This window comes from Marmota flaviventris, chromosome 11, assembly GCF_047511675.1.
Source record: "Marmota flaviventris isolate mMarFla1 chromosome 11, mMarFla1.hap1, whole genome shotgun sequence".
NCBI lineage: Eukaryota > Metazoa > Chordata > Mammalia > Rodentia > Sciuridae > Marmota > Marmota flaviventris.
In genome coordinates, this window is record NC_092508.1 from 65,599,344 (window position 1) to 65,743,522 (window position 144,179).

Below are 144,179 nucleotides of genomic sequence, written 5' to 3' on the forward strand. Positions count from 1 at the left end.
CTACTCAGATAGGAGTCCCACCTTCTGGACACAGAGGGACACCAGTTCCAGCCCTGCCGCAGTCTGGCTGGGCACAAAATCACGAGCCACTCACAGCCTTGTAGATTCAAACAGCAAGTCTTTATTCCCGACCTCTCACCAGCACTCTACACGCACGTTCTGGGGAAAATCCACACCTCCACCGGGCTCTGCATCCCAAAATACTCTCTGAATCCCGTGAGAACTCAAGGGAACTCAAGGAGTGGGCGGGCGCCTGAGGCAGCAGGGTCCACCTTAAACCTGGAACCGCCCTAAACCCAAGGAGTGGGCGTCTGAGGCAGCAGGATACTCCCTATTCCCAGCAGGATACACCCTAAACCTGGACCCACCCTGGTCCTTGAGCAGGGTCACCTTTCTCAAACATTCATGCAATGTCACTGCAAATGACCTGGGTCCAAGGCAAGCCCATTTCCACAATGGAGAGTCCTCCCTCTAAGCAACATTAGGTAGGCTGACAAAGAAATTGCCATGCTTCATTCCTACTTGGCTATGGCTCTCAGCACAGCCCCATGGTTTTGGGTGGAAGCTCTCTTGTCCATTTAAAGGAAGACAATGGTCTCCCCTCTACCCTTTAGAAATTGAAGAGTCAGGCCCGATGATCTCCGAATTGCCTTCAAGGTCACTCTTCCTTTCTCTTGAATAATAACACATGTTCATTGTTAGATATGTCAGTATGATCCTGTCCAGTAAAATCTAAGAAGTCCAACAGTTTTTCTCTGTTCTTTCCCACCTCTTTTTCCTCAGTTCAAACTGTCAGTTTTTCTGTTAGGATGACTGACTAAGTTCATGGTTCATACTTTGTCAAAGGATTGCTTGGCCACATCCTTAGTGTTTTCTCCCAGCAGGTTGTCTTACAGTTTTTAATATGGCTAGACAGAAAATTTTCCAAATGTTCAAATTCTGGTTCTTTTTTCTTACGTCATTTCTCTGTTCTCAAATTTTACGATAAGCAATTGGGAGAAATAGGCTGCTTCTTCAACACTTAAACTTCAACATGTAGGGATTTCCTTCAACAGAAACCTAATTTCATAGCTTGCAAGTTCTACCTTCCACAAAACAATCAAACATGAGCACAATGGAGGTAATTTTTTTTTTTTTTTTTGCCATTCTATAACAAAAATCTCTTTTCCTCCAATGTCTGACAGCACGTTCCTCATTTCCAACTGAAACCTCATCAGAATGTCCTTTTCAGTCCAGATTCCTACCAACATTCTATTCAGGATGACTTAGGGAGACTCTAAGAAGATTGAAGCATTCTCTATCCTTTTCTTCTTTTCTTTCTGGGCCTTCATCAGAATCACCTTTAACAATCATAGTAATACAGCCTTTTTTTGCCTGCACTTCAAAACTCTTACCAATCCCATCCATTATTAAGCTCCAAGGCTGTTTCTGCCTCTTTAGATATATAACAGTACTTCCTGTTATATTGTTATATTTATTGGCACAAATATTTGTATGTATGTATGGATTTATTTATTTATTTATTTGTGTGTGCATGTTACCATAGCAGAACACTATAAACTGAGTGATTTGAAATTAAAAAAAATGATTTAGTTCTCACAGTTCTGTAGGCTATAAGTCTGTTTTCAAAGCTCTAGCAGACTTGCTGTCTGAAAGTGCTGTCTTCCTTATTCATGTATGTCCATCTTTTTGCTGTGTCCCCACTGTGTAGCAGTGAAGTAGATCTCCAAAAGTATCTTTTAAGGGCACTGCTGTAATTGATATCAGATTTGTCCCCCAAAAGCTCATATGTAGAAGTCTTGGTCCCCAGTGCAGCAGCATTCTGAGACGTAAGGCCTTTGGAAGGTGATCACATTATGAGGGATCTGACCTCATTAGGGTTTTAATTTTTTGGTGGGTTCATAATTTAATGGGCTACTGTGAGGTGGTGAACATGTAGATGGTAAAGGCTAGTTGGAGGAGGTATGTCATTAGGGGCGTGCCCTTAAAGGCTGTTTTGTCCTTGGTCTCCTCTTCGTTCTCATTGCTTCATGGCCAACATGGGATGAGAATCTTTGCTCCACTGAATTCTCCCTGCCCATGATGTTCTGCCTTGTCACAAGCCCATGGTAATGGGCCCAAGTGACCACAGACTGAAACCTCTGAATCTTTTAGACAAGATCTTTTGTTTCTCTCAGTGATTTTGTCACAGTGTTGGAAAACTGACAAACTAAGGCACTGATGTCATTCATGAGGGCTCAGCTACATGACCAAATCGCCTTCTCTAAAAGTCCCACTTTTAGAGGTCATCACATTGGAAGTTATGATTTCAATGTATGAATTTGGAAAAGATGCAAATAATTGACACTATGCAAATACTACTGCACATTTGATGCTACTCAATTCCTACTTGTCCTATGAATTGATAAGTAGGAAACATAATTCAATTACCTATGAAGAAGTATACTTAAAAGAAGTTAATCTCATTCAGTAATAAGGTTTTTATTTTAAAACAATGAGACTATAGCACATTATTTCTCAGATAAAAATTATCTCTATTTTTTTACATTACAGTAGCAAATCACGAATTTTGTAACAAAAACAAGACTACAGAATTTACATAGAAAATGAGAGTCCTAAAGCTAAATACTGTTAAAACTTATTTCATACTATTTTGAAGAATTGTGATTATACATACCCATAAATCAGAAAATTTTACTTAACCTTTCAAACTTCTAAAACTACTGTTTCTCAATCACTTTTCCAGAAGCCCAGAAATGTTGTTTTCTGAAAGAATATTTAATACCTGACCCAATCATTTATCTTTCCCATAGATTTGAAAATAAGAATTTTCAAGATCCATTCTAGTTTCAGAACATTATTTTACTGAGAATAAAGTCAATTTCTGGTGTATAAAAAACCAAACGACCATAATTAACATGGTAAATCAAGTAAACCTTTTGTAGATTTTTGAAACAATAGACAAAGGATATTTCCTCAGCAGGAATAACTGCTCTCTTTGTATTGATTTGCTGTAATAATTGCCTGGAGAGAAAAGATATAATAGATATAACAATATAATATATATGACAATATAATAGAAGGTCATCCAATTATTAAAAAACTGGGGAAGATGGTTTTCCTCAACTCTGCTCTGTGAAGCTATGTGTCATCAGAATCTCATGACTCAGTCTTTTAATTCACCCTAAAATAGAACCACACTCTGGAACACCAAGGAAAAAATTTAGTCTCCTTGGTATTGTCTGAATTATATTTGGAGATCAATTATGTATTTTAGGGTTTGCCACATTCAGGGACAAATCTCGAGGGCTTTTCCTGTACCAATAGTTTGGGGACACACCTTTGTCCAAACCTAAGCTAATTTATTTTCAGAAGCCATTAAAGTGTTTTGATTGTAAACCTCATTGACATGTCCCTTCGTGTGCAACTTCACTTTATCTACAGAGAAATGATGACTCTCCATATTTTCTTACTATTGACATTCCAAAACGGTAAAGTCACATACAACCTTCATATGCTAGACAAAAGCCTACTATTAGTAGAGCATCTAAATTCATGTTTGTGTGAATTATATGATGAGGAGAGTTTGGTCAAAAAATAGCCTTAATACCAAATATTAAGTCTTTTACTAACCCAGTGACTCTCAAAATGTGATCCCAAGATGAGCAGCATCAGCATCATTTAGTTACTTGTTAGAAATTTATATATTTGTTTATCCCCACTGACTTAGAACCTCTGCAGGTGGAGGCACAGCCACCTGCATTTACCTCCTCCTGGGTGGTTCTGATGTGTACTCACGTTTGAAAAGCACAACTCTAAAAACCTTCTTTGTTTTATGCATGGGGCAACAATGTCCCCCAGTGGCCAAAAACATGTATATTATTTTTTTGAAGTAAATATTTTCATACACTGTATTTAAAACGATTTCCAAATACTGTCTTAAAATTCCAAATACTGTTTTAAAATTTATGTGTGCAAGAAATTTTTACTTCTTTTCCTTCTTTTTAATTTAATTAAATCCAAAACTGACTGAACATCATTCCTATGGATTGGCAGGAAATTATTTTATTTATTTATTTTTTAATATGAGGTTTTGTTGTGTTTCTCAGCTGGTCTTGAACTTCTGGGCACAAGTGATCCTCCAGCCTCAGCCTCCCAACTATCTGGAACTACAGATATACATCACACCTAGCTCAGGAAACTAATTCTTATTCTTATGACACTCTTTTCTCCCAACTTAATAAGAATCCAAAAGATGTATATGATGTTCAGATATGGGAGAATTAAAACTTGCACATATTTAGTAGGTACAGTGTAATATTTTAGTATAAGTTTATAAGGCGTACTGATCAAATCACCTCCTTATCATTACTTTGTGTTTGGAGACTTTGAGAACCTCTTTCTAATGAACTATTAATAAAATATATAATAGGTTATTGTGATGGCCACACCACTCTGTTTCAGAACACTAGAATTTATTACATCTATCCAATAGTGCTTTGGGTACTTATTCAACCTCAATCTATCACCTTCCCAGACTTCCTGGCCAATACTAATCACAATTCTCCATTCTAATGGATTTAGTGTTACATGTAGTAACAACTTATGAAAAACTGTGAAACAAGTTTTAGCAGTATTTATCTTTAGACTTCTAATTTTCTCTATCTTGGACTGTCAGTACAAAACTATGAGCTAAATAAAACCTCATTTCTGTAAAGAAATAACTTCAAGTAGGATGCTATAGCAAAAGAAAATGGACTAATACACTTGCATGACTGATTATTTAAAAATTTCATTTAAGTTTAATGCTACTTTAAACATTTTGAACAGTCTCATGTGGCTAGTAGCCATCTTCCTGAGCAGCACAGTTCTTAAAACTTTGATTTTACCTTGATACAAAAACACTAAGGTTGTTGCTATGTACTAAAAATAGGGAGACTAGACAAATATGGAGAGCCACACAAAAACAGCCTTTCAAAAATGTTCTCTGGTGATGAGTATATAGGGGGTTCATTATACTCTTTAACTTTTCCATGTGAGTTTTAGTTCTCAAAATTAAAATTGAAGAAAAACATACTGCCAGCAATTACAACCAAGTTATAAGGGGATTCATGAACAAGGATCTCCCACGGAGTCTGTTCAGCCAATTTAGATAAGTGGAAAGGCTGATGAGAAGGACTCGCACATGAGAAATCAGGAGTTAAACATAAAAAGAGACAGCCTAGACATTTTGGAGTGAAAAAAAAATAAAAAAACAATCTTAGCTGTCAGGAGGAAACATTGCCTCTGCCTTCAGGCATAACTCTAGATGGGAAAGATTCTCTTCCAAAGGGAGATGGAGTCAGGCCCAGAACTAAATAGAGAGAATGATGCATGTATCAGTGTCAAGTGATCGTTTGATGAGCTCCTGGCCTAATTTCTTATAGGAAATGCAAACTGGCAGAACTAGAGGGATTTGGGGCAAGCAAGTTGAACCAAGCTACAAAGAGGCATGAAGGAAGGCAGAATATGCCTCTCTGTAATATGCCACTTTGGCATAAGAATAATTTTGAGTTAAAAACTTAAAAAACAGCAGAGGCAAGAAGAGCATTCCAATCTCTTCTTTTATTCCTGAAAACAGAAGATAAAAACTCTTATGTGGGAGATGTCCTTTCTGAACTGACAGAAAAAACAAACAAACAAACAAAAAACCTTATTTTCCTCATAAGCAGTACAGACCTAAAATAACTTTTCTCTTCCTTTAGCCTCCCCACAGTTTTCTTTGAGTTTCTTTTACTTTTGCCTACACCAGAAACATCTAATTTTACTGTTTTCTTTTAATTTGAATATATGATGAGATAATATATAGAGAGGTAGATCATTATAAAAATTGGGGATAAGGATACCAAACACAGAAATACATGATTAAAAAGACATATCACTTTAAAGTACAAAAAGGGGGGGGAGGGGAAAGAAAAGAAAAAGAAAGGATACATCATTGCTATACAATTTGCTAAATGCTTATGGGATCAATACTGTGCTATGTTTGGAGTAGCTAGGAGTACAAGGATTATAGCCAACAGGTTTTCAGCACTTCCCCTACACCTAATGCCACTCTGTGCTTTAACTATTATTCATTTAAGCTGGGCATGGTGGCCTAGGCTGGTGATCCTAATTACTCAGGAGGCTGAGGAGGGAGGATCACTTCAGCCCATGAATTCCAAACCAGACAGAGCCACACAGTGGGATGTCATCTCAAACAAACAAAAAAAGTTAACATTTGATATTCTTAACAATCTTACAAGGTAATAGCCTTACTTTACAGTTGAAGCTTAGAAAGTTTAGGTAACGTTTCCAAGTGAATGGCTAGTGAATGGTGGTATTAAGGTACTAATGCTGATGACCTGTCTCCAGTGACCACCATACCATACTTCCTGACTTTCAGGTGGGTGCTCATCATCCAGTTGATAAGAGTAGACAAACAATACACCATATCCACAGTACAAGGGAGAGATAAGTACAGTAGTTTGTTTTCATATGTGTGGTATTTGGGATTGAAGCAGGGGCTTATGCATTTCAGGGAAGGACTCTACCCCCTGGCTACATCCTGAGCCCCACTGTAAATCTTATACAGCACTATGAACTTAATGGAAATTATGGCTTATATTATGTCTTTTATGCATCAAGAACTTTTTATGCCTGCTAGGCATTTTATTTCTTTAGTTAAGAAGGAAAATTAAGCTCAGGAAAATTAGTTCCCTAAGTCACAAAAGTGAACAGCATACAGGAGGTTCACCCCAGGTCTGGGAGCCCATATTCTTGCCACTACCACATGCTCTCTTTCATATCCATCCAATTATGGTGATCCCTAGAGGCTTCAAAAAGAACTAGATCTGAGATGAAAGAGTAGGTTTTGCCAGGTGAAGAAAGAATTTGGATCACAGTAAGGGAAAACATTCCCAAAAGAAGAATAGCTGTCCCATTGGTCTGGAATAAAGGTTCCTTGAAGGGAACAGAAGGCATAAGCATTAATATGACAATCAGGTGAGGCATCTTGGATGTCAGTTCGTAGCCAAACAAAAGAACCAATAAAATATATGTGCTAAGGAATATACTGACTTTTCAGAGAAAAACAGAATTTTCTACAATTGTCTTACATGAGACCTTATCAAGGAACACCATTACTGTGAGTGCCAAAAAGTAGGTTTAATCCAACCAATACTCACGAAGTGCCAGGCATGGTGTTTTATGCTAAATGATTTAACCTTAGAATGAAATTCAGTGAAAGAAATTTTACAAGGTATCCGGATGCAGTCTTCCAGTAGTCTGACTCAGCCCAATTTTAGAATTGAGAGATTTCAGAAAAGTAGGTTGATCATCTATTTCTTTAACCATGATCATTAGACAGTTTCTTCCAGATGAACTATTCCCATGGAACCAAAAGTTTACGGTTCACAATTACACACTTTGTTGAGCATGTTGGCTTGTGGCATTCTCTGCTGCATACACAATGCAGATTAACCCAGTTTTTGAAAATCAGACCAGTAGTTATTACCAGCTGTCTATCATGACAAATGTCTAGCTGGACTATGAATATTGAAAACAAGTCTCATGAAAATTGTATGTGCCCCACTGGATGGAATGTACTTTAAAGGAAAACAAACAAACAAAAAATATTGCTTTGCTTTAAAGCCTGGGTAATATCTACCCTTTCTCCAAAGACTGTTGTTACATAACCTACTGGCAGAAAATACAGTCAATGTTCATAGACTCCCGCGTTAGAGTTCTGTCACTGTGACAAACACCTGACATAAACGACTTAGAAGGAAGTTAGGTAGGCTCAGTTTCAGAAGTTGCAGTCCATGTCAGTTGGCCTTGCTATTTAGGGGGTGTCGCAGCACATGATACCATGATGGGAATATGGTAGAAGAGGCCTGCCCACTTATTGGTGGCCAGGAAGCAACTAAAGAAAGAAGAAGGAGACAGGGTCCCAACATTCTCTTCAAGGGCATTTCCCAATGACCTAACTTCTTTCCACTAGGCCCCAGCTTCTAAGGGTTCTACCACATGCTGGTGACCCAAGTCTCCAACACATGATCCTTTGGGGGCATTCTAGAACCAAACTACAGCAACTCCTTAAATAACTTAAAAATCTCAAAAAGGTAATTACTACCATTACTACTAAAGTAAGATAATTATCACGATGCTAGAAATTTGGAACTCACGAAAATGATTCTACCAAGATTACCTAAATTTCAAACCTTATGCACAATTTTTAAAGTCTCTTCAAGCAGACACAGAAAATCTCTTATCTCATTATATTTCAATTTAACTCTTGAAGGAATTTACCAGTAGCTGACAATTTGCATAGGGATTAATTTTATCCTCAGTTTAAAATCAGCAGTATCATCACACACACACACACACAAACACACACACACACACGTTTACCTCATTTATCCCTATCATTATCAGAGCTAGTAAAAACGTGCCAACTTAATATGCATTCTAATTGTAAGAAACACAGGAGTGCAACAATGCCTGCAAAGATGTAAAGCGGACCAACGAAGCTCATCACATTTCTGTCAGGAATTTGCGATTGCTCTGCGCCACCTTGTGGCCATCGTGCAACCACTACACGTGAAAGTTGACCGTGTTGTCCTGAGCTGGTCAAGCCTGCACCAACCGCATTGCGGAAATCGGCTTCCGCGTAAATGTTCAGAAAAATGGAGTCCTTTGTTGTCAATGAAGGGAGACAGACTAGTCCCTCTCTCTGCTTCTTCCACCATTTTCTTATTCCTTAATTCCATATCCTCAGCCCGCTTACCCGCGCTCCTCCCCGCCCCCCGGCCATTCCCAGTTCGACTTCCTTTTCCAACCCCACCACAAAGTCGCGCTCCTTTTCCTAATCCGGGTCCTCCCGGGTCGCCCTCACAGCCCTCCCTCTGGGTCCCCTCCCACGTCGCTCCGCGCCCCCCGCAATCCCTGCCATAAGGACCGCCCCTCTCCCGCTCGTAGCCAATGGCGGAGTGGCCCCGCCCCGACTCGCCCCGCCCCTCCGCCGCGCCCAGAGTGCGAGCCCGCTGGGGCCTGGGCGGCCCGGACTGAGCCCCTAGCCCTTCGGCGGGGGCTGCGGGGAGCGTACCCTTTGCGTTCGAACTCTCTGCATAGCGGGAGCCATGGACTCGCAGGGGCTGAAGGTGAGCGGAAGGACGGGGGTTGCATTGCGGGATGGCGATGGAGTGGGGGCGTGGACAGCGCTGGGTGGGCTCGGCAAGGCGATTATTACCTGCTGTGCCGCTGCTGCCTGATTGGTAGGTGCCACCAGCCCGACCCCGTAGGCCTGTAGCCTACGCTGCCTGGTGGTCCTGGGGAACCCCGCTTGGGATGTTGAGGTCGGGCCAGCACCCCCCTTCCCCGCCCCCCCGCGCGCGCTGCTTCTGGCAAGTCTTTGGTGTTCTAGTCCCCACCCTGTTCTTAGTGCTTACTTTTACTTGTATATTTTTGCTAGGAAAGTGTGGGTAGCATTTGACCTGCGCCTCCAGGTGCGATTAAGAACTTAGAGCAAACTAGTGTCCGATCACCCATTGGATAGTAAAAAGAGCACGGAAAGTGTACATGAAATCAATGAAAGACATGAAGCTTAAAAACTGGAAGGAGTCTTTACTTTAGGTTGGTGGTTTTTCTATTAATCACCTATTCATCCACTTGGCATATATTTAATGACGGCCAGCTTCAGAAATGATATAAAGCAGAGATGAGGTTTGAAAATTTGAAATTTCCTTTTTGGATGATGAGCTTCTCTATGCATTTGCTCACTCAGTCACTTGTTCAGATAGTATTTATGGACTTGTCTCTGTATGTTCCTTAGAAGTTGGAGCTGGCCACGAGCAGCACAGATTCATAGCTTGTACATTCACAGATTTTATAGTCTAATGCTCCAGGAAAGCCTTAGGTCATTTAACATTATTTATTGAATGCATCCTACTGCTCTGGCAGTATTCTCAGCATGAAGATATTGCAGTAAAACTAAGAAAACTTTGAATCTTGGACCTTTCATTTGAGTAGGAGGAATAAAACTATAAGCAGGGACTCTGTCATGTGTACATTGTAGCTAGAAAGCAGCCATAATTAATACTTAAATGAATAAGCATGGCTTTATTCCAATAAAATTTTATGGACCCTGAAATTTTACTTCATGAAATATATTTCCTTCAACCATTTTAAAACTGAAAACCATTCTTAGCTCACTGGTCATATAAAACAGGCAGATAGCCATACATGGTCCAATTGTAGTATGCAACCTGTGCTACAATATGGAGTGGCTTTTAGCCCTTTCCATCACCACTCCCATCCAAGTACTGTTGATGACTTCTCATCTGTGTTATTGCTGTTCCTCTGACTCGCTTACTCCTGTACTTTCTCAGGAAATCATGAAAGGTAAATAGGAAGGATGTTCTGTATGTGGAGAGGGAGAGATGGATTTGTGCTTAAAGAGTCAGCTCTAAATCCTCCCCAGGAATCTTTCTCTAAATTTTACTCTTACATCCTCCCCTCACTACACCCACAGTTATCAAAGCTGTTTAAAAGCTATCCTGCCTTCCCAAAGCTCCTTTCTTGTACTAATACCCTGTATTTTAGTTAGTCTTTACATTACAGTCTCATCTGAGAACTAAGCTTTTGGAGGGAGCCAGGGAATATGTCTTATTCTTTTTATATTCTCCATACCTAGCCCAGTGCCTGGCAATAGTAGGCAGTTAGTAAGTGTTTGATGAGCTAAAACTACCTGACCTAAACCACAGGAGTGGCAATAAGAATGGAAAATGGTAGATGGACTAGAGAAAGAATTTAATGACTGTTAGAATTAGAGAGACTGGGTAAATGGGAAGGCATGATCATGACTCACAGTTGCTGATTTAAGTGGCAGGTAACATGAAAATGTGAATCTGGAGCTTATATGAGAGGTCTTGGGTGAACACATCATTTTTTTATTTCATCAATATATAGGGTTTGGAGGAACTTATTCTTTATTTCAAAATAGGACTTTTACATTATGAAAAAATTAATGAATTCTCATAGTCACCTGTAAATGTGCTATACTAACAGCATTTTGCAAATGAGCAAACAGAGATGCTATAAAATAGACCAAAGATTTGAAACCAGGTCTTTCCACCTTTAAATCCATGTCCTTTTCATGACACTATGTCACTTCCTTTCAGGAATGTTATAGGTGCTGAACAATACTAAATCTTGGACAAAAGTGAAGTACGATGATTTTGAAAGTGTCCTCAACTGTGGTGATCTAAGAAGTCATGTAGGGCAATGAGACACTGGTGAACGTGTTTTGAGAGTCTGGGGGATGGAGCATGGGTTATACGTTACAGATCCATGGCTAAGAAGGAGAGTAGAGACCAGAAGCCATAGGAGAGAGGAAGCAGAGTAAAAGTCAACATAGAACACTTGTTGAACCATGCTCTAGAGAAGGATGTGGATGTGGCTGTCCAGAAACAAGGCTATGGAACAGAGCTGTTTAGAAATCCTTATGTTTTAATCCCATCAACCAGTGCTTCATCCATACTTCTCACTTCTGCTGAACCCACTGTAGAGTCAGGGGGGTTAGTTATGGGATGGCCCCAGTTGGTTTATGAAGGCAGAGTGATAGTGAAAGTGTGGCTTCCTGCCTCAATTACATCAACAGCCAAACCTTGATATATGATCCTGAGAAAAACGGTGTAAAATAGAGCCATACTTAATCAGAACTCAGTTCCTGAAAGTAGTTTTTTTTATTTTGTAAATCAAAATACATGATTTTGAGAAAAGCTTAGTCATTTCCATTAAAGAACAGTTTGGTTCATTTATTCCTACTGATGATTATTTATTGTAGAACTCATATAAAAACAAGGTAATAATATCCAACAATAACCTGTTCTTTAGAATTCTATACTAACAATAGATTATTTTTTAAAATATTTATTTTTTAGTTGTAATTAGATGCAATACCTCTATTTTATTTATTTATTTATATGTAGTGCCGAGGATCGAACCCAGGGTCCCATAAGTGCTAGGTGAGCACTCTACAGCTGAGCCACAACCCCAGCCCCACAATAGATTATTTTTATTTTTATTTTTTTAAGGAACTTAGAAGGAAAAAATGAAAGATCCTCTAGATAGGGAAGAGGGGTGGGAGGGAAAGGGAGGGAGAAGGGGAATAGCATGGATGGTGGAAGGAAACCCTCATTATACACAATAAATGTATGAAGACGTGGGGGGAAAAAAGATTCCATTAACAATGTTTTAGATTATTCAAGATTGTAGGTTGATATCTACTTCTGCTGCTGTTTTTTTTTTTTTTTTTTTTTCCTTCTTCTTTTACTGTACCAGGGGTTGAATACAGGGCCTCATGTATACTAGGCAAGCACTTTACCACTAAGCTACATCCCCAGTCTTGTATTTTATTTTGAGATTGGTCTCATTAAGTTGCCCAGGCTGACCTTGAATTTTGCAATCCTCTTGCCTCACCTTCCCAAGTAGCTGGGATTACAGAAATATGCTACTGCACTTGGCTTAGATTGATATCTAATTCTTAGAGTATTTCAGAACACCAACATTTCTTTTAACACTTAGTCATTGTTTCATTTTAGACACTGATTAATTACTATTGTCAAGAGAGATACTTCCATCATGTGTTACTTGTTGCCAGTGAAGGAATGAAGAAATATGGCAGTGATCCAGTCTTCAGGTTTTATCATGCCTATGGTACATTAATGGAAGGTATGAACTAATTATTAAACCTGTTCCCTATGTTCTAACTTTTTGATTTGCAGTAAGAATAATTTTTCATATCATAATCTTGATTTTCAGGTAATATACAGGAAGCTCTTCGGGAATTTGAGGCTATTAAGAGTAAACAAGATGTATCACTTTGTTCTCTAATTGCACTGATATATGCCCATAAAATGAGTCCTAATCCAGGTATAGTATTTAAGAGACTGTTCCTTATTCCATTTTGATTTTTCTCATTACCATATTTAATTTTATCACACTGTCTACAGAACTGTTGTCTTATGTTTATCTTCCTGATGAGATTATAAGTTCATCAAGCTCAAGAAACAGGTCTAATACTGCTTTTGTATTCTTTATATCCTCTGGCAGAGATTTCACTACTACATAAGTATTATTTCAGTTAATTTAAAAATAAATTATAAATTATATTAGTAATTGTTAGTATATCAGTAATTGTTATACCAAAGTAAAACAGCTAAGAACATTGTACACATAGGTTGTTCTGCAAGAACCAACTTTACAGCATGTTATATGCAAATGTGTAATAATGTGCAGTTAATCTCTTCTATATATTAAATGTCTTGGAAGTCTTTATATCCCCCACTCCATGGGGGTAAGCTTTTGGAAAACATTTGGTAAATTTTTATCCAGTAGTAGGTTTGGACATAGGAATAGGTTATAAAAGAAAACTTACTTAGAAACCAAAAATCAAATATGTATTTCATTGTCTAAGAATATAGTATAACATAAGGCTGAGGCAGAACAATGTCCAAATTATATGTAATAAGGAAGAAATAGCGTTGTATTCTTCCATATATATCTACTAACAGCTAGCAGGATTGTAATTATAGATCCTGTTTCAAATAACTAGACAGTAATCACATGTTCTAGAATGCTTTCTTAAATCTTAGAATTCTTAAATTTTAGAATTTTTTCATAAGCAAAGGTTTATACCTCCTTCCCTTCATGTATACATGTACAATTTAATAAAAAGTTATTTAAAACTATGTTAAAAAGTAAACTACTATTATGTGCTTACTTAATATACAGGATTGAGCCAAATATACATAGAAGAAAGAAAAGAATTGGGGCTGGGATTGTGGCTCAGCAGTAGAGCACTCACCTAGCACGTGGGAGGCCCTGAGTTCAATCCTCAGCACCACATAAAAATAAATAAATAAAATAAAGATATTTTTTTAAAAAAGAAAAGAATTGTAGTAATTGATTATAACATCAGGTTTATAAGCTACTGAGAGAATAAAATGTAAAAACCACAAACATTAAATTCCAATGTTATTATTAAATAAAATGATAAAAATGAAACACAAGTCCATAATTGAAATTGATGTGTATTAATCTGTTGGAGTAGACAGGGAAAGCTTTGTGAAAGATCAGCAGTTAATCTGATCTTTGGAGGACATGTAGAATTTGAATACAAAGAATAATCCAGACAGGAGAAACAGATGGGCAAAATATAAAATTACTTCAGCACTTGGCTCTTTTGTGGATCCTCTTTCTCTATGCCCTGGTGGGAGTGTTTAGCTAGAGTAAAGATATGTATATGAAGGCTATAAAAATTAAAAAAAAAAAAAAAAAAAAACTAGTACAAACTATTTTCTTCTTAGAATTGAGAGTTTTAATTTAATTTAATTTGTTATTCCCAACAGTATTGATTCTGTTGGGAAATGTGATTTCCAGGAATCTGAAAAGAGAGACATAGATATTAGACTCTAACTCTCCTTTTCACCATAGATGATTGCTAATGTTAAGCTATGTAAATAACAGTACTTATACTACTTTTTCACTGATCAATGACCATAAGCTGGCATGTTTATAAGTTTCAGAATTAAATTTGAAAGTCAGATAATTTATGTATTAATCCCTGATCCTGCCCCTAATAATTGTGTTATTTTGGAATCATTACAAAGTTTTATGTATCTTATTATTAATAAATGTTAGCATATATTGTTTAGTTATTTTGGGAAGGACATAAACTATACAGTGGTAATCACATGTGAATTTTGAGCACCTGAAATGTGGATAGTTTAAGGAATTGAATTTTTTATTTTATATAATTCGACCTAATCTGCTTTTGAAATTTAATTCAATTATGAGAAAACTTAGGATATTTCATTTAGTTATAAAAGAAAAATCTTATATATGGGCTGGGAGAGTAGCTCAGTGGAAAATACTTTGCATAGCAAGCTCAAGACTATGAGTTCAATCCTCAATCCCCAGCAAGGCCCCCATGCCCCACCCCCTACCCCCTGCAAAAAAAAAAACAAAAAAATAAGGTGTGGAACAACTTGAGTGTATGGATCAGCTTTTCTTATGAGTCTTATGAAATCTTATCTACAAATATTTCTGAAGAAAGCTTAACATCTTAATTGAGATGTATTATAAATGTAAAATACACAATAGATTTCGAAGATTTAATTAAAAAGCTCATTAACTAAGATTAACTTTATCAATTATCTAATGATATTTTGGATATATTGGTTGACCTATATTTATTATTAAAACTAGTTTTGCTTATTTATTTTTGCTTCTTTGATAGGACTAGTAGAAAATTTAAATTACATATATGTCTTGTATCTTAGTGCTACTTTAGAGAGAACTAAATTTCCTACCCTGTTAATCATTTGACCTATTATAAACACTTGATCTAGAATTTAAGTTTCACTGAATATTGTCTTCCCTTCACAGATAGAGAAGCTATCCTGGAATCAGATGCTAGAATGAAGGAGCAACGTAAAGGAGCTGGACAGAAAGCTTTGTACCATGCAGGCTTGTTTTTATGGCACCTTGGTCGCCATGATAAGGCGAGAGAATACGTTGACAGAATGATCAAAATTTCAGATGGTAGTAGTGAGGTAGCCATTTTCTTATTTTGAAATAGTAACGTTAAAGAAAGAGTGTGTTATTTATATACTTAGTACTATTTGTTGATTGTTATTGTCCACTCTATCCTCACTTTACAAATAACCATTTAATTTTAATATTTTCTATAGTATAAAATAGGGATCTTATAATATTGCTTGTTTTTATGTTGTTAAGTCTTGAAAAGATCCCTCCCTGGTTCTCTCCTCTTTTTCTTTTCCATTTCCTTCCCACTGTATTCCTTCTTTCCCTTCCCTCCCTCTTTTTTTCTTAGTAAATAGCCCTGGACACAAGATACCATTATTTGTACTGTTAATAATACAAAGACAAAGAAAACTAACTTTCATGAATGAATCATCCAGTAGTGGCATAGAGTGCATATCCAGCTTATGAGAAAAGTTACAAATGATCTGAAAGAATTGTGACTAAAGTGCACAAGAAAATAATAGCTAATATTTATTGTTTGCTTACAATATGCCAGATAATATTTTAAGTTAGGGAGAGATCACATCTGTGTTAGAAGAATGAGAAAGAATATTGAGAGAAATAGCATTTGAGCTAAAAACTAAAAAATGTATATAGTTTCAGCAGGAAAAGATTATAGAAAAGGGAAGTAGTTACTTCCCAGGTAGGAAATAATAGATAAGATATATTGATTCTGGGTACATTGAGACTCTCACATTTCATGGAATCAGGATACATAGATGAAGATGGTACAAGAAAACTTGGAGAGGTGGATTGGGACAGATTGAAGGATCTTGACTCATAGGTACAAGTATATATAATTTGTTAGACATTGAGAGATTCTTGAAGATTTTTAATCATGGGAGTGGTATTAGAGTGTAAATTCACAAGTTTAATAATGGTTTGTAGGATGAACTAACTGGCTTGGGAAAAAACTAGGATGTGAGAGTGGGAAAAAGAAAGCACTTTCTAGCAGAAGTTTTCACGGGACTAAACAAAAAATATTATACAGTGAGTGCATACTTCGGAAGTTTTAAATACCCATGGGACTTGTCAGCTGATAATAGATAGTGAAGAAAAGATAATAGATAGTGAATAAGGTATCACATATATCACACATATCACATAGGTAGGTCTCTGAGGCTTTAAATCTGGATAATTTAGAGACCAGTTAATATGAATAGAAAATTCATTGAGATGAGACATTAGTTTTCAGACATGCTGTATTTCAGGTACTGAAAAAACAAAGATGATGAGCCTTCCAAGAAAGAAAAGTTGAGAAGAGGTTTGGTGCTAGAAATATGGTTGGGAATCACCCACACAAAGATCATAGTTGAAACCATTCAAATAGCAATACTTAACTAGTGAGTAGAGTAGAAGCAGTATTGGTGGATTCTTATCTATATTTTCAGGTAAAATACAGGGAATTAAATATAATCTTAGTGAAAACCTGTAAATTTATGAGTTTATTTTTTAATAGAAGAACATATTTCACCATTTTTTTAAATTTCACTTTAAGAAGAAACAGTTTCAGTATCTTTTTTCCTACCAATGCGTCAACTCACCAACACTAACACGTCTAAAGATAAACACCTTAACTCCTTAACTTTTTAAGTCCTCAGATGATTTATTATTTCATTTGAAGCTCACTGAACTATCACAGAGGTTAAGAAAATAACTGCAGAATGATCTGAATCTGTAACTACGTGAAACAAGACCTATGCTCATTCTACTCCTTTTCTCATTCAAGTTCATTTGGGCTGTTTGTCCAAAAAAGAGGCAACACATTCTTATTTATTAAATGTTAACCAATATGAACAATAATTTACTAGCAAAGCCTCAGAAAAGAATTTTGGTTTTAGCACTAGGGGAATATTTGACAGACTTATGTTGAGCCCATATCAAAAATTAAAATTTGTAGTCTAGTTTCTAAAGCTTTAAACTGATAAGGGTTCAAAAGCAGTTTTGCTCTGGAGAATGTAATTATTCATAACATTATTTGACAGAGTTCTTTATGCTATTAATTACCAAGAATAATAATATTAGGTTTACCTCTTGAAAAATTATTCCTCTCATTTTCAAAAGAAAATAAAAGTGTGATTAGAATTCTTCCTTTCACAGGGGCATGTTTTAAAAGCATGGCTTGATATTACAAGAGGAAAAGAACCTTATGCTAAAAAAGCACTAAGGTATTTTGAAGAGGGATTACAAGATGGAAATGATATTTTTGCTCTCCTGGGTAAGGTGAGTTGGAGTTAAGGTGAATAATTCATGTTTTAAAATTCATTTGTAACATATTTGACATCTGACAAAACTAAGTTATTTTAGAAAATGATACTTTTCATGATACTGTTGTCATTTCTGGCTTGTAGAGGGATCTGCATTTGTGTAGGACACAACTAGAGAAATGGATTCTCTACCAAAGTTCCTGAATCCTGGGTCAGTTTTGTGTTCATTGTGGTTGGATCATGCATTTTTTTCCTTAACATACGCTTCTAGAGTATCTAATATGAGGAAAGCATCATTCTAGTTACTAGGGAAGCCCTGAGCAAAATTAAACCAATTTTTGTAGAGTTTATATTCTACTGGAAGAGATGGACAATAAACATACTAATAAATTATATAGTATTCGATGGCAATAGGTGTGATGGAAAAATAAATAAAATGGGAAGGGGGAGAAGAAGAGTTGGCACATGAACTTGTAATTTCAAGTGAGGTAATCAAACAAAGAGATTTTTTAAGAAAGACTTAGAGGAGATGAGGGTTAAAGCTCTGTGTGCATTTGAGAGAACCTATTGCAAGTAGAGGAGATATCAATTTCTGACGCCTTTAAGGACAGTCAGGGCTTAGCACAGAGACCAGGAGGTCAAAGTAGAATGAGTGAAGGGAGAAGTGAAGGCTGGAGGAAGGTTATGTGAGTGTGGAGTCAGAAGATATAGAGGTGATGAGGAGATTCTGTAAGGCCTTGGGCTTTTACTCTGAATTAGGTGGCCAGTGGAAGGTTTTGATCAGAGTACTAACATGATCTGCCTTACATTTTGAGGAATGAATAATTGAAAGTCAAAAATCACTGGGTGGAATATTTATGTTGGATCTTTTTTTGAGCCCTCACTGATGACTTCTAAATACCTTACTTTTTAAAAAATTTTTGATTCATCAAAATGAAATTAAATTTAGGTATTAGGGAAACTGTTAGGTAAGCAAGAATTTGGAGTAAGAAAGATAAAGAGAAGATTATTTTCTTGTAATGTCCTTAATAACTGCCAATTTCTGTGGCTAATGAATTTATTCAGATTTTTACTACAAGTATAAATAGTACTCAGTATGATTGAATTCAAGTTTTGTCTAATTGAACTGCTGTAGAAATTGGACATTTAGCAAGTTTATAAAAACTTCATTCTTCTTCCTCTCTAAACAGAAAAACTAGTTGATAAACTCCTTTCATTGGGATATTTCAGTTGTTAATACAACTAAGGAGGGATTTACCTTTTTCTTACAGTACTCAAGTTATGTTTAAATTCTTTTTTGGAATGACCCTGGTTTAGTTTGTTTTGTGCTCTGATGATGGAACATCTGAGACTGGGTAATTTATAAAGAATAGACATTTATATATGATAATCCTGATGGCTGAAAAGTCCAAGATCAAGGCTCCAAATAGTTTGTTGTCTGTTAAGGGCCTTATTTCTGCTCCCAAGATGGTGCCGTGAATATTATATCTTCTAGAGGTGAGAAATGCTGTACTTCACATGGCAGAAGAGCAGAAGAGATTGAACCCATTGCCACAGGCCCTTCTTATATGCCTTAAGTTTTCATGATCTACACACATCCAATTAAGCCCCACCTCCCAACACTGTTACATTGGGGATTGAGTTTCAATGTGAATTTTGGAGGGGACAAAAACATTCCAACCATAAGTAGATCCATTCCATATGTTTCAGTTAATTCAGCAGAGCACTGAATTGGTCCAATCCCAGCTAGGAATAATGTCATTCATATGCACAGCAAATTTAGTTTAAGATGCTACTTTTGCATTTGTATGAGAAGTGATGGTGTAAAGAAGAAGATTATATGTGAGCACACAAAGTCTTTATGGCATAATTTTGTTACCTTGCTGTTCCAGTTTTTTTAGAGAGATTTCAAGGGCAAATGTAAATTTAAAAAATTATCAACACTAATCTCTTTTCCTGTCAATTATATAGAAACTAATTTATTTTGATATACTGATTTCTTTGGATGGTTTTTAGACTTTGTTTTAATTTATATGGGAGTATAATCTCAATCTTATTTCAGGTATATATTGCAGTTCCTCTTTGAGACTGATAGCTCATTTTTAACTGATACACAAGAACTAAATTTGTTCCTAAAGGAAATCCAGTTGCAAAAAACAAAAAAAAAAAAAAAAAAGGAAAATTCTGATATATAATAAATGTGTATCATTATATTTTTCTGAAGATACTAATTCATGCATGTTGTAAAAAATTTTCATAAATATAGTAATATCTGAATAATCACATTAAATGACTACCTAAAATCTTACTAAATAGATATGCTAAAATTTAACTACTCCTCTATGGATATTTTGTGTTGTTTTTATTTTTGTAATTATAAGTGCATAGTTCTGCATCTAAGGGCTTCTTGTGATCTTCTCCAATTATTTCCTATGATAAGTTTTAAAATAAAAATAAGGTAAAGGCAGTTATTTGGATCTAATTTTGCTTATTCTTTAAAATCATATCTTCTTTAACCTGAGAGTAATTTTTTAAGAAGATACAGCAGAGTATGGTGGTTTATGCCTGTAATCCCAGCAGCTTGGGAGGCTGAGTCAGGAGGATCAAGAGTTCAAAGGCAGCCTCAGCGGAAGCAGGGGCTAAACAACTCAGTGAGACTCTGTCTCTAAATAAAATATAAAATAGGGTTGGGGATGTGGCTCAGTAGCTAAATGCCCCACCCCCCAAAAAATACAAAAGCCCAAGTTTAGATGCTTTTTAAAAATATCATGGAGATATTTTATTCTAAAAAGGAAATTTTCCTATTGTAAATAGAAATATTCCTTATTTTATGGTGTTCCTAAGAATATTTTTAGAAGTTTATTATCTTTTAATTGTATTGTACTGGTATTTGCTAATATAAAATACTTTATTTTTCAGTGATGTTTTAAAGTGTGATTTTGATAAAAGATTATTTTTCCTCAATATAAAAGTGATGTGTGGTCCCTACAAGAAAGTCAGAAAATATGGAACACTAGTGTTCTACCCATTCTGGGTTGAGAACCATGATCCATGAGATCATCATTTTGATGCCACTTTTTCTCCCATTAGGCACAGTGCCTTGAGATGCGTCAGAATTATTCAGGTGCTTTGGAGACTGTGAACCAGATAATTGTGAACTTTCCAAGCTTTATTCCTGCTTTTGTGAAGAAAATGAAATTACAACTAACCCTGCAGGATTGGGACCAGACAGTTGAGACAGCACAAAGGTTAAGTAAAAAATAGATGTCACAAGTCTCTTTGGATCTGGTTATAATTATGGATAAAAAGAAAACCTGCATGTATTTTTGTGTATGTGATAAAATTTTTCAAATCAGTATAGAATCAAATTTTTCCAAACCAGATGGAATTGACTTTTCTATACATGGGACTGAATGACCACTTAAAATTGTGTTGCTTTTAAAATTGAATTATTAACTTACATAAATGTATGAACAGCTATTTTAAGGCAGTGTACACTCCTTGGGAGAGGCTCATGTCCAGGGAGGGATGAAAAACTGGAATCAATAGTTCAGTGTCCTATATTATGATGGGGAATCTAGTGTGTTACCCTTTCTGTTCAGTTTCCTTTAAAAATAACCTTCAGTGAAGTTTCATGAGAATTTTTATAGGGCTGAGGTTGTGGCTCAGCAATAGAGCGTTCGTCTAACACATGTGGTGCACTAGGTTCAATCCTCAGCACCACATAAAAAAAATAAAAAAGTAAATCAATAAAAGGTATTGTGTCTAACTACAACTAAAAAAATATATAAAAAGAAAAGTTTTTCCACATTTGTTGTTTATACCTTTTTCTTATTGTTTTGTTTGAATTTTTAATAGGATATTTTTCATAATATTTTTTGGGTTTGTTTTTTATTACACAGGAAACTGTCGTATTGTTATGAACAACGTTAGTAGGTATTGAAATATTTGACTCATGTTGGCATTCCTTGAATTCCTATTATATATCAGCCTAGCCAAGGTGGATTAAAATTTTATATAGTTATGTATGGCTAGCTAATACTTCACCTTAGGCTTGCCACAGAATTTGACGAGATTGGTACAATCTGTTCATGTTTTAGAAATATTAAAAATTAGATTCGTAGACTTTTAAAGTTTAAATAATACAGATATAACTTTACTAATTAAAACTACTTATTTGGTAAGTGGAATGTTAGGCCAGTAAACCAACTTTTCAAGCCCTTGCATAAAAGAAAATATGTAAAATCTCTATAAGTAATAACAAAGGTTTTCCTACAGGTTGCTGCTTCAAGATAATCAAAATGTGGAAGCACTAAGAATGCTGGCTCTTTACCACTTGTGTAGAGAGGGGGATATAGAGAAAGTAAGTTGTAATATTTAAATTTCCTGTATTTTTTTCATTATGCACATGCATGCAGGCATCTACATTACAGCTCTGATGTTCTGTTTTAGAACCTAGATTTTTTAGTTGGTTATTAGATATATACCTTAACAAAAAGATTATCTTTTTATATCAACTAATAAAGAAGAAAATATTGAATGGTGAATGACTCTTGAAAATTTCTTAGAGACCAGTGGAGTATAGGAAGGAAACCAGGGGAAAGGAGGAGACAAAGGGAAGGGAGGAGACAAAGGAAAGGGGATGTGCTATGGAAGAAAATTGACCAAATTAGGGTATTGTGTGTACAAATATATAATAATAAGTCCGTTATTTTGTATAGTTATAATGCATGAATAAAAAAAACAAAAAAATGTAAAAATAAACAAAGGTATCAAAAGCATTGGAGAAAAAAACTAGGATAATATGTATACACATTATTATATGTATATATGTATGTATATGTGTATACATGTATTATATTTAAATATATACATATTTACCTATAATAATATACATATATATAAAATATGCATATATATTTCTCAAATGACCACACACAAAAAAATACTGAATAAAATAAGATCAACTTGAATTCTAACCACCCAGAGGACTTTTGTTAACATAAAATTGCATGTGTCCTTCCATATACATGAACATATACACAAGCATGTGAGGGTCAATGTACGTCCATGAGAACACACACTTAAAGGATTTTTTTTTTAATGACATTATACAAACTATTTTATAGACTGCTTCTTTCCCTTATCAACAGGTCATGGAAGCTCTTCTGTACCAACAAATCTCATCAAATGAGTTAAATTTAATTTCTGAATACAGGATATACACAAATTAATTTCTAATATACAGATATGCATACATTAACCAATATATAAATAGACTGATCACTTTTTCATTGGTGGATATCTAGTTCTATTCTTCCATTGCAATAACACCCTTAAAAATATCATTTTTTTATCATTTGATTTTTTATTTGTTGTAATTAGTTATACATGACAGTAGAATACATTCTGTCTTTAAACAGAATTACTAGATCAAATGCTTTACAAATTCTCAAGAATTTTGATACAGATTGAGAAACTAATCTCCATATACATTGTATTTGTAAAATTTATACTCACACTAAACCTGTATGAGAGGTCCTATTTTCTTATTCTTTTGACAATACCCAGCATTTCTCTCTTTACTTAATAACAAGTGAAAATGCTATGTTCTATTAGATACATTTTTTTTTAACCAATGAAAATATTAAGTGTGTTCATTGGTCATATAAAAAAGAAAATTCCTTAAATTATTAATTACAGTATATTGGTTTTATATGTAATCATTGATCCTGGATATGAATGATTGCATATGCAAACTGTAATTTATAATATTTTTACAATATAATTGAGTTTCTATGAGTTAAATGGGCTTAAAAACACCTTATAATAAGGTACATCTGTTTCTGTAGTAGTGAACACATTGGCTACACACAGGATCATGGAGTGCCAAAATTCAGTTTGTAGCAAATAGTATTATAGTAAGTAGTAGATTTGCATTTTTTTATGTGTTTAACTTGGTTGATGTGACAGTTTCTAGAAAGTATTTCAGTAAGTACTAAAAGAATGTTCAGTAAGGCAAATGTTTTTCAGATATTAAAACTGCTAGGGACTAGGATGTAGCTCAATGGTAGAATGTTTACCTAGCACATGCAAGGTCCTGGGTTCAATTCCAAAAAAAAAAGAAAAACAAAACACACACAAAAAAACTTATACTGAGTACCTCAATAATTTTTTAATTCTAGAAAATATTTTAAATATAAACTAATCTATAGGCAATTCAACAGCTGATCTCATATAATATTTTTTAAGAGAGAGAGAATTTTTTAATATTTATTTTTTAGTTTTCAGTGGACACAACATCTTTATTTTATTTCTATATGGTGCTGAGGATCAAACCCAGCGCCCCACGCATGCCAGGCGAGCATGCTACCACTTGAGCCACATCTCCAGCCCATAATATTGTTTATAAATGTTTTCACTCATATTTCCTTTGGAACATGAATTAATTATTGGAGAGACAGTTTGGCATGCACAGTTAATTGAATACTCTGAGTATCTTTACCCATCCAGAGATTTTTCTATTCAATAAGAAATTTTAATATTCTAGAATTCAAGAATTCTTTACGTTTAATTATTGGGGGTTTTAAAATAATTTTTAATATGTTTTAAGATCAATAATGTTCCATTGACAGGAGGAAATTATATAAGCAAAGGTCTCTTAAAATATAAGTAATAGTATATTTTATTAGTGTACATGTGCAGGTATTATGTTTTTTTAAAGTATATTTTAAAATTAATTTGAATGAATTTTGTTTTAGGCTTCCTCAAAGCTGGAAAACTTAGGAAAAGCACTGGATGCCATGGAACCCCAGAATGCTCAACTTTTTTATAAGATGACAATAGCCTTCAGCAGAACTGTAAGTGGACCCACTCTGTACTAGAGCTGCGTTCTCTGTAATGCAGTATATAAAATAAGTCACCAGGGTGGAGGCACTAAAGAACAAAAGCATGGGGTAGAAATGTCTCTGTCTGAATATGTGTTATAGCCTAAGAAAGGGGGTTCAGAGGAGATGTGTTTGCTAACTAGAAGCCATCAGGGAGACTCACGGAGGAAAGAGCGGAACATTTGCTGACCCTTTACCTTCCAGACAAATGAAATAGAAAATGGTCCGTTAATCAGAGTGTAGGTTTTATAGACTAGCATTATTTTTTGGTTTTGTTTTGTAAAACTTTTTGGAAAAAGTTTTAAAGTGAAAAATAGATTTTTTTTAGTAGGGGAAATGGTTGGTATCTTATTTTTCTTGTAATAAGTGTTTTTATTGTAAGCTCTAAATAGAAGATTATCAGGAATAAAACAGAAAAATATAGCAGAATCTCAAAACCAATACAAGGAATAAAAGAATTTAAAAGTTAATTAAGCTAGCAAAGAATAAGGGAAAAAATACACATAAGGAAATAAAATAATTAGTGAACATAATACTGAAAAAAATTAAGGTATTAATTGCTAAATTATACAAGGAAATTGAGTTCTTTTTATTAAAAATGAACATTGTCAGATTATGTGAAATTCAGAGGAAGAAAAAATTCCTGCTGTTACAAAAGATTGAATTAAGAGTGATATTTACCTTTTGTATTTGTCTTAGTGCCAGACACATTATTTTGATTAGTTTTTTATAAGCTTAAAATTATTGAAATGTAACTCAAGCATTTAAATAAGTGTTTTACTTTTTAAAGTTGCTATCTTCCAAAATTATATATTTACTATAACAACATTGCAATTTCTTAAAATATTTTTGAAGTGGTTTCTAGAACATTCTAAGGCAATATCTTTTAAAAATAATTCTCACTAAGGGGCATAGAGCCTAATTCTAAATTTCCCATACTTTTATATAAACATGGTATATATGTATATAACTTTTGTGTGTGTGTGTGGTTTGAGTGGAGTAGGCCTGATGGCAGCTTTCCTTTTTTATTAGTGTTATAGTTTGTACACAATAGTGGAGTTCATTTAGACACATTCATATATATATGGAGTAAATAATTATATATATATATATATATGTATAGATAGATAGATTTATTCTCTATATATGTATATGTATAATGTGTATGTGTGTATTATTTACTCCATTTCAATCCCCTTCCTGTACTCTCTGGTCTTCCATTTCTTTTTTTATTGATGCATAATATCTTTACATACATTAAATTGCATTAAATGAATTCCACAGTGGAATTCATTGTGGCATATTCATACGTGCACATAGCTGAAGTTGGCCAATTTCATTGAAGTATGGAATGAGATAAGCACTTTTAAAGTTGAAATTTCTGGGCTTACATTGCTGTTTCTTCACCTATAAACTACGTAATTTGATATAATGATTTTTTAAATCTAATTTGTAAAGCAATCATAGTTTCAAAAATAGTTGTAAAAAATGTGTATACATCATTGGAAGTATACTTTTCAAGACAACTATTTTGTGAAAGCACTGTTCATTAGAATATTTAAGTTATTTTGTTAAAATTTTAGTGTGGTTCTGGGAATTTAACTCAGGGCCTTGTGTATGCTAGGCAAGCACTTTACCACTGAGCTCTATCATGGTCCCTAGGATATATAAGTTTTTATAGGTTATAAACTCCTTCTTGATGCATTGTCTGGATGGTTAACACAGAAGTTTTCTCTTCATTTTATTATTAAATAATAGTCTTTCTTTTTCTTCACAGAAGTACAAAATATTCATGTTTTCCTTCAATCTAAGTAATAGTGTTTGACTTCTGGTCTAACAATTATTTTTTCTTTTCAGTGTGGACGCAGTCAACTCATACTTCAAAAAATTCAAACACTATTAGAAAAATCTTTTAGTTTATCCCCTCAGCAATCAGAATTTGCTACAGAACTTGGATACCAAATGATTTTACAAGGAAAAATTAAAGAGGCATTGAAGTGGTATAAGACTGCCATGACACTTAATGAGACTAGTGTCTCTGCACTAGTAGGTATGATGACTATTTGTATAAATGATTATTTGTATAAATTGTGTGATACAGATGCAAGCAAAAATTGCATTAAATAACAGTTATTAAAGAAGATACATATTTCATGCTTTTCTAAAATTATATTGTTCTGCAGTATATATAATAGTTAAAGTTGTATATCTTTAAAAATGAATTTTTACTTTATAAATAACTTGAGAGAAAGATTTATGAGGTAGTCCCTGTAAGTTATGACCATGGTAAATGATTGTTTACAGGTCCAAGACTACCTGTTTTACTTTCTTTTACTCTTTTGTTTACTTTTCTCATTCTGCACTTCTTTTTCCCCCTCTTTAAAACTTGGAAAAATTATAATGGGTGAAAAACCTGTTTTGTTATTATTGTCGATGTTAGCTTGTTAGCTTGTAGCTTGAACTGAACATGTCTGAATTGGTGTCTGCTTTGACTATTTATGTCCTGTTTGGTTTTAGGATTTATTCGGTGTCAGTTAATAGAAGGGCAATTACAGGACGCAGATCAGCAACTAGAATTCTTTAGTGAAATTCAGCAATCCATCGGGAAATCTGCGGTATAGTATTTTACCAGATTTTAGATCCCAGTTACTATTTATAAAATATGAAAATTTAAATCAGTTTTTTTCCTATAGTAATGGCTCTAAAGGATAATTATACTAATTTTAACAAGTAATTGCATTCATTAATTTACCCCCTTTCAAAGTGAATTTCAAATATTCTTCAGAATGATTCTAAAAGTCCATCCAAGCTCAAGTTTGAACAAATAATTGGACATAAATACTACTTCATATACATTTAAGATCTAAGTAGAAATAAATGGCTATATAAATGGAATAATTTGTGAAAATCACATTTTCTAGGAATTAACTTATTTACATGCAATTCTTGCTATGAAGAAAAATAAACGACAAGAAGAAGTTATAAATTTGTTAAATGAGGTCCTGGACACTCATTTTTCAAACTTAGAAGATTTACCTCTTGGCATACAGTATTTTGAGAAGCTAAATCCTGATTTCTTGCTAGAAATTATTACAGATTATCTGAATTTCTGTCCAATGCAGGTAAGTAATTATAAGACTTGTTTTCAAGGATATATTTATATGCAAATACATTTTCTTTAATATGTTAGACTATATCGGTATTGTAAAGGGTAGTATTAGTAACTATTTGAGATGAAATACAGTTTTTAGTTTGTTTTGTTTGTAGTGCTGGGGATAAACCCAGGCCTCAAGCATGCTAGGCAAGCCCTACCACTGAGCTGCATAATAAAAGTATTTGATATACAAATATACATTTGTAATGTATAAATTCTTAAAAACTTATCTTAAAAGAATTACTAAGCTGGTGCTATGGCACATGACTGTAATCCCAGTGGCTCCGGAGGCTGAGGCAGGAGGATTGAAAGTTGAAAGTCAGCTTCAGCAGTTTAGGGAGGCTCTAAGCACCTTAGTGAGACCCTGTCTTAAAATTAAAAAAGCATTGGGGATGTGGCTTAGTGGTTAAGCACCTCTGGGTTCAATCCCTGGTACTAAAAAAAATAATAATAATAATTACTAAAAATCATTTAATTGAGATGTCCACCGTATATTTGAATCTGCTTTGTAGCATCACCATCAAGTGCCCATCTAACCTCTGGACATACTTAAAAATGGATTTCTTCTGGTATAATGTGACAGCATTTCCTTTGTGAAGTCAAACTCTGCTTTTGTGTAGAAAAAGGGCCATTTACTGGTTCTGCTGCTCAGAGAGAGATTAAACAATTCTAGTTACTAAGTTTAAGCAATGATCATTCCGTGTTCATAAATAGATCTTGAGATTTTAAAAACTCGTTTGTACGTCAATGTTTTAAACAATTTATTTTTATATGACATAGTTTTGAGAACCCTGGTTGTAAACATGATGATATCCTTTATTTTGTGCATGACTCTTTTTTTTAGTTATAGATTGACACATGCCTTTATTTATTTATTTATTTACATGGTGCTGAAAAACTTCTTTTTCCTCTTATTCTGAATTTCCATCCAGGGTTATATTTGTGTGTTTGTGTGCAAGTCTTGTTACATTATTGACCCCTATTTAACTAACATTTGACTAAAGTCCTTAAATCTATTATTCATTGTACCTTTGAAGTTAAGTGCAGGGCTCTACGCTTATTCTTATTAAATTTTATCTTCTTGTGTCCATCTCATAATCCTAGATTAATATTCCTTTTGAATCTTGTCAGCTTCTTAAAACAATGTTTTAAAAGATTTTCTCTGGTAGCTGTACTGAGAATAAAATAAATAGAACAAAAAATTATGTGGCTGGATGCAGTAATAAGTCCCAACTTCTCTATAGAGAATGAGGCACGAGGATCATTTGAGCCCATGAGTTTGAGACTAGACTGGACAATATTGCAAGACCCCATCTCAAAAAAATAAATAAAAAAGAAAGAAGTATTAAGTAATACCTGTGTCTATTCCAAATATGTATCTGATTTTTCCTATAATATTTGTCAGTATGAAAAAACCTAATCAGCATTTACTTTTAATGGGGAAATATAGGTAAGAAGAATTCTCTCCAGCTTTGTTCCTACTTGCTTGGCCCTTTTATATAGGTATAATTTTGTTCTAAATTTTTGTTGAACAAATGCCATCTTAACATTCTTGAAGCCTTCCATTTTTCCTGTGATTTGCACATGCAAACCACTGTCAGTAAGAATGATAGTTATTGTCAATAACTAATTCTTAACAGGTGGCAAAGAACATTGCCAGAACCTTACCATCACTTATAGTTTCACTATTTTAAGTTCTGTTTACAAATTTACAATCCACATTGTATCTATTACTATGCAAGGAAGTGTAAATTTTTATCTTCAAGGTACATAAATACCCTTAGTTACATAAAAGAAGCAAACCTAAATGGAAACTACTATAAAATAGGTAAAAATGTTTTTTAACTTTAAAGAAGTTGAAGTATTTTAGGTAGCAGTAGGCATATTTTGAGTATCTTTTTTGAGCACACATTTTTTTTATATCTCAGCATAGGTGAGGAAAAGTGGCACTTTCTTGTTTTATTTTTATTTTTTAAAATTTATTTGTCCTTTCTAGATAAACATGATGGGTAGGGTATATTTGGATATATTATACTTACAAAGAATAAGTATAACTTGTTCCAATTAGGATCCCCTTATTGTGGTTATATATGATGTGGGGTTACATTGGTCATGTATTTATATATAAGGATAAGAAAGATATGTTCAATTCATTCTACTGTCTTTTCTATTCCCATCCTTCCTCCCTGCCCTTCATTCCCCTTTGTCTAGTCCATTGAATTTATAATCTTCCTCTCCCTTGTTGGTTAGCATCCACATATCAGAGAGAAGTTTCTGCTTTTGGTGTATTGGAACTGGATTATTTCACTTAGCATGATTTTCTCTAGTTCCATCCATTTACCAGCAAATGCCATAATTTCATTCTGCTTTATGGCAGGGTAATATTCCATTATGTATATGTACCACATTTCCTTTATCTATTTATCCATTGTAGGGCACTTAGGTTGCTTCCTTAGCTTGGCTGTTGTGAATTGAGCTACTATGTACATTGAAATGACTGCATCACTATAGTATGCTGATTTTAAGTCCTTTAGGTATAAACTGAGGAATGGGATAACTGGGTCAAATGGTGGTTTCATTTCAGGTTTTCTAAGGAATCTCCAAGTGCTTTCCAGAGTGGTGGCACCAATTTACAGTCCCACCAGCAATGTATAAGTGAAACTCTTTTCCCCACATCCTTGAAGTGGCACTTTTTTGTCAGTAACAATGGTTCATTATAGGAGAACTTTTCTGTAAGAGGTTACAGTCCTTTTCGATAATCTTTGTGTTAGCTGAAGGGTGGGGAGCATGGGGAACATCAACCTTCATATAAAGAAATCAGCATTCATAAGGCAAAGCAGGGGATATGTACATTTGGTGTTTACATTCTAGTGTCATATTTCTCAGACATGGTTGGATGAAGTTGGATAAATTTTGGTTGGTAAATGCTATTACAAGAAAAAGAAAAATTGAGTAAAGCAATGTTCTTACTGCTTTATTTATCATATGAACTGTTTCTTCTCCTTCTCTTCCTCCTCCTTCTTTTTTCAGTGCTAGGGATTGAACCCAGGGCCTCACACATGCTAAATATGCTCTCCATCACTGAGCCACACCCCATCCTACTTACATTCAGTTTTCGTAAAGAGAACCTTAAGGAACTTTGAGGGCCTATAGCACGTGAGGCACAAAAGTGGGGATTGTGAAGGTTTGAGACATTTGGCATAGAATACATGAGTATTCTACCTTCTGATTTCAACTAGGGAAAAACATCTACATTATTTCAAAACTGTTTTTACAGTACTCTGGGAATAGTGAAAGTTATTGAATTGCATAAATCACAGAACAGATCTATAATTTGAACAGTTATTGCCTTGACTATTGATTCTAGCAAGAAATTCTACCTCTTAGTTATCTTACCTTTGAACATATGTATCTTTGATGAAATTTTTGAATAGATATGTTCCTTTCAAATTGGTAATTGTAAAATAATTTCATAATTATTTTTCTAAACAAAAGGTATTATTTGCATGGTCTATTCATAGATCTCAAAGAGATAATTTATCATTAGTCCAGTCATAGCAAAGGGAATATGGAGTAAATAGAATAAGAGAAATTTGTAGAAATATATAGTTTTGCTAGTCACACTAAAATTAACCAATGTTTCTTTTTTGACCCTCTCTCTCTAATAGTTTTTTACTATTATAAACTTATAAAATGATCTTCCAAATCATTTTAGCCTGCAAGTCCTGGGCAACCTCTTTCTCCACTTCTTAGACGTTGTACCTCAGTCCTGGAGATTATAGTAAGAACTGTACCAGGTCTTCTGCAAGCTGTATTCCTAGTTGCAAAAGTGAAGTATTTATCAGGTAAAGTATACCTTAAAACTTTTATATTCAGTATTGATAAAAACAGATATAAATGAATCAAGCACTCTGTATAGGTAGAGAATTTCACATAAAAACGCACATTTTGCATGTGAATAGGGTCTTTAATCCAAAACAAAATTGTAAAACTTACTATTTAATTCTTCAAAATTGCCATAAACTTTTGTGGCTCAGATGAATTGCTAGGAAAATGCAGTAGTACCACTTTAAGAAAAGTCTTATCAGATGGTACTGGGGACTGATATAAGAATTCTCAGCCTTTAATCCTTAGTTGTTAACTTGTTAACATAACCAAATGCACCCTTTGTCAGATTTTTAGGCCCTTATGGAATGTATTGATTAATTCTTATTTTTGTGGATGATTATATATAGCTAACCCTATTGTAGACAGCTTTTTAGCACACAGACAAATGTCTGAGTTTACATATAAAAATAGGCCATCATATGCTTGTGTGTATGTACCTTTTCCAGCAAAATGCTCTCCAAAGGAGTTTTGTGAAATTATATTTACTAGTTTTCTATTTAGTTTTACTTCTTTTGTAGGATGAAGGGTCTTATCTTGAAAATCAGAATTTTATTCTTCTTTGCATAGTAATAGATACAAAGAAATTTCTTTGAAAATACATTTTTTCAGCAAAACTAAAAATACCAGTTTAAATATATTTTATAAATACTTATTTCTTGTATATCATGAAGATAGTTAAGAGGTTTCCTTTACTGTGTTTTGAACTTTAGTTTTACTTGTTTCGAAAAAACCATTGATCTCAAAAGGTTGTTTCCTTTAAAAATCCTCTAGTTGTAAGAACTGACTCTTTGAAATGAGACAATCCTATCATGAGGAAAACTGCAAGATTTAGATACTCTCCTCCAGAAACCCAAGAAAATCACCAGCCAAATACTATATTACATAGGACTCAGACACAGATGTGCAGGACAGAAATATCTCTCATTTTCCCCCCAGTGAAGATTGGACAGTTAAGGATGCAATATTGATATTGATCTTTGTTTACATAATCTATTTTCTCCAACATTGATGACCCAGTTCTCATTTTTAAACATTGAATGGCCTTGTAATGCTAACTGCTCACTTCCTTTCCCTCACCCCTAAAAGAATTAAGAGTCTGACCCCTATTTTTCACACACTCCTCATTTTCTTCATGTCATGGTTGCAGACCATAATTCTTTTTCTGTGTACTTTCCCCCCTTAATGGTAGCCTCTTACATCAAGTTATCTTCTTAATCCTTCTCCTTCCTAAAAATAAATAAATAAATAAATAAAAACTTGTCAATCTAAATAACAATAAAGATTCTTCAAATGTAAACATTGATTTGAGAATAAACAAAAGACTTACCATGTAGAATGTACAGGCAGTAGTAGACCACAAGCACATAGGAAGATTGAGCCAAGGGGAAACTTTTAAAGGCCAAAGAGAAAAAAGCAAACATTTTTTTTTTGAGACAAATAGAACATTGGTTATAGGGGCTTAGTACAGGAGTTGGCACCAGTTCATTAGTGAAGGCAGTGTGTCAGGCAAATGTTCTTGTACATCTGTCTGACTGTCCTTGTAACTCATGTAGCAAGCTGCAGTTTGTTGGGATTTTTGGTAATATTTTCTGTTAGGGAATAAAGCATGTCTTCATTATTTGTAATGGTTTTTATCATAGGCACAAGTACACAAGGGTCCTTCTAGTTTGTTTTCCTTGCTACATATTATTTGTTTGATTAGGGTCTGATAGACGTGATTCCCCTTTGATTCAGACAACTTCCATGCATTCAGATTTACTATTCTTAACCTTCTCATTTCTTTTCCCCTTGTATAATTTTAAAATTAGATGCATCACAATTAAAAAAGACTTCAGCATTAGTAATCATGCTTGATGGTCAATTGTTATACTTTGAAATACTGTATTTAGTTAAGTTATTGTACTGTCTCAGCCAGTTACTTTCATTAATCCTCTGTCTCTGAGTAAAAATATTTCTGTTTCAGTGGATTTCTGTTATCAGGAGGTTGGCCATTTGGGAGCAAGAAGCTGACTTTAAGCCTCTTATAACCTCATGTTAGTTTGAGGAATGTAATAGAACAGATAATGATTTAGACCTCTTCTTTTCCCTTCTTCTAGGCTGAATGGAAATTAATATATCTATTAAGGCCATTTACTAGAAGGTTAAATGCATATCCCTATGGGTTACATGATGAGAAATTTCTAGAACCTAGAGTCAGTGCCAGTTGTTCTTTGAAGAGCCTCTGCTTATCCATCTACCCATCCAAGAACAAATCCACCATTCTTGTTACACCAGTTTTAATCATTGCCTTCTATTTTTAGACTCCTAGATACATAGCATATGTTTTTCAAAACATGAATATTTCAGTTGACATTTAAAGGCATTTTAAATCTGAATCTCTGTAATGTATTGTTATGCCTTTTTACTTATTTTATTTGTAGTAATAAAATTTCTGGATAAGAATGATAATAAGACCCTATACTTTTTAGTTATGGAAGTGATATTACAAAACTCTTATCTATGTAAATGTCTAAGTCTTATAAAACTTATTTTAATGAAATTTAAGTAACACATTTTTTTACAACAAAAATGAATGAAGGTACATTTATAGACCTGATGATTGACTGTCACTTTGATGTTTTCCTGGTTTGCTAATTATACTCAAGGGCTGTCCTAACTACAGCTCTATTCTTCATGTGCACCCAACAGATGCTTAGCAGTGCAGGTAGAAGTTAAACCATGGCCTTCTGAACAGAGGACTTTCTACACAGAACTGTATCTATTCTTCCTCCCCTTCTCTCTCAGGTGTTCATCACTCAGGTTTGGTAACCCTATGTTGTTTCCCTCACTAGGTGACATTGAAGCAGCCTATAACAACCTGCAGCATTGCCTGGAACATAGTCCCTCTTATGCAGATGCCCATCTCCTGATGGCTCAGGTTTACCTGTCTCAAGAAAAATTCAAATTGTGTTCTCAGTCTCTTGAACTTTGTCTTAGCTATAATTTTAACGTAAGTATTCTAGATTCAAGTGAATAGAACACACCCCTCTCCTTGAACCTTAGTGAATATTTACATATTTAACTATTTTTTATTTTATTCTGTAATAGTTTGCTTAAAAGTAAATTTTATTGGAAATAATTTGGGGCTCATAAGCAGAAGGAAGAAAAAATGGAGGTATCTTTAGTGTAATTCAAAAACTGTATAAACTTAGCAGCAAAATAGCTGGTCTTTCTACTTTTCACCCAGAGCCCTCGGTTTTCTTTTCTATAAAACTCATATAATAACACTCTACTGTTGTGATAAAAGTTAAATGCAATAATGAATATCTATAAAATAATTTTTATCCATAGAACATTACGCCAAATAATTTTAGGTATAAGGATAATAAATATTATTGCCCGTTTCTTTCTTGGATCTTGGCTTTTAATAACTTCTTTCAGATTCACCATCAAAGAACACCTAGTCATTTTGAAATTTATTATGTGGCTTAAGGATATAAACATGCTATATTTTTATCCAAGGTATTTTTTATGTCTTTCCTCAGCATTAGAAAGAATCCTAGTTTCAGGTGCTTCCCAAACTACTACTCATGGAGGAGGGCTTCAGACTTTGTTTTGCATCACAGGATTCAGGGCTCTGTTATGGGACAACGCTTGAGTGAATTAGAGAATTCAAGTTCTAAGAAAGATTTTCAGAAGGTATCACCTGCTTCTTAAGACAGTAGATCTCAAAATGGGTGGTGTAGCATAATCCAGGGCAGGTGCCATAGCCCCAGTGAGTCAGATGCTGGGACCAGAACACAGCATGAGTGTTTACTCACCACCATAGGGAACTCTGGTGCCATGTTCAGGCTGAGAAAGCAGCCTGCTTAGATGGCTGCCACATCATTTCATTCTGGGCCATCTCCTTCCCTTTGGCTTTTTTTTCCTCACTCATTTTTATCATTCTTTTTATGTTGTGTATCTACATTGCTGGGAATCAGAATAAAGACAGAAGCTTCTTTACTATATGTTTTGGACTAGTATCAAAATGTGAAACCAATGTTTGATAAAATTATCCTGAAATGTTTAACCTTAAAATTAAAAAATAAAAGAGGGGAAACTGTTTCTGTAAATTCAAAAATTGTGTCAGTATTAGAAGTCTTACATAAAGCACTTCTTTTCCTGAAAATTCACAGTTTCTGAGAATGCATTTGCTAGCTTTCTGGACATTGCATTTTCTCTTGGGTTATAGTAGAAGCACCTGATCAACCTCTTGTTCATCCAGGAGAATGCTCGGTAGTGGCACTTTCTCTCAATCAGATTTAATATAAGGAATGATTAGTAATTTAATGGAATTAGAAACAGACTCCATGTGTACAATCATGATGGGCTGTCCTCAGTGATCCTGTTATTTTAATGCTTGATGGATTATAAATTATGCATTGTTATTTTGGGTATTCTGAAGAAATATTACTGAATATTATTTTTTCAGGTGAGAGACTATCCTTTATATCATTTAATAAAAGCTCAGTCACAAAAGAAAATGGGAGAAATAGCAGAAGCAATTAAAACTCTGCATATGGCAATGAGTTTACCAGGAATGAAGAGAACAGGAGCTTCCTCAAAACCAAAATGTAAAAACACTGAAGTTGATACAAGCCATCGTTTGTCAATCTTTCTTGAGTTGGTGGAAGTTCACCACTTAAATGGAGAACATGTAAGTCAAGTTCTAATTCGGTGGCTCAGATCTGAAATTGTTCTTCAAGTATATATTTAGAAAATGAAAAAGCTAAGATTATACCCTTGACCAAGTGGTAAAGTTCAAAAGTCTTTTTTTTTTTAAATTTGCATTAAGTCATATACTTTCTGCAAGTTTTCATTAATCATAATCTGCTCTTGAATGACTTTTAAGTCTCAGTGTGCTTATGTTGGCTACCATAAGATGTAATACTGTAATGTAGTTATAATCCTGTGTTCCTAAAAGGAACACACATGCGCGTGCGCGCGCACACACACACACACACACACACAAATTCTATTGGAATAAAATGAAAGTACAAACCTGAAATTCTACTAATTGAGAAAATGAAAGAAATATTTGATGAAGGAATTTCATGTCAGATAGTTTGAAAAATAATAATACAGATAGATATGTGGCTAGATATCTATGATGCATTTTTATTAAAAAGATTTTTGTTTTATTTTTATTTAAAAATCTTTATTAAAAAAGATTTTTCTGTAACTTCTGAAGTTGAGCAGAATCTTAAAATGAATGTCATTTTAGTTTCATAAAGGTACACATTTGGAAATGAAGTAAAAATAGTATCCTGAGATAACAAAAAAGGTTGTTCTACTGGAACGAATGAAGTAATCTATTACCCATCAAGAGCTTGTGTTTGGTGTAGGTCCTGGGTTGGATCTCATCAAAGGGATAGCAGTGAACATGGACAGGAGGGAAGGATACCTGCATTTGATGTCTGAGTCCATCATGCATAACTTGTTTACTTTAGATTTCAATTTCCTAACAACATGATAGGGATAACAATAACAACAACTACCTTAGAGGGTATGTATGAGAATTAAATGGGCTAATACAGTGCTGGTTACAAGGTAAATGCTTATTGAATTATAGCAGCCATGCCTGTAGTAATAACTGCTGTCATCTTAGTTATGGAAACATTTCTTCAGCTTACGAATAGTTTTAGCCCCATATGATTTGGGTTCTTGGGATTAGTTTTAAATTTTGTACTTTTCAGAAAATTGATCAATTTTGTAAACACTGTAACTGTAGAAGCATTTATTATTCATTATTATTAGAAAATCCCACTTTCTAGTATCAATGGTCGAATATTTTGAAAGAATGATGTTTTAATTTCATCTTTATAGCATGAGGCAGCAAAGGTTTTACAAGATGCCATCCATGAATTTTCTGGAACATCTGAAGAATTACGTGTTACTATTGCTAATGCAGACCTGGCTCTGACCCAGGGAGATGTTGAACGGGCTTTAAACATGCTTCGAAATGTCACAGCTGAGCAACCTTATTTTATAGAAGCCAAAGAAAAAATGGCTGATATTTATCTGAAGCATCGAAAGGAGAAAATGTTATATATCACTTGTTACAGGTATATATTTTTTTCAACCAGTTACGGTTGACTCATTTACCTTCCAAAATTAATTCTCAAGTTTAGTTTTTGTCTTCCATTCACCTGCTTTACACACACTTTATAGATCCTCTTCTTAATGTGGTCTTCCACTACAGTCATGGTCACTGTTTCCCAGTGTTTACTCTCCCTTAAACAAAATTATGATGATTTCAAAGTGTGGCTTTCTCTTGTTTCTCAGTTCTCCTTATCTACAGTTCTTTCTAGACCCTGAGTCTGTTTAAGAAGGGAAAGAGCAATAGTTACATATATTCTGATAATTTAAGAGCAATCTAGGAGATAGGCATATTTAATACTCACTATAGTAGTCATAGTAAAAGAAAGTTATAGGTTAATATACACCAAACAAAGGTATAGATAAACTAGTGTTCTTAGATCACGTTTTCTAATATATTTCCAAACTATCAGCATTATTAACTTCTAATGATCCACAGTATTTAACAAAGAGATTGATTTGTTTTGGATGTACTATAATATAATAGTTAAAAGCATAAATTTTTATTTCAGGCATATCTGATATAGATGTAGACTTAAACTTAAAAGCATCAGAAAATTGGGATAATAATTATCTTATAGTTTTTGGACTAATTAGATGAAATTTATATGTTAAGAACTTAGCACCACATTATTATTTATAATAACTGTTATTCTAAAGTTAGCATTTAAATTTTGCAGGTAAAAATATGGAACAGATACTGAAGTAGAAAATTATATATTTTATAAGGTAGCTGACTTCAGCCTACAATTTATGCCATGAGTATGAAACCTCAAGACACGTAGGAGGACAGCAAAGTTTTGTTTCCCTGACCAGTTTTCATATCTTCAGTCCTATATCATTTTGAAATTAAAGTAGCAAAACATGTATTTCTGGATAATGAGAATGTTACTATTTACTCTGTTAACTACATTTCAGAAAGTGGAAAGATTGGAATGAAAAAAAAATAATTGATCTAGTATATAAACAATCTGTGTGGGATTATGGGGTGTTTTGTTTTGTTTTGTTTTTTAATAATGTTGAATATATAGAAGGTACTTGTAAGGCTATTAAAAGTACTAGCCTTGGGAAAAAAACTGAGGTTACCTTTTATTTCATTGGCTTAGAAGAAGATATTTGTAATCAATATACTAAATCATGTTGGTCTGATTTCTAGAGAAATTGCTGAAAGAATACCCAGCCCCCGGTCTTTTCTTCTCCTTGGTGATGCATACATGAATATTCAAGAGGTAAAATTTCATATGCTACTGAATTTACATTTAAAAACCTTTTGTGATTAGTGTAACTTCTATGAGGAGGAATGTGGTTTATTAATGATTATTTAATATTTGATGATTCAGTCATCACAATAAGAGCCATAACAATAAAATTTTGTTTTTAAATTGAGGTATAATAATTCAGTAGTATCATAATTTGAAATAGAAATGATCCTGGAAGCATCTTAGGAATCTTCTTTAAACAGAAGGAGGAACAGGGCTACTGGCCAAGATGATGTTTTCTTCAAAGGGAAGCAGTCCTCTGGCTCTTACTAGTGGTTATAATGACAAAAATGAAGTCATGAGGCTGTCCCTTAGTTCTCATATTTCATTTGTATGAATGGAAGCACAATCAGCAGGGATAGGGTTATGCTAATAATAAATTGTATCTACCTTACTCATTATCATCTTTCTGAAATCATTAAGCTTCCTGGAGTTTAATATGTACTTAGAATTATGAAGTGTTCCAAATATAGAATGCAATTATAGAAGTATTGCCATTTAAAGGGACCCACTTAAAGCTAATTTTTTTTTTTTTTTTGGCTTATTTTTTTGTTTCCAACAATCTTAGCCTGAAGAAGCTATAGTAGCCTATGAACAAGCGTTAAATCAGAACCCAAAAGATGGAACATTGGCAAGCAAAATTGGGAAAGCACTTATTAAAACTCACAACTATTCAAAGGTAAATAAGTACTTTATAGTTCGAAATACATTTATTGGATCAAATTGATCAAACCTGCTCTAGAGAAGTCTTAAGCAAGCAACATTTGTGTCTTTTATGGTAGTAAACTGTAAATTTGTGTTCATGAAGTAGAATTTGTGCAAAAGGCTTTCTCAGTGCCTTACATTATGGTTGCTTCATTTTGTGAAGATTGTTTGGACCCCAGAGTTTATTTCAGCCTTCCATCTTATATCTAATTCCTTACAACCAAATCAATTACCATAAAGTTGCAATTCTTATGTCTCTTTTATTAAATAACAAAGCACAATCAATGTCTTTTTTGATGAACCAATTTTGGCAAGCTTCATGCTTTAAGTTATTTTTTTTTTCTTTCTAGAAGAGATAACAAATTTTTCTTAACTGCTATACATTTGCCCTATTTTGGGTAGTTGTTAAATATATGTTCACCAGCTAGCGAAGTATATGCATTCAATATGGTTCACTGGCCTCTAGAATAAAACATAATTTTTTTTTTTTAATTTGGGCAAGCACTGTTCATTAGTCAATTACCTTAAGAAATATTCTTCCCTTCTGTGATATTTGATTTGCTAAGAACAATGGCATTCTTAGTGATTAGTGCAGGTACATGCCTAAAATTCTTCCTAGGTACTTCCAGTTACAGGATATTACTTTTTTTTTAATTTTTAAAATTTTTTTTAAATTTTTCTAATTAGAGAGTTCTCTGGTTGTACATGATGTATACTCAATATGCCTTCTATCTGTGATATATTAAATGTTTGTGCTTGAATACCAGTCTCAGTACCTTATTTTCCCTAACTAAAGTGGTTTTTGTTTAGGCTATCACTTATTATGAAGCTGCTCTGAAAAGTGGACAACAGAATTACCTTTGTTATGACCTGGCTGAGCTCTTATTAAAATTGAAATGGTATGATAAAGCAGAAAAAGTTCTTCAACATGCTCTAGCACATGAACCTGGTATGAAAGTATTTCTAATTTCAGAACAGTATACCTGATAAATCTAACGTATTTCATACTGATATTACATAAATGTGTATTTCTATTCTTAGTACTTATGTGCTATAAGTTATATAAATGCATATATATTTTTTTCTTTTATCAGAATGCTGCTTTACTAAAAGGAGGTATTCAAAGTCTAATAAGAGATTTATGAAAGTTAATTGTTATAGGAAGATAGTTTACTTTCCAAAATAATGTAAAGAATGTCATCAATAAATTGCAAACTATTTCTATATTTAAACACATTAACACTTTTATAATATCTACCTTTTAAAGATACTAAAATAGGAAGGTTTGTATAAATATGTCCAATTTTATTATCATACATAACTAAAAAGTACAAATAAAAAATACAACAGCAAAACAGAATACTGGGGCTGGGGATGTGGCTCAAGCGGTAGCGTGCTCACCTGGCATGCTTGCGGCCCGGGTTCGATCCTCAGCACCACGTACAAATAAAGATGTTGTGTCCGCCGAAAACTAAAAAATAAATATTAAAAAAATTCTCTCTCTTTCTCTCTCATACTCTCTCTTAAAAAAAAAAAAGAATATTGTAAAAAATAAAATAAAAATTTAAGATGCTAATATTCAGATTTAAAAAAAAAAATTCAAGTACCCTATAAGAATATAATGCATAAAACATCTATTTCTCCCATGAATTCTATTTGCCCTATTTTCAAATTACTTTCCTATAGGTAGTTTTTGATTAAGTATATATTTCCTCTCTATAATATTTGCATTGTGTATATGTGCGTATAAAAATAGTATGTAGAATTTTCTTTTTCAAAAGTACATGGTACTTCCTATGTGGCAGTTTTTTTCTACATACAACATATCCCAAATACAGTTTGATGTCACTATATTCAAGTCATTTACAATGTTACATAACTACATAAGTTTTTAATTTCCTGAATTATTGGGTATTTATTTTGTTCTCTGTCATTTTGATATTGTAAATCATGTTACAATGAGTATCTTATATCTCATTCGTTGGTACACTTGCTTGTTTTTCTTAGTAGTGGGATGCTGGATATAAAGAGTTGTCATTTAAAAATTGTTTATTGATATTTTCAAATTGCCTTCTTAGAAATTCATACAAATTTACTGTTTAATATCTTAATTTTTGAACAAAATTGAGTCCTCATTACTTGTCAGAAATTAAATATTACAAAAGTAAAGCTGTGCTTTAATATTTAATCACATTTAACAACTTGTATATTATCCCAAGTCCCCTCAATACCCATCTCTTTATCTTTCATGCACAATGACAGTTGGCCCTGTATTCCACATTGAAGGATTCAACTATGGATCAAAAATATTTGAGAATAAATTTGCATCTGTACTGAGCATGTACATACACATTTTTTTCATCCAAAATATTTGAGAAAATTTGCATCTGTGCTGAGCATGTACACGTTTTCCTGTCATTGTTTCTTAAACAATACAGTATAACAACTGTCTATATGTCATTTATATTGTATTAGATAGACTAAGTAATCGAGATTATTTAAAATACAACAGAAGCATGTGTGTACGTTATGCAGATACCCACTACTTTACTTAAATGATTTGAGCACCTGTGGATTTTGGTACCTGTGGGAGGTCCTGGAACCAATCTCCATGGAAACTGGATGTTGACTATACACACTTTTTTCTACCTAAAAGAATTATAGTATATCTATAATTATGCAGTATGAATTTGTCATTTAATAACTTCTTATCCTGTCAGCAAGCATAGCTGTTCTTTACTTTTAAACTATGTATTGTATTGTATGTTAACATCATACATTTGATTTGGTGAATCAAATTAGAGAATAGTTAGAACAACACTGAGATAAAAATCTTTGTTTATATATGTGTGTGTACTTCCTTGAATTGAATCTTGCTTCCTTGTTCTTTCTTGAGGATAAAAGTTTCCCAATACTATGTTGCATTAATCATGAGAAAAAATAAAACCCTTATTTTATTTTGAGTTTCTTTTGTAGCTGATCAGCTTAGGCATTATTTTATAAAGGTCATAAGCTTTTTGTGTTTTACGTATCCTTGTTCTTTAATGCTTTACCTGTCATTCATGCTGTATCTTTGGTAAAATGAATACTCATTGTATAGTATGTCTGTTCACCTTTCCTTTTTTGACTTTGGAATTTTTTGTCATTGTCTTAATTTTCTTTTTCAAAAGTACATGGTACTTCCTATGTGGCAGTTTTTTTCTACATACAACATATCCCAAATACAGTTTGATGTCACTATATTCAAGTCATTTACAATGTTACATAGCTACATAAGTTTTTAAAATTTCCATTATTCTAATATTATAAAAACTTTTCATATTTTTCCTGGCATTTTTGTTATTTTAATTTTTATGTTGGGAACATTAATCCATGTACTGTAATCCACCTACAGTTTTTTTTTTTTTTTACCTCTTTCCAAAATTGATAGCCAAATTTTTTTTAGTGCCATCTTTTGAAATGCCACCTTTATCATATGATTCTGTGGGAAATGTTTATTCCATGGACTCATTTTTCTTTTCTTTTGCCAATACCACATTTATTGTATCTTTAAAGTATGTTTGGATACATAACAAGAAAAACCTACCCTAAGTTTTCTAATATTTTCAAACTCATGTATTAATTTAGCTTTGATGAAGTTGATGCTTAAATCCTCCTAAATTATGAATGTATTTATTGTTTAAAGTGCTATTAGTTCCATAAAAAGCATGCATGGGTCTGTCAGACCTTTCTTTGAAACACTACAAAAGTCTTCATGTGTATGCATTCTAAGAAGGTTATATGGAGAGATTCAAGTATGTTTTACTTACATTAAGTCTGTTGTCCTTATGTAGCATAAATGCTTTTGATTAACAAATATTTGTTGACAACACTCTATGGTATACTTAGATGCTTCCATATACATTTCATGTATTATCTTATTAATATTTACATTAATCTTTGAGGCAAGTATAATCAGTTATTATCCCAGTTTTTTAATTAGTTGTCTGAGAATAAATTTTCTTCATGTATCCAACACCTGGTTCTAACAAACATCTTAAAACTTAACATGTCTGAAACAAATTTCTGATCTGCCTCCCCAAGGGGTTCCATGACAGCTTTCTTCATCTTGTTAATAAAAAATTCATCTTTCTTGGTAGTTGCTAAAGAGACAAAATCCTTGTCTTCAGGCTTGCTCTTGCCTTTAGGAAATGTGTTTGACTCCACCTTCAGAATGTATTCAGAATCCTCTTGTCTCTCTGTCATCAAACCCTTTACTCTGTTGCTGTGGTATCCAGCTGATCTCCCTGCTCACATCCTCAACCCCTGCTCCGACTTCAACCCAGCAGCAACTTTAAGTCTTTTAAGCAGTGGAAGTCCCACCATGTCTGCTCAAGCTCACTGTTGTTCCCTTTTCCCTCAGGTCAGGCCAGAGTCTCCACTGTGGCTTAGGCAGCCTGTTATATCCTCGCTGACCTCTCCTGCTACTCTCTCTTCACCCACACAGACTTCTTGTTTTCACCTGTGCCAACTTCAGAGCTTTTCTTACCTATAAAATAATGATAACAAAACCTGCCTCTCAGGTTGACATTTAAAGAAATAATGTGTATAAATCTTTGGAACACAGTGTGACAAGGACTATGTACTTGATATATGGTGGAAGAAACTTATTTTGTAATTATATAGGGTTCTTACATTACCTTTCAATCACAAAAGAATTGGTATAGCACCATGACCCAGACTTTAATTTAATTGTTTTACATAGTTTAATTTATTTAACAGTGCATTAACTTTATATTTTATAATATCTCTGTAAGGTAGGTACTGTTATATTCCATGTTTGGCAGATGAAAAGGAAGTACAAAAGATTAAATTGCTGTTAAATAAGGAAGCCAAAGGCTAAAATTCCATTACCTAGCAGTGGAGTCTAGATTTGAGACCAGACTTGGTGGCATGAAAGTTAGTGCTCTTAATAGTGATACTTACTGCTAATCAACTATCTGTTACTTTTTAAAAAGTAGTTACCTTCTTAATGGCATGTAGCAACTACTCATCTTCTTTTAATGACTTAATGAACTAATTTTTACTCACCTACAAATGAAAACTGAAATGCATATTTGTGTTGTTAGATTATCTCTTAACATAACAAAAACTTCTAGTTATTATTCAGTACTTTAACTTGTCTTCCACACAATTTTAATCCTAAATCTTTGTAATTGTTGTTGTTAATTAATGTATTTTGGTCCTCAAATTTTCTAGAATTATAGTTGATACCTGCCAACAATTGTCTAAATGTATGTTTAAGGCATACATTTCTTTAATGTAGACACTGTTTTGTTTTCTTGGTTTATATATTATTTTTATTCAGATTTGTTGAATTAAAAAAAAAAAAAAAGAAGAAGAAGAGCAACCTCCCAATTGCTTCTGCAGGTTCAGTCCTTCTCTATAGTAGTGGTTGTTACAACTGGTCCTAAAGTTGTTCTTTTCCTTTTTTCTTTTTTTTTTTAATTTGGCTATACTTTAGTTAAATTGTGAATGAAAAATTTTTAACTTAATTTATTATTTCTCAGAATGTTTTCTAAAGACCAGTTTTAAAATCATAAAAAAAATCAAGATTTATTTAAGATATTTTTTTCTTTATATTCCATTCTTTTATAGTAAATGAACTGTCAGCTCTCATGGAGGATGGACGTTGTCAAGTTCTTCTAGCAAAAATTTATAGTCAAATGGAAAGACCTGATGATGCCATCACTGCATTACAACAGGTAACCATGCTTGTAGGTGTGGCTGAGGAGCAGAAGGAGGTATGGAAGGGAACCTGCCACACATGTGCAGAAAACAACCTCTTTTGGCCACTGTCACAGAAAATATATCCAAATAGAACTGATGACTGCACAGTTTAAATATTGCTAATTATTAAAACAGCTAAGGAAGGTTGGTATTTTTAATTCTGTTTTACAGTTTAGGAAACAATTTAATATTTGTGTGAAGTTACATGACTTTGTCCAAGTCAGATTTGAGCTCAATGTTTTTTCCATTTAATTTATTTTATTTTTTGTTTTGTTTTGTATGGATTGATACTATAAAACTCAACATACACATTTTATTTACATTTACTCAAATTTCCCTTTAAAATCTTGATTAACATGAAAGATCAGAGTATGATTATTTTCTATACTTAGGTAATTGTCACTTGTGCAATTCCAATTTGTCTTTTTTTAATTGATTTTATTATTTTTTTAAATACATGACAACAGTGGAATGTATTACAATCCTTATTACACTTATAGAACACAATTTTTCATAAGTCATTTTGGATGTATTCCATAAGGATTTTGATTGTTTTTTCTATTTCTGGTTTGCTAACTACTTTTTTTACAAGTGATTTAAGTTTATCAAATACTGTCTCTTGAATCTAATAAGATGATCATATGACTTTTCTCCTATTTAATTTTCTCTACTAATGTGGTATATTAAATTGATTGATTGTTGAATATAAACCAACCCTTATATTCCAAAAATAAATGTCACTTTGCTGCAGTTTTTACAATGATTTCCAGAATTTATGGATGTTTCCTAATATTTTTCTCAAGTTTTCTACTTCTGTATTCATGGGAGAGCTTGATGTGTAAAGATGATACAGTGGGGCTGGGGCTATAGCTCAGTGGTAGAGCGCTTGCCTAGCACAGATGAGGCACTGGGTTTGACCCTGAGCACCATATAAAAAATTAATAAATAAAATAAAGTTTTTAAATATATATTTACTTTGTGTACAACCAGATATATGAAAAATTTTCTTTATATCTGTAATATGAATTGGAATGCATTCTGTTGTCATGGAACAAATCAAAATTTTTAAAAAACAAATAAAATTTATTATATGCCTAAGACATGGAAATATATATATACACACACACATATATATGATATAAGCCATATCATTTTTTATATATATATTAATGATATGGTTTCTTTAATGTTTGGAAAAATTCAATATTAAAACTATGAGGGCCTCAAAATTTATTTGATAGAAAGTATTTTTTAGTGGGTTTGGCATTTTGAGTAGATTTTAGGCTGATTATTTTAAAAGTTTCTCATATATATATATATATATATATATATATATATTTTTTTTTTTTTTTTTTTTTTTTTTGTGGTGGTGCTGGGGATTGAACCTAGGACCTTGTGCATGCAAGGTGAGCACTCTACCAACTGAGCTATAGCCCCAGCCCCTAGAGTGTTTATATTTTTTAAGTCATGTTTTCATTCCATGAAATTGTCAAATATATCAACATAAATTTGTTCATTATCTCTCCTTACCATTTGAAAACCTACAAGTACTATAAAAATGTCCTTTTTTACAGTTTTGATACTAGTTTTATTTTCTTTTTATTTTAGTAATTAATTATGCTAAGGGTTTATTCTTCTTAATACAATAACGAATCAACTTTTGCCTTTTTGGCTTCATTAAATTTTTCATCTTTACTCATTAGTTTCTTCTACTTCTTTGGGTTTGCTTTGCTTATCTTTTTCTTGCTTCTCGAAATAGCAGACTAGGTAATAGAGTTTAGTCTTTGCTTTTTTCTTATTCATTTAAAGTAGTGAATTTCTCTAGGCACTGCTTTAGCTAATATCTCGATAGTTTATTATAATTTTCTAGTTCACAATATTTCCTCATTTCTATTTTGATCACTTCTTGGTTCCAGGGATTATTTAAAACTGTAGCGTTCAATTTCTGAGCAATTCTGGTTTTCTTATAATCTTTTTAATATTGATTTATAATTTTATAAAAAGACATGCTTTGAAACATTTAATCCTTGGAAATTATTTGAAGCTTACTTTATGTCCTATGTTATAATCAATTTTGGTAAAGGTCCATTTGGATTTGAAATAATGTGTTTCTGGCATTACTAAGTGCTTAGAAGGTCAGAGAGTTTGTTCATCAATTATTTGTTCAAGTGTTCTCTGTTCTGAGGGCTGATTGTTACTGTTTGCTTGCTTCTGGCCTGCCTGTATAATTTGCTGTTATGAGATGTTGAATCCTTCAGTGTGATTGTAGATTTTTCTTTCTCAGTCGTATTTATTTTTGCATTCTTTCTTTAGAAGACATGTATCTGATGATCAAGGTTAATAATTGTGATAACCCCCTGGTAAATCAGTCTCTTTGTAATTATAAAATGGCCTTCTGTAGTACGTGTAATGTTTCTTACACTCCTTTGTTATTAATAGAACTACTCTGGCTTTATTTTGGTTGCAGTTTCCATGGTATACCTTTTTATTTATTTTTTTTTTTACTTTCAAGTGTCTATGTCTTATGTTGAAGATCTACCAGCACTTAATTTTTTTAAATCTATTCTGACAATTTTAATCTTTTAATTTTTTCATTACAATATTTTTTGCTTACTTCAGTAGACTTGATTATTGACTACGTAATCAATATAAATCGGGGTTACATTTGGATTTGTGTATATCATCTTAAGATTTGTTTTCTTTTTGACGTTTTAAATTTTTACATTCCCTCTTATTTCCTTTTGTATTTCACCTGTCTTCCCTAAATATTAGATATTTAGAACATATTCCTGTATGTTATCTTTAGAACTATTACAATGAGATATAAAATTTTACAAAACCAGTCATTGCTGGTACACATTTCACTGCCTTGTATAGGAACCCAGAATAACCCAACAATGAGAACAAAGCAGTTTCACCTCAGGAATGCAAGCTTTCTATTTAGTAAGGTCCTCATAGTGGTATGTTGTAGTTACCTTACTGTATGTTTAGAGTTTATTCATACCCATGGAGTCTTGAAACACTGAGCTGGTCATTGATGTGTAATGGCAAAGCTCTCAGGAAGCAATACCAACTTATAACTTGACATTTATTGAGCAGATGACATTCTCAGTGACCTCAACCTCATTCGGTTTCTGAAAGTACACCAGAAATGATGAATGGGTTACCTGATAAATAAGAAACCAAGAGTAGAAGCCATGTAGAGGACATGGATGCCTTCCATTATATCACACCAGAGAGATGTAATTTGCATATCTCACCCTTAGAGTCTTCCTTGAATGCTTATAGCCTTTAATAGCTCTTCATTCTGCCAGGCATTACAGGCACAGCCCTGTAATCTCAGCAATTTGGGAATGAAAGAAAAGTGGTACAGCACTGATCCAACACACACCTGGGATAAGAAGTGGGTTAATTGTCAGGAGCCTGACAAGGCTGCTCTGCACAGAAAGAGGGATAGTAGCAGCAAACTAGGGAGAGCAGCAGCAACTCCGCCTTAAATGTTACCTCTTATAGGCTAGACTCCTGGCCACAGGTTAGGGGCAGGTTTAGTCTTGACTGACGTACTAAGCATCCCCTGATCTTGTGGAAGGCAAGTTTGTTTCATGGGGACAAGGACAGGCAGTTTTCCTATTTCTCAGAAGGAGGAAGAGAGAAACCAGCGTGTCCCTTTATCTTCTCAAGGAGAGAACAGGGAAACCAGTACGTCCCCATCTCAGGGGCTGGTAAGTTATCTCCTATCTCTCAGTGAGAGAACATAGAGTGACTGGCATGTCTCCAAACCAGTAGGTTTTATCTCTGGCTAGTTTCTATTTCTTGAGAATAAGAACAACATTCATAAAGTGGGAGTTGGGGAAAGGAAGATGGTTGCAATTATGCCAACAGGTAAACTAAGACAGAAGGATTGCAAATTCAAGGTACGACTCAGCCATTTAATGAGAGCTTGTCTCAAAATTTAAAAATTGAAAGGACTAGAGATGCAGCTCAATAGTAAAATGCCCCAGGATTCAGTCCTCAAATATAGATAGATATCTGTCTGTCTATGTATGTCAATTCCTATATTTTCATAAACCATTTACCACCTCTTCCCCTTATAAATGGATACTTTCCTTATTTTCCAAATGAGGAAGAAGCCCACAGAGAATATTTGCCCAAGATTATGCAGTTGCTTGGTAGAAGAACTTATAAAAGAACTTAGAGCATGTCATTACAAATCCTGTAAGACTTATAGGATACCATACTACTTATCACCTTTGGACTTGATTCTCTTATATCTAGAAGAGTTCTTCCTTATTCACATAGTCTGTCAAATGTTTAGCTAACAGTGATATGTGTGTATGAGTGTGAGAAAGAATCTGTTTCACTGGCAATGTCTAAAGACTTATTGTTCTGGTGGGAACAAATCAAGAGCTTGGACTATTAGATATCTGTGATACCCATCTAAGCTAGAATCTCATTAAAACGTATAATCCTCAACAATGTTAACATCCTTACTTGTCAGTATCTTTTAATTCTCGTTTTCTGAATCATATTATAGATACATTTTCTAACTTTAGATCAACTACCAGTAGCTACAAAGAAAGTATGACTTTGGTAAACTTAAATTTTATAATATTTTTGAAGTGACAAAGCCAAGTTATTTGAAATAGCCACATGCTTATTTCAACCCTTTATGAATATAATTAGTCCTAACCACCCTGGTTGAGAAAGTCCCTATGTTGTACGAATGGATACATCAAGCAATTAAAAGAAAAAAAAAAATATAAAAGACAAAAGGACGAACATCATACCATGGCCATACAATACCAACAAGCCAAACTTTTAGGTAGTTTTTGAAGTTTCTATGCAATATGCAGGGATTACTCATCTTTAATAAAATTTAAAGAGCCATAAGATGCTTCCCAATTACAATATGGTGGGCATTATGATAAAAAAAAAAAAGAAGACAAATCTTAAGGTAAAATTCAAACAGAAGCCTGTTAAGTACAATCAAAATTTTTAATATTTTGTATTAATTTAGTTAGCACCCATTTTTTCAGCTTCGTTCTCCACCTTGTGTACCTTGGCAGTTCCATTGAGTATTTTTGCATTGTTGTTAAATATTTTTGGCAGTGGCAGAACTAGTGAATTTAGGAAAATCTGAAATCTTAGAAATTCTACTTTCTGTAGACTTCGGATATCTGAAGTGACCAGATTGCTTTGGCCCTCACTGTTACCTTTTAGCCCCATCAGCCACTGTCTTTTGCCCAGACTAATGCAGTAGCCTCTTAATTGACCACCTACCTCTTCCCATCTTGGTTCACTCTACTTAGTTCTTCATAATGATACCCAGTGATAGTTCTCAAAGGCAAACCTTATCCAGTCACTCCTTTGCCTATAAAGATGTATAGTTGCATCTCATTGCCTTTAAAATAAAATATAAATTATTTAATAGGCTTACTGTTGTAAATTCTCTGGGTCTTTCCAGCCATTTCCATTTTTTTTTTTTTCCTAATTCTTTAATCAAGCTGTAGTAGTCTCTTCTTTCCTTCACATGGAATTCCTACTGCAAGGACCACATCCCATTTCCTCATTCCCTTTCTTTCTCTCAAACTCAACCAGATTGTAACTACTAGTTAGTCTTCAAGTCTCATATGACCTCAAGACAGATTGGGTCTCCTATTATATATTCCCCATCCATAAAGCTTTTCATAATTTGCTGTAATTATGTATTAGTCTTCTTGTTAAAATTAGAATTTCTGGGTGTGGGGGTATGATTCTGTGTTTTATGACCCTAGAATGCTTGCCTCATAGTAAACCATGTAAGTATTCTGTACTATATAACAAATTACCTCAAATATAGTGGATGAAAACAATGTTCCCATTTATTATCCTCACATCTTCTGGGTGTCAGAGGTCTAGACACAGTAGACCTAGATTCTGAACGGCATCAGTTATGTTATTGGCCAGTTGTGGTTCTGGAGACTAATCAGGGTAAGAATCTGTTTCCATACTGACATAGGCTGTGAGCAGAATTCATTTCCCCAAGGCAGTTAAGATTGAAGGCTCCCGCTGCTGTTTACTGTCAGCTCACATCTACCCTTAGATTCTAGAAATCTTTAGCTCCTTGCCTGATAGGCCAGCATCTGGTTACTTAAAGGCCATCAAGGGAAAAAATCTCTAGGGCCAGTCGACTAGCAAGACAGAGTCTTATATAATATACCATAATCATGGAAGTGACATCCTGTTACATTTGTCACATTTTCTTGGTTACAAACAAGTTCTGTGCCCCACCTGCACACAGAGTAAGACATTATAAAGGATGTGAGTATCAAGAGGCAAGATCATGGGAACCATCTAAAACCTGTGGTGAGACCTGAAAGAAAATCACAGATTATTTTAACTCTTTAATTCTAGGAACAATTATAGAGGGAGAATGCATTTACTAAATTTTCTATGAAAATTAAAATCTAAATAAATCAGAAATAAATGAACGCTATGACATAAAACATTACCAATTGTATTACTTTATAATTTTATATGTACTTAACTACATAGTTGTAATTACTATGTGCAGATTACATTTGCTTTATTTTTCACTTAATATTCTTCCAATATTTTTATAGTTTTGTATTCATCATTTGAAAAGTAATATGATATTCTTTAATTGATATGTTTTATTTTGAGGTGGTCTTTATTAAGATATATAAAATAAAGCTATTAAAACAGAGAAAATTGAGAAGTAATTTTTCAGATTTCACTTGACCTCCCTCAGAGGTCTCTTAATACGTAGGCTGTTAGCAACCATATTATGATAATAAAGATTATGAAACATCTTATCTCTATACTTCCTTCTAAGTGCTTGAAGGAATTATAAAAATGTATATATTATAAAACAGAGGAAAGGAAAAGCAAATGTTGACAATCAGTGCTAACATGGTTATTGTAACAGATAATTGTAAAAGTTAGCAATAATCTTTCTTGAACACAAGAAAAAACATTTTATGAAACAGTATTAATTTTTACCACATGCTGTTTACAGTCACATTTTCTAATCCTTTTTTATGTCCAAAATAGTGCTATTATGACCCACTGAACTTACAGCTTAGAAAAAAGTCCTGCTTTAAACTTTATTCATCAAATACTGATTGTCAGCCAGTATATTGACAGGAGTTCCTTGAAAGGTACTCTGTGTAGACTAATGTATGGCACATGATAGGCATTTGCTATTTTTTCAGTGAATACATTATGAATGATTTTCTGTAGCTCAAGGTTAAATTTTATTTGTAAAGGCCTAAGCCATAGTTCTCATTCATTTAATTTAGGAAACTCTGAGTGTACCAAAAACCAGATGTATGGGTGGAAAAGCAGATATTCCTCCAGTTAAGCAGTCTATTTGATATTCTTACCCAAAGAAAAGCCACCACCTCCTTTTAACATTTCTATGCATGGTATAGGACTGTATTTACATATACCATCAATTAATTGGGCATTTAAGCTGTTCCAGGGTTTGGGCCTTCTTTTTTTTGTTATTAGTGTTATATATCCTTTGTTTTACTTTTACAAAAAATAAAACAGATCATTTTTCTTTACAATGGTTACCTTGCCAGAGAGTGGAACAGCTAAATTCAGCAGCCTGGTTAGTTTTATGGTGTTGGTGTATTTCACTGGGGGGAAGCCCCAAAAGATTGTACTAATTCAACTTCTGTCAAAAATGTATGTAAATGTACTTGTTACCTAAAATCTGCCAATATTTGATTTAATTTCAGATACTTACTATTTTATTAATTCTATTAGCATTTAAAATTTTAAATTATTTAATAATAACATCTAGGTATCTTTTCCAAGTATTCATTTCATGATTGCATTTCCATTTTAATGAGCTTCCTTTACGAATCCTTATAACATGGAGAAGATTCAGTAATTTTATAGCACTTTCTTCAAAAGGTTATGTACATGCTGGATCATATACAAACAAGGGCATGTTTGAGATCTTAATAAGACATTTTCTTTGGATTAGGCTTTGTTAGATCAAAGGCCAATAATGCCTGAATAAATCTTCTGTAAAATTATACTGTGTGTGAGCTGTTGAAAATTTTTTCATTTCCTTTCTTGGTTCTTTTTTTTAAAAGTTGCTTTTTATCCTTATTTTTCCTTCCTAGGCTCGAGAACTACAAGCTCGGGTACTAAAACGTGTTCAGATGGAACAGCCAGATGCAGTTCCTGCACAGAAACATTTAGCAGCTGAAATTTGTGCAGAGATTGCAAAACATTCTGTAGCTCAGCGAGACCCTGAAAAAGCAATTAAGTTTTATAGAGAGGCTCTGGTTCATTGTGAAACAGATAGCAAGGTCAGTACCTTTATAAAATTTTAAGTTCCTTTTATTACAGATGTCATCTAATTTTCTCAAACATAAAATTCTTACTAGCTTATTTTAAAAGATTTCAAAAGAAATATAATGAAAAACAAGTTAAAAAATAATTTTATTTCTAGAAAACTTTCAAAATACACGATACTTTTAAAATATTAGAGTCTAAAAATTATAATGGAACAAGTCATATAAAGCAAACCTGCAAGTTCATTATCTTTAATATTCATTTATATTTTAATAATCACTATAAAATAGTTTCTTAGTCACAAATAAATATCTGCACCTAGGTGATTCAATTCAGTTTACTAAATAGCTATTGTACACATCTGTATTAGGATTGCATATTAGTGCTAAGGATACAAAAATGATCAGAATAAATCTATGACCTCAGTGGCACATTGTGAAAACTGGTATAATTCACCTTTTGTAAGGCATAAACCAAACAGCAGATACATTTTTGAGTGGTTAGTAAAAAGAAGTGGGAGCATAGTTGTAACTCAGAAGCATACCTTAGAGATTATCTGATTGAAACCTTTTTATTTTGCAAATAAGAAAGCAGGTTGAAATAAATAAAAGGGACTGAACTTAATTTTGTCAGAGACTCTGGAACTAGAAACCTGTCTCCTAATTTTAAGGGCAGTGTTCTTTTCAGGATACCTTTTCTCTCTCTACTTTTTAAGTGAGTTGTTATCTATTTTTTGTTTTGTTTTGTTTTCAGAAGACAAAATAGATATGGAATTGCCATAGTTTTCCTAGTCTACCATGCTTAGCATTTTTATTGCAATAACCTTTGATCAATTAGAGTTCAATCTCATCCAAACTTTTCCTCATTTACTTTTTATCCCAAAACCAATTTCTGACTACTCTTCCCTTTTGCTTTCTAGATAATGTTGGAGCTGGCACGATTATACCTAGCCCAAGGTGACCCTGATGCCTGCATGAGGCAGTGTGCACTACTGCTGCAGAATGACCAGGACAACGAAGCTGCTACAACGGTCAGTCTAAGAGATTTCCATGTGAAGAGAATTGAGTTTTAAATTCCAATTGGAAGTCTCAAATTTTACCCCATAAAATATTACTAGATGGGAAGGCCTGGTCATGTTGGCTTTGGAAGAAATAACATTTCTAACATAAGTACTTTTAACTAATAAAGACCAAGAACCATTAGCATCATATTTATAAGCATGACAGCAAACCTGGTTCATAACTTGAGATAATATTTCTTTATGCCTAAGGGAATGCTTAGCCAGGCAGTTCATATAGTAAAGCTACATGGTTTTCGGGGTTTTTTTTTCTTTATAAAGCTACAATTTGCTAAAACTTTCAAGTACTTACTTAGACATACTGGATTAATTTAAGAGTTTCAGTGAAACATTTGAAATTACAGAAATAAAAACTTTATGTATCATTTTAGGTTGGTCCGGTTTAAATAAAATTTGGCTTTTCTTTCTTATTTTCACCTGGGTTGAAATATTGTGAGCAAATAGCTGCATGGATAATGTTTTGTGAGGTTTATTCAAAGTTATTGTTGTAACTAAAAAGAATACAAGTTATTTCCCTTTTGAAACACAATTAGAAAATCTACATACATCTTCCTTGGTTTACCTTTCTTTGAGATATTTATGACTTAAGTTTTGCTTTCTTTTGTCTTGTTTTTAATCTTTTCATTGTCATTTTAGCCAACTCCTGTGAGGCATATTTCCTACAATAGTACATAGAATACTTCATTCCCTTCCATTTCTGTTTTTGAAACCACCACTTGAAACATATTTTATGCTAAAAATACAGTTTTGTGAACAGAGCAATCTGTTTTGCGTCCTTGATTAACTTATGTTGTACTGATTTTTCAAGCCAGTCTGCTCAAGGCATACTTGAACTTCAAAAATGAAAAGTTTTTGTAAAACTTTATCCTTCCTTATAGTTTTCATATATATTTTCTTAGTTTTCAGTCTTAGAAGAATATGCTTTGTGAAAAATATGGCAATGTTTTTAGAATGAACTTTATCTTTATAGATGATGGCTGATCTCATGTTCAGAAAACAGGACTATGAAGAAGCAGTGTTTCATTTACAGCAGCTTTTAGAACGCAAACCAGGTATTTAATCATCGACCATATATTTTTCTAATGCAGTCAAACTTCTTTCTCTTTTCTCCTCTTAGCTGATAAACTCTTGGAAAAACAGCCACCCCGATTGAATCTGACTCTGATTATTCCATATGTGGTCTTGAGTAGTTGAAATGGCCGTGAGGAAAATGCAACACTGAAATGGTCTCAATAGTGACCACAAATCTTAAGTGGTCAGTCGGGTACTCCTACTGTGTCTCTCTAATGAATTCACCCGCTTTCGGCTACTTTTCATGAATTCTTCTGTTTCGCTTAACCTCCCAACACCTTTTCCTCATTCCTTACCTTCATCTAAAAACCTTGACACATACTTGATATATAACCTACTAGAAAAGAGCTCCATTCCCTGTCACCAAATCGACCCATTATCTAGTTCGTGTCATTGCCAGATTGTGATCCCACTTACCACTAGCTTTTCCCTGTATACACTGGACACTGCCCCTCACCTGCCAAAGGGCTCTGCTCCTGCATCCCCCTCTCTTGCTCCTTCCACCATCATTTTTTTTCCTAACCAGCATATAGCCATACCTGGACATCACCCCACTTTAAATTAATCAGTATTCTCCCACCCACCTTACCCAAACCTCCCTTTCCTACAGGCCTGTCTTCTTTTCTTTCCTGCTATTTCTACCTTAAATCTTGACACTGTTTTGTTTTCCTTCTCTGAGCTGACATCGAATGGAAATACACATAGTATTTTGATCTCTTGCAAGCAGTTCCCATTCCACAGTATTTCCTTTGAGTGAATGATCTCACCTTGTTTCTTTAGAGCATCTCTATTTCCTTGTGAATATTCTTAAGCTGTTCTTATCAATATTTTCCTCATATGTTATGGTTTTATAAGATTTAAAGACATTATCATGTGCCCTGGGGGTTTCTCTCACCTAAGTTTCTGTTATTTGGCATCAGCATAAATTGGCATAGTGGACTGGCTGTTTGGGACTGTTTATAATCACATATAAAATCAATTATTTGTAAATTCAATGTAAAGATTTTGTACTCCTACGATACCAAATGATGTGCAATTATACTTCCAAGTCTGTGTGGATTTGTCCTTTTGCCAATATCGTATTTTGCCTCCCTTATTCTTTTTTGTTGTTATCATTTATTTTATTTTTGTATTGGTTCATAATAGTTATACATTACATTAGGGTTCACTTTGACATAGTTATACATGCATAGAATATAATTTGTTCCAGTTAAGTCCCCAATACTTACCCTTATCCTAGCAGTCCTCCCTCTCTCCACACCCCATTTCCTTTTCTCTACTTTACTGATCTTTCTATTTATTCTGTCTTTCTCAACACATAATCTAAAATGTATTCCTCTTGGAGAAAACACCTGGCATTCCAGGGCCACCACTTGCATTAGCAGATGCATAATGGTTGCTGAGTAGGATGACCACGTACTGTGGTTTCCTAGATTCAGGACTTTCCATGATAAAGGAAAGTTCCAGGCAAACTGTGGTAAGTTGGTCACCCTAATCCTGAATGCCATTATCATTCCTCTTTATCATGTACAGTTATCTTGCTAAAAATATGTACATAGATACTGTCTTCTCCATTTATTTTCAGACTTTGCAAGAATCACACATTCATCTTATATTCCCTGTGTCAGACACAATGCCAGTCACATATACGGTATAAAGTTAATGTTTACTGGTTGAATGGATCAGTGAAAGACTGTAAAATACCAAGTTATTAAAAATACAAAATTTTATGTAAATTTTTACAGTCTGTGTGATTTTTTTGTGTTTCAACTCTTGCAAATAATGCTGCTGTGGTATCTGTATGCCCTACATTTTGGATCAGAAGTGACTTGCTGAATTATCTTGTATCTTCTCTTGTTTGGGGAAGTAGAATCAAGGATAAATTGCTTTTTATATCTGTTTCTGTTTTAATCCTAGGGACTTACTCCAAGTGACCAAATACCTTATACAAGGGTTTTTACAAATCGCCTAAAATGAGGCCTGTGCTAACTGAAACTTGAGCACTCTCAAACACCTAAAAATCTCAGCTTTAAAGAAATAAATAAAATGTGTGTTATTAATAAAATAGACTGTTTTGCAGTCATTGAAGTCATGTCTTTCAAAACTATTTAATGACAGTTGAGAAATTTTACTATATAATTTTGAATCAAAATCAAATTCCCAAGTGTCAAATTTTGTAGATATGTAAGCAAAGAATAATTTTGTATAAATGTAAATTTAAATATTTATAGGTTTATTTTTACAAATATATGAAATTTAGTGCACAAGAATGTGATAATTTCTATCTTGTGGGAATATAAGTGATTTGTTTTCTCTGTATTCTCTTCTGCATTCTCTGTATTTTCTAAATTGTTCTTATTTTTTAAAGTGTCCATCTAATAAATGTAAATAAATAAAACTAATAAAACATTTATTAGATTATTTAATAATAAATAAAAGAGAACTATATGAGATTGGGAGGAAATGCCTTTATAGGAACCTGCCAGAAAATTATACCTGAAACGAAAAAGTAAATTATTTTTTCGTAAAAGGAGATAGAATTAAAATATGTCTTTAGACGTTAGGTTGTATGGTAAACTAGTTTCTGATATGTTTGATACATATACATATTAAAGTCTTGAGTAAAATTTCTAATTGTCTACCACAAATGTTTTCAGAATTGGCATAGTAGACTGTTTCTTATTTCTTACCTGTTTCCCAGCTGTAGTGAGTAGGCAAGAGAGTTTTAGAAATGGATAGTTGAGTTGCCTTATGGGGTCAAATTAGTCCTCCTGAATTTCAGAATTAAGTGTCTAGATTACTACAAAAATTATTTCTCTAAGGCTTTTGGTCTCTAGAACAATTGAAAAGTAAATAAAAATAAATAAACATTTTTTAGATGTCCCTATTTAGATCATTCTTTTATTATGATCAGCCCAGCCCAACTTATGTCATTTGATAGATCAACCAGTTGGAAGTATAGTTTCTTTAGGGATTATAGCACCTTTACTTTATTACTTTACTTTTATTTAAATTACATTTCATATTAATCAAACATTAATAAAGTAGGATAATAACCATCAGAATAAAAGTTAGAAAATATTATCCTTATTTGAAGTATTTTTTTGTTTCTAGATAATTATATGACTTTTTCTCGTTTGATTGATCTCCTAAGAAGATGTGGAAAACTTGAAGATGTTCCAAGGTTCTTTGTAATGGCTGAGAAACGTAACTCTAGAGCAAAACTGGAACCAGGATTTCAGTACTGTAAAGGACTGTATCTTTGGTAAGTCTACTGGCAAAATAAATTCTACATGGTAGTTTTTTTCTCATTGTAGATAAAGTAGAATGAGTTTTTTGGTATTAAAGTTACATTTTAAAATATGCTAATAGTTTTATTTACCAGACAAATACTCTGAATTTTATAGTCAGTGATTAAAATAAGATTTTGTTTTTAACATCTAATAAGGTTTACTGGAGAACCAAATGATGCCCTTCGACATTTTAATAAAGCTCGGAAAGATAGTGAGTGGGGCCAAAATGCACTGTATAATATGATAGAAATCTGTTTGAATCCAGACAATGAAACTGTTGGAGGTGAAGTATTCGAAAATCTGGATGGAGACCTGGGGTGAGTAGTGTTTGACACATTATCTTTTGACAACTTCTTTTTAACAGTTATTGTAGATAATAAGCAGAAATACTTTATAAAATAGAGCTAAAACCTAGGATAGCACTAAGGAAAGGTCAGATGAATAAATCATAGTTAAAATGACAATTTTAATGGAACAGAAAGGAAGTGCCAGGCTTCCTAAATCATAATAGACATGTTATAACAGAAAGGAAGTGCCAGGCTTCCTAAATCAGAATAGACATGTTATAAAGGCACTTCCCTAGTCACTCTATAGAAAATGAGAAAGATTGAATTTTACAATGATGGAAAATTGTCCACACAAGAAGAGTAAGTACCCAATAAATGGTAGTTTATTACCAAACCCTGTGCTTTACACTTTCTATGCATTATCTCATTTATTCCATAGAACACTATTATGAAACAATCTAGAATCAGCTTCTCTAGTGATATTTGGTATAAATGGAGCAAGATTCAGACTGAGGACTACCTGGCCCAAAGCTCCTGCTATTAGTCACTAGGGTATACTTCTGAGAAATAGTGATATTTCTATCACACTATGTTTGTTGCTGCTTCTCTCAGAATTGGGCAAGGCCTTGGTGGGGAATGTATAAGGAGGTAAAGACCATGTAAGGAGACAGTTCTTGCCGCAGTCTGGCTGGGCACAAAATAACCTAGCCACCACACTGCCTTGTAGATTCAAACAGCAACTCTTTATTCCCAACTCTCACCGGCTCTACACGCACGTTCTGGGAAAATATGCTCCCTTCACCGGGCTCTGCGGGGAAAATACACTCCCTTCACCGGGCCCTGCGTACCAATTCTCTCAGAACCCCTCAAGAACTCAATGGGAACTCAAGAAGCGGGCGCCTGAGGCAGCAGGATAAGCCCTATTCCCAGCAGGATCCACCCTAAACCTGGAGCCACCCTAATCCAGCAGGATCCACCCTAAACCTGGAGCCACCCTAATCTAGCAGGATCCACCCTAAACCTGGAGCCACCCTAATCCCTGAGCAGGGTCACCTTAGCCAAAAATGCCATGTCATTCCTACTTGGCTATGGCTCTCAGCATCTCCCCACTTCTGATTAATTAAACAACAAGCAATGTGGCTTAGGGACCGTGCCTGTTAGGTTGTCCAGTTCAACATATTGTCCTTACTCGTCATCGGATGAGCTGACCTCTAGGCGTCAGCCTCCTGTCTTAGGTTGGTACCACTGCAATTGGATCATACCCGTCACTGACTAGCAGTCCAGCATACAGCCATACTTGTGGATAGGCCTATGCACCAGTGGGGGGGTGAGGTTCTTTGCCTCACCTCTGTTGGCCCCCAAATTTGGCCTTGGTGCCAGTGGGGAGGTGAGGTTCTTTGCCTCACCTCTGTTGGCCCCCAAATTTTAGACCATCACTAGCAGAAGGGAGGAAGATACAGAAATGCCATGACACCAAGCCAATTGACAGCTCCTTTGGAAAAATTGTATCACTGGTGACACCATCAGCAAAGATACTCCAGCATTACCACAATTCGCTGCACCAAACGATAGTTCACAATGTATACAAGTGATACATAGTCCAGGCAAGTTCTATAAGCAGTTCAAAGCGGAGGAATCTATCAATATGTCCATTTCCTCCCAAAGAAAATCGACTCCTTGATTGAGCATTACTTGTTGAGTTATTATTCATTGATGCATCAGTTTATACAGTTTACTGTGATAGCTATCAAAGAAGCTGTAGTTTGGTTTTATCTTTGACTTCACCGGCACTGGGAAGAAGATAGGAATTCTGGCAATGATGCTAAAAAAAAAAAAAATATGTAACATTCCAACAGGTACTAAGAAAACAATTTTCTGAACAATTGACATTATCCTGAACAGAATTATTAAATATAATGAAAAGGAAAGGTGAAAGTAAACAAACAGATGTGTTAACCACCTTTAAAAACAATCCTTAACAGCTGTTTACCTAATTTAAATTAAACCATTAAAATCATGTGAATAAAAAAAAATTCGGATCCATTATTTCATGAGCGCTCCTCATATATGATATATGGACATACGCACACACAGACATACAACACAAAACAGAAGTGTGCACACATAACATACAACACATAAGACAATAGTAAAGGCCTTGTAGCTTTACCTAGGTGAAATCTCCATTGCAATGTTTCGCAATGGAGAGAATTGGTACGCAGAGCCCGGTGAAGGGAGCGTATTTTCCCAGAACATGCGTGTAGAGCCAGTGAGAGTCGGGAATAAAGAGTTGCTGTTTGAATCTACAAGGCGGTGTGGTGGCTCGGTTATTTTGTGCCCAGCCAGACTGCAGCAAATTCTATTTTTAGTAGCATATAATTTACTTTGGATATAATACAATACCTGGAATCATTCCATCTTCATCACAACTGACATGGGTACAAATGGATATTAAGTATTGTAGGAGTTCATTGAAATTGTAATAATACCTAAGTGTCAAGTGAGGGTGTGTAGAGGAATAGGGAAAAAAATAGAACTGGACTTCTGAGATGTTCCGATGATAAATGTTAACATCTAGATTAAAGAGAACATTGAAATTTTAGAGCAGGGAAATGGCATGTTTGTTTTTTGTTTGTCTTAGGAAGGTTGAAGTAGTATTCTTTTATGAAATGATAGGCTTCCCAAGTGGAACTCTTCAGCAAGTAGATGAAAAATACAAAACTAGAACTCAGGTCAATGCTGGAGATAGAGATTTGGAAGGATGTATTGCACAGGGTGGCTAGCTGGAACTCCATGAATGTCTTCTTTGCAAGTAGGATATAGTAACAGATTCGAGAACTAAATTATGGACATGTTAACATTTAAGAAATTTCAGGGAGGAAGGGAGGTCAGGAAAGGGCAAACAGTGCAATGGGAAAAGAACCAAACCTGCACAGTATTATAGAAGCTTAAGTTAATTCATAAGTTAATTCTTAAGGAGAATAACTTTGAAAAAGGTATGCAGCAGTGTGAAATGTTGTAAGCAAGATAAAAGCCAAAGTCTTGAGGGAAAGACCAGTGATTTGACTTTGAGAGTTTGATTTCCTTTTTTGATTTATATATCAATATTTCCTTTCTTAAATTATATATGACATACACACATAAATATATCGCCTTTAATTGCTGTATATATACACACATACATATATGTGCCAGAAACTTGCCTTCAAATATTCAAATTGTTATTGAATATAAAATTACAACTTTTCAACACGTATAATTTCTAAGAGTCTGATAGTTAACATGGTAAGGATATAGAATAGACTTTAGATGTCTGAAAAACTTAAATCTAAAATTTGCCTCCTTCTGTGACTTTTGACAAATCATTTCACATTTTTGAAGTCTCAGTTTACCTGTAGGTAAATGCATTCAACATAGATTGAATGAAATCATATAGTACCTGGCCCCTTTCCCTCTTCCTTTCTTTAATTTCACTTACTGAGTAGGGAACACCATTTGATAATTATATGATTCTGCTTTTATCCTAGCTTAATATTAGGTGAAGTGAACATTTTCAATATGGATATTGTCTAATTGTCTAATTTTTTTGTTTTCTAGAACATTTAATGTTTTTTTACCGAGGGGATATTAATTTTATTTTAAAAAATATACTGATAGATGTGTATTACTTTGTATTAGAAGAGGTTGAGTGACATGCTTCACAAATGATTACTTTTAAATTATAAAAAGAGAAGCTAGTGTATCCTAAATCTCTTTCTAATTTCATTGAATTTTATAAGTGATGGACATAATCGATTTATTTTTAATTGTATTCAGTAATTCAACTGAGAAGCAAGAATCTGTGCAATTAGCAGTGAGAACAGCAGAAAAACTCCTTAAAGAACTAAAACCTCATACGGTACACGGGCACATACAACTTCGCATAATGGAAAACTATTGCCTATTGGCTACCAAACAGAAATCTAATGTTGAGCAAGCATTAAATACCTTCACCAAAATAGCAGCATCTGAGGTTAGTAGTTTTCTTTTACAACTTTATATGTTATTATTTCTTAATAGTATAGAAATGTGTGTTTGATGAGTTGTTTATTTTCTGAAGATTTTTCTTAATCAAACATAGTGTGCCTTTGATCCAGAAGAGACACTTAATTGCTTTGATATGTTATTGATATATTTATCACTACTGGATTACTGTAGTCTACAGAAAGGGAAGTCCTCCAAAGGGCATAAGTTAATTCTTAAGGAAATGGCTTATCTTCTGAATTTTCTGTGTTGCAGATGTCATCTGTTTTAACTTACAAAGTGAAAATTAACACCTAGCTGCCTTGCCACTTTGTCTTTTCACTTCGTAATGGAACTTTTCCAATTCTAGTTCTAAATGAGAACAATACTGATTGTTTATAATTAATTCATGCAAATCATAACATTGGTCTTTAGTAAGACTGAAGTAACCTCTTGCAATCTTTTTATTATTATGTTAGTATTATTAGATCAGATCAGAGTTTTCTTCTTTTTCATCCCACTCAACCCCATTTCCTTTTTAACTCTGATCTTGTATTCCCCACTCAGTACTACTAAGGAAGGAATTCTAGATACTTACCTGACCAGCAGTTGGTCATACCTACTTCTAAGTATGTTCATAGGATTTTGTGTTTGATCTTCCACTTAGCAATGTGTAGGCCACCAAAAGCTCATAATTTTGTGTCTCTCAGAGCATATATCAAATTTTGATGTGTTTTCTTATGGTTCAAAAGACACAGTGGTAACAATAGACTGTATGAACCCCAAGAGTGGTCCTTTCTCCCACCTTCAGGACCCTGGAGAAGATGGAGATGTCAAGGCTATGGGAGACCTACAATACCTGTTGTGGTTGAGTATATCTAGGAAGCAGCTTTAGAAACAAAAACGGCAAGGTAGCATCAATAGCAATAATACCATACAGCAGAGCTCTTCTGCAGGCATTGAAGTAGTATTCTCAAGGATTGGGCTCTGTTGAACTGGCTTTTATAGCAAACAGATGAATTACTGAATGAACGGAAATAGCATAATCATGTAAATCTATGAAAATCTGTAAGGATATGATAAAACACATTTTCTAGTAAGGTATCATAGCTACTGACTGTTGTGGAATGGTATTCTGTCATACAATAATGAGTTATTTTAAGGAAGTCCATTATTTCTACTGTGAAGTTTAAGAGAGAAAAGCAAAAAACAGCGAATGACATTACATCTGTTTTCTACACAGCCTATGCCAGTTTTCTGTGTTGATGAGACTGCATAATTTTTTATCATCTTTACCTGTGAGATTAGAAATTTACCAAACCTGTTTACTGACCATAATATCCAAATAATAATGATGGGTGATGAGCTGAAATTTCATAAACATTAGGCCTCATCTTGCATTTTTTCTTTTAATTCATAGGTTACATATTCAATATAATGAATATTCATCAAGCAACCAATGGGTGCTAAGCATAGTGGGAATCACACATATAAATAATGTATGGTTCCTTTTTTCAAGTTTCTCTTAAATTACAGAAAATGAGACAAGCATACCAACTATAATTACTGAAATACAAAGCCAAATGTATTCTATCCTAGAGTTGCAAATAAGAGCACTGTCTGTAGGTGACAGTAGGAGAATTCAGTTACTCTTTTGTGGAGAAGGTATGATTTAAGAAACAGTTATAATTTGAAGAACCAGAAAAATAATAGCATTGTCATAGGCACAAATGGACTGAGTGTCTTCTAAATGAAGAGGGAAATATGAGCAAAAGTGGGGAGGCAGAAAAGCATGAATGAAGTATATTCAGAACACTGTGTGTCACTCAGAGGTACGTCACAGGAAGTCATGGAGGAAATGGGGGAAGATAAGTTAACCCAAGCTGAGCCATATCCGCTTTCTTATATTGCATTACCTTGAACCACAGAGCATGTTGGTCATAAGCAATTTGTGTTGCCCTCACTCGAATCTTATCCTCTGAGTGGTTTAAGACTGGAAGAGAGAAGCTGGCTAAAGTTTTAGGTTGTCTATACCAGAAAAAGACGCCATGGAGCTGGGTACAGTTCAGTGGTAGAATACTTGCCCAGCACATGCAAGGCCCTGGGTTCAATCCTCAGTGCCAAAGGAAAACAAAACAAAAAAAGCCAAATCTCCTGGTCTAATGCAGGGAACAACTATGGTTTGCATTTAATCAAACTGTGAAGAACTGGCTCATTCTAATGTAGCTCAAGGCACGTGGTTTTGAAATCAGAGACTTACTTTAATTAAGTATTATGGGATATTTTTATGCATGTGAATTGGAGTAGGGTCTTTTTGCAGGGCCCTTCACAGACCATCTTAGGAACTGGCTGACAAATATATAACAGGTCTCCTTTTCTCCCTCTCCCAGCCCACCTGGATGAGTGGATTGAAGGTTAATGAAATTGACAATGTTCCACATGTCTTCAAAATCTACTACCAATTGCTTGGATTTAGCATTCAAATTAAACTGTTTTGCCATTCATTATCTGTGTCAGAATTCCTTATTGGAAGTTCATTAATAAACATGGAATTACTGCCAAGAAAGTTTTATATTCCTATTGCTTTCATCAAGCCCTAATAAATTGCCCTTCTGTCTGCAATTAATTAAAAAATTAAATTTTGACTGCCATCCACCACCAATGCTGGATATTGCAAGTTTTATCAATGTAATGTAATTTTGCAGTATTCCTTATTAGTTACCCAAATTTTTAGTCTTACAGGGAATATTTAGTATTGTCATGATATTATGATTTCTAATTAATTTGTAAATTTAAAGTTAATACCTTACCCTTTCTAAAAAGTATCATAATCCCTCTGCTGAAATTTAAGAAGCACCCTCCTCCTGGAAGCAGAGGCACATGGCTATAATCCTAGCAGCTGGAAAAGCTGAAACTGGAGGATCACATGTTCAAAGTCAGCCTCAGCAATTTAGCAAGGCTCTGGGTAATTTAGCGAGACCCTGTGTCAAAATTAAAATACAAAAGGGCTGGGAATGTGGTTCTTGGTTAGGAGCCCCTGGCTTCTATCCCTAGATCCCTACAACCAAAAAAAGAAAGAGAGAGAGGGAGGGAGGAAGAAGGAAATAAATTGAAGCAGGAAGGAAGGAAGAAAGGAAGGAGAGAGGGAGGGAGGGAGGGAGGGAAAGAGAGAGGAAGGAAGGAATTTAATTGAAGCACCCCTCCCTTAATCAGGAATGTAAACATTATTGTTTATCTAAATTAGCTTTTTATATAGCTATCTTCTGGCCTCCATTTTAAGCAATTCTTACTAACCTTTTGGATTCACAGAGTGACATTTTCTGACTTTGAAATCAATCAAATAAACTATTGTGCTATGCAGTCCTTATCAAAATCCTACTTTAAGACATGAGCTTATTTCATACCATTTCCAAGTGATTAATCACCCTTTATTTGTAGCATTTAATTGGTCAAACTTTATTGGGACAAGATGGGTGTTTCTTAATACAAGAAAGAAGGGAAAAAGTAATAGAAGTCAAGATAGATAAACTATCATTTACATGTAAGTCTTTTTCTTATCCCTGTTTGATAAGTTAAAGAACTAAGGAGGTAAATGTTAAATCTGAAATAAAAACTGCTCAGTGAATATTATATTTCAAAGGTTTTATCTTTTTCTGTTTCAATACAAAAACCAAAATAGCTAGTCGATTCCATTAAAAATCAATTCAAACTGATTGCTGGAATTATGAGGTTTTGGCATCTGCATAGACACTGAATTATTTCCACCATACAGTGCCTGATCAAGTTTTTTCCTAGTAGCTTGAGATTACTTGATGTATTAAATAGTAATGATAATCACAGTTATCTGGGATGGATCTGGGTAGAGTCTACAGACCAGGTCTGTATAGCATTTTCTGCTTTCTATATGTTTTTCCTTTAAAAAAAAAAAAAGGATATTTATGTTGTGTGTCTAGCAGTCTAATGTTTTGTTTTCTTACAGAAGGATAATCTTCCAGCACTTTTGGGAATGGCAACAGCTCATATGATCTTGAAACAGATTCCGAAAGCTAGAAACCAGCTGAAGCGGATTGCAAAAATGACTTGGAATCCTATTGATGCTGATGATTTTGAGAAAAGTTGGCTGTTGCTTGCTGATATTTATATTCAGTCAGCAAAATATGACATGGCAGAAGAACTATTAAAACGGTGCCTGCATCACAATAAAGTAGGTGTTAAAACAGTGAAAAATAATTATTCACCTTTGTTGTGTATTATAGTGTTGGTCCATTTCTTGTGATTCTCGAGTATTTTTTGAATACTATATGTTGATTGTTACCACAGTCAGGAAATAAACATTAATAAGAAGAAAGAAGCCATTTGCCCTTGAAAAGCAAGAGAAAAAAGAGATTTATGCAGCTTCACGTTTCAGCTGTGGTGATGCCCTACTTACACAAAATGTTTTTGGAATGTCAAGCATTTTCCTGTAATTACCAATCTCATCCAAGAACTAATGAAAATTGCAGAACATTAATTGTGGGCGTATGTCCCTCCTATTAAGAAATACTCTTGATGAATTTACTGCAGCTGCATGTCATTTCCACAGTATTAGAATCCACTATGCATAATATGTAGTGGGGGAAAGTCTTGTCACCTTTTGATTCAATTAAATAAAAAGTCCTTATCTTTAGGTACAAAATTGAAAATCTTGAAGTCTGTAGAATATGAACTTCTCCACTAATATTTTGGAGTTTAATCACACAGAAAAGATGAGATGTCTTATTATGACAGTTTTATAAAGTTTAGATTTATGTTATTTGCTGAAAAACAATTGAACTTGGCCTAGAAATTTAAGAATATTTATCTTCACAAATTTATACCAATTTCTTCAAAATTTTAATCACCATAAATTTGTTCCCTTCAAACAAATGAGGTTATGAAATGGATCATTTGTTTTTCATAGAGGAATTGTGATTACCTAGCACTGGTAAGATATTTTCTTAGGAACTTAAAAACCTAAAAAAAAACTACCCATTTATCAACCTATAAACAATTCTAAATAATCGTTTACATCAATTTTAAGTTAAATTGGCCTTGAAAACAGAGAATACTCATTAATAAGCTTTAAAAATCTAAAGTACAGAAGAGTTGAAGCTCACATGCTTAGTTTAGGTTTAAGCAAGATTTATGGGAATTAAGGTTTTCTCTTCAGATAAATTTATTTGCTGGAACACTACCAATAATAACTTGCAAAACTGAATATGATAATTGCTTTAGAAACTTTGTTTAGCCATGCTGATTAGGCATGAGTATATTTGAATCATGAATTCAGGAACTAAAGCTTAGGAACCTTGGATCACATAATTAAAAAATGGAAGTCATCCAGGTATGGGGCAGGAAATGTACAAAATAAAACTAGATTGTCTTGTTATACCAGATGGTAAGGAATCTATCAAGGTTGATGTCAGGGACTTAGAAACCAAGTCAAAGACATGCCCAGGAACCAAAGGTGGGTGCTGTAAGTACCAATAGGAATGCTTACTGCAGTGGATTGAAACATCAAATATGCCATGCCTTCATAAAAATAAGAAAAAAAAAATATGGTTAGGTATCACTGAAGTATACTAATAAACTATTGTCTCTAAAGGGAAAGATATAAATAAGTATTAATCTTATGTTCTTTGCACTAAATAAATAAAATTTAAATATATATAGATATATCTGTATAAATCATTAGGTTACCAAATAGTAGATAAGGAGACATTTCTCATTATAGACATTTTCCAGTTAATAAATGAAGAGGACTGATAGAATATCATCATTTTCAACATGATGCATTTATGAATGGTTAATATCACAAAAAAGAGGAAGAATCAGACATTCTGTGTCTCAGGATGAACGAACACAACATTTATGATAGGACTGGGATGAGATAAGAAAAATAGTAATAAAGATAACTAATAATTCTATGCAATTTTAAAAAGCAAATAAATAATCAAAATATTAAAATGTTAAATGGACAGAATTTGACAGGACTATGCCAAGCTACAGTGGATTCTGAATCAAAAGAGAAAGATTATATCCTTATTATCATATTTTTATATATATTCTTAATGGACTAGGGTTTTAATAAAAATATTGATGAAATTTCTATTATTAAAGTCCGGAAATTAAAATTATAATAATTTCATTTGATATATAAATATTTGAATATAAAATATTCAAACCAAATCTTTGGATCTCATTACAATTTCCAGGGAATGTCAATGACATAGACTCATATAAACACCTCAAGAATGCACTCAACTTAATCTGAGTTAAGAGAAACTTCAGGGCAAAGTATTCTTGTTAGTGTGTACTAATATTTAATCAAAAGAAGAGAGCAGAAAGAGACAGACAGCAAAAGACATCTACAGATTAAAAAAAAGAATTAGGGGATATTTCACCTAGTCTCAGTATGTGAGCCTTCTATGGATCATTTTAACAAACTACAAATTGTTTTAAAAATTATATTGAGACAGTTTGCAATTTGAATACTGACTAGTTTTGTGGTAATTAAGGAGTTGCTACCTTAATCATCATGTGCCATGACGTACGGTTATGTTAAAGAAAGCCCTTGTTTTATAGAAAGTCATACTAACATGTATTGATGAAATGATATAATATCTGAGGGGGTTTTTTCCTGATAATATAGAAGCACAAGTGTGTGTGATACAGGTGAGACAATATTAGTCACGTCAGTTTTTCAAAGTAAGTTATAGGTTCATGGAGTTCATTATACTCTTATTTCTGTATTTATATGTATTGAAATTATTTATAATGAATAATGTACATGTATATTCATAAAATACACATACCCTGATATATTTTTCTGATTTTGTTTTTAAAATTCTCATTCTGAAAGATGTGGGATGGGGATTTGGCATCCCCATTATTTAATTGCATAGTTGAGGCTGAAAGCCTTGTTTTATGCACCATTTAAATGGGTTAATATGATTGATCTCTACACTCATAAACATCTCATGAAATCTTAGTGGTTTCAGGTTTAATATATTAATGTATCTTTCATTTTTCTTTAGTCTTGCTGCAAAGCTTATGAATACATGGGATATATTATGGAAAAAGAGCAAGGATATACAGATGCTGCCTTAAACTATGAGATTGCATGGAAACGTGGCAATCAGACAAATCCAGCAGTAGGTGAGTTTACAAAATAGGCACTAGATTTTCATTGGAAAACTCCTTTATTTATAAATCTTCATTTAAGTACAATGGAGGTTTTTTGTTTGTTTGTTTGTTTGTTTTGTTTTGTTTTTCAGAACAAAATATTCCAAGAGCCAACTTTCATTGTCAACCTTTCTGAGAATATATTTTGTATTCATAATAAATTATTATCTTCAGATAACTAGTTAAGTAGAATTTCTTGAGGTCCAAACTTGTACTTACTCATCATAGAGGACATCTAGTCTAATTTTACCCTTTTCTCTTCTTTAACTCTCTGCTATTTTGAAAACAGTAATGCTGTTCCCCCCCCCCAAAAAAAAAAAGTGTCCCGTTATCAATCGGTTAGGCAAACATTGCATTTAATCAAGTCACCCAAGTTTCTTGACTATAGTTATTCTCAAAGCCTTTAAGCATGCATGTGCATTGTAACAGATATCACAGAAATGCCATATTTCCCACAGTTATTTGACCATAAGATGTTGCTTTTCTTCTGAGAAACATCATTTATCTCCAGCATTTGTACAGTGTTTATTTGAGGAATGATAGTCTACTATGGGAAATATCTGAAATATACTTAGTGACTAACCTAATCCTGCATTGTGAGGGAGCTTAGCCCACGCTGTCCTTTTTGTTCTTAGTGATCTAGAATATGTTTCATTCAAATTGCCCAGATCTATTCTCTGGAACAATCGTAATCCTTTCCCTCTAACCTGTAAGGACCCTTTCGTTGGAAACTTTTTCATGTCTCTCCTAAGGCTCCTCTCCAAACCATGATCAGTTACTTGTCCACTGACTTGATTTTAAGTCTTACCTTCCTCATTTCTGTCCTTTCAAAGCTCTAAAATAATACTACCAAATTATTCTTTGAAACACTTGTGAAGAAGAAAAACGAGAAGGAGAAGGAGGGGAGGGTTGAAGAGGGAGAGGAGGAGGAGGAGGAAGAGGAGGACAACTGAGATTTAGAGGATGGGTTGTGGAAAATGCTGTTTGATTTGTACATACCCCTCTGACTTATTGTGTCATAAATGAACTTGTTCTCAAATCTAATTTTTCTAGCTGTGGTATGGTGAAAGTATGTTTTTCTTCTGATTAGGCATTTTCCTAGCTGCTAATTCAACCCAACATGGCATCAGTGTTTTGGGCAGCCATGTTGCAGTGTCTAATTTGTGGTCTTGTCATCTTCACACAAACTGACATTCATTCAGGTCTTCCTTCACTTTGTATTTTTTTCTGGGGTCTGGTCTTTTTATTAGATTTGCAAAAAGCACAGGAACTAATGATTTTTACAGTATTTTTCATTCCCAGATAATATGTATCTTATGAAATAGTTTGCAAAATAAGAACTTTTTAAATATCCTTAAAACATGTAATTTTGACATATTATTCCAACAGAGGGACTGCATCTAGCAGTTTAATTATTTATCTAATTCTGTTCCTTGAAAAGCTTCAGTAAATACAGAGAATCCAACTCACTATCTTTTTCACTGCATTGTGTTTTGTAGACGATTTTTATTAGTTCTTCCAGCTTTGCTTTAGTGTGTTTTCTCATAAACTCTCAATTTATTCTTTAGGTTCTTCCTTATGATTGGTATTGCTTTCAGTACTCCAAACACCTGTTTATATGAACAGCGTATTTCATTTTTTCAGTTATCAAGAAACCTTTAAAATCTTGTTCATCCTCTTTCCATAGATTTCAGAATTGATTATCATTACTGTGAAAGGCAACAACAGGATGAATAGGATTTGTGTGGTTGTAGTAATCATGTTTATATATAGAGAGAGAGAGACTGAGAAAGAGAGAGAAAGGGGAAATATTCAGTTGGTAAAGTGCTTGCCTAGCATGCACAAAGCCCTGGGTTCAATCCCTAGTACCACCACCCACCCACCCAAAAAAAAGGGGGAAATATTATATATTGTATATTATATACACATATTTGTATAAAATGTTATGCATCTTATATTAACATATACAATAAGAACATTTTTTAAAAGGAAAAAGAAAGAGGACACGAGGAACTGAGAGATGCTCAACTATGTTGTTTTCTGTGCTCTTCTTTTCTCCAGATGTCACATAGTTGAGTTCTTATGTATTTGACAGGTGTAATGCAGCTGCATTGTACACCTTCCTTGTTCCTTGTTCTTTCTAATCCTTTATTTCCTGAAACGTTTTTGCACTAGATGATCTATCAAGTTTCTACCAAATTAAGACTCTGTAATTATAATTCAGTGCTTCTACAGGAAAAAAAATGTTAATATTTATGTGGTACTTTAAAAATATTAAGTATTTTATAATAAGTGTACCAGTTGATTTTTAAAATTATTCTAAGAGAAGGAGGAGTTGTTTTCCCCATTTTATGGATGAGGAAACTTGAAACTGACAGCTCAAGCAACTTGCCTAAAGCTAGTCAGAGGCCACAAACTAAAACTTAAATTACCATGTAAATGATAGTTGGTATGACATCTTAAATTGATTTCCTTTTAAATGTCACTATGTATTAGTTCATTTTAGGATTATTTGATAATAACTTTGAGTTTACTTCTTTGAAACTTCTTGTTTTCATATGTGGCAGTATTGTGTGTATGGGGGGGCGGTGTATGTGTGAATTTAAGATATGTGCATGACATTGAATTTTAGTTCATTCCTATTCTTTTTACAACTGTATGATTATATTAACCAGGAATTCTTTTCAAATGTTTGTTTGAAATTTTATAAATTATATTGATATTTTTGTTAAGAGACATGAGTAGCATTTATATTTCCTACTTCATATTTCAAAGATGTAAAGTGATATATTTATGATTACTTATTATTTTACAGTGTTTTATATCTCACTTACCAAGTACACAGCTACTGTTAGTTATCCTCTCATTAGTTTTCTTATTTTTATAGCATTCTTACAGAACAGCAACAATCATTTAAGAATGCCTTAAAGCTTTCTACTAATTTGTCCACAGTGAAAGACAAACATTTTTTTCTTTTTTCTCCAGAATTTTTTGTCAGTGCCTTGTAGTTATAGTTGTAGTTGGTGGAATGTGTTGTTACATATTTGTACATGCACACAACATAATTGGGTCAGTTTCATTCCTCAGTATCGGTGATTATAATAATTCTCACTAATCATGGATGTGGAACATTTGATGACTAATCCCCCACTCCTCTGTATTGCTCACCAGCTTGGTTTTCTCACCATGTTCTCTGAGATTATTTGGCTTCTATGTGTCTTACCACTGTTTTAACTGAAAGTGTTCTCGATTCCCAGCCTGCCTTAATTTATGCTTCATCCTTCAGATTTGAAACATCCCCTGGCACCTCTTCCTCCTTGGTTCAACTGCCTTATTATAACTCTTGACTTGGATCTTGACTTCATAACACTTATCTCAGTTTAGAAATTATTGATTTACTTATTTAAACAATGTAGTTTCTCTTCTAATAGAACTTAAAATTCCTTACTCTAGGAGTGTTCAGTGAGTCTACACTATATAAATGAATAACTATGATAAGTTTCTGCTCTAACCTGAAATAAATAAGACTTTTCTAGTAAGGAATGGAAATACAGCTTGTGGGATGTTGGTCTTCTCACCCCACAGTATATTCACTGTTGTCCATGTTTCTAGCTGAGCCTTCTTTTCTTCTTGCTCTTCTTTCATTTCACTCCCCCTTCTATCATTATATCACTTCTCTGTAAGGTATTCAGTCACCCCTCCATCAGGACTTCTCTAATAAGTAAGCAAACAGAGAAGGAGGCACACACATACACAAAAAGTAATGCTAGCAATATTTATATCACTATGCTTTTTTTTTGTGTTTGTGTGTGTGTGTGTTTCTTAACAGGATACAAACTGGCATTTAATTATTTAAAAGCGAAAAGATATGTGGATGCAATTGACATATGTCACCAGGTAAACAAATTTAGATTTCTTGATTTTTTTTTTTTTTTAAGATTTAAAGCTTCCTACTTTTAGTGTGATCTCAAGATATACTAGAATAGAAGTAGAGGCAGGCTGGTGGAGCATACCTATAATCTCAGCACCTTGGGAAGCTGAGGCTGTAACTCAGTGGTTAATTGCCCCTGGGTTCAATCCCTAGTACGAAAAAAGAAAAAGAAAAAAAGAAAGAATAGAAATAGAGAATGTAGTCTTTTAGTTAAATGACTTATTAAATATATTTTGGAGAGATTCTCATTTAAAATTTAGAAAATAATAAAGATTACATGTGTTTTTAATTGGGTCTCAAATAGTAAAATGTTTGTGTCAATTTAAAGACAGGCTAGTGGGAGAAACGTTAAATGAAGCTGAAGTTGGAAGATATTTGAAGGTAGTATAGATTCTCTGGGTCATTGTTCTAAGTTGAAGTTCCTGTGAATGTGTCTAAATCTGTGTATTAGAGAATTCAGATTTATAAACTAGGAATGATAGGTATGCTCTAAGTTAGAAGTTATATAATTACAGTTCTGTAATTCATTCCCTACTAAAATGACAAATACACAAATTTCACTTTTAGAATTCCCAGAGTCCTTTGTACGTACATTGCCCCATTGATTTTCTATGTAAGCCATTTTATTAAACATTGCAAACAGCTCCAAGAAAAGCTCCTTAGAAAAGGTTTTTTGTTTTTTAATTTTTGATGTCCCTTATCTGAAAGCTGTGTATCAGCATCATTTTAGTAAATACTTGGCCTTGAGGCTTGTGTTTAATTACTGAGCCTATCCTTCAGTGTTCCTCATTAGGGTTAAGGTTGTACATTAAAGTTATACATTGGAATCATTCATGGAGTTATCTTTTTAAAAACATTAATATCTCACCTGAGTATGGTAACACAGATTTAATCCTTGCTACTCAGAAAGCTGAGGCAGGAAGATCTCAAGTTAAAGGCCAGCTTGGGCAAATTACAAAAGTACTTTAAATCATGGGTACATAATTGTTTTCTGCAACTCATCTATTAAAGAAGCAGTTATCTTTGTCTCAAAAAAAAGATATTAAAAAGACTGGGATATGGGGCTGGGATTGTGGCTCAGAGGTAGAATGCAGGACAAGCACACACGAGGCCCTGGGTTCAATCCTCAGCACCACATAAAAAAAAAATAAAATAAAGATATGTGCCCACCTATAAGTAAAAAATAAATATTAAAAAAAAAGACTAGGATATAGCTTAGTGGTGGAGCACCACTAAGTCAGTCCCTAGTATCATAGGGGCAAAATGAGTATCTCCTCATTTTTTGGACTCAGCCTGGAAATCTGTATATTTCAAAATCACTCCAGGTAAATTTGACATATGCTCCTGGTTAAAAATCACTCTCCAACAGTTTATCAAATACCATGAGTAGCTAAATTACCAAAGTACTTTAAATCATTGGTACATAATTGTTTTCTACAACTCATCTATTAAGGAAGCAGTTATCTTTGTTAAATTTCCACATGTGGTTTTCATATGTTCATATGTGATATTCATATGTTTTCTCTTGTTCTCATCTATTAATGAGAACATCTATAAATGAGTCATATTACATCTAAGATGTCACCCTCCAAAAGTGTTGTAGTCACAGTATTAATACAATGAAATTTCAACTGTAAATGCTCCTTTATAGGAAGTTTTATAGCTCCTTAGTTCTCAATAGTCAATTACAAGTTCTTTTGCTTTTTTTTCTTTTTACAGGTTCTTGAAGCATATCCATCTTATCCAAAAATCAGAAAGGATATTCTTGATAAGGCCCGCTCATCTTTAAGACCTTGAAAATAATAATTTTAGCTTACTTTGTTAAACAGGAAATGAAGTAGCTCTAATTTTGAGTTCTTGCAGTTCAAAATAGGTTGAGCTAATGCTTTGGAACAGAAGCATACTTTTCTTTCTCCAGCAGAGGCTGCTGCTGTATGTAAATAGAAGCCTGTATCAACTTGCTATTTTCTAATGGAGAAGTTGAATGAGAACTGGTCTGTTTCATTCTCTTTTAATTAGGTGTGGATTTGGTAATTCTGTAGTATAGACTATAACTTGTTTCTATAAAAAAAAATTTTTTGTTAAACTCTAGTTAGTGTCCTGTATCTTTTCTAAGGAGTGTTAGTAATGGGAGGTGTATTTAAAATGCCTTGTTATCTGTTAAAAAATTTTTGTTATATTCCACATATCAAAGGCTTGTAGATAATTTATGAAAAAACAATGTGTATTTTAAATATATATTTTTAATAAAGATTTTATAAATATATGGCTTACATTGTTCTTGGAACTCAAGATACACATTAAGTTTTGCAAAAGCAGGATAAGCTCCCTATGTAGTTTGCACTGTTAAGGGTAAGATAGGAGAAAATGAGACTTTCTTAGAAAACCTTTTCTGGAAAAGTATAAAGAGTGAATTTCCCTCCCCTTTGTTGAGCATATGCTTCCTGCTCTCAGTACCATTGTGTTCTTAGGAAATAATCCATACCCTTCTAGCACTCTGTGGTTTTAGCCTAGAATACTAGGTCTTATTTCAGAGCCTATGTAGAGGAAGGTAAAAACATGCTTTTGGTTAGCAGGAACTCAGGAAGCACACTGAAAGCAACTGTTTACCAAGCTGTGCCTGACAGCATTCCAGTACAGCAGTGAAATTTAACCTGACCATTATGAATTTAGTTCTTGGTATTATTTTTAATTCCTTGTCTATACCTTCTTCAATTCTTTAAAGATGCAGTAATCACAATCTGCAGTTTTATTTGCACTGGAAGTAAACACAGGCATTTAAAATCATTTGCTGCTTTTAAATGTCCCAAGTATATTTATTTCTAACTACATTCTTTTTTATTTCATTCTTGTCTCAATTTTCAGTGCCCATTTAATTTCAATTATATGTCACAAAATTAAACCATTCCTGTTTTTTTTTTTAATTTTTATTTATTCATTTTTTAAAGATGGGATCTCACTATATCACTCTTCTGACCTTGAACTCTTAGGCTCAAATGTCCTCCTACGTCAGCCCTCCAAGTAGCTGGAACTACAGGTACAGACTATTATGCCCACTTCATTCCTCTTTTTTGCCTACCTTTTGTTTTTGGCATTTTATGAAACTGTTTAATAAGAAGAACATTAATGAAACATTTCATATCTGCTAAAATAGTTTTACATGTCTTATTATGTTTGATTTTTATGATGCTAGGGTAAAGGCATTATTGTCCTTGTTCTAAAGATTTAGAACTATAGAACATTATCTCTTTCTCCCTAATTCAAGAGAAGAATCATCTTTCAGCCTAAATGGATATTTTCTGTTTTTGCTGTGCCGGAGGTCAACCCTGGGGGGCTTCATCCATGCTAGGCAAGTGGTCTATCACTGAGCTAAACTGCAGATGGACATTGTTAAGCATATCACTATGGACTGAATTTTGTGCCTGTCCAAATTCATGTGTTAAAGTGATGGTGTGAGAAGTTGCAACCATTGGGAGGTAATTAGTTCCTGAATGTGGAGCCATCATGATTGGGATTAGTGCCTTTATAAAAGAGACCCCAGAGAGATTTTTAGCTCTTTTTTCACCATCTGAAGATACAAGAAATCAGCCATATGCAGTGCAGAAAAGGGCCCTCACCAGACCCTGACTCTGCTGAGACCCTGATCTCAAACTCCCAACCCTCAGAACTGTGAGCAGTCAAATTCTGTTAATAGGTCACCCAGCATATGAGATGTTGTTCCAACAGCCATTGATGACTAGGGCAGAAATAATATGTAACAGAATACCTCTAGTAGTTCTAGTGAACTTGCCTCATTGAAGCTGGATCATGGAAATTGGTTAGAGAAAGTGGAACATCTATTCTTCCAGCAAGAAATTCCCAAATCAGTTTGGTTATCTGTAAAATGTAAAATGAGAGTTTTATTTTATTTCTTAAGCAGCCTTTTCACTTCCTTTTTCTTTATTTTAATTTTACCCCTACCATTTATTAGATCCTATTCTAGGGACTTTTTTTTTCTTTGTGTCTGAATTCTCACTCAACTCTCCAGAGAAATAGTATTCTTACTGTTCAAGTGAGGGGGCATGACACATGACTAAACCAGTCAGAGTCACTCCAGGTGAACTTGGCTTGCACAAAATAATGACACACAGACAGAGAAATACCTTTTTCTTTGGGTTCTGTGACAGCTCCTCTGACCCAGCTCCCACAGAAGAGACAGGGCAGGCAAGAAAGAAAGAGCACGCCTCAAACCCGGTTTTATTGGGGAGAAGTCATTCAAATGAGACAAGGGGTCAGGTTTCAGGGGGTGTAGTCTAGCTTCCTGATATCTTGCAGGTGAGCAGGTTGACTGATATCTTGGAAGGCTACACCCATATCATTTGCTGTGTGATGATCAAAGGCAGAGCAGGCAATAGGGACAGAGCTGCTTCATCAGTCCAGTCCGCTTTGTGTGCTCAAAATGTTCACAGCTCACACACACAGCCCAGGGCTGGCTTGCCACATCTCCACATTCCCATAGCTCAAAACTAGGGGGCGCTAAGCTCCTGTGTGGAGTCTTGGATTAAATGAAGTGCCTAAGGTCACAGAAAAAAATGTAAGAATCTGGATTCCATCACATGTCATAACCAGATTCGAAGCCCATGCCTATTTAGTATATTTTGATGCCTTCCATAGTAAAGAGAGAAGGTATCTGTAAGAAAAAATTACCTTGTTTCTATCAGGTTAGCAGATGAAACTAAGTGTTTTATCAGCGAAATTGCTAAATAATGAGGAACAAGATAAGCTAAATAGAATGAATAGTCTTACACATTTAGAATTGAGCAAAGAAAAGTCCAATTGCTAAGCAGTGTAGTGTAGCATTTGAAAACATGGATGTGAGGCCAGACCAGTCTGAATCTGAATTGTCACTCAACCACTTAGATGTTTCCTCTTTCTTTAGTTACATAAGCTCTCTGAACCTCCAGTTTTTCATCCATAAAAAAGCATATAAGTATTAATAGCTTGCCTCAGGTTATAAGGATTAAATGAGAAATATATAAAATTTTATATATGAATATATAAAATCTAAAGAAGCTTGTCATAAATATATTCATAATTTTTCCTCAACTTTTTAGTTAAAAAATTGTAACATCAAGTTTTTCACTAGATTTGGTGAACATTCAACATAAAAGAAGTGTCCAGATGTATTAAAATTTAGTAGATCACTACCTAGTTATTAAAAAGAGTTTTCAAAGATTTATCAAACTTTTTCAAAGGTTGTTGACTGCTAAAATTCTTGAAAAATACATGAAAATGGAGAAAATATAATCATCCAAACAAATGATCAATTTGTCAAAAAATAGATAGATGTATACATAAAACAAACATACACACTAAATGAAACTAATCCAGTTGCTAACCTATAGTTACATTTGAGTGATGAAATATCAGTGAATTTTTATTTCTCTGCCTTTATTAAAAGTAACTGCAATGAATATATATATTTTATACTACAAATATATATTTATTTTTTTAGAGGGCAGCCTTACCAAACTTGTGTTTTGCTATTTAAACCTATTTTGCTCAGCAAAGACAGGTAAAAAAAATTATAACTAAACAAAAGCTGATATTCTTTCAACTCAATATATTTATGATTTGTTCATATAAGATGTAATTCTAATTGACTTTAATTGCCAGAGATCAGGAGGTGGAAGATAGACAAAGAATGTCTAAAACTGACAATAGAAGTGGTAACAGTAGGGATAATAAGAGCACAGAAATTCCTAGGGAGGGTATACAAAGAATGCAAAAAGAAACCGAGTTTTAATAATAATCCTACCGGGGCTGGGGATGTGGCTCAAGTGGTAGTGCGCTCGCCTGGCATGCGTGTGGCCCGGGTTCGATCCTCAGCACCACATACAAACAAAGATGTTGTGTCCGCCGAAAACTAAAAAAAAATAAATAAATAAATATTAAAAAATTCTCTCTCTCTCTCTCTCTCTCTCTAAAAAAAATAATAATAATAATCCTACCAAATTTAATAAACTAGAAGCCAGTGGAAACAATTGAAATCAAACAGGGCTACAGTGTGTGGTTGTGCAGTGTGTATACTGCACAGAGTGACCTTCCACAGGGGACAATGCATGGAGGCTGAAATCCCTCAAGTCTTGCACCCTGTCTCTGCATTCCCTTGGAAGAATAGAACCCCTTTTTAAATTTGAACAAAGCTTTCTCGTAGGTTAGCTCTGTGGATGGAAGATGAGGAAAAAGAAATGGAATAGAAAATTTTCAGATAGAAGACTCAGGGTACTGAGTACAGAGGAGTATGAGAAGTTTTTGTGTTTGAGATGAGAGCTACTTGAGCATCTTGATTTATTAAAGGGAAAAGGGTACAAGAAGGAGGAGAGAAGGGACTCTGAGGAAGAAAGTAATGGAATCTAGGGGACATTTGAAAGAATTGGAGTTCAGAGGGATGTATGATTTTTGTAAGGGGAGTGAAGGAACAAAATAACTACAAAAAGAGGTGCTGTAGGCAATGGGGGCACACTTATAATCCCAGCAGCTCAGGAGGCTGAGACAGGAAGAACACAGGTTCAAAGCCAGCCTCAGCAACTTAGTGAAGCTGTAAGCAACCTAGTAAGACTCTGTATCAAAATAAAAATTAAAATGGGCTGTGGATGTGGCTCCATGGTTAAGCTCCCTTGGGGTCAGTCACTTGTACCAGGAAGGAAGGAAGGAAGGAAGGAAGGGAGGGAGGGAGGGAGGGAGGGAGGGAGGAAGGAAGGAAGCACTGCATATGATTGTGGCCCCAGGAGCCCTTATGCTAATTGGCTCCAATAACTTTACAATATGTGAAATAGACTTTGACCTAAGGGCAGTTCCACTCTCCTGCATATGCATGAAGTCTTAGGTCTCTGTTTTCTTTGGACTCAAAATATTTTTCACTTATTTCCAGGTTCCTGGTTGTGGTTGCTGGAAGCCGGCCTGCCAGATTAGAGGGGGGTTACTATAACATAATAAATGTCATAGTTATGAGCAAAAATCTACTATCCACCTTTTAATACTTTTTTTAAGAACCAGATGTTTTCAAGAAAAACGCTTCCTTCTATAATCTGCCTTACAGTGCACATCAATGAATCTGGCACAATGCCCGAAAAAGCAATTTGATCCCATAAATGAGGAGAGCTGAATAATGAGCAGGTTCTAAATGTCTTCCTTCCGAGTGGTACAACCTTAGAATAGATGGCAATCTTTAAACCAGGCTGTTTTCAGAGAATACGTATGTTATTTTTATCATTCTTCAAACAAATTCTTTTGGCAATGTAGAAGAAACTCTGTTTTTAAGAAAACATAAGGATATTTTAAGAAGGTAATTACTACTTCCGTTTCCGCCAAAAGCAGCCTAGTTTTATTTTTCATGGGTAAATGATGTAAGAACCTTAAAAAACACTTGAAGTATGAACAGTGCTCTGAAGTGTTCAGTAGCATGTTTACCTCTAATGAGGTGTGGGGCAAAAGATCCTGTCTCATACTTGAGATACAGCTTTCTTCCAAAGACGCTCCAGGCTTGCACCAAACAGCTATGAAATTTCATAAATATTCTCTTTATACAGTTTAAATACTTGAAACTGCTCTGGGTATAAATGAGAATTCTTCCTTGACATAGTTTCTTGAAAATGTCTCAATCCAGTGTTTTCTACTGACTTAAGTCACAGATTGTAGAGGAGGGGAGTTTTAGGGGTTGGGAAGAGTCTAAAATATTGAGAAAAACCAACAAATTTAAAATGATTGAATATATACCATACAAAGAGGCAAGGGGAAGAAATAGAACAAACAAGATGCATTTGGATCCTGATGTCACTTCTCTGCCTTAAACACACAAATCTACATCCTCATAAAGTGTAGTGTCTGTACATGTTGGGTTGCTGTGGTCGTCATAAATTTCTTAAAATACCAAATATTCTTTAGAATTCTAGTTCAAATAAAAATTATTTTTTCATAAAAAGACAAATTTTGTTTTTTGAGAAGCTTCTTATTTGGAAATCATTTCAAACTTAAATTTTCATGAATATGAAGAGTACAAAGAGTGTTCTTACATATACATATTTACCTAGCTACCTCTTAAAGTATTGCTAATTTTACCTTTTTGTGTGAGTACAAACTTTAATATATACATTTACACACACACACTCATATACGTGAACAGTAACATCTTTTCTATATTCTGAGAGTAAGTTGCATACACCATACTCATCCCTGTACCCATAAATACTTCAGTGTTGTGTATTTTCTGAGAACATAGATAACTGCACCACGGTCCTATAGGAAGGTGAAGGTTATCAGCTCCAGTAAATTTAACGTGGATTTAGTACTTTGCCATTCGCCACCAATTGATCCAATGGTGTCTTTTTTCTTCCAGTTAGGATTCACTCTGTATTTGCTTGTCACATGTCTTTAGCACGTAGTTTAATGCTGTAGTTTAATCTACAGCATTTCCACAGCCTTTTTTTGGTCTTTTATAACATACACATTTTGGAAGAACATGGTCCTCCACACATCCTCAACATTTTTAGCAGAAAGGTCCTTACCTGGGGTTTGTTTGATAGCTCATCCTGATGGAATTGGGATAAACATTCCTGGCCACAGTGTATAAGAGATGTATCCTCAGGTCATCACATCTGGAAACATTCCCCGTTTGTGAATTAGTTTTGATTACTCAAATTTCTCCATTGCATAGTTATAATTTCCCCTTTGCAACTAATAATCAGTCTCTAAGAAGGTAATCTTAGAACATACAAATATCCTGTTCCTTTTCCAAAATTTCTCCTACATTTATTGTGGTTCTTCCTGATGCTAAAGGTGGTTATAAGTATGGAATTCTAACCTCAGCCCTTTCTCTACCTGTACCCAACAGTCAACATTCAGCTTTCTTACCATAAGCACAAGTCCCTCCCTTGCTTATTTATCATGTTTACTTTTTAAATATATGTATTATTTAATAGAATTTAGGATCATGAATTCCTACTTCTTTCAATGGTTTATAATTCAATTACTTTGATGCTCAAATTGATTCCAATTTGACAGGCAGGAAGGAAGGCCTTCAAGCTGGCTCCTGTATCTTTGTGACATGCCCCCATCATTCATTTTTTTGAGCACTTCCTTAGTTTGTAGCATAAGATATCCCAGGCTTAACTTCTAATTACCCTGCCCCCAAATTGAAACAAGCTATTCCTCCAAACAACCCTGATTCCCTTTACTGAAGAATGGTATTAGAGAGAAAGATATGAATGCTAAGTTTGCTCACTGATACCAAGGTGTAATTTCTTCTAGGCCTTTTGAGCAGGTAAAAAACATGCATACACCCATTCATATGCGCATACATACATTCTTACACACAACATATAAGTTTGAACACATGTATGTTTTATAAGTCACAAAATTACATCAGTTCCTCCAGATTCCAATTCATTCCTACAGGTGTTGTTCTTGCTTTCCCCCAGTTTTTATTTGACCCTTCTTCACAGTAAAACTCCAGATCCTAACAACCTTGAGATATTTGTTCATTTCTTTCCTCCTGTAAGCCACCTAAAATAGTTTCAAAATTGCTCCATCCAAGCACCCATAACAAAAAGCAAACCTATAAATTGAAGTTGAGGATTTATTTGCAGTCCCCCCACCTCACACTACCAATAATTTTGCTTAATTTTTAATGCGGATAAATCCAGCAGCCTATCTTAAAACGTTGTCACAACCATTTCCCAGTGGCATGAAGTATTTTAAAAATCCACACTAAATAATTTATTGCTGATAAGAGTATATGCTGTGCTCCATACACCAGCTTTACAGTTTCCTTCTAAATATTCATCTACTTGAAAAATAAATGTCATCCCTTCCCACGCCAACCAGTATCATATTAATGATGTGGTGGCAGGAAGGAGAGTAGGAGATTCTGGAGCTTAAACAAACCACCATGTGGTGAGGAATGAGAGTTGAGCATTTCTGTTAAAAATGTGTAATACAGCTACATTATTACAAACCATTTTATTTTTTGTTTGGCCATATTTTCAGACCCTTTGCTGTGATCATTTACATGGCAGTTATAGGTATCTCTAAAAGAATACTGAGGAAAATTTTCTTCCTATATTATTCAAAATGCAAGTTTCTGGTTTATAGTGGCAAATACTATTTTTTTTTTAAACCTACCCTTTCAAAATGCTGTCTTTTTTCAATGAGCGAATCCTGCATGAAAAAAGATTTACTTCTCTATTTTTTATTTTTGTATTTACATCTTATATCTATTTTCTTGAGTCCTACAGCTTCATAAAAGGGTTTTGAATAGCAGAGCTGCAGAGATGATGGGGAGGTCAGCTATGTTAATTTCAAAGCTCCCCCAGACTTCAGTGTGAGGTTGCCTAGCAACCCATCTCTCAGGCCTCCTTTGTGGATGAGAGAAGAGAAAGCAATTCTTCTATACACTCTCAAGCTGAGACGGTTTTATAAAGTGAAAAACCTTTTGCAAAGGGCCTAACACAACCCCTGTTTCTCCTCTCCTGCCCAGTTTGTGCACTTCACACATGATGAGAGAAATATTCCAGCCTTTGATGCCTTCGCTGTGATACAGATATGAAATGGAACTAGGCACGATGTGGTTGAACGGTGGATGTGACCTGTATCCTTATGTTAAATTGAGACACATTAATTAAACTGCTTGTCTTCCCTTTTCTCTTATATGAAAGCATACTTTCCCCCTCAAGTTCTAAAAGCCAGTTATGTTAAATGAAACTGCAACTGCCTGCTGAGCATCAGTTGCCATAGTGACGTGAGCCACGAGTGGTGTTTTTCTCCTTAGGCACAGGACGGCTGAAATGTGTTCAACCAGGGGACCCAAGCAGCATGCTGACTAGAAATCAGGCATCCAGGAAGAACCCGCTCAATGCCTTTCTCTCCACACTAACTTGAAAAAAATAACCCCATCTGATATTCCCTGAAAGCTATTACCTTTGGAGAACTGAACTTCAGTGGGTGGCAGAAGTGCCCTACCTGAGACTCAGAGGAGAAAGGAGAGCAATGATACATACCACCTGAGAGATCTAGAGCATGGTACTAGAAAGATACGCTGCCCTTTCAGACATCATTGAAAACACGAAGTGAAAGGAACAGCTAGAAATTCATGTTGCGAAATGCATACAAATTTTGAACCATTTATAATCTTCTATCATTATTTTGTAGGCAGACAATGCTATTCAGGAGAACATTATGTTCTGATAAATATTATTTTAGTGAAGGACCTTTCAAAGTTAGAACAGGTGTAAGACTAAATGTTCTGTGCTCTTCTTACTTAGCTCTAATTTAGGTTGAGAAAAGAAAGGCCATAGAGCATAGTGGTCTTTGAGTCTTAGATTTCATCCTGTCACTTAGCAGTGTGCTTTGGGGCAAATTCTTTGTATTTTTTAAGGCTCAGTTTCCTACTGTTGAAAAATGGGACTAAAAAGGATGTTAACTACACGGTTAAAAAAATATATATGTGAAGTGACTCAACCCAGATAGCTGCTACTGTGAATTTGTCTTAATAGATCACCCAGTGCTTACTGAGCACCCGGTAAATGCCTCTCATTGTGCTTAATGGGAGCAATAATGAATTCCCATCCAGAAAAAGGACAACCAAATGTGGGGACCATTACTGCAGGTTTTCCACCTTTCTCACATTTCCATTTGGGATGTCATACTCACCAGTGTTCAGTGCCTATTGTCATGGTACTCCTTAGCGTCTACCTCTAGGGCCAGTTCACAGAGAAAAGTCTCACTGCACTTTTCCAGCTAAGTTTTACTTTCCTACCCAAAGTAGTGATACCAATAACCTCATCAGAATATTTATTGGACTGGACATATTGCCTCTATGCAGTTAGTTAAAATAATGTACAACCACTTCTGAATGCAATTCCCAAAGGAGCTTCCCAAAATATCAGCAATGGTACGAAATGGAATATATACGATTTTCCAAAATGCTTTTCCTAGGTATGCCTATCTGGCAACAGTATACCTTCTGGTGGTGATTTTTAATTTACCATTGACATAAATCCAAGAAAGCCTATATCTCTTAAAATTTTAGATGGTTGACATTTTGGAGGTGAGGGTACTGGTGATTGAACCCAGGGGTGCTCTACCACTGATCTACATCCCCAGACTTTTCTGTTTCATTTTGTGACAGAGTCTTGCTAAGTAGCTGAGACTGGCTTTGAACTTGTGATCCTCCTGCTTCAGCCTTTTGAGTTGCTGGGATTACAGGTGTGTGCCACTGCACCCAGCAGACCATGGACTTTAATCCCTTCATTTTAGAGATAAGAAATAAAGAACTGAGCCGAATGCAGTGGCACACGCCTGTAATCCCAGCAGCTCTGAAAGCTGAGGCAGGAGGACCACGAGTTCAAAGCCAGCCTTTGCAAAAGTGAGCACTAAGCAACTCAGTGAGATCCTGTCTCTAAATAAAATACAAAGTAGGGCTGGGGATGTGACTCAGTGGGTCTAGTCCTGCTGAATTCAATTCCTGGTACCAGAAAAATAAAAAGAAAGGGGAAAAAGGCTGAGGGACAAAGATTAAGTTGCTCGATTTATTTGTATATATGTATTTATATAGACATATGTATGTGTATGTAAACCATATTATATACATATACAACGGTATGCTTTAGATATAGTTTAAGAATTTTCTGAAGAGTTCATGTGCTGGGAGCCTGTTTCCCAGTGTGGTGGTGTTAAAAAGTGGTTGAACCTTTAGGAGGTGAAGCCTAGTGGAGGTGGTTAGGTCATTGGGGTCATTGCCCTGTGAGTGTATTAATTTAGTTCTCCTGAGACTCTAGTGAGTCTTCCAAAGAGTGGGTTGTTATAAAAAGAACAAGACTCGCCTGTCCCAAGCCTCTGGCTTCCTATCTCACCACGTGATCTTTCTTCCCTCATGCACTCTTACACTGCCATCCACCATGAGGCCCTCCTTAGAAACTAAATCGGTGGGCTGATCAATCTCAGACTGCCCATCTCCAAAACAGTAAGCTAGGTAGCTTTTTTGTTTATCTCTAAGTTACTCATCTTCCAGTATTTTATTATAACAACAGAAAATTGACTAATATATACATATACCTATGCACACATGCACCTACACACAAGTGCACAGAGAGAGGGAGGAGGGAGGGAGGGAGAATCTATTATATAAAGACATGATTCATGATTTTTTTTTTCATGGTTGTCTCAAAATAGACTCCAAGCAGTGATTGCTGTATACTTGGCAAGTAACAAAAAACAACTTATAAGTAAGAATTCAAGGATCTCAGGGAGACTCAGGTCAGCACTGGGGCACAAAGGTGGAAAGGATCTGGAGCCAAGTACTGAAATGTGGGTAGAACTCTGCATCTTTTTTCTGGTGCTTTCTCATGTCAGTATCCATTCATTTACTTACCCATTTATAAATTCAGGTCACTCAACAAATATTCACTGAAAACCTCTTTGATGCCAGGCACTATGCCAAGCCGACTTGCTCTTCTCCAGTTCTCTCAGATATTTTCAGTGTTCCTAAGTTGCAAGTTTATTGACATGTAATCTCTTGGTTTCTAATCCCCATTACTCTGGCCAAGAGCAAGGTCTCCAGGTGAAAAAATTTATAAATGTTCACCTCTATGGATTAGAACGTTGCTAGGAAGACAGTTCCCAAAGTGTCCACTACAAGCATGCTGAATCTTTTGTACCTCTCCCCTCTACTGTGTGTAATCTGGTTTTTGTTTCGGGGGGAGAGGTTTGGTTTATTTATTTGCTTTTTTGTTTTGTTTTTGTTTTGAAGAGGGTTTGAACCCAGAGACACTTAACCACTGAGCCACATCCTCAGCCTTTTTTATTTTTATTTTATTTTGAAACATGGTGTCACAAAGTTGCTTAGGGCTTCACTAAATTGCTAAGGCTGGGTTTTAATTTGCAGTCCTCCTGCCTCAGCCTCCCGCATTGCTCAGATTGCAGGTGTGCGTCACCATGCCTGGCTGGTATATTTTTAAAGGGTACTGGGGCACCAGCACAGCTGACCACCTATACAAATGAGTACAGATTTTAATTAAATAATGAGGAAAATTACTCAGCTTTTATTGATGAAGCATTTTGCAACATGGTAAATTTCTTATTCAAAATCATAATTCTTCTATTTAGTTTCTTTCTACTACATATCTGTCATATCTGCTGAGAGTATTAATGATTTATAGCTGTCCAGACTTACACTTTTCCAAATCTAAGAAGCTACAAAGATCCATACTCCTCCATTGATATGGTTTGGATATGAGATAACTCTTCAAAGCTCCTATTAATGCAGGAATATTCAGAGGTAAAGTGATCAGATTGTAATTTAGTCAGTGCAACCTAGTTTGAAAGGATTAACTAGGTGTTAACTGTAGTTAAGTGGGGTGTGGCTGGAGGAGGTGGATCCCTTGGGGTGTGCCTCAGAAGGGTTGTTCTACCTGCAGCCCCTACCCCAGTTCCTCTTTCTCTGCTTCCTGACTCCTCCTTGAACTAAGCTTTTTCCCCCTATGGGATTCTTTCACCATACTGCACTGCCTTACCTTGAGCCCAGGGTAAGGCAGTGCAGTATGGTGTATCTATGAACTGAGCTTCTGAAACTGTGAGCCCTAAATAAACTTTTCTTCCTCTAACTTTTTTTGTGTTGGATATTTTGGTTACAGCAACAGAAAAGCTAACTAAATCAGAAATTGATACTCTAAGTTGTCCTCATTAGGTGTTTTTGTCACAGTTTCAGAGGTCTCAGTCCATTAATGGTTGGCTCCATTCCTCAAGGCTCAAGGTGAGGCAGGACATCATGGCAGAAGAATGTGGCAAAGGGGAGTACCTCACATGATGTTCATGCAGCAGGAACAGAGAGAGACTCCACTCTCCAGATACAAAATATATACCCCATAGGCATGCATACCTCCAATGAACCACTTCCCCCAGCCACACCTATCTGCCTGAAGTTACCTCTCAATTAATCCCATCAGGGATTAATTCACTGATTAGGTTAAGGCTATAACCCAATCATTTCTCCTCCTCTCAAGAAACTTTGTTGATGTTCCAAATTCTTTTGCCCTGGTTTCTAGCCAAAGTATTTGGTCCTTTTTCTTAAAAAAAAAAAAAAAAATTAATGTAAAAAATAATTCTTCAACATTTAATTTTTGTATAAGAAAATTTTGATAGCCCATTAAACCCAAATATCTAATCAACAGCAAGAAAAAAGAAAATATGTCTCTTTTTGCTCAAATGCAAGAGAATCTTAAACTCTAAATTCTTCCAAAGAAGAAAGGAAAGAGAAAAAAAAAAAAACAGAACCATTGGTTTCATATTAAAATAACAGAAATATACATCTCCTGCCACAATTCAAAAAATATTACTGAAGAATCAGAAAAGTAAAACTTGTATAATGAATTCCTGGATTGTGCTGGCCTTCCTCTATCAATCATTTATCTCCTACTTTCATGTAGATGCCCCGCCTATCATAGACTTCCATCTGTCATCAGGAGAACATGACCATCTGGTATCAATACAGATCATCAATCCTTCCACATATCCAAGTTTTTTTTTTTAAATTTAATACAATATAATTGAACAGTCTTCATTAAAATCCTCTGGTGGTTCTGCTTGATTTTTATTAGGGATCAAATCATAATGATGTGAGAGATACCATGTTGCTATTATAAAAACATTGCTGTTAGGGACCTGTATTAATTTCCTATTGCTGCTATAACAAATTATCATAAAGTGACTGGTTTTGAACACCACAAATTTATTTGCCTATACTTTAGGAGGTCAGAAGTCTTCAATGAGTTGTATAGGTCTAATGGCAAAGTGGCAACAGAGCTGTGTTCCTTCTGGAGACTCTAGGGAAGAATTTGTCCTTTGACTTTTGTAGCTTCTAGAGCCTGCATTCACTGGCTTATGGTTACATCACTCTGATCCCTGATTCTGTCATCATATCTCCTTTACTAACTTTCTTGCCTCACTCTTACCCTAATATGGACCTTTGTGATTATATTGGACCACCTGGATAATGCAGAATACTCCTAGTTCCTTGATTTAATCACTTCTGCAAAATCTCTTTTGCCACATAAATTGACATATTCATGAGGAACTACGATGTGGACATTTTTTGAAGGGAGGATTATTCTGCTTGCCATAGATTTGGCTTAATCAGAGATCTACTTCCTGGAAATCAGAGAACCTGATTTCTAGTCCATGAATAGGAATTTGGATCAGGATAGTGCATGGGAATTGCAGGTTTCTGGGGTTTTACCTTTTCACCTATCAAAGTATAGGTTAAAAGGGCCCCAAATTCTGGCCCTAGTTAAAGGAATGTTATGATGGTTTTAAGTGATTCTAACCTAGGTTCTCATCACTTAAAGACTCTAAGAATCTGGGCCAGTTCCTTATTCTCCATGAGCCATGGTTTCCTCTTCTGTTCTATGGAGATGTCTTAGGGGAAACAGATGTAAATTCAGAAATTTGCCTTCAGAAGTGCTCCTGGGAATGACAAAGTGAGCAAAACAAGATTGGACTGGAAAGCAAGCTTAAGAGGACTTCAGCTGACCTCCCTGAGATCAGCAGCTGGGATGGCCCTTCACAATGGTGCTCTCCAAGGCAAAGGAGTCAGGTATTGGCACCTGCTGAGTCAACCCTCTGGGGCTGGAACTAAGGTGAATAGGGCAAAATTGGGGACAAAATTTACAGACCCTCCAAACTCTCAATAACCAAAATAAACAATATTGTAATGCATAATTTTTAATAAAAATTCACAATGAACAAGATCTTAAAATTTTAAGATAAAGATGAGTTCATTAAGAGTGTTATATGGAAACATCTTAGAATCACTGGCTATTTCAGTCAGCTTTTTCACTATTGTCACTAAAAGACCTGACCAGAACAATTTTAGAGAAAAAAAAGAGTTCATTTGGGGGCTCATGGTTTCAGAGGTCTCAGTTTTTCGGAGGCTGGCTCCATTCCTCAGCACTTGAGATGAGGCTGAACATCATGGCAGAAGAGTGTCATGGAGGGAATCAGCTCACATGATGATCAGGCATCAGAGAGAGACTCCACTCATCAGATACAAATATATACCTCCAAGCCTCAACCCCCATGCCCACCTCCTCCAGCCACACCCTACCCACCTTCAGTTACCACTTAGTTAATCCCTGTTAGGGGATTAATTCATTGATTGGGGTAAGACTCTCATAACCCAATCATTTCTCCTCTGAACCTTCTTGTATTCTCTCACATATGAGCTTTTGGGGGACACCTCATATCCAAATCTTAACATTGGCAAAACTAAAAATTGGTCATACTGATGATATCTTTGTTTTACAGGTATTTTAATCATTAGTGTTTGGTTTAGCTCTTGAAACACGTCCTTACCCCAAAAGCTCACGTTAGACAATGCAACAATGTTCCTAGGTGCAAAGACTGGATTAGGAGAGTTGCACTTCATTTGATGGATTAATAATTTGAATGGACTACTGGGTGGCAACAACAGAAAGGAGGGATGTGGCTGAAGGAAGTAAGTCACTGGGAGTTTGCCCTTGGGGACTATATCTTATCCCTGGCTTCTCACTTTCTTTCTGTTTCTCTCTCTGCTTCCTGGCTGCCATGAGCTGGGAAGCTTTCCTCCACCATGTCTTTCCACCATATGTTCTTCCTCACCTCACTCAGAGCAACAAAGTCAGCTGACCATTTCCTTCGACCTCTGAAACCATGAACCCCCAAATATATTTTCCTCTTCTAAGTTGTTCTCAGATATTGTGATCACAGTAATGAAAAGCTGACTAACACAATCAGGAACTCTTCACATTTTCTATTTTTAAAAATATTGCATTAAAATATTATTTATCTTGATTTTTGAGGTGTTTTTGACACCCATTAAGTTTAGTTCTCAAGGCCAGTTCCTCACTTGCTTTACCCTTGTCTTGGCCCTGCATGTGTATGGGACACTTGTCCACAGAAGAGAATATAATCTTCAGCCATGGACAATTTCTGGAAAGGGGTTTCGCTGTGAACCATCAGCAGCCAACACTCCTGGCATCTGGCAAATGAGTACCATGATCCTCTGTAGCGGACTGGAGCCTGCCACAGCATTTACTGTGGGATGAGGCTGCCTGCCTGTCATCTTTTGGGATAGATAATCATGATGCACTTTAACACTTGTGTAGCTACTAGAACTACCTGTTTCAGATTCTAGTGAATGAGGTTCCAACTCAGCCTTGGCTTGACCTCTTCCTTTCATTTTCTTTACAATCAAATATCTAAGTGAAAGATCCAGGTAATTTACTTAGCCCTAAGGTGACCATTAATATTACTGTCAGCATATCGCTTCCATCAGTGGTTCATTAGCTTTGTTTAGAATCATGGAGCAAATAAGGCAAAGTGATACTTCATTTTATCTCAAAGTCTGTCTAGACCCTTAACCCCAGACAAATTTCATATGCCAGTGATTGTATCCCAGCTGGTAGGTAGGTGTAAATACTTGATTACTGTAAGAAAAGCAAAATGGAAATTTTGAGTTCTATCAAATGTAGGGTAGTGAATGCCCCAAGTACATCTAACATAAACACATGATTTTCCAGCAACGTGTTAACCAAGCATGAAGAAAAAATATAAATTCTTTGTCTTCGGTCAAATATCAGTGATCTCAAAAGGAGAAAGAGTTGGTAATATCTAGGAATATTAGTGATTCCTAAAGCAAAGAGGGGCTTACACCCCTATTCTAGAGATCACGTTGGAATCTTGAGTGAAACTTAACTATGGAGTTCCTTTTAACTTCCCTCTGGAGAGATTCAAACACTTAACATTATATCTTATGAAAGGTTTTGTGATTGCTGCTGGGAATCATTTTTACTGATGGGAGAGCAAAGTTTACATCAGATGCATTCAGACATAAAAGGGAGAGAATCACTGTTAGAAGCAGAAATTGTTGACATTAGTGCACGTGAAACAGCAGCAAGGCATTGCACAATTAACTGGCATGCATAGTGGCTTCTTTGCTACATGAAAGGTATAACTGCAGTTTTTTTTGTGAACCACAATTCAATAGCACCCATTGAATTGTATTTAGAGTGCATTATTTGTAGAAAGAAAAAAAAAAAGCTTTTTTCCCCCCAGAAGCACTAGAGATTGTTAACTTGTATATAATAGCTGAAGGAAAAAGATGGTACTTTGTTATTTTTTAATAAGCCCTCTCCTCATTGAGAAATGAAGGTCATTGACAGTACTCTTTGTTTCTTGGATTAACACTAGTTTCCTAGCTTTCTTCTTTTATTTTTTTTAAAGCTACACAGTCCTCACAAATGAAACCTCACATTGATTCCAGTGGAACAGGCAACAGAATTTCTGGATGTCATGTACTCTTCAGATAATGCATTTCAACAATAGATCTAATTCTCTTTCTAATTTTGTAGATAATTTAGCAAAGTGTGCATCCTGAAATGGATTTGTACAAATGCTTTTTCATCTGTGAATTACTTTTATTGAAACATTTTCTTTGTGATTTTAATATCTTATGGGGGTTGGGTGCTGATGTGTATGTGTGTGTATATATGTACATGTGTATAAATGTATATTTAAAAATTTTCCCTGACTGTATTTCAAGTCCAATAGTCGCTTTTCTTTCCTTGTAATAATCATCTCTTTTATGGTCTGAAAGCACTCCCCTGCTCCTGGTATCCTGGTTGATTGATTCTACAGTAACTTCATTGTTACTTAGTGCATAAGTCTTTGAGGTTTCAGCAGCAGTGTCCAAATCATGATAAGCTGCATTTGCAGCCACTGGCAGACCTCAGGCTTTTCGGCTGGTGTTTTGAACAACCTTATTTACTGCCTTCATTGTAAAGTTGTCAGAGAGCTTTGAATCTACAAGACCTTATGGAGGCTACAATTCAGTCACTCCCTGGGAATGCCAAAGATTTATTGTCCACTCATTCTTTAAAGAGAAAAAAGGCAAGATAAAGAAAAGAACTAATTGAAGCATCTGGACTACGGTAATCTTTTTGTGAGTATTTCTCTTTGTTTCCCTTCTGATTCAGGCTAAGATAACATAAAACAAAATGCACATTCACAGTTCACAGGTATTTTTAAGAAGTACTTCTTTATATCAGGAAGGAACATCAATAGTTTTAGAAGCCCAGGAAGAACTTTTAGTCCTAGATTATTTAAGGGAAGTTGCAGATAAGTTAACCATGAAAGTCTAATATTAAATTGAAACACATTACAAAAGGAATTATTGTAATGTGGGCTAACTGCTCAACTCTAAGACTTGAAGTATAAAGATGATATTCTCTTTGAATTTTACAAATTTTAGATGTTTAAATTATTATTGTATTATGCTCCAAAAGTAACTTTCCACTGCACATTCTTAAATCAAATTTAAACAATTACATTAAAATTTTAATTACCAGTGCCTATTTTTTATTTGTGTATCAGAAGAAATATTTTATGTGCACATGTATTTCTGTTTGCATTTACCATTATTGAAAAAAAAATTGTTTTATCACAGAATGCATCAAGTGGGCACGGTTTCATTTCTGCTACTAATTATAAATTGGTTCCATTTTCATGAGTTTTCTTCATTGTAAATTGTCATCCATTTCTTGTTGCTTTTTTCTGTGCATTACTGCCCAGAATAGGCCTCAATATCACTTTTTAAGAAATAGGGTTTTTTGGGGGGAAGTACTATCCATTACGTGTAAATTTATAATATATTCATGTTAGTGGCCTGAAGGCATAATGAAGATGTTAGATTTTCATTGAAACATTTTCTCACTATGATATGGGGATTGCTTTTCTATGACTATTGAATAGTATTAAAGAAATGCAGTTAGAAATTAAAAGACAATCTTCTAGCATTAATCATTCCTTTCAGGAAGTTAAATTGAGAACCCTTGGAAAAATATTTTCTATTGTTAGTTATTTAAGATATTATTGAATTAGAGTGTTCCCAGTACTCTATATTGGGTTGTAGCAATCCATGTATTAAAGAACAGTTAAAGAACAGTTTTTTAGACCTTGTAAGGGTTGCCATCTTTGTGTACCCTCTGATTATGCTTACAGAATAAAATATGGATGTGTAACCGATGTAATTCTGCAATCTGTATTTGGGGTAAAATTGGGAATTCATAACCAACTTGAATCTAATGTATGAAATATGATATGTCAAGAGCTTTGTAATGTTTTGAACAACCAATAAAAAAAATTAAATAAAGGTATTGTATCCACCTACAATTAAATGATAAATGTTTAAAAAAAAAAAAAAAGAATTGCTCATGTAGGCCCTCAGTTGTCCTCATGCTGGTCTCTAGTCATTTGGTTGAATTGACAGTGCATCAGAAACTAGAGCATCCAACCTTATTTCAGTTGCATTTCTTCAGGGAAACTGTGTTCGATGCTTAAGGGAGATGGGGTTGGTAGAATGCCGCATAGTTCAAAAAGGGCTTTGCCACTGAGCATCTTTAGACAGCTTAGGTAGTCAGATAGAGCTTCTTTCAGAATGGCCAAGGGGGCCAAGTGATTTTTTTTTATTCTTTAAACTGTAGTTTTAGGTAGTAACAATGTTAGGTAGTAACAATGTTTACTACCTAAGGCTAGTTCACCTTATTAAGGGAAGGGAAATGTTTGGGGTACTAGAGTTGGAGTATGAAGGGCTGTTAGTCCTGCTGATAGCCCAACCTTCAAGGGGTCCTAGTGAGAAGGCAGTTACTGTAATTTTGTTACAACTGCACCACTGGGTGTGTAGACATAGCTCCACTCACCAGGTTTACTCTGTGTATCTGGAGAGTGACATTCTAATGAGAAAAAAGGCAGGGAAGTTGTAGTCATACCTCTTCAGATGACGTAATGTTTGTGCCTCCCAGTGCTAAATTTTGCTGTTGCTATAACTAGGGACAAATAAGATTCAGACTTTTTTTAGCCTCTGAAAATTTTGCAGCCAGCAGAAGAGAATTGAAAAAAAGTATTTTGAACTCTCTAGCAAAATTCAGGAGCTATAAAACAAAGTGGGAACAACTAAAATTCTGCCTGATGTTTATTGATAGATCACCAGATAGAATGAAATGAACAGTGAACTTCAAATGGCTATCCCTTAGTAGACAGGACCCTTTTAATGAAAACCTTGACGATTTAATTGGAAATTATTTTGAACTTTAGAAGGGATTCCCTACTCTGAATACCACAAAGTTTTTAGAATTTCTTGTGGATATACCCTCAAGTAAGGAGAAAGAAATTCCATGAATTTTCTTTTTTCCACAGAGAAAAACGTGACTATGTTAGACATGAAGATGGCCAAGGAAGGGTGTAACAGCTTAAAAAAAAAATCACAGTGGAAAGACAGGGAAGTTAACAATAAAAGGCAGATTTGTTTTGCAAACGTGGAAATTTATCGTTCTTTGTATACACTAATGGCCCTTACATTCCAATGGCCCTTATAGACATTACTTATGTTGACACACAGTAAAATCATTCAGAGATATCCAGGGACTCTATGCCTAAAACTGTATAGTTAATTTTATTCAAAATTGAAAATTATACTAAGAGTATTTAGATTTTTAAGAAGGGTAGGTAAACCAAAAAGAAGAAGTTAAGTGATGAATCACACATATAAAACACATTATCATTCTTGAAAAAATAAAGATAAATGAAACAATGTCTTTTTGACCATTTTTTCTTTTTCTTCCATCTGATAAACTTATTAAGATAGACAAAAATCATTTTCAATTAAATCATAACATCTGTTTGGGGACCCAATCCTCAACCCAACTCCATTTGGAGTTCATTCCTTGTAGTCCTTGTAGTCAAGGTTGGTAGTTGTATTTAGCACAGGGTCATGTATCCTAGATTTTCTGGCTTATTTGTTTAGTGTGCTTTCATTTGTTTGTTTATTATTCATTAATTACTAATTTATAATAGCTAACTATCTTTTTTGTAATTTAACATAATATTGATTTAATGAAATAAGAGCATGGTCAAATTTTAATAATATTTAACAAAAATGTATTTGTAGTCGAAGTTAGATTGCTAAACTTATTATGGATTTTGATTCCTCTAATATCTAAAAATTTTAGTTTTTTATAAAGTTGTGCTCATTTACTACTATTTAATAATTGTGATTTATATTTAAATTCAATCTAGACATTATTCTACATATAAACATTTTCAGTAGTATATACAAAGAATAACACATAACTTTCAGTTTTTGCTTTCTGAGTAGATTCTAAATCACTAGTCTGCAAATATATTCTGGATCCATGTCTAAATATATCAAAGGCATGTGACTTTTTTTTGGAAAAGGAAGATATTAGTTATTCCAAATAATTTACTTCTTGTGAAATCAAATTGACTAGAAAACACACAATTCAGTTGGTGTGCTTTGCCCTTTTAAGCGAAGTGTCCATGTAGACCTGAGTGTGCAAGACCTGCAGCCCTTGGCTGCAGAGTGATTGAGGTGACTCATGGTGGAACCAGGATAAAAGATGCCCTGGCTACACAGAGGAATGACCTACCACAAGACTGTTCTATTCAGATGGATGGAATGATTTGGCAAAATAGATTCTCTTCCATTGAAACAAGACTAAGGAACAAGTTCTAACCACTTGCCAAAACATTCATCATGTTTTCTCCAACTACAAATCTAAGAAATAAATCTTTTTATTTTTATGGGGGAAAAAAGTCTCCTCTGTTCCTCTTAGCACTGGAGAGTATGTTTTCTTGATTTGGCTTCTTTTCTCAAAGGAAAGATATGAAAAGGCAATTCATAGCAGAGAACTATATCTGTTTCACTGGGTATCTCAGGTCAGCAAACCTATTTTGCCAATAACAATAGAGGTTTATTTCATAGCTTTTTCCTTCCTTCCTTCCTTCCTTCTTTCCTTCCTTCCTTTCTTTCTCTATTCTTTTTTTGTCTTTTTGGGGACTTCAAGTGCATCACACTGCAGTTCCTAATGCACAATCATTGTCAGTCTGGTCAAGACCCTTCTGTTCTTTCCCTTCATGTTTTTGTTTCTGTTTTCCAATATTATTCCTGACCTCACTTTCATTTTTTCTTCCCCACAAGCAGCCATCCTAAAAAGTTTGATATATGTCATTGAACATACAGAATAGCTAATGAAAACCAAATTCCTATGAGTTCAGGCCTATTAGAAACTAATCTTGAAGTCTGTTCATAATAGGCTTTTTAGAGGGTCTCTACCATGATTTTTTTTTTAATTTTTTATTGTTGGCTGTTCAAAACATTACATAGTTCTTGATATATCATATTTCACACTTTGATTCAAGTGGGTTATGAGCTCCCATATTTACCCCATATACAGACTGCAGAATCACATCAGTTACACATCCATTGATTTACATATTGCCATACTAGTGTCTGTTGTGTTCTGCTGCCTTTCCTATCCTCTACTATCCCCCCTCCCCTCCCCTCCCCTCCCCTCTTCTCTCTCTGCCCCCTCTACTGACATTCATTTGTCCCCCTTGTATTATTTTTCCCTTTCCCCTCACTTCCTCTTGTATGCACTTTTGTATAACTCTGAGGGTCTCCTTCCATTTCCATGCAATTTCCCTTCTCTCTCCCTTTCCCTCCCACCTCTCATCCCTGTTTAATGTTAATCTTCTTCTCATGCTCTTCGACCCTACTCTGTTCTTAGTTACTCTCCTTATATCAAAGAAGACATTTGGCATTTGTTTTTTAGGGATTGGCTAGCTTCACTTAGCATAATCTGCTCTAATGCCATCCATTTCCCTGTAAATTCTATGATTTTGTCATTTTTTAATGCAGAGTAATACTCCATTGTGTATAAATGCCACATTTTTTTTTTTATCCATTCATCTATTGAAGGGCATCTAGGTTGGTTCCACAGTCTTGCTATTGTGAATTGTGCTGCTATGAACATCGATGTAGCAGTGTCCCTGTAGCATGCTCTTTTTAGGTCTTTAGGGAATAGACCGAGAAGGGGAATAGCTGGGTCAAATGGTGGCTCCATTCCCAGCTTTCCAAGAAATCTCCATACTGCTTTCCAAATTGGCTGCACCAATTTGCAGTCCCACCAGCAATGTACAAGTGTACCCTTTTCCCCACATCCTCGCCAGCACTTGTTGTTGTTTGACTTCCTAATGGCTGCCAATCTAACTGGAGTGAGATGGTATCTTAGGGTGGTTTTGATTTGCATTTCTCTGACTGCTAGAGATGGTGAGCATTTTTTCATGTACTTGTTGATTGATTGTATGTCCTCCTCTGAGAAATGTCTGTTCAGGTCCTTGGCCCATTTGTTGATTGGGTTGTTTGTTCTCTTATTGTCTAATTTTTTGAGTTCTTTGTATACTCTGGATATTAGGGCTCTATCTGAGTACCTATGTATCCAAATTTTCAATTCAGAAAGAGTACAAATTATGTCTTAACTACCAGGAGATTTTTAACTCAGTTACAAATATTTTTTTCACTAAGTTGAAATAATCAGTCTATGGTTTATGAGGAAAATAAATATGCTTGAAATATAATGTTGAGAAGAGGGAGGTAACCAGAAAGTCAGACCTTCCCAAGGTCCCCTGGAGGATGGATGGGAACACAGGAGATTATATTTGTGACATTGAAGGAAGCAGCATCCAACTTCCTCCAAAACAAGACCTCTGAAGCAGGACAAAATCCATCTATTTAAAACAGCTGAAGTGTATTGGAAGTCTCTGGTTAACAGTTCCCTTGATGAAGGATTGCAGTAAGCCATCTCTGTTCTTCCCAAAGTTGGCACCAGAAGCCACTGAAATATCTAATTGTCAGATTTAATGGATCTAGTGGGTTTTTTTTTTAAGTATCTCTTTTCTTTTTTATTTTGAACTCCAACTTTTAAAAATTGTGACATTCAGGTTTGAAATTGAAACGAGAAAGATAATCTTCTAAATAAGAAATTAGGTGGAGAAATCCAGTCAAAGGACATGACTAGAGGCGCCAGCATGTGTGGAGTGGGCCCTTTTGTTTCTGGAAGCTCTGTGTCCCTTCAAGAAAAACAAATGTCGCAGACAGAAAAGAATCTCATAAACCTTCCTCAAAGATAACCGACCTTTCGTGGCCCACTATTACCTTAACTTTATCGTTTTCTAAAACTGCTTAAATAAAATGACTGAGTTTTAATGAAAAAAAAAAAGAACATACAGAATATCTTTGGAAAATATTAAATATATTAAATATCTGCATGCATATTTAATTTACATAAATTGTATTGTGCAATAGATCTCATTCTCTGTCACACTTTTTATTCATTCAATGCTACATTTTTCAGATGGTGCGATATCTGAAAGTAATATCCTTTATTGCTTCTAATCACTTCATGTTACCCACAGTATGCACCCAACACATTTACTTATCCATTCTCTTAATAATAGATATTGTCTGAAGCCAGCTTCCAGCTTCTACAAAGTAGATAGTTGACCCAAGTGCTGGGTCTAGTGTATACGTGGTAAATTTCTCCAAATACTGCAAACTGATTGCATCAGTTCTAGATGCCCACTAACCTTGTACAAAGGTTCCCAAGTCTCACTGTCTCACCAACACTTGCTATTCTTCAATGCTGTTACTTTTACCAACCTGATAAATATAAGGATGTCTCATTTTAATTTGTATTTCTTTGATTACTATTGAGGGTTAACACTTTACTTCATATGTATCAGCCATTTGGAGTTCTCTCCTATGAATTGCCTTATCATATCTTTTTACAATATTTAAATTTATTTGACTCTAGCATATTTACTGTTTTTAATATAAAATGATTGGGATGAGTCGGGATGGTTGTCTGTCTAGCATTCTTTGGCTTAAAATATAGCCTAAAAGTATGATGTTAGATTTAGGGGGAAATTACCAGAGAGTGAATGAAGACTGTTAAATATGAGTTTGAATCACAGTTGCACAAATTAATTACTGAGAGATATAGAGCAACTTGCTTTCTCTGTGCATGTCTGGTTGTGTGTGTGTGTGTGTGTACATGTGTAAAATCAGGAAGATAATAATTGTGATTTATTGTGAGGGGCTTGTTATTTACTCTAAAATCTCTCATGTAAAGTTTGCTATGTGATACATGGACTATCAGCTACTCTATAAAAATCAGTTTCTTTATCTTCTGTCTGATTTTTATGGGGATCTCAACAATGAAATTTTATAGTATTCATGATATCTTCCTCATTGTCAGTGTTCAGGAAGATTAAGGAAAAGCCTTTCTTGAAAATGAGTGTAAATGACTTGTGAAATCTTTTCCAGGCCCGTCTTCACAGAATTCACCCATACAAACTTGCCTAGACCTTAGCAGTAATGGGTTGTCAGAGTTCTTCAATTCCCTCTTAGACTTGATAGATGTCTGATGTTTGTCATGGTTTTTTGTTTTGTTTTGTTTTGTTTAATTTTAAGGGAAAATTTATTTGGGCATTTTCTATGTGAATTTTGAAATCACCAAATCAAACTTTTTTAAAATAAAAAACCCTGGAAACTTTGATCCTTCCTTCCTTCCTTCCTTCCTTCCTTCCTTCCTTCCTTCCTTCCTTCCTTCCTTCCTTCCTTCCTTCCTTCTTTTAGTAATACAGTAGTAAAAAATGGATCTATAAAATCTCATTAAAGATTATACTGTAATGTCACTTAATTTAATATTATTACCTATCTAAAGTCTATGCTTTAGTTCTTTCATCTCTAAAATAGGTTGGAAGCAGTAATTTCTAAAGTATTTAACTGATTCTAAATTCCATGATCCTATGAGTCCACAGAATTGAGAGTAGCCTGTTAATGTTAACAGGAATTGTACTGTTAGAAGACACTCCATGTTGGGAACCAAACTTAGATCTCTGAGCCAGCTGAGGCAAGACATTCATTAACAAGGAAGGTCTTTGTGTGAATTATCTAAAGGCATCCACCTCCTGGTGGACAAGTGACAGAAAGATGTTCCTTCCTCAAGGCACAGAGCTTTTCAGGAGCTATGAGGGATGCATTTCAGGCCTCCTGATACTTCTGGGCAGAATAGGAAGAACGTACATGATGATCCTTAGGCCAATGTTATTTTAGATCCAGTTGTGACCATTCAAGCCTCCAGCTTCATAACAAGTCAGTAATGTAGCAGAGGACTAACTGGTGATGTGTGTACACTGTAACTAATGAGAGTATATTCATGTAAATTTCTGAACACTCCAGTTTAGGAAACAAACTACTTTGAGGTTTGTTTATTTATTTTAATATTATTTACCCAGGCACTTACTGCTGGTAGAAATTACGTGTTTTAATTAAATATATATTTCAGTTTCTTTCTTACCTACTTTTTTTTTCCAATTTCTGGTATAATTACATTTAAGACATTTTGGAAATGGCTAAATAATCAGATTTACAAGGGGAAGTTCACTGTTCATCAAGGTAGATTTGTCATTTTCCCCTTCTGGGTTATGGATCCTTCATAGACCCTTCTCTGCCCCCAGAGCCATAAACAACATGTCTTTCCTTTCATGGGGCCACAGACACTCTCCTTTCCTCTTCCTGGAGAATTAGTACCCATGCAGCACCCTCTGATTCATCTCCCCAGGGTAGGCTGCACTGCTGGCTGCCTATAGCTGTTCAGGATTCATTACATTCATTTAAATTCCCCCTGGTGTCAAAGACTTGGAGGAGGTGAGTCCCACCCAGCAGATGTCTCTCCTCAGCTAGGGTTCATTTAGGTTCTTAAATGCCCTGGGAGCTAAATACCTTCTTTCCTGCCTCACCAGCTGACAGATGGATAGTCACTGGACACTGAGCTGAATAGTCATGGGCTTGGCAGATCATGGAGAGATCCAAACAGAGTCTGACAGATCTCCCAGAGCATGGAACCCACTTCCTCCATACAAAAGAGCCTTAGTGGGAGCATAAAAATGAAAGTATAAGATGGAGGATATCACATATGGCAGTTGTATATGATATACAATAAACTTCTCTGACATGAGACATTTTTTTTGAGACTGAGCACAAAGGGATGGTCAAATTAATCATTATTATCCACATTAATAGTGGTTAATGCTTATTTATTAATCACTCACTATGTGCCAGACATTTTGCTAAATCCCCACAATGTTAAGCTATTTTACCTACTATTATTTTATTTTAAGGGATGTAGCTCAGTGATAGCCTAACTTGCACAAAACCCTGGGTTCAGTCCCCTGTGCCACACACATACACACACAAAATGAGATTCATAGACATGTATTTATATTAAAATATGTTCAGGAGATATTTTAAATTGGAAAACAAAATTTTAAAAAGTTATTGCAAAAGAGTTTATTTTCTTCAACTTTGAACTTCCTTCAAAAATGATTTCTTTTATTTTCCAGTTTTATTGAAAAAGAAAATGTATATCCACCCCATTATACAAAAAGAGATATTTACATATAAGGAATTACCAATTAAATTGTTAATATGGTTAGTTCTAAAGAATGAGATGAAGAATGAAGAAAGAGGGTGAATTATTCTCTTTCACTTTATTCAAGAATTTATAATTAATTTATAAAGTCTTAATTTATAATGATTCAAGCTTTTATTTTGACTGTTGATTTTTTCAATAAAGATTTTTTTAAGATAACAGTAAATGAATAAAAGATGTCACAGCCTCATCAAGTTCTAACAACTTTCTTTATAATACCCAAATGGGTATTTCATCTAAGCTTTAAAGCCTCAATAGAATACAAGCTTATAAACATTCATAATGGACTGTAGCTAAGTAAACCTAATAAAAGCAAAGAATTCTATATCTATTTTTAAGTTGCCCTAAATATATTGGTCCAAATAGAAAGTGTTGGTAGTTTGCTAAGTCCTTATAATTTGATGATGATGATAATTATGACTAACATTTATATAGCAGTTTTAAAATTTACCAATACAAAAAGCTCACTCATTTATAATTTTAATTTGACCCTTCCAGTGACCCTTTTAAGGAGATATTTCATCCTAGCTGTCATATATTAAGCGCCTGCATCTCATGTGCCAGGAACAATGCAAAGTATTCTACTAGTGCTATTTTATTTAATCCCCAAACACTGCTATGGATTGAGTATGTATTAGCTCCAGCAGCAAGTTACAAAAATGAATAGCAGCAATGGCTCAGTATAAAAACAGCATAAAAATGCCTGTGTAAAGGGTTCAGGGCTTTTGTGGTGATTTCATGATCATGAGGGTCCCAGGTCCTGCTCTTGCTCTGCTGGTGTTAACACACACTCCTCATCTCACGGTTCATAATGACTGACCCAGCTCTGCAGATCCTGTCTAAATCCTGGACATCAGGAAGGGAAGAAGAAAACATATCATCCTCCTATTTATTTATTTATTATTTATATATGCAGCAGAGTGCATTACAATTCTTATTAACATATAGAGCACATTTTTTCTTATCTCCTGTTGTATACAAAGTATATTCACACCAATTCATTTCTTTGTACCTGTACTTTGGATAATAATGATCATCACATTTCACCATCATTAATAACCCCATTCCTCCTCCCTTCCCCTCTAACCCTTCTGCTCTATCTAGATTTCATCTATTCCTCCCATGCTCCCTCTCTCTATCCCACTATGAATCAGCCTTCTTATATCAAAGAAAACATTCAGCATTTGGTTTCTTGGGATTTGCTAACTTCACTTAGCATTATCTTCTCTAACTCCATCCATTTAAACCTGCAGATGCCATGATTTTATTCTCTTTTATTGCTGAGTAATATTCCATTGTGTATGTATGCTACATTTTTTTTATCCATTCATCTATTAAAGGCCATCTAGGTTGGTTCCATAGTTTAGCTAACATGAACTGTGCTGCATTGATGTGGCTGTGTCCCTATAGTATGATGTTTTTTAAGTCCTTTGGGTATAAACCGAGGAGAGGGATAGCTGGGTCAAATGGTGGCTCCATTCCAAGTTTTCCAAGAAATCTCCATACTATTTTCCATATTGGCTGCACCAATTTGCAGTCCCACAGCGGTGTATGAGTGTACCTTTTTCCCCACATCCTCGCCAACACTTACTGTTGTTTGTATGCATAATAGCTGCCATTCTGACTGGAGTGAGATGATATCTTAGAGTGGTTTTGATTTGCATTTCTCTAATTGCTAGGGATGTTGAACATTTTTTTCATGTATTTGTTGATTGATTGTATATCATCTTCTGATAAGTGTCTCTTCAGGTCAAGGTGAGACATAGACAATCTGCATGGGTACTACAAGAATATAGGGAAGAAACTGTAATATCTCACTGCAAGAAAGGAAGACACATAGACAACATGAAAAAGCAAGGGAGAAAAGTGCCCCAAACAAACCACGACACTATTATAACAGAACCTATGGACAGAGAAGTTGAGAAATGTCAGGAAAGGAGTTCATAAAGTTTATAATTAAAATGATCTGTGAATTAAAGAATGGCCTTAATGAGCAAATACAGGCAAAATTTGATCCCTCCAACAATGAGATAAGAGAGCAAATACAGGTAGCAAAAGATTACTTCAAGAGAAAGATAGAGACTCTGAAAAAAAAAAAAAGCAAACATATCCTTGAAATGAAGGATACAATAAATCAAATTAAAAACTCAATAGAAAGCATAACCAACAGACTAGATCACTTGGAAGAAAGAATGTCAGATAATTAACACAGAGTATACTATCTGTAAAATAAAGTTGATCACACAGTGAAGATGGTAAGAAACCATGAACAGAATTATGGGACAAGAATTATGGGACACCATCAAAAGACCAAATCTAAGAGTTATTGGGCTAGAGGAAGGCACAGAGTTTCAAACCAAAGGAATGCACAATCTCTTCAATGAGATAATATCAGAAAATTTCCCAAGCATGAAGAACGAATTGAAAAACCAAATACAAGAGGCTTATAGGACACAAAATTTACAAAATTACAACAGAACTACACCAAGGCACATTATAATGAAAATGCCTAGCATACAGAATAAGGATAGAATCTTAAAAGCCGCAAGAGAGAGGAATCAGATCACATATAGGGGGAGACCAATTCATATCTCAGTAGATTTTTCAATCCAGACCCTCAAAGCCAGGAGATGTGGAACAACATATACCAAGCCCTGAAAGAAAATGGATGCCAACCAAGAATCTTATATTCAGCAAAACCAAGCTTTAGATTTGATGATGAAATTAAAACCTTGCATGATAAACAAAAGTTTACAACTAGAAAACCTGCACTACAGAACATCCTCAGCAAAATATTCCAAGAAGAGGAAATGCAAAACAATGATGAAAATCCTCTCTTCTCTTTTAAGAAGACTTCTTAGAAGTTGCAAACACTGCTTCTATATTTATCTCTGTGACCAGAAATTAACCACAAAAATACATCCAACTACAAGGGAAGTCCAAGATGTGGGCTTCATTCTGGGCATATGTGTCTTTCAAAACTTTATGGATTCTTTACTGATGAAGAAGGGGAGAGAGGACATAGGGGCAAAATTAATGGTCTTTTTCATAATGTTATTATTCTAGTTCTACTAACGAGAAGTTAATAAATATGTTAATACAACCAATGTTTCTAGTAAGTAGTTAAAATTTGAAACTTGTATTTTCTCCACCACAGCACACCATCCCTTGTACTCTTAGTTAATCAACTTATTAACATGGTTATAATTCAATTAATCGTATACAAAACACTTTTTAACTCAGAGGATAACTAGCAAGGTTTAGCTAGTTATCTGGTGCATTAGCTATTCTATTCTTGTAGGAATAAATACTCACCCAATGCATGAATGCTTTTGGTCAATACATAGTTTAAAACTAGGAGCTTATAAGATGAGTTGTATTACTTAAATCGAATTACTATAAAAGTGAAATTCATTAAAGAACAAAAAAATCCTTGGATAAACACAATTGACATCCCTTATACCATCAAAAGTGGCTTGCACCTCTAAATTAAAATCTACTATTTGTAAGCTTGCTTTAAATCACACATAGGCTTTGAATGGTATTAGTTTAATGATGATTTAAATAGTAAGGTAATAGAATTACATAATCAATTAAATGCTAAGCACTATCTGTGTTATGAATTTTATGCTGCAACTGAAAAAAAAGGATTCTGTGTGTGGCTACCACTGTATTGTATATTAAGCACTGAATATGTGTCTAGTCAAAACACACTTTCAGATTTCAAAGGCTTAGTACAAAAATAGGAATGCAAAATATCTCATTAAATAACATCTATGTTTACCACAGGCTGAAGTGATATTTTAAATATATTGGGTTAAATAAAATATATCATTAACTTATTTTCATTTCTTTTCACTTTTTAAATTTATCTACTAGAAAACTTTACACTTCACATATAGCTTGAATTTGAGGCTTATGTTATTATTTCTTTTAGACAGTCATGATCTACTCTACACAGAGAAGCAACAGAAGACAAACGCAGATGGTATCCACCACTGTCCGAAAGAGAAAGAAGGAAAGATAGACACATTTTACTGCAGAGTGTCCTGCATCTCCCAGTCACTAGACAGGGGTAGTGTGGCTTCATTTTAGGTTCCAATACTTGAAGAGGAATTTTGAAAATTTAATTAAACTCTTTTGGGGAAAAAAAAAAAATCCCATGCCTTTTTAAAGGACTCCACTATCAGGTAGAGTCAGGGAGGAACTTGTGATCACTAATTTGGTTTTCTAGTTACTAGTAGAGGAAGAAGTATCTAGGGATAGAGACAAGTGCACTGTGCTAATTGGTAAGACTCTTGCCACACTGGAGGCAAAGCCACCAATCTTGAATCGATTTCAGTGTTTTAGTGGCAAATATTAGAAAATCAGCCACATATTTTCTCAACATTAAGCCCAACAACAAAGCAAGATTCTGCCCCCTTTCTCTGCAGGTTTACCAGGCTCTGCTTTCTTTTTTTTTTTTTTTTTAAATTTTTTATTGTGGGTTGTTCAAAACATTACAAATTTCTTGACATATCATATTCCACACTTTGATTCAAGTGGGTTATGAACTCCCACCTTCACCCCATACACAGATTGCAGAATCACATCAGTTACACATCCATTGATTTACAAATTGCCATACTAGTGTCTGTTGTGCTCCACTGCCTTTCCCATCCTCCACCCTCCCCCCTCCCCACCTCTCCCCTCCCCTCCCCTCCTCTCTCTCTACCTCCTCCACTGTATAACCCTGGGGGTCTCCTTCCATTACCATGCAATTTCCCTTCTCTCTCCCTTTCCCTCCCACCTCTCATCCCTGTTAAATGTTAATCTTCTTCTCCTGTTCTTCGTTCCTACACTGATCTTAGTTACTCTCCTTATATCAAAGAAGACATTTGGCATTTGTTTTTTAGGGATTGGCTAGCTTCACTTAGCATAATCTGCTTTAATGCCATCCATTTCCCTGTAAATTCTATGATTTTGTCATTTTTTAATGCAGAGTAATATTCCATTGTGTATAAATGCCACATTTTTTTTATCCATTCGTCTATTGAAGGGCATCTAGGTTGGTTCCACAGTCTTGCTATTGTGAACTGTGCTGCTATGAACATCGATGTAGCAGTGTCCCTGTAGCATGCTCTTTTTAGGTCTTTAGGGAATAGACCAAGAAGGGGAATAGCTGGGTCAAATGGTGGCTCCATTCCCAGCTTTCCAAGAAATCTCCATACTGCTTTCCAAATTGGCTGCACCAATCTGCAGTCCCACCAGCAATGTACAAGTGTACCCTTTTCCCCACATCCTCGCCAGCACTTGTTGTTGTTTGACTTCCTAATGGCTGCCAATCTTACTGGAGTGAGATGGTATCTTAGGGTGGTTTTGATTTGCATTTCTCTGACAGCTAGAGATGTTGAGCATTTTTTCATGTACTTGTTGATTGACTGTATGTCCTCCTCTGAGAAGTGTCTGTTCAGGTCTTTGGCCCATTTGTTGATTGGGTTGTTTGTTTTCTTATTGTCTAATTTTTTGAGTTCTTTGTATACTCTGGATATTAGGGCTCTATCTGAAGTGTGAGGAGTAAAGATTTGTTCCCAGGGTGTAGGCTCCCTATTTACCTCTCTTATTGTTTCTTTTGCTGAGAAAAAACTTTTTAGTTTGAGTAAGTCCCATTTGTTGATTCTAGTTATTAACTTTTGTGCTATGGGTGTCCTATTGAGGAATTTGGAGCCCGACCCCACCGACTGTAGATCGTAGCCAACTTTTTCTTCTATCAGATGGCGCGTCTCTGATTTGATATCAAGCTCCTTGATCCATTTTGAATTCACTTTTGTGCATGGCGAGAGAAAGGGATTCAGTTTCATTTTGTTGCATATGGATTTCCAGTTTTCCCAGCACCATTTGTTGAAGATGCTATCCTTCCTCCATTGCATGCTTTTAGCCCCTTTATCAAATATAAGAAAGTTGTAGTTTTGTGGATTGGTTTCTGTGTCCTCTATTCTGTACCATTGGTCCACCCGCCTGTTTTGGTACCAGTACCATGCTGTTTTTGTTACTATTGCTCTGTAGTATAGTTTGAAGTCTGGTATCGCTATACCGCCTGATTCACACTTCCTGCTTAGCATTGTTTTTGCTATTCTGGGTCTTTTATTTTTCCATATGAATTTCATGATTGCTTTCTCTATTTCTACAAGAAATGCCATTGGGATTTTGATTGGCATTGCATTAAACCTATAGAGAACTTTTGGTAATATCGCCATTTTGATGATGTTAGTTCTGCCTATCCATGAACAGGGTATATTTTTCCATCTTCTAAGATCTTCTTCTATTTCTCTCTTTAGGGTTCTGTAGTTTTCATTGTATAAGTCTTTCACCTCTTTTGTTAGGTTGATTCCCAAGTATTTTATTATTTTTTTTTTTTGAAGATATTGTGAATGGAGTGGTTGTCCTCATTTCCATTTCAGAGGATTTGTCGCTGATATACAGGAATGCCTTTGATTTATGCGTGTTGATTTTATATCCTGCCACTTTGCTGAATTCATTTATTAGCTCTAATAGTTTCTTTGTAGAGCCTTTTGGGTCTGCTAGGTATAGAATCATATCATCTGCAAATAGTGATAATTTAAGTTCTTCTTTTCCTATTTTGATGCCTTTAATTTCTTTCGTCTGTCTAATTGCTCTGGCCAGTGTTTCGAGAACTATGTTGAACAGAAGTGGAGAGAGAGGGCATCCCTGTCTAGTTCCAGATTTTAGAGGGAATGCCTTCAGTTTTTCTCCATTCAGAATGATGCTAGCCTGAGGCTTAGCATAGATTGCTTTTACAATATTGAGGTATGTTCCTGTTATCCCTAGTTTTTCTAGAGTTTTGAACATAAAGGGATGCTGTACTTTGTCAAATGCTTTTTCCGCATCTATCGAGATGATCATATGGTTCTTATTTTTAAGTCTATTGATGTGGTGAATAACATTTATTGATTTCCGTATATTGAACCAGCCTTGCATCCCAGGGATGAATCCTACTTGATCATGGTGTACAATTTTTTTGATATGTTTTTGTATCCGATTCGCCAGAATTTTATTGAGGATTTTTGCATCTAGGTTCATTAGAGATATTGGTCTGTAGTTTTCTTTCTTTGAAGTGTCTTTGTCTGGTTTAGGTATCAGGGTGATGTTGGCCTCATAGAATGAATTTGGAAGTTCTCCCTCCTTTTCTATTTCCTGAAGTAGCTTGAAAAGTATTGGTATTAGTTCTTCTTTAAAGGTTTTGTAAAATTCTGCTGTATACCCATCTGGACCTGGGCTTTTCTTAGTTGGTAGTCTTTTTATGGTTTCTTCTATTTCCTCAATTGATATTGGTCTGTTTAGGTTTTCTATATCCTCCTGACTCAATCTGGGCAGATCATATGACTTAAGAAATTTATCTATGCCTTCACTGTCTTCTAATTTGTTGGAGTATAAGGATTCAAAATAGTTTTTGATTATCTTCTGTATTTCTGAAGTGTCTGTTGTGATATTGCCTTTTTCATCCCGTATGCTAGTAATTTGAGTTCTCTCTCTTCTTCTCTTCGCTAGCATCGCTAAGGGTCTGTCGATTTTGTTTATTTTTTCAAAGAACCAACTTTTAGTTTTGTCAATTTTTTCAATTGTTTCTTTTGTTTCGATTTCATTAATTTCAGCTCTGATTTTAATTATTTCTTGCCTTCTACTTCTTTTGCTGTTGTTTTGCTCTTCTTTTTCTAGGATTTTGAGATGAAGTATGAGATCATTTATTTGTTGGTTTTTTCTTTTTTTAAGGAATGAACTCCAAGCAATGAATTTTCCTCTTAGAACTGCTTTCAATGTGTCCCATAGATTCCGATATGTTGTGTCTGTGTTTTCATTTATCTCTAAGAATTTTTTAATTTCCTTCTTGATGTCTTCTATAACCCATTGATCATTCAGTAACCTATTGTTCATTCTCCAAGTGATGTATGCTTTTTCCTTCCTTCTTTTATCGTTGATTTTCAGTTTCATTCCATTATGATCAGATAAGATGCATGGTATTATCTCTACTCCTTTATATTGTCTAAGAGTTGCCCTGTGACATAATATATGATCTATTTTTGAGAAGGATCCATGTGCTGCTGAGAAAAAAGTGTAACTGCTTGATGTTGGGTGGTATATTCTATATATGTCCATTAGGTCTAGGTTATTAATAGTGTTATTGAGTTCTATAGTTTCCTTATTCAACTTTTGTTTGGAAGATCTGTCCAGTGGCGAGAGAGGTGTGTTGAAGTCTCCCATGATTATGGTATGGTGGTCTATTAGACTCTTGAACTTGAGAAGAGTTTGTTTGACGAACATAGCTGCACCATTGTTTGGGGCATAAATATTTATGATTGTTATGTCTTGTTGGTGTATTGTTCCCTTAAGCAGTATGTAGTGTCCCTCTTTATCTCTTTTGATTAACTTTGGCTTGAAATCTATTTTATTTGATATGAGTATGGACACTCCTGCTTGTTTCCGAAGTCCATATGAGTGATATGATTTTTCCCAACCTTTCACCTTCAGCCTATGTATGTCTTTTCCTATCAAATGCATCTCCTGTAGGCAGCATATTGTTGGGTCTTGTTTTGTGATCCATTCTACTAGCCTGTGTCTCTTAATTGGTGAGTTTAAACCATTAACATTTAGGGTTATTATTGAGATATGGGTTGTTCTTCCAGCCATATTTGTTTATTTCTGTTACTAAACATGGTTTGTTTTCCTCTTTGATTATTCCCCCCCCCCTTTACTGTCCTACCTCCCACTGTTGGTTTTCATTGTTATTTTCCATTTCCTCTTCCTGTAGTGCTTTGGCGAGGATGTTTTGAAGAGATGGTTTTCTAGCTGCGAATTCTTTAAACTTTTGTTTATCGTGGAAGGTTTTAATTTCATCCTCCATCCTGAAGCTTAATTTCGCTGGATACACAATTCTTGGTTGGAACCCATTTTCTTTCAGTGTTTGAAATATGTTATTCCAGGATCTTCTAGCTTTCCGAGTCTGTGTTGAAAGATCAGCTGTTATCCTGATTGGCTTACCCCTAAATGTAATCTGCTTCCTTTCTCTTGTAGCTTTTAAAATTCTCTCCTTATTCTGTATGTTGGGCATCTTCATTATAATGTGTCTAGGTGTGGATCTCTTATGATTTTGCACATTCGGTGTCCTGTAGGCTTCTAGGATTTGGGATTCTGTCTCATTCTTCAAGTCTGGGAAGTTTTCTTGTATTATTTCATTGAATAGACTTCTCATTCCTTTGGTTTGGAGCTCTGTACCTTCCTGTATGCCAATGACTCTTAAGTTTGGTCTCTTAATGTTATCCCATATTTCTTGGATGTTCTGCTCATGGTTTCTTAACAGTCTTGCTGAGCTGTCTATGTTCTTTTCCAGTTGAAATACTTTGTCTTCATTGTCTGATGTTCTATATTCTAAGTGTTCTACTCTGCTGGTAGTATTCTCCATTGAGTTTTTAAGTTGGTTTATTGCTTCCTGCATTTCTAGGATTTCTGTTTGTTTGTTTTTTATAACCTCTATCTCCCTGTATAGTTGATCCTTTGCTTCCTGGATTTGTTTGCGTAATTCGTTGTCGAAGTGATCTTTCATTGTCTGATTTTGCTGTTTAATGTCTTCCTTGATACTCCAGATCATCTGAAGCATGTATATCCTGAATTCTTTATCTGACATTCCATCTGCTGCAGCTGTTACCTCTTCTAAAGTTGCGTTGACCTGCATTGCTTGTGGTCCTTTCTTTCCTTGTCTTTTCATACTGCTTGCGTATCTTTCCTGCAGGTGCAGGCGGCGGCTCTGCTCTCTCCTTATTCCAATTGGGGTGTCGTGGCTACCACGCCGGCAGGTCACTGGGCCTGTTCTGGGAGCTGGCGGCGGCTCTGTTCTGCCCCTACTCCAATTGGGGTGACGAGTGTACCACGCCGGCAGGCCACCGGGCCTGATCCGCCGGTCGGTTGCAGGTTTGCCTACCCTGCAGGCGCGGGCAGCGGCTCTACTCTGCCCCTACTGCAAATGGGGTGACGTGTCTGTCGTACCGGCAGGCCACTGGGCCTGTCCCGCTGGTCGGTCGCAGATCTGCCCACCTTTCGGGCACGGGTGGAGGCTCTGCTCTGCCCCTACTCCAATTGGGGTGTCGTGACTACCCCACCTGCAGGACGCTGGGCCTGTTCCTGGCACAGGCGGCGACTCTGCTCTGCCACTACTCCAATTAGGGTGGTGTTTGTACCACGCCGGCAGGCTCCTGGGCCTGATCCGCCGGTCTGTTGTAGGTCTGCCTACCTTGGAGGCACGGGCGGCGGATCTGCCCTGCCCCTCCTACCACGCATGCGGACCCCTGGGCCTGATCTGCAGGTTGATCACTGGTCTGCTCACCCTGCGGGCACGGGTGGCGGTTCCGCTCCGCCCCCACTCCAATTGGGGTCACGTGACCACCACACCGGCAGGGCCTGATCCGGGCGTGGTAGAAGGATCTGCTCTGCCCCTACTCCAGTTGGGGTGACGTGTGTACCACACTGGCAGTCCACTGGGCCTGACCCGCCAGGCTGTCACAGGTCTGTTTACCTTGCAAGCGCGAACCGCGGCTCTGCCCTGCCCCTCCTACCACGCCCATGTACCACTGGGTCGCGGGTCTGCCCACCTTGCGGTTGTGGGTGGCGGCTCCGCTCCGCCCCCTCTCCAATTGGGGTCACGCGGTCACCACGCTGGCGAGCCGCTGGGCCTGCTCCGGGCGCTGGCGGCGGCCCGGATCCTTCCCTCTGGCTCGACGACAAATTGAGGAGACTCGGGTGACTGTGCCTCACCCCCCTACCAGGAGACCAACTGCTTATGTCACCACTGGTATTGATGAAGTTCCCTCCTCTGCCGCTTTCTGCAGGCATCAGATCTCTGCCATGTTGGTATCCTATGCGAATGGCAGCATTTCGTTCCCCTTGCCGGGCAACCAAAGCACCGGGTGAGTCCTGACCGGCCCTCAGCAGGACCCGGACCGAGAAGCAGTTTCTGCGGGCTCCTAGCCCCGGGCCAGGGAAGTTCCGGGAGCCGGAACTCGGCCGCTCCGTGCTCGGTGTAAGCTCCTATAAATGTAAGCTCCAAGAAGCAGTCCCCGCGGGCTCAGTTCCGGGAGCCGTAATTCGGCTGCTTAGTGCTTGTTGTATGCTCTGGTAGGAGCAGGGTCCAAGAAGCAGCCTCCACAGGCTCAGCAGCCCTGGGCCAGGGCGGTTCCGGGAGCCGGAACTCGGCCGCCCAGCGCTCGGTATTCACTCCGATAAGATCAGGTTCTAAGAAGCACCCAGGCGCTGAGCCCTAGCAATCTGTCTGCAAGCTGCAGGCGAATTGCAGCCTGAAATTACCTGTTCTATGGCTGAATGAGCTGCGGTCAGTCGAAAACAGGGGTGGTGACGTCAGTTTACCAACATGGTGGCTGCTGGCCTCCTCTGTGGTCTGACCGGTGTGGAGAACCGAGATGGACCGCTTCCTTCCCCCGTCTCGAACCCAGAATTCAGCCCTGAGTACGGTGCTTGCGCGGCTGGCAGAAACTGCAGCGCTGTAACCCTGCGTCTCTATCCCAGCGCACGCTGCAGATTCTAGCCTCGGGGCGATTTGCTGAATAAGCAGTGTTACCCTCCGTGCGACAAACCTCTCGCGTTTGAGTCCCCGTAGCTGATCCTCGTGCGATGGAAATCCTTCCTCCAGGTTCCGGAGCACCCCACTATTGCTGGAAATTCCTAACAAGATATCCTTTAGCCGTCCTGACTTGTCATACTCCCACACAGTGAAGCAGCACACGGGGGCAATGCACTCCCCTCGCCGCCATCTTCCTTCCCCCCAGGCTCTGCTTTCTTCGATGTGTTCGTTTCATTTTCAAATTATATTTCATAGCATAATGAATCAGTGACTTTAATTCTTATTATTCTGTTTAATTCTTACCACAGTTTTCATGAATAAGACTTCCCAAAATATAATTCCACAAATCACTTCACAGGTTTTTGCTGGCATTCATCTGTCTATGCACTTAGTGAGTGTATTTGTTGAGAACCTAGAATGTGTGAGCCACAACTCAGTTCTCTTATGGAGTTGCTATATTTCTCTCGTAAGTTTTAGCTTGCTATATTTTTCTTATGAGCTAAAACTCTCATTTCATAGCATGAAATGAGATAAATGCATATGAATCATGTCCTCAAGTTTGTCAACATGGTAGGACTCTTCAGTAGTCTTAAAAACTCCCTATTCCTTAATTGCACCTTTAAGAAACTTACATATTTGATATTCAATCTCCAAATTAGATGGGAGAGTCAGGCTGGTTAGTACAAGACATTCCTGGAAAGAAACTTCAGCAACAGGTTTTTCTGTTCTTCAGTAATTGGCATCCCTCAATGACTAAAGCTCAGGGGACTACATGGTGTCTCTTCTCCAATGTATTTATCAATGGAGAAGACTAAGGCTTTAATTCTCTGTGAAATTCTGTTTTCTTTCTGCCCAGCAAAAACACTAGAGGGGTTCCCTAGAGCATGACCCCTGGAAGAAGGCTATTTGGCTTTTATGGCTACAGCACCATTTTTCAAACCCCATCACAAACCCACCCCTCTGGGGGCCAGGGGTCAAGGGAGAAATAAATTAATTCTTTCTTTGTCCTGCTGAAGATGTGTCTAGACCTCTCAGTGCTTGAAGATTGAACCAGAAGGTCCTTGGTTTAAGTTCATGGCTCAGCAGTTTTGATATGTTATCTCACCTGCAATGATCAGGAAGTTATATCTTTATATAATTATATATTTGTTTAATTCTTCCTGAAGTAAGCTTTTTTTTTTTTTTTTCAATAGTCTTGGGGATGGAACCCAGGACTTCAAGTATGCTAGGTAAGCACTCGGTAAGCTATATCCACAGTCCTTCTATTTTATTTTTATTTTTATTTTGCAATAAGATCTTGCTAAATTGCTCATGCTGGCCTTGAACTTGTGATCCTCCTGCCTCAGCCTTCTGAGTAGTTAGGATTACAGGTGTGGGCCATAATGCCTGTCTATTTGCCTTTATTATTTAAAAGCCCATGTGAAATTTAAGGAAAGTAAAGCTCAGAAAGTGACAGTCTCCTTGATCTCTCAGCTGTTTAATACAATCATTGGGGCACCACAGTGAACCCTAGCCCTGATAATTTCCTCCTGATGATAGGGGACAGACAGATGCAAGTGGTAGAAACATGAGGTTAAAGGAATAATTCTATAAAATGAGCTCACTGTACTCATTCCCACATTCTCTCTTTTCTGAGAAGCAATTTACTTTGCAGCCCTGTCTGGCCTAAGTGAAGAGGATATGTCATATTCCTCAGCAAACTGTTATCTGTAGGAGAAATGTAGGCCCGAAATAATGTCAAGAGGAACCCAAGTTACCCTGCAGGTAATCTGAAAATTTTGTGGACCCTTTTCATAGACCAGATTCTGAAACTCAGGGAAATAAAGATAATTCCCTCTAACCATAAAATTTGTAAGAATTTATGGTTGAGAATCCAATTAGAATAGGTCAGAATGGGTCAAGGTGAACTAGAGTTGTCATGGTAGTGTGAACTTGAATGTCTAATGTCATTCTGCTCTCAGTCAGAAGTCAAGAGTAGGACCTGGGTGGGAGTCTCTGGAACTTCTCTGGGATCCCCAACAAAACTAGAGTACAGGAGAGGCATGCTGTCCCTCTCTGAAAGGACCCACCTTCTCTTTTGACAAATTTATGCCTACTACTCTGAGATACAAGTCTGAAATCTTTCTGACTTGATCTCAAGAATTGGGGTTTACTGGGGAGTATCTTTACCCTGCATCAGTTTCCCAAAAGGCCCCAGTCAGTAACACTGAAATCCAAGTAACTCAGAGATTACCTGGCAACTGCACAATTAACCTTCCCTAACTTCATGCAAAATTTAGTTGGAAAGAAGGAATACAGGTTTCTGAAAATATTAGTAGGACACAGAAATGAAACCTCACCTCCAGTTTAATTTTTTTATTTCTCAGACAAGAGATTGTCAGAGGTACATTCCCACTCAGTAATCTCTACCACACATTCCTTCTCTCTCTCCTGCTCTAAAACAAAGAAAAGCAAAATCTCTTTTAGGCTGTTTGTCAAGGATTAAAAGGCAACCACCAAAAGCATATATTCCTTTGATATCATGTGTTTACTCTGTATGTGTGTACGTGAGTGTTTTACCAGGGATGAAACCTAGGGCCTTCTACATGCTAAGTAAGCACTTTACCACTGAACTGCATCTGCAGTCCAAACTTAAGTCTTAATGATATGTAAATTATCCTGGAAAGAAGTTAAAATTTTAACCTTATTATCTTAACTATTTTGTATTGATGAGAAAGAATGCAAAGTTTGTGAAGATGCTAAATAATCCTCACAGTGGCACTGGAGGTAGGTAGGGCTGCAACAGGCAATTTGAAGTATCAAGGAAAATGTTTGTCTATAGATTATTATGAGCAGGGTTGACAGTAGAATGTTACTTTTTACTTCTTGCTGTGGCTACTGAGAAGTGTAAAAGTGTCACATAAACCTGGAATTATCAAACTTTGTGGAAATTTTTGTGTACTTGAGTAGAATTGTTAAAACATCCCTTATCAAGATGTATTTCACAGTAAGATTTTGGAGTTGGATACACTAGGCTTCTCCACAAGCCTTCCCACTTTGGATGATATAAACTTCAACTGTTTACTTGAGAATTTGGTCCAGGTGTCTCCTAGGAGCCCTGCCCTTTCACATCCGTTTGAGAGCTCCTCTTTGAGCGTTTCCCACTCTGTATTGCACCCTTCCTGCATTGTGACTGTCAGATGCCACATATGCTGCATTCTTGTTTAGAATATCATGAATAGTTAATGTCAGTAGGTACTTCCATCCCTGTCTGTTCACTTCCACATGCATGCTCTACTTCCTTATAGTGAACACATCTCACAGGTTTCTAATTTACTCATCTATGCTTAATACTTCTTAGTTTCACCCATCCCATTCATTTTCTTGTCTTTTGTAGCTGAATTAACAATTCTTAAGCAACACAGAAAATACACATTACAGATTATGTATTTTTACCATTCAATACCACCATTTTGAAATATATTACTTTCTCATTGAAAGAGAACTAGAATCTTACATTCTTGACTATATACCCTTTGATCCCAACCCAGATATTTATGATTTCTGATTCAGAGGATAAATGATCAAGATTTTCCACAAAGTCCTCTTCACAAACAAGTGACCCATTAAAACAGTGGCTGCAGTTTTTGAGGTCATATAAGATTTTGAAAGGTATAAACCTTCTTATTTAATGGAAATCACTTAAAAGATAGCTGTGCCTCCTCTGCACATTCTTACACACAGCACTTGACTGACATAAAGGTTAAGGTTCAGCCTGTGAATGAGGCTGACAGTAGTTTCAATAAATAGTAACCATTTCTACACAACTTACATGGTACTTCCCCATTGTTGACTAACTTGATAAAATCAGAATAGGTACAATCTCTCCTGCTAACCTGATATTCATCTTCAACTTAGAGTTTTGAAATATTCAAATAAATGTAGAGTGAAGGGCTGGGGATGTGGCTGGGCTGGGGATGTGGCTCAAGCGGTAGCGCGCTTGCCTGGCATGCGTGCGGCCCGGGTTCGATCCTCAGTACCACATACAAACCAAGATGTTGTGTCTAAAAAATAAATATTAAAATTCTCTCTGTCTCTCAAAAAAAATTTAGAGTGAAAATTTTAATGAGTATGGCTGAAATTGACGGTTTCATTTTGAATGGCTGATTATGTGGTTTACTGCTGTTTCAATTTAAGTGTTTCAGTCTGGGTGCTTAGTTGCCTTCTCCTCTGTGAGATCTCCTTGACGATTCTGCCTTTTCCCTCTGTTAGCAATGACTTCTTTGAGTGAAGTTTAATCTCATTTTCAATTGTGGAAATAAAGTGAGCAGTGACATGTAAATGGTGTCTATTGACTTGAAATAAACACATTTCAGACACCAGGTCCATGTGAACATGTTCAAAGCTCCAAACCCTCTTTACAGTGTATCAGCTGAGTAATAGTTGTGCCACCATCTAAATAAATGCACTTTAAGCAATTACCTTGCACATCATTTAATACTGAATTATCTGCTTCTAAAATCCAAGCCTTAATATTTGTGGGCAACTCTTTTCAAAGGACTGTTTTATCTTCTAAGAAGCCTTCTCTGGAAATTTCATCTCATTTTCATTTCCCTTAATTTAAAACATTCTTTTGAATGCACAGGAATGAATTTAGATCAGTGAGTGAACTAATGAGATGCTAAGAGAAGAAGAGTGTTATTAATCCAGGTAATGACTACACTGTTTGTTGTAGGCAGTTTATGTGTTACCTTAATACTTAGCAAACAAGTGATTTCTGTGCCTCAAAGCTGGTTCCTACACCTCACTGACCCCAGCTGTAATTTTATGACCATTGTGAACCACAGAGAAAGATGAACTTTTAAAAATGTCTAGAGAGAATATAACAGGGGTATTTTCTAGTAGACTTTGAGGAAATAGAGATCAGAAGGTTGTTTTTGAATGATGAACTGAAATTTACAAGTCACAAGATCTAATACTAGCTGAGACCTTTGCTCATTCTAGGCCCAATCTCTTCCAACTATTGTCACATAACTTAATAACTTAGTGGCATAAATCAATGGCCATCATTTAGTATTATTATGACAACCCATCATTTGGGGTTTGACTGGACTTGGTGAACTGGTTGTCACTTGGGGTGTCTTATTGCCTTCACATGCTGAATGCAACAGTGGGTTCTTCGAACACCTTGCTCTGTGATCATGTGCCTGTCTCCAGGGCTGCAGTTCCACTTGTTAGATTCTCTGCATGGCAGCTCACAAGTACAAGTTCCTTGGTTCCAGTCGGATTCTGTGTTCCTTATTCCTAGACTGGAACAAACACAAAACAAAACAAAAAAGAAAAAGAAAATGGATACAATATCATACAGGCTTACTCTTTTTCAGGTACTATGTTTGAAACATATTAATTTCGATTGAACTCTCAACAACCCATACAATAAATACTCTTATTATTTCCACTTTACTGAGAAAATCTGATGAACAGAAATCAGACAACCTATCTGCCCAACACTAATGGCTACATTCAATGGCCATACTGGCATCTGAACTGGCTGCAGTGCCGAGCTCCATACTCTTAGCACTGCACACCAGAAACCCCTCATCTAGTAGCAGGAAAAGTATCTGGAAGTAATATCTTCAGAGTCAAAAGTAGATTATCCATGAAAAACAGCAGAATACTATCTAAAAGAGCTCTTTAAAATAAAAAAAATCCATTACTATCAAGAAAACTAGATGAATAAAATCATAAAATTTCAGATAATCTTTCAGACACTAAAAATGGGAGAGTAACCACCATTTGACCCAGCTATTCCACTCCTCAGTTTATACCCAAAGGGCTAAAAACAGCATACTACAGTGATGCAGCCATATCAATGTTTACAGCAGCACAATTCACAAAGCTAAATTGTGGAACCAACCTAGATGTCCTTCAGTAGATGAATGGATAAGTAAAATGTGGTGTGTGTGTGTGTGTGTGTATATATATATATATATATATATATATATATATATATATATATATATATATATATATAATATATACAATGAAATATTACTAAGCATTAAAAGAGATAAAATCATGCCATTTGCAGGTAAATGGATGGAGCTGGAGAATATAATGATGAGTGAAGTAATAATCCCCCCAAAATCAATGCTGAATGTTTTCTCTGATATAAGGAGACTGATTCATAATGGGGATGGTGGAGGCATGGGAGGAATAGACAAACTTTAGGTAGGGCAAAGGGGAGGGAATAGACAGGAGGGGATATGGGGGTAGGAAAGACAGTGGAATGAGATAGACATCATTACCCTAAGTACATGTATGAAGACAGGAGTGGTGTGACTCTACTTTGTGTACAACCAGAGACATGAAAAATTGTGCTCTATATGTGTAATATGAATTGAATTGCATTCTACTGTCACATATAACAAATTAGAATAAATTAAAAAATAGATGAAAAGCAGGATATAAAAGATGAAAACAAGAGACATCATATCCAATTAATAGTAGTTTTACAAGCAGTGAAGAGAATATAGAGGGAACAATATTATCAAAGAAATAAAAATTTTTCAGAGCCAAAGGGCTGAGTAAGGCCTTATCACAATGAATGAAAAAAGAGATTATATCAAGGTTCATTATCAAAAGGCCAGAGATTTTGAAAAAGACCATGTTCAAGAGTGCCCAATCTATGATCACATATTTATGGATTTTTAAAATCCCCTTCCACTTTTGATTTCTAATTTTATTCTATGATGTTTATCAAATATTTTAAAGATTTTCATGTCTACTAATCTTTATTTCATTTCCTACAAGTTGGTCTACCCAGTATAATATTCCCTTTGCTATTAAAAACATTGAGTATATAAGTCTAATTGGTTTAAATATTTTTCAAAGTCTTCTGTTTTGAGATTACCGTTTTGAATGACTTTATTTCTTACAGGAATTGGGGATTGGTGTCTCTTAGTATTCAGTGCTATTTTCTACCTCTTTATTCATTTTTCTCCATCCTATCTTTTTATATTTTGGAATTATGATGTTTGTTGCAAGAGTTATCTACTCTTGTTTATGTATCCTAGGGGAAAGGTCCCTTTTATCTTTAGGTAATATTCTGCTTTTCCACTTTTCAAGGTTTTTTTTAACTTAAAATATATGTTATTGCATATAACTTTTTGTTTTAAAATATTTTTCATACCATAATTTTGCCGCCATAGACTTCTTTTACTGAATTTTGTATGTAACATTCTTATATCCTTTTGCTTTCAATCTGCTTGTGTCCTTTGATTTAGAGTTGCCTATAGATTACACTGTTGTACATTTCCATTTTGATTGGTGTTTTGTAATAATAATTTATAATCAAATAAATTTCTAAAAGTTAAAAGACATATACAAGTTTATTTTGGGATAAGTTAAAATAGTTTTGTATCTTAATGTGTGATAAGTTCAAAATTGCAAAAAAAAATTGTATATGTATTCACTATTCTTATGAAATATTTTGTTTATCAAAATATATTAAATCACATATTTGATTGCACTTATCCTTAAAAAAACAGAGATAAAGGGAAGACTTTAAAGTTTTCCAGGATAGAAAAATCGATCTCTTTACAAGGATTCAGAAGAAGGATCAGATTTCACCAAATTTCTCAAGAGCAGGATTGACCACATTGCAGTTGGAGTGCTCTTCCTTCAACATTCTGAAGGAAAGTAATTTCCAACCCAGAACTCTGTGTCCTGAAATGCCATAATCAAGCTACAGGACAGAATAACGGTACTTGTTCTGCAGGCAAAACTCAAAATATTTATCTGCCAATCCCCTCTTCTCAAGAGGCTGCTCAACTATTTGCTTCTTCAGAATGAAGAAGCAAATAGTTGAGCAGCCTCTTGAGAAGAGTGGGGGGAGAGAAAGGGAGAGAGAAGGGAAACTATGGAAATGGAAGGAGACCCTCATTGTTACACAAAATTACATATAAGAGTTTGTGAGGGGAAAGGGGAAAAAAAAAAAAACAAGGGAGAGAATTAGACAACAGCAGATGGGGTAGAGAGGGAAGATGAGAGGGAAGGGGAGGGGGGATAGTAGGGGATAGGAAAGGTAGCAGAATACAACAGTCATTAATATGGTATTATGTAAAAATGTGGATGTGTAACCGATGTGATTCTGCAACTTGTATTTGGGGTAAAAAATGGGAGTTCATAACCCACTTGAATCAAATGTATGGAAGATGATATGTCATGAGCTGTGTAATGTTTTGAACAACCAATAAAAAAAAAAAATAAAAAAAAAAAAAGAAGTAAGTAAAAAAGAAGGCATCAAACCCAAACCATAAAGTGTTGATTACAAATGAGAAAGGACAGGAATACACAGAATATGGGCCAAAGAAATATCCTGGCCCATAGCAATGCAGCAGGCCTAAAGAGCTGCACAGCCTCAAAAAGACTATCTTGGTGAAAATAGTATATCCCCAAATGTGCCTGATTTTACTGAGAGTTTAACAGCAGAGTCAGAAAATTTGAAGATGCTTGAATGATAAGTACATAAGAAACTAAGGAAACAGTGCAGAGCTAAAGTCCAGAAAAAACAATTATTGCAAGAGAAGAAATGTAAATTATAAAACACAAGGTGGCTCAGCTGTGAGTGATATGCAGTCATAGCAATTGTAAACATTAATATTGATTTTACTCCCAAGTGTGCTATAAATAGGATGTATTTATGGTGTGTGGTGAGAAGGGGTGTTAGATCCCCTAATTGATACTTTTCATAAAGGGAAATTATTCAATAATGATATCTAAAATTGGAAAATCAGTAAGGTGAATAGGTAGCTTAGAGATTTGGGGATACATACAAACAACCCAATGCTAAAAGTCCTGCTTTTAGCATAAAGCACTAGAGAAGGAAAGCTATTAAAAGGCTTCAAGTCCTATTTTAATTTTTCAAAGTATGAAAATGTGTATTGCTCAGATAAAATTAAAGATAAAGTCAAATTGCAGCTCCACTGAAATAATATTTATATATCAGTGTCTTATCAGTATCTACAATTGTGAATGGAAAACAAGAGCTACAGCCCTACTTGTTCTGATTGGGGGTTTAGTTGAAAACATCCTATTATAAGAAACCTGGATCCCTTTCAGTGAGCAGACTTTTTCTATTGGCTGCAGAGAATGAGGTATATCTCCAGTCCCTGGTTCCTACCTGCAAGTTTTGTCTGAAGGGGTAGAGCTTGACTGGAGGAGCTGGCACATGGGGCTTACAGGTGTCAGGGAGGTTGCAGACCTGAGAAACCATGGAATGTCCAACAATAGTATGTAGTATGTATACACTCCTCTCCACCCCTCCGTGTGTTTATCAAGGGTTCATTTTATAAAACCTCATGACCTCTGTGTTCTTAGCCATGAACAAACTTCTGCATTTAAACATCTGTAGAAGTATAAGAATTACCTATATACACTTTAGAAATATTTCAAAACAGTTAAGTCCTATTTCTAAGTGTATTTTGTTCCAGAGGATATTCACTAACCAGATCTAACCCAGCAGCTCCTAGTCTCCAAAAGATGTTTGAGGTAGGAAGAAAGAAGACAATGTTTTTTGTTGTTGTTTTTATTGTTTGTTTTGTTTGACTGTAGTAGGAAAAGGAGAACCAGGTTTTTTTAGCCCATTGAGAAATTATTGACATTGGAAAAAGTTGTAAACAGTATCTCTTGCTATCTTGTTCAATCTCCTAAGCAAAACAGTTTCACTGAAGCTCACCCATAAAACCCTACAGGTTTTTCTCCTTCAGGTGCCTCAGGCTCACATGGCTGTGGACAAGGACTTGGAACTGGTGCTTGACTTCATGTCACGCATACCTTTGTCATTATTGCTGTTTTTTTTTTTTTTTTATAACCCATGAGCTTTACTTATATTTCTACATTCTTAAGATCTTTTTTCTTAAGAAATATATCTAGTATCATCTGCTGTTTATCCTCCATCTTCACTGCTTCCTTCACTCAAAAGATCTTTACACGTAATTTTTTTTTTTTTTTTTTTGGTACTGAGAATTGTACGTAAGGGTTCTTTACCATGAGTCACATCCCCAGTCCTTATTAATTTTTATTTTGAGACAGGTTCTCATCAAATTGCTTAGAGCCTCACTAAATTGCTAAGACTGGCCTGAAACTTGCAATCCTCCTACCTTAGCCTCCCAAGTTGCTAGGATTACAGGCATGTACCACTGTGCCTGGCTTTCAAGGAATTTTTGTGGCATCTATAACCATCCTTTAATAGCATTTAACACTGTGCAGTGATCTTAGCATTTGTGGACAGCAGGTTGAGAATACATTTCTAACATTTTAAATGTGTATAGTAAGTAACTTTTAGGGGAAAAAAACTAAAGAAATAATCAGACAAATGCACATGGATGTTTGCTATAGTGTTATTAGAAAAATTGAAATTAATCTTTTGTTATTTGAAAATTGAATTAAGATTACTTAACTGTTTATCCTTAGTAAATTTCTGAAATACATCCAATAGAATTATGGTACCATGTAGCATTATCATTGATGAGGGGGAGAGCAATTGATCAAAAGTCTACTGATCTATCTATATATCTATCTTTAATTCTTTTAGGAATCTCAAAGGTTTATCCTTAACTGGAAAAGAGTATGGTATTGTAGGGTAGGAAAAATGTTCTAGGGGCAGTAAATGGTAGGGGAGCAACTAAATATATATTGGGGAAAGTTATTGAACCATAAGGTTATTTTAGTAAATGCACATAGAATGATTTCAGTGTTGATTTCCAACCTCTGGTGATCAGGATTTTTTTCTCTTTCTGGTAGAGGAAGTGCAATCTCATCGGAAATTTTACAGCTTGTTTTTTTTTAAAAAAAAAAAAACAAGTGGTTAAAAAGCCCTTCCTGTACCTGCTCTTTCTCAAGTGCTTGCCTCTCAAAATAACCAATATATAAAAGGACATATTTTGGGTTGTCTTGTCCTGAACTCCTCAGTCTTAAAATGTGTGTGTATATTTTCCTAATGTCTACCCATGTGAATATCTGAAAGAAAGCATGTGAAATTTTTCATAATGTTTTTCATTTAGGAACATGGGTGGGTTTATTTTATTTAATTTTAATTAATTGCCTGATTTTGTTTTTCCACAAGTCAAATTATTTATTGATCAGAAAGAAGGAATAAACTACTTTCATTTAAAAACATATTTTATGGGAAATTACTCCTTGAATTTAATCCTTTATAAATTCTTCCAATAAAATGTAATGCATTCCACTATCATATATAAATTAAAAAAATAATACAAATAAATGTTGGTGAGGATGCAGAGAAAAATGAACACTTATACATTGTTGGTGGGACTGCAAATCAGTATAACCACCTTGGAAAGCAAATATAGAGATTCCTCAAAAGACTAGGAATGAGACCACCCACATAACCCAGCTATTCCATTCCTTGATATTTATCCAAAAGGACTAAAATAAACAAATAAATAAATAAATTCTTCCAATGAAAGAGTTTTTCCCATTATCACTGTATTAGAAATAACTATTGGGGAAAACAGTGAAACCACTTTTGAATCATAAACAATAGTCCCAGAGGCAACTCCAAGTAATTATCCATATCTTTGAGCCTGATAATAATTAAGTTAAATACTTTTATATATTTTCCATGGGAATACATTTAGGGGTGGTGTTGGGAGTATGATAAAATGGCCCACAATGAATCTTAAATGGGAACAGCCCTTTGGACATAGGAGCCTCTGCCCTCGGTTGAGGAAGGAAAGATCACTCATGAGAACACTTTTCCACCCAATGGAAGTCAAAAATCTCCTTGCTCATGAACAAGGTGTGAAATAAAGCATACAACCTGTCAGGAACCCTGGGAGTACAAATGTAAGTTTTTAAAGTTATCTTAAGTAACACAGAGGTCTGTGCAAAAGTTGTGAGTGTACCACGCAGATGTTTTCTGCTCATCAGCAGAAGGCAGCATAGCTTGATTAGGATTGTTGACTGGAGTAAAACGAGAGCATCTAGAACGTGAAGAAAGATTCCACCCACCTGCAAGGCTCAGACTCCTTGACATCTTCGCATGACTTGCAGAGCCCCCAATGTCAGCAACTGGTTTTAACCACATTTCCTTTCCTGGCGGCAACTACATCTAACCTTTGTAGAAAACGTTTACTTCTATACTTTGGGTTCATTGTTACTGCTGTTATTATTAACAAGGACAAGGAACTTGGTTTAGGCCCAATTTAAGGACTGTGGAAATTAGTTTGGTTTCATTCCAGAATAAGCCAATGAAAATAACTGGTTCCATTCATTTATTAGTTCAGATGAACAAAGCCAGTTTTATTCCAGGCATAATGCTTATCTGTGTGACTGACCTGCACTGAAGCAGAGGGAAAGACAGAAACCCAGAAAAGGCAGAAACTGAGAAGTTGGCTTCACTCCCCAAGGGCTGACTATGTTCCAGAGCAAAGAGAAATATCACCCCAAGGAGCTGAAATCAAGAGTCAGAGGTTCTCTGGTGTTTTTGACCTTTGCATATAGGGAAATTAAAGCAATTTTACAGTGTACTCTACAAGAACAGCTTTACTATTTTCTATTTAGCTTAAGGATACATAGACATGCAAATGTGATTGTTTATCAGAGCACAGCACCCTTTCTGAAAATAACTTTATTTTTCCCAAGGTGTATAAAACATGATTCCTTTTAAACTAAATTACCTTTGAATTATATTTTGAAAATTTTAGATATTCTTAAGAGATTTTTTAAAAATGCCCTTGTAATAAAGCCAGGTTGGGAAACAGACTTACTAACATAGGCATCAAAGACAAAATTCTTATCACTGAGTCTCCCAGTGGCCACCATGGAGTTAATGACTTTGCTCCATTGGCTAGTTTCTTTCCTGAATTAAATAATTTTTAATAAAAATACAGGCTCATGACAAACTTTGCAGAAAATAAAGGATATGCAATGAAATGTGTGCCTGCAACCTTGCCCATATGCCATCCAGAAGTCATCATTATTTGTACTTTCTTGCTTATCTTTATAGAAATTTTCTGTTCATACACAATAGCCATGGATAATAAATGAATGTATAAAATGCATAAAAAATTTATATCTTACAATGACAATTTTCTCCCTGATACTGATCCTCTTTCTTTTGTGCATAATTTTAAATTAAAAACCTGTCCCAATGTTCATTTCAAACAAGTCTATGGAGTTCTACAACATCTTTCTAATGACTGTAATATTTGGTTATGTGGATATACCATATCTTATTTAATTAGTTTTCTATTGAAGGGTAGTTGGATTGTTACCATCTTCTTTTTTCTATAGTAACTAATAGTAATCATAGAGAAATATGCCTGCATGAATGTGTAAATTTGTGTAAGTAGGATAAAGTTCTAGAAATGAGATTACTAGGTTGAAGCCTGTATTATATTTGCAATGTACCCTCACTAGTAGATTTGACAAAATTTTTGTTTTTTCACTTGAACAACTTCACAATAAAAATATGAAAAATTAATGAGTACACTATGAAACTAACAATGATAGGCACTGATTTAGGCTAAAATAACACATTTCAGAATTTGAAAAAAAAATCCTCATGGTTTAATGTTCAGTGCATTAAAAACAACAACAACAACAAACAAAAAACAGCACACAGATCCCAAATCCCATTAAACCAGAGAAATGATCTCCGCAAACTCATGCTCCTTTAAAGAAACATTCCACTTTCGGTTTCGGAAGGAATTTGCCATCAAGTTGTTAAATTTTGTCACCAAGTTGTGACACCTTCTAGAACATTTAAAGTCTTAGAGCAATTCAGGCCAATGCTGCAAGTATCTGTTGCCTGATTACCCTTTACAGAACCCACTTGATCTAAAAGGAAGAATTCTACACTGTCTAAGGACGTGGAAGGGACGGCAACCACACCAACAGTGTTTAATGAAAGACCACAGTTGAAGCCTCATTGCATCTTGAAATAAAATATTCATCATATTGCTTCTCACAGGACAAAGTTCTATCGTGTGAGATGTGCTATGAAGGAATTTCTATTTTATCACTTCCCTCGTGACAAAGTTCTGCCTTGTAAGAATTAAAACAAGAGGAAGCACATTTCCCTGGATCATTGTAGCTAACAATAAATATATTTTACAGAAAGAAAGGAGAGAGGCAGTCAAGAAGGAAAGCACATAAAAAATAAAAAACAGTGTCCAGCAAGCCTCATCCCAAAGGCTTCTTTCATGTTTTATTCATCTTTGTATCACCATCTGTCATGTGATGGCCCCAAGTACACATCTTATGATCATCTATCTTGAATGATTCTCTTTTCTCTGACACACACACACACACGGCCTTCTCATGCTTCACAGACTTCCAACCCATTATTTGTTTTGTCAGGAATGCCTTCCCTGTCTTAATCCACAGCTCTGTCCTACGTAGCCCTGCATTGCTGACTCAAGGATCATTGCCTCTCCTTCCATCTAAGACACACCCACTCCTCCAGTAGAATTCCATACTCCTAGGGCGTATCTCCATTATAATTATTTTTTCATTTTCCCCCCTACTCTCTTATTTTTCTTATATGTAACTAGGATCTTATTACTTCTTTCTTGTGTATTTATTACATACCATCTTATTATGATTACTTGTGAATATTATTTACAACGAGGGTACATTTTTTTTTTCATTGTCTTCCCTAAAATTACACGTATGTATTGCTCCAGTGCACAGTTCACTACAGTTAATAAAAAGTTTATTAGAAATCTATTACCCAGGCAATTTACTAATTTAATGACACATATTGCATTATTAAGTACTTAAGTTATAATTCCAAATGGGTAGAGAGCTTACTATGAGTAGGCACTCTTTTAGGTATTGTAGAAAAGTATTTAATTATTACAACTGAAGGAGGTTAGCTAGTTATTATAATTTTCATTTTCAGATGTGGAAAATAAGGCACTGACAAGTCCAGAAACTTGCCAAACACTTAATAGCTAAGTGTTGGCACCAGACTTCAAACTCAAGCAGTCTGACTTCAAAGTCCATGCTCTGGGCCACTGTGTGACATACAGCAACACTTTGAGATAAGCATACCTATTCCCATTGTACAAATGAGGCTCAAAGAAGCAAAATACCATGTTCAAAGTCTCACAATTCATTGGAAAAGTTTGGTTCAAAATTTTCCTTAACTCCAAAATCCATACATTTTCTACTGCTAAGCTTCAATTCAAATAAAAGCCTATTTCTTCTTAGGGCATGATTATAGTCTCAGTTCATATTTGTCGGTGTCATTTTTTGCCCTGCAAAATATACTTCCCCCTAGCACACTGTTCTTCCTTCAGACATCTACCCCCTTTAATCTCGGTCTATGGGTGCAACAGAAGAAATGTACTGATTTTATATTTCCATGTCTTTTCCTCTAAACATTTGAAGCTCCTGAGAAGCGGAATTCTCTCCTCCCTCTCGTTTTCCTTTTCCTGCTAGTTAAACCTCTCATGTGTGATGAATAGTGGAGTTGAAAAAATTCATTGAGTGAACCCTTCACATGTTACTTGTTCAGTCAATATTTGTCCAATGAACTCTTTGTGTAATTGCATAGCAAATAAAATAGGACTTGCCAAAGTGTTAGTATGTCAGTAGATGGAGAAAGGTCAAGTATATGCCCCAAGTACACACTTCCTGGTACCACTGAAAGACAAAAGTATTTGAGCCACTGGAGGTGTCTAAGGTACTTTATGCTAGGAACCATGTAAAATACCTGAAATAATCTGACCTGTTGTTCATAAAAGAGTAATGATACCAAAAAATTCCACTTCCTAATATGGGGAAAATCAGCATTTTCCAGAGAGAGGATAAAAGGTTTATGATCTCTCTCTCTCAATGACCAAAGTCAAGTAATCCTATGGAGTATTGAACTACATTTGATAGAAACATATAGAGCTTTTAAAAAGTAAGAGATTACAATGTCTACCCATCCTGTACTCTTCCAAAAATATAGTTCAAACAGACAAACAAACGAACTTTAAGCCAAAAATACATGTCCTGTAAAAATTGCAATTTTTCTACTTATGAAAACTTTAAAAAAATCAAATATAAAGTTCCACCAAAAAAAAATGTTTGTAGGATTTTACTGCTGTCCTAAGACTGTCTTTAGTGCTTCTTTTGTGTATTTGTGTGATGCCCTTAAGAGAAAAAGGAAACAGTGATGCAAAAGCTGACATAGCCATGAAAAGAGAACTTTGGTTTGTCTTTCCTCTGGTGCTGCATATTGACCCCACCTTGAGACTTACTGGTCTAGATAGCTTCCCTTGTTCTCATTCAGTACTTTGACATTCTTTTGTGTGTGTATGTGTGTATACAAAAATCACCATTCAGTTCCCATTACTCATAGGAACATCCTCCTGAAGGGTTTCTGAAGAAAATATTCCAAGTAGACGCAATACAAAATTGTGTTTTTAAGTTGCCCATGTACAGGTGACTGTATCTCATCCAATGGGACTATTATAGCACATGGCCTATTATCATATAAAGACCATAATAAGAATAGATGATGACTATAGTGACAATATTATAGCTCCAAACAGCTGGCATTGAGATGCCATAGTTACCATAGTACAAGGAAAAAATGAAGGATAGTATAAATATGGAGGTTAGACAAGATGCAAATAATACCCATTTTTCTTAATAGCATACTCCAGTTCCTTCTTTTAACTAAAAATGCTAATATTTCAATGAGTAATCTCCAGACTGCTAATATTTCAATGAATAATCTCCAGACTGCAGAGTCTTTTTTGGATGAATATATTCCTCACTGTGCATACAAATAAAATTGCCAGGAGTGAGGACAAAGATTGAGGGATGTGGGCAGTATAAAAGGAAGTATTGGCTAACAGAAAATACAGCACAGACCTACATTACCTTATGACATAGCCATTAAAATTTCTTCCTTTGCTGGTTTTGATTTAAATTTCCCACCTTTTGTACCTACTGACTGGAAAATAACATGAGGGGAATTGGGCCTTAAAAAGAACTAGTCCAAAGGGTAATTAATTTTATAATGGCTAATATTTTCGGAGTGCTCACAGAATTGGAATTAGGGTGCTAAGATGTGGATCATCTCATTAAATTGAGTGCACCATAAATGTAGATAGCATAGTTAAAGTAATTTTACAAATGAGAAATAGAGGGATAGATTGGTTTAAAAAAAAACTTGATGGGGGAAATAAGGATTGAAATCAAATTCTTTGCATGTATTACTTTGTCAAAATGAACCCAAACACTGTGTACAGTTATAATTGAAATAAGATATAAGAAAAAGAAAAGAAAAAATAAATAAAAAAAGAAAAATGTGATCAAAGAAATGCAAACAACAACCAAAAACAAACAAACAAACAAAAAAAACTCCACTTGCCCAAGGTCACACACCTGTGGCATAATTAGTATTCTAAAATGACAAATGACCAATGTGAGCGTAATAACCTGAAAGGAGGAAATGGCTGAGTGAAAAGGGTCTTCATCTAGGAATAAAATGCTCTAGACTGAAATCTCAGATTCCATTAAACCTCATGAACCTCAGTTCTCCATGTGCCTATCTATGGGGTTATGTGAATATTAACTAAAATAGTGTTTACTTTGAGGATTCTGTAAATGCAAACAAACAATATGAGCTCAATATATTACTCTATTACTGATAAAGAAGAAGGGGCTGAGATCAGGATATTGCCATTGGAGAATGGCAGTTGGGGACTCCAGATACAACATTAGCGGGAGAGAGAAGGCTATGTGATGAGGCACTCTGGTATTTGTGATCTTAGAGCAGAGAGAGGAGGATGAGTCCAAGATGCTTCTAGAAAAGCAAAAGAAGAAAAACCAAATGAAAGAAGAGTAGGTAATAGTGGGCATGGTGTGGGGATGTTGAGACCAAAGAGAAGTGGGTGGGGAGAAAGGGGGAAGAAGAGGAAGAAAAAGAGACAGTTAAAGCTCAACCCAAGCTGGAGTACTATGTGGGATATAAGAAAGATAATTTTTCTTTGCTGGATTGTCAACTTCTGTTGTTGTGACTGCTGGAAACAAAGACTTACCTATTCTGAAGAGAAGAGAACTGTACCCTTGCTTTCTGGAATATTTGTTTTGCAGACTCGGGGGATATCTAGTTTACTTCCATGTGCTTTTCTTGCTTGCTTTTTATCTTGCTTTCTTTCTTTCCCTTTTTGTTTTCTCCCTTGAGGGAAAGATCATGTAGTTAAATTTGAGGCTTTGTCAAATATTTAGGCCAGTGGTTTTTAAATTTAGTAAGCATCAGAATCCTGGGATTGGTTCATCAGATTTAGCAATTAAATATACAGGACACTCAGTTCACTTTAAATTTCAGATAAGCAATGGATAACTTTTTAGTACACGTATGTTCCAAATATTGAATGAGACATACTAAAAAATATTTTTTGTTTATCTGAAATTCAGATTTATCTGGATACACTTGATTTTACCTGGCAATACCACCTATGGAGCTTGTTAAAATCCAGAGTTACCAGTTCCATATTTGTATTCTGTGTGTTGGTCTGAAATGGAACGTGTGACCCTCCAAGTGATTCTAGCAGAGATTGTTCTTAGACAACATATGACGAGAGACTAGTCAAACTTGGTAATTTTTATTCAGGAATAAAAGATTTCAGGAGGATAGGAGAGCACTTGCAGGAAAGGTTGGAGGTATACATAGCTGTAGTAAACCTAAGAAATTCTAGAGGACCTGATCCTTGATTGACAAGAGATAACTGAGTGCTGGGACTCCTTTGTGTGAACAAGAAAAGACATTCATTGAATCCACCTGTTATGTCATTTAGTTCTCTCAACAACCACATGTGGAAGATAACCTATCATCTCCATCTTGTTAGGTAGGAAAATAAAAGCTCAGAATTAATCAACTTGCTTAAGTTCATAAGGTAATAATTTGAAATTAATGTTTGATCCAAGACCATTTTTTTTTTCAAAGCCCATATTCTGAAGCAATCCTGTGCAAAAATAATGGGGTTGAAAAACTTTGGCAATAGAGTTTTTCATCCCTTCCCAGTCTTCTTCAAATTGCTAACTAAAATATAGTCAGAGATCTGACATAGGCTCTCTGGAATATTTAAAGAGTTCCACATACTGATGTATATAATAATGGGCAAAGGGCTTGAGAGTTCTTGAAAGGATAATGATCTGATTGGCTAAAAAATCGGGATACCTAATAGATAAGGTATTGTTTTAGAAAAACTTTTTTTTTGTGTGTGTAGAAAATTTGGCCCTAGCCCAAACCATTGTCCTCAAGTGGAATATGTCAAGAGAATCCTCTTTTGCAGAACAGATCAACAATTTTCTCACCAGCTGACCCAAGACAGCTGAATATACTCTGAAGAAGGTGTCAGCTGAGACTTCTAAATACAGAGAACTGGTCCATGCAGGAAATGGGGTTTTTTAGACTTGGAAGGACAGCTCAAGGAAAATGCAGACATTGAGATTTTATCATATTTGGAGAGTTGGTAGAAAGAAAAAATAATGAGTAGGAACAATGGTTTGAGTATCAGTCAGGCAAAAATCTTGACTCAATGAATATGTGGTAGAGTGTGTTGCCATTCAAAATAATCCTGTGCCTTTCTCTGGGTTGTCCTGCTTCCTGCCTTGTCCTTCCCTGTAGGAGAATTCTGTGTGACTTGTGTTGGTTGGTCAATCCAAAGCGGAAACTCAAATGGCCAGCATGTGATTCCTTAGGATTTCTTTCCCTCTTCCCTGAGACTAGGAATGTCCCAGAGAGAGCCTTTTTTCTCAGACAGGGTAAAGAAATGAATATACAGCAGAGCCATGTGGTCAGTGATAAACACAGATGTAAGCAATTGAGTAAACCTCTATTATTCTAATAAGTCACTCAAATCTTAGGGCATTTTGTTACTAGAAAATGCCTTGACTATCCTGACCTGGTAAATAAGAAAACACTCTATAAATATCAGAGTTGTCCAAGGATGGAGAGAAATACCTGCAAAAGTGGTGAGTCCCTGTGCTATAAGAATTATAACAGCTGTGAGACTACTTTGGATTATGTTTTTTAAAAATGTGGAAGAGAGGTGGATTGAATGGTTGGACTTTAATCTTTTTTGTACATCTTAGATTCTGTGCTATATTAATAGGAGGTAAAAGGAGGTATAAAATGAACAAGACCAATTTTGTACATCTGTACTTTCAAATCTCTAGAAGAGAAAGAACACAGTGACATTAGTATAGATTAATATCGATTTGTGGTTACTGAAACTTAGACTATTAACTTATTCTTGTTTGAAAATAGTTTTCTGGAATATAACTCAAAGGAGAGTTAAGTATTTATGTGGTGTGAGACTAACCACCAAAACCTTTCAAGGAAGATTAGAACACAAGAATAGCTGGGGGAAATCACCCTCATGAGCCTCTCCCCAGAACACCTTTAACCATTGGATAGACAGTGCTAAGCTCTGTGCTTGGCCACAGGTCAGAGATGCAGAGATCAGGGTCATAGAGTGGGAAGCTAGCATGCCATCAGACAACCATGCCCAGAGAAATACCCAGTCAGGGTTCATTCACTCCCTTCTTTTCTCTCCCCTTTCTGGTTTATGTCTTCATAATCCTGAGCTTCCTCACCCCCTTCTCTTTTCTACCCTTTCTCCCACTCTTAACTTTCCTCTTCATAATCTGATCTGAGCTGGAGCTTAGTAGTTGAGTGTGTATTTAGTGTATGTGAGGCCCTGAGTCCAATCCTGAGCATAGAAGAAGAAAGGGAAGAAAGGAAGAATGAAAGAGAGAGAGAAAGAAAGAAAGAAAGGAAAAGAGAGAAAAGTAGAAGAATAAAACAAAACCATTCTCTCATCATTTTCTAATCTCTTAGTGATCAGATCCTGTTTCCATCTGTTTATCAAATTCACCAGTGAAAAAGCTAAAAATGAAAAAGGATAAAAAGTAAAGCAAAATTTTAAAATGAAGGGAGATTTTTTTCTCTCACAAAATAAATTAAGCAACAGGTAGTAGAATGTATACCATGCGCAAGCATGGCTTTAGGAAAAAAAGAGAGCTAATCCAACCTTTGGCCCTATTGTTAAAGGTCAAAGTGACCTTTACAAGTTACTTAACCTCTAGCGTTCTCAGTTTCCTAATTCATCTTTTCCACATTTTTTATTGTTGCATTATAGTAGTACATAGTGGAGGGGTTTGTTGTTGCATATTTGTACGTGCATGCAATATAATAACATAATTTGTACAATATTACTCCCTATCACTTCCCCTCATCCCTTGGTCCCCTATTTCTACTGACTTTCCTTTGATTTCCATGAGATCTGCCCCAACCTTTCTTTTCCTTTTTCCTCTCTAGCTTCTGAATGTGGTAGAACACATTCAGCCCTTGACCTTATGAGTTGGACTCTTTTCACTTAACAAGATGGTCTCTAGTTTCATCTATTTTCCTATAAATGACATAATTTCATTTTTCTTTATGGCTAAATAAAACTCCCTTCTGTATTTGTACCACATTTTTTATTCATTCATTTATTGATGGACACCTAGACTGGTACCATTGTTTGGTTACTTTGAATTTTGTTGCTATAAACCTGGCTATGCATGTATCACTGTAGTATGAGGACTTTAATTCTTCAGGATTAATACTGAGGGGGTGGTATAGCTGAGTCATATGGTGGTTCCATACCTAGTCTTTTGAGGAAATTTCTTACTGATTTTCATAGTGGTTGTACTAATTTACAGTGCTACTCAGCAGTGTAAAAAATGTTCCTTTTTCCTACATCCTTCCAGCATTTATGATTATTTGTATTCTTGATGACTGACATTCTGAATAGTGTGACATGAAATTTCAGTGTAGTTTTGATTTCCCTAATTGCTAATGATGTTGAACATTTTTTTTCATATATTTGTTGGCCATTTATATTTCTTTTGAGAAATGTCTGTTTAATTTCATTTCCCATTTATTAAGTTATTTGAATTTTTGGTATAAAGTTTTTAAGTTTTCTAAATATTAACCCTCTGTCTGAAGAGTAACTAGCAAAGATCCCCCACCCCCCACCTTGTAAGTTTTCTCTTTCCTGGTCCTTGACATGAGGCTTATAACAACCTAGCAGGTTTATTGTAAAGATTGAATAAATTAAAATATGTCATATTGCTAATACATACAAAGGCACTAGGTAAAGATCATAAATTAAAGAGATTATATAACTTTTTAGTTTGGCTTGGATTTATATTTACATCTTCTTCACCTTGGCATAAAATGCGTTAAAAGCTAGGACTCTTTTTCTGTTGGGCCTTTTCAATATCTAAAGTACGGAAGGTATGATAGATACAAAATATACTCCAAGGTATATTCTATTTTATTATTAGCAGATACTATACATTTAAAACTAAATGTGTGTGTTCCTGCCAAATTCATATGCTGGCTCTCTAAGCCCAGGAGGTATTTTTTTGTTTTGTTTTTGATATAGGACCTTTGAGAGAAGATTAGGAGATAAGGACAAGGCCCTTATTATGGGATTAGTGTCTTTATAAGAAGGGAAAAGAGACCAGTCAATGCTCTTCCCATGAGAGAAAACAGCAAGAAGGACATCACAACTAGAGAAGAGGAGTACCACCAGAAATTGAACCAATTGCCACCTTGGATTTTGGAATTCTCAGCTCCCAGAACTGTGAGAAAATAGATTTTGTTGTTCAAGCCACCTGGTCAATGATATTTTGTTATAGGATCCTGAGATGACTGAGAATATGTATACTTATGGTAATTCTCTAGCTTTGTATAGACCCTCTCATATCAGTACAACTGAATTAATTTGGGGGATACTGTCTTGGGATATAGGATTTGTAGTGTTAACACTTTTTAAGACCTGAGTCCTATATACAAGAAAGAGAATAGACACGATTTCAGTCTTTGAAAATTTGCGTGCCAAATAACTAAGGAATTTGGACAGATCTTTTCTGTTTTCTACCAGATATTCCTCTATCTTTGCTAACAGAATTTGAGTTTGTTTCAACTGTCAATGTACCCAGTCCTAGGCAGTGCTGCACAATAATATAAGCCAGTCATGAGAATCTTGTGTTTTGCTCTCTCAGTCTCCTTTGAAGTTTGTGGGGTCCTTGGGAGTGAGAAGTTGGTAAGGGTGCTCCCGGAAAACTTTTGCATTTTTGACAAAAAAAGACAGCTATCTGACAATAACAAGCAGCTCCTCCCTCCATCCTCTCCTTGCTTGAGCATGCAAAGCCTGTTGTCTGCATTTGTTATTCTAAATATGTCAGCCATGAGATAGGAAAACCAAACACTAAAGACAATGAAGCAGAAATATGGAAAGAACAGTAAGTTATTGATCACATTGTTGAGAAACTGAACCAAAGGTAGAAACCACCTACTTGATCAAATACCTACATGAAAAAAAAAATGTGTGTTACTGCCAAAAGAAAAATATGCTTCTATTTAAGTCATTCTTAGTCTTTTTTAAATATAAATTTCAGCCAAATACATTTTTTAAAAAATACCAGATAAAAGGATAATATATAGCAGAATTGCTGCTGCTTTGAAAGTTTAGGATAGCTAAATAGGGGGTGAAATATCATTGGCATGAAATCAATGGAAAAGGGGAAGGGGAAGTTTTTCCTGAAAAGACCTTTTATTTTGTAAGAACAAAATTTAGTTTAGCAAATAAAATTCTTACATAAGAAATGATAAGCATAAACAGCTGACAATGGTATTTTATAGGAAACTCTTTTGAATTTTAATATTTGGAATATTCTAAAAGTAGACACATTAGGGAATAATTTTTAAAGGAGAAGGAAAATATAACAAATATATTTAAAAACATAAACCAAATTCTGTGTACATATGGCTATCTGATAGTGAAAGCTATAAGGGGAAAATTTACATAATAAATATTGGTTATGTGATGTTGGCAATTAATACAGACATTTACCAGCTGCCTCCACTTTTACCAATATCATGTGTGAAGAGCCTTTAAAAAAAAGTAAGAATTAGTATATTCCATTTAAATTTTGAAAACATTTGGCTGAATTCTGATTTCAGATTTCTTATTTCTAATTAATCATCCCCCTTCTCCCTTTGTGAACTTGTGTAACTATTCTAATTTGATTGTTTTGGAGTGCTTCCCTTACTATTAATTTCTACTGACATTACTTTTCAGGATTAGTTCAGTAATTTTTACTTTCTTAATTTTATAAAACCCTAAGTTTTGCATTTTTCTTTTTTTTCTTTTTTTTGAGAGAGAGAGAGAGAGAGAGAGAGAGAGAGAGAGAGAGAGAGAGAGAGAATTTTTTTTTAATATTTATTTTTAGTTTTTGGCAGACACAACATCTTTGTTTGTATGTGGTGCTGAGGATCGAACCTGGGCCGCAGGCATGCCAGGCGAGCGCGCTACCGCTTGAGCCACATCCCCAGCCCTAGTTTTGCATTTTTCAGCCTTTGAAAAAGCTTTAGTGAAAGCAAATCTTACCCACAGTTTTTGTTGTTGTTTTTTTTTGTGTGTGTTTATATAGGCATTTGATCATAGCTGGGCAGTTTATATACATTTCCTATTGACTGCTTTTAAAACTGGCCTTCCTATATTTTAATAATTGTATAGTCCTCAATTTCTAATTAATTTTCCAATTCAAATAATATTTTGTGAGTTGCTGAGAGCTGAGAGGATTCAGAGCTACCTTCAGATGTACCAAAAACATCCTTTATATGTTTAGTTAACAGTTTGGATTGTGCAACTAATTAATATGCAAAAGTGTTTATCTATCTGAAATTTGTCAGACAGAATTCTGACATGTCTTAAATAAACAAACAACCATTTTATATATTTATTTATTGGAGCTGAGATTTCAACCCAGGGCTATATGCATGCTAAGCACACACTGTAGAATTGAGCTCCACATCCAGCCCCCCAAAAGCAATTTTAACATTGATATAGATACATTTTATCAAGCATCTTTATCAGAAATCTGTCAAGGAAATATTTTGCATATCTGTGAAAATACCCTACTAATTTCAGATAACATAAATTATGTTTTTAAAAAATAAATATCACTATATAACACTAAAGTAATTTTAAAAGAGTAATAGAATCTAAAATTATTCTTAAATAAAAATACTCTAAATTTATTTTTAAATTATTTTATAATAAAATGCTTATTTAAAAAAATAATAAGCTAGACATGCTGTTACATGCCTGTAATCCCAGCTACCCAGGAAGCTGAGGCAGGAAGATTGCAAGTTTCAGGCTAGCCTGGGCAACTTGGCAAGACTTTGTCTCAAAATCAATAAAATAAAGACCAGACTAAGACACATCAAGAAAAGAACACTAAAGAAAAATATTCCTTATGAACATAGATGCAAAAATTCTTAATAAACTATTAGAAAACTACTTTCAAAAACACATTAAGCCGATTGCAGTGGTACACGCCTGTAATCCCAGCAACTCTGGAGGCTGAGGCAGGAGGATCATGAGTTCAAACCCAGCCTCAGCAAAAAAGCGAGGTGCTAAGCAACTCAGTGAGACCCTGACTCTAAATAAATACAAAATAGGGCTGGGGAGGTGGCTCCATGGTGGAGTGCCCCTGAATTCAATACCTGGAACGTTAGCCATAGGAATCAGGAAAGAGAAAGAAATCAAAGAGATACACATAGGAAAAGAAGTCAAATTATCTCTGGTGATGACATAGCCCTATATCTAGAAAACTATAAAACTCTATCAGAAGACTTTTAGAGCTGATAAACAAATTCATCAAAGCAAGATATGATATCAATATGCAAAATCAGTAGCTTTCCTATATTCCAGTAATGTATTTGCTTGGAAAGAAATCAGGAAAACTATCCTATAAATTCAGAAAAAATAATTTGGGGAAACCCATCTAACCAAGGAGGTGAAAGGCCTTTACAATAAAAACTATGGAACACTGAGGAAAGAAATTGAAGAAGACCTTAGAAGATGAAAAGACCTCCCATGTTTTTAGATAGTCAGACTTAATATTGTCAAAATGGCTTTATTACCCAAAAATACTATAAAGATATAATGCAATTCCTGTACAAATACCAATGGCATTTTTTACAGAACTAGAAAATAAATCAATTTTAAAATTCACTTGGAATAATAAAAGACCCAGAATAGTCAAAGCAATATTGAGTGAGAAGAGTGATGCTGGAGGCATCAATACCTGATCTCAAATTATTCTACAGAGCTACAGTAACAAAAAATATAATGGTATTGGCATTAAAAAAAAAAAACGTGAAGACCAATAGAATAGAAGACATAGGGCCAAACTCACATAGTAGATGGAGCCTTCTGATACTTGAGAAAGGTGCCAAAAACATGTTGGAGAAAATATAGCCTTTTAAAAAATGGTGCTGGGAAAACTGGATATCCATATGTAGAAGAAGATCCTTATCTCTCACCCTGCATAAAAGTTAAATCACAATGGACCTAGGAATTAAACCAGGAACTCTTCAACTGCTAGAAGAAAGCATATGGTCATTACTCCAATATATTGTTGCAGAAACATTCATCCTTAACAAGAACCCTAAAACTCACAAAACAAAACCAAGAATCAATGAGTGTGATAACATCAAGTTAAAAGTCCTCTGCACAGCAAAGGAATAATTAAAAGTGTGAAGAGAGAGCCCACAGAATGGGAGAAAATCTTCCCCAGCTGGGAAAGGGGATGAATACGTAGAATATACAAAGAATTTTAAAAATTAGCATCAAAAAATCAATAAACGGGTGAACAAACTAAGCAGACATTTCTAAAAAGAAGAAATACAAATGACCAACAAATATGTGAAAAAATATTCAACATACCTATCGATCAGGAAAACATAAATCAAAACAACATTGAGATTTCGCCTTACTCCAGTAAGAATGGCAATCATCAAGATTACAAATAATAATCAATGCTGGACAGAACATGGGGGAAAAGATATACATTAATAGAGTGACTGCAGAGTAGTAAAACCTCTTTGGAAAGCAGTATGGAAATACCTCAAAAGACTAGAAATGGAACCATCCTGTAACCCAGCTATCTTACTCCCTAGTATTTATCCAAAAGCACTAAAATCTGCATACTATAGTAACACAGCCACATCAATATTTGTAGCAGTGCAATTCACAATGGCCTAGTGTGGAACCAGCACTAGTTGAATGCATGATGGAATTTTGGCATATAAACACAATGAACTTTTATTCCACCATAAAAAAGAATAAAGGTATGACATTTTCTGGTAAATGAATGGAACCAGAGACTATCATGCTAAGTGAAATAAGCTAGACTCAGAAAGTCAAAGGTCAAATGTTTCCTCTCATATGTGGAAGCAAGAGCAAAATAAGGCTAATAAAGAAGGATCCCTTTATTTTATTTTATTATTTATTAATTTATATATTTGTGGTGGTGCTGAGGTTTGAACCCAGAGCCTTGTGCATGCAAGGCAAACACTCCACCAACTGAGCTACCACATGACTGCAGTTATCTTATATTAGGCAAAAGCACACACAAAAAATGTACATTGGAGAAAAGATAAGCTCTTCAACAAATGGTGCTGGGAAAACTGGAAATCCACATGTAACAAAATGAAATTAAACCTCTATCTCTCACCATGCACAAAACTCAACTCAAGTGGATCAAGGACCTAGGAATTAAACCAGAGACCCTGTGCTTAATCGAAGAAAAAGTAGGTGCAAATCTCCATTATGTCGGATTAGACCCCAACTTACTTAAAAAGATTCGTGTAGCATAAGGATTAATATCAAGAATCAATAAATGGGATGGTCCCAAACTAAAAAGCTACTTCTCAGCAAAAGAAACAATCACTGAGGTAAATAGAGAGCCTACAGAATGGGAGCAAATCTTTACCACAAGCACATCAGATAGAGCACTAATCTGTAGGATATATAAAGCACTCAAAAGCCTTAACACCAAAGTAATAATAATAATAATAACCCAATCAATAAATGGGCTAATGAACTGAACAGACACTTCTCAGAAGAACATATACAATCAATCAACAAATATATGAAAAAACATTCAACATCTCTAGCAATTAGAGAGACGCAAATCGAAACTACTCTAAGATTTCATCTCTCTCCAGTCAGAATGGCAGCTCTTAAGAGTGCAAACAACAATAAGTGTTGGTGAGGATGTGGGGAAAAAGGCACAATCATATATTGCTGGTGGGACTCAAATGGTTCAGCCAATCTGGAAAGCAGTATGAAGATTCCTTGGAAAACTTGGAATGGAACCACCATTTGACCCAAAGGACTTCAAAACTTAAATACAGGGACACAGCCACATCAATATTTATGGCAGAACAATTCACAAGAGCTAAATTGTGGAACCA

The 144,179-nt window shown here is 35.2% G+C and overlaps 1 protein-coding gene across 2 annotated transcripts; it reads left to right on the forward strand.

Annotated features, from left to right (window-relative positions):
• The first annotated feature begins 9,083 nt into the window (after positions 1–9,083).
• On the forward strand, positions 9,084–76,990 carry Ttc21b (tetratricopeptide repeat domain 21B). Of its 2 annotated transcripts, XM_027946118.2 has the most exons (29): positions 9,084–9,179; positions 12,621–12,750; positions 12,841–12,951; positions 15,469–15,635; positions 17,728–17,850; positions 20,925–21,082; positions 22,113–22,197; positions 24,596–24,694; positions 26,579–26,771; positions 27,239–27,336; positions 27,643–27,843; positions 31,591–31,720; positions 34,595–34,752; positions 36,217–36,441; positions 37,611–37,849; positions 39,040–39,112; positions 39,711–39,821; positions 40,658–40,796; positions 45,485–45,591; positions 53,755–53,943; positions 54,849–54,959; positions 55,978–56,059; positions 59,193–59,343; positions 59,527–59,688; positions 63,475–63,670; positions 67,640–67,864; positions 70,716–70,836; positions 74,693–74,760; positions 76,514–76,990. In XM_027946118.2, the coding sequence occupies exons 1-29, from the start codon at positions 9,159–9,161 to the stop codon at positions 76,589–76,591; spliced, it is 3,951 nt and encodes a 1,316-aa protein (XP_027801919.2). In that variant the 5' UTR covers positions 9,084–9,158; the 3' UTR covers positions 76,592–76,990. The 2 variants fall into 2 exon arrangements, with proteins under 2 accessions (XP_027801919.2, XP_071475217.1); XM_071619116.1 differs by lacking the exon at positions 12,841–12,951.
• The last annotated feature ends 67,189 nt before the right edge of the window (positions 76,991–144,179 follow it).

Bases quoted from the DNA above. Each gene is read 5' to 3' on its own strand.
- Ttc21b (XM_027946118.2), top strand. From the start codon at position 9,159: ATGGACTCGCAGGGGCTGAAG. The intron at 12,952-15,468 runs GTATAGTATTTA...TTCCCTTCACAG, and splicing joins TAAAATGAGTCCTAATCCAG to ATAGAGAAGCTATCCTGGAA. The intron at 17,851-20,924 runs GTGAGTTGGAGT...TTCTCCCATTAG, and splicing joins TTTTTGCTCTCCTGGGTAAG to GCACAGTGCCTTGAGATGCG.